This window comes from Paroedura picta, chromosome 16, assembly GCF_049243985.1.
Source record: "Paroedura picta isolate Pp20150507F chromosome 16, Ppicta_v3.0, whole genome shotgun sequence".
NCBI lineage: Eukaryota > Metazoa > Chordata > Lepidosauria > Squamata > Gekkonidae > Paroedura > Paroedura picta.
Genome location: NC_135384.1, coordinates 14,284,378 through 14,427,739, shown reverse-complemented (window position 1 = coordinate 14,427,739; position 143,362 = coordinate 14,284,378). Strand labels below are relative to the sequence as shown.

Below are 143,362 nucleotides of genomic sequence, written 5' to 3'. Positions count from 1 at the left end.
GTCACCAAAACCCATACAATTGTCCTAAAATATTGACACATATGTAGAAAGGGGGAGATGAAGGAAGGAAGAAGGGAGGGACATTAATTTATACCTCAATTATATCATTGTCTCTTAGAAACTACTCACAGCCTTGAAATGTTGAAGCAGCTCTTTTGATTCCTTCAGATATGGATGCCTGTGTCAAATGTCCAAATAATCGATTTCCCAGTGAAAGCCATCAGGAATGCCTTCTCAGAGTCCCAAGCTACCTTTCATACAAAGAGACTATAGGGATCATTTTTGTCATCTTGGCTGTAACTTTCTCTCTGGTCACATCATTAGTCCTTGGGATCTTCATGAAATACAAGAACACTCCCATTGTGAAAGCCAACAATCGAAACCTCACGTACATTCTCCTCCTCTCCCTCCTGCTTTGTTTCCTCAGCTCCTTGATGTTCATTGGAAAGCCAGGGAAGGTGACCTGCCTTCTGCGCCAAATAACTTTCAGCCTCATCATCTGTGTGGCTCTTTCCAGCATCTTAGCCAAAACTATCACTGTGATCCTGGCTTTCATGGCCACCAAACCAGGGTCTCACATGAGGAGATGGGTGGGTAAAAAACTGGCCTATTCCATTGTCCTTTTTGGCTCCTTAATTCATGTAGTAATTTGTACTGTTTGGGTTTGTATTTCCCCTCCCTTCCCACAAATGAATATGCATGCACAACTGAAGGAAATTATCCTGGAATGTAATGAGGGCTCTGCTATGATGTTTTACTTTGTCCTTGGCTATCTGGGCTTTCTGGCCAGTGTCAGCTTCACAGTGGCCTTTCTTGCCAGGAAGCTTCCTAGTAGTTTTAATGAAGCCAAGTTCATCACTTTCAGTATGTTGGTCTTTTGCAGTGTTTGGTTTTCCTTTATTCCAACTTATCTAAGCTCTAAAGGAAAATCCATGGTGGCTGTGGAGATTTTCTCTATCTTGTCCTCTGCTGCTGGCTTACTTGTTTGCATCTTTTCCCCAAAATGTTACGTCATTTTGCTGAAGCCAGAAATGAACATTCGAGAGCAGATAATTAGGACTATGTGAGGATATCAAACATTTTTCTTGGTACCAAAATCTGGGATGAATGTAAATGACTGAAGAATAATACAGGACTCTTGTGTTGACAAGGTTATATAATGCAACGAAGCATCTTATTCTGATGAATAACTTAACTGATCACAGCACAGAAGTTCCATAATCTTCTTCATATAATGTTGTTTCTGTGAAAAGAAATAAATAAAACAATAAAAGAAGACCTTATTAGGCTAAAATTACTTCCATGCCACTACAGAAGTCTTTTACCTATATAGATTCAAAGCTATTCTTAGACCCTGTGATGTTGATAAATCTCATGTACCTAATGTCTATATATACATGTGGGAACCTTGAAATTCAGGATCTCAATTGTTACTTCTTATTATTCCCACTCCATGATGAGACAAGGAAGGCATTTATGTTAAAGTTAATTCTGAATGCTCCAGCAGTGAAATTTTTCATCTCTACTTATCTTTTGAACTAAATATTTTATTTTTGTTTTTATACTCTATTTTCTTTACTGTGATGACTTTTGTCCAATACAATAAAAGTTATCTACTGCTATTTATTAGGAATAATATACAATTAACTAGAAATGCAATTATTTGGTGGTGATGGTACCATGCTGTATTGTGTTTAGGACGTGTTCCATTAATTGCTCCATATGCGATGACCCCTTTCCAATTTCTCAGAACTTTTATCATCCAGGACCCTTCTTATTGGTGGGATCGCCGCTCAAGTTGTTTTCTTAAGTAACCCTCCATCTTTCCTAGAACACCCAGTTCGTATGGTGGTTGATGAACCTGAGTAAGGGTTTGGATTTCTCTCTCTCACTAAATCTGCTCACTGTGTTCAGTCAGTGAGTATATAACCATAGATTGTGTTTTCATTCCATTCCACGTTATTTGTTTCTGGGACCCCCCCTCCCACATTTCTCCCCAAAGGGAACCCAAAGTGGCTTGCATTGCTCTTTAATCTTCCTTTTTATCCTTACCTCATTTTTAACACTAACTCTAACAGCCACAGATGGCCATAGGGTTGGGGTGAATTTATTGGAAGTAGGGAGCGTAAAAGCTGAACATAAATGCAACATGCTGAGCTCATTTGGAAGAGACATGGCTCTCAGGGGATTTGGTTGGACAGCTCTCTGGTTTGTGGGGAAAATATCTATGGTAGAATAAGCTTATTTCCATATATTTTTCCCAATACGCCGAGAATCACCAGCTTCCCCCCCGCCCCCCCCCATTTCACCACAGCAAGCACAGCATAGAATAAGCAGGTAGGACTCAATGTTGCCTATAAGGGTGCCATGCATGTGGTTCCCAACCTCTTCCCTCAACATGCTGCAGAACAGCTTCCCTCCCTCCTGCCCTATGCGATTTGTAAACAGCTGTATGACTGCATCTGAGGTGGATGCTAGATGGTTAATATTTCGTTACAGCTGCGAGTTTCACATTAGATTGAGCTTGTTGTCAGGGAGTCTGGAGGGTGATTGGACTTCCTGGGGTTCAGGGCCTCCCTATGGGGTTCAGGCTCCTTCTCCCATGCTCTGTCAAACCACTCATGGGTTATTTTAGGCATTGGTTTCATCTGATACATCTTAGCCCTGGTACTTTAGGAGAAGGGAACTGTGTTGGGTTACCACCAGCTGAAGAGGATGTGGTTGCTCACAGCAGTCAATTGTCATTCGGATGAACCTTGCACACACTACATCACAAAGCAAAGTGAAGGCCGCCGGAAAGGTAAAATAATTGACAGTTTTGTAGGTGGAAGAAATCAGTCACTTAGGCCCCCACCTTCTAAAAATCTTTATTGCACAGACACTTATTGATGATTTCCGAACCACAAAGGAATCAGCTGGCCTGTTTGGAAACTTTGGAAACAACAAAACCTTCTACCTACATGTCTAGTTCACAGTGCATGTGGTGTGGGGCCCTGAAGCAGTCCTCAATGGGGGGCAATTATCTCCAGCCAAAGTGTCAAAACAACAGGTGTCTTCCTTGTTTGAAGTGGATTTCCTGAAGGCACAAGCAAATAATACGACCTTCATTTAAGTAGTACAAAATCAAGACCTTGCCATTAGAACTGCATCTAGATAGAAACTGGGCTCAGGTGATCTATTGTATTCCCCTTTCCCCTTACCCAGAGTAACCGATTATGCATGCGGCGATCCGGGCGCCGCTTCTGGTTGCGTCCCGGACACCCGGAAACTGTGCTTTTTTCCGCGTTTCACGAACACGGCTTTTTCGGCGGCATGCACCGAAGCTGCGGCCGGTTGCAGCCGGCACCATGCGTTATCGGTGATTTTAGTCGCCGCCATTCCACCCTGAATGTGCGCTAAAACCCCTGTGCATAATGGGTCTATGAGGCATCATGTTAATGAGCGCACCTCAGGTGAGTGCCTCGAGGATCCCCCCCATAGGTTGCTTGCTGTAGGGCAGACTTCAATAGGCAAGGGGATCCCCGGGCAGATCCCCGGGCACCTCTGGACTCCATATGTTTTGGTCCAGTCCACTAACTGCGAAGTCAGGCTCCTTCTCCCATGGTCTGTCGAACCACTCATGGAATGATAATAAAACTGAGGCCTTTTTTATACCCAAGAACTCCGTGTTGCATCTAATTCCAGCCCAAAATGTCCTCCTGCAAGTCTGTGCATTTCCCCCAAGTTGACCTGGAAAGTAATAATAGCATCACTAAATTAATGTGTGTTTATTATTCTGGGCTAGTGTCCAGATATCTCCCTAGTGAAAGACAAACACTGAGTATGCATTGGAAATGTGTACAGTAATTATGTAGTAATAAAAAATTGAGAACACTAAATAATACATGACCAAATATAACTATGAATACTGACTCCAATAGCCAGGAGGGCCTCATTCCACTGATCGACCTGGAGGGATGTAGATCAATATTATTCTTTTATGATATTCAGTATCAGATGGCTCTTGAGAGATGAAGGACTGGACACTGTCTCTGTGACTGGATTTATAATGTGTCTGCTGCAATTGAGAGTTTTAAAATATCCCAGTCAAAGACAGTCCAATGATTTAAAGCCTTTTAGAAAGACCAAAAAAGAACACCTTATTAGGCTAACATTACTCCCATGCCATTACAGATGGCTTTTACTTACATAAGATTCCAAGCTATGCGTAGACCCTGTGATATAGCCAATTCTCAAGTGCACCAAGGTCTCAATGTCTCTATATGGCCCATTATGCACGGGGGGATAGCTCACATTCAGGGTGGAATGGTGGCGACTAAAATCAACAATAATGCACGGAGCCGGCTGCAACCGGCCACAGATCCGGTGCATGCCGCCGAAAAAACCACGTTAGCGAAACGTGGAAGAAAGCACAGCTTCTGGGTGACCAGGGCGCAACCAGAAGCAGCGCCGGGGTCACCGCGTGCATAATCGGTTTCTCTGGGTTTTGCCGCCGTTGCGTCCCATCCCATGCATGAGCTGTTTGCTTCGCATCTTCCCCCTCCACGTTTTCCATGTGACCCGAAATCGCCGTTTCGTCGGCCATGCATAATGGTCCTATATGTGGAAACATACTTCTTAATATGGCCACTTCATGATGAGCCAAGGAACATCATTTTAAGGTTAATTCTGGATGCTCCAGCAATGTCTGAGCATGACAAAGTTTATTATCTGAAATTGATACATATATATCCAGTAGAATGGCTCTTTATGCTCTTGCAGGCAGGAATATTAGAGCCATAATGAACGGTGGGGGGGGGGGAAGTATCCTAAGACCAGCCTCAAGCATCCTAAAGCATCTTTTATATACTTTCTTTTTTCTTTTATTCATGTTTTACTTCATTGTGACAGCCTTTGGCCAGTTCAACAAGTTATCTACTAATATTTATAAGGAATAATATACAATTAACTGGAAATGCAATTATTTGGAAATTCATTGGACCTTCCCAGTCATAAGGTGTTAACACTGTCATTTCCTTTCTGCAGAAGTTCGATAGATGTCTACAAAGTTAGGGTAGATATTTATAGGATCTAGTCACATAGAGGCTCTGCCTAACTGCCAAAGACCTGCTTTCAGTGTTACACATAAACCTACTCCCTAACATTACGTGGTTGGATCCTCCAGCTGTGGCAGCAAATTTTATTTAGGTCCACCATCCTGAGCCCATATTCTAAATACCAGAGAGCAAGCTTGGTGTAAAAGTTATGACTGCAGACTTCTAAACTTGCAAGCCGGGTTTGATTCCAAGTTACACCTGATAGCACTGATGAAGCTGTTCTGCTTGAGCAATAATATCTGGGCACTCTCAGCCTCACCTGCCTCATAGGGTGTCTCTTGTGGAGAGAGGAAAGGGAAGGTGCTTGTAAACTGCTTTGTGACTCCTTCTGATAGGTAAAAGTGCCATATAAAAAGCAAATCTTCTTCTAAATGCATCTGCAGGCTGAAAGCTATCAGGGACCTCTGACATGCACCATGCACATGCTCTCCTGTGACAAGATTGAAACAGGGATTAACTGCAGCAGCATGTAAGATATTGGTGTCAGCTGATACATTTTAGGCATTGGTTTCATCTGATACATCTTAGGCCTAGTACTTTTGGAGAAGGGAACTGTGTTGGGTTACCACCAGCTGAAGTGGATGTGGTTGCTCACAGCAGTCAATTGTCATTCGGATGCCCTTGCACACACTACATCACAAAGCAAAGCAAAGGCCACAGGAAAGGTCAAATAATTGACAGTTTTGTAGGTGGAAGAAATCAGTCACTTAGGCCCCAACCTTCTAAAAATCTTTATTGCACAGACACTTATTGATGATTTCCGAACCACAAAGGAATCAGCTGGCCTGTTTGGAAACTTTGGAAACAACAAAACCTTCTGCCTACATGTCTAGTTCACAGTGCAGCTGGTGTGGGGCCCTGAAGCAGTCCTCAGTGGGGGGCAATTATCTCCAGCCAAAGTGTCAAAACAACTGGTGTCTTCCTTGTTTGAAATGGATTTCCTGAAGGCACAAACAAATAATAAGACCTTCATTTAAGTAGTACAAAATCACGACCTTGCCATTAGAACTGCATCTAGATAGAAACAGGGCTCAGGTGATCTATTGTATTCCCCTTTCCCCTTCTGTTTCATGTAGGCTTCCTTCATCTCCTTCCCTCAGATATTGTTCTTCGTTGATTTAATAATCACTTCTATCTAACATATTGTATCCTATTCTTCCTCTTCAACCAAGCCCATCATTAGATCTGGGTTTTTAAAAAAATCAGAAAAAATCTCACAATGGAAAATTTTGTTTGCAAAGACCCACACTCAGTGGAATAATAATGCTGCTTTTATATTAAATGAAATAATTTTGAATTCTCCATTTATAAGATAGAATACTCCATTTTTATTCTCAAATGATAAAATGAATGAAACCTCTTTATATGTTTTATCATATATTGATCTATTTTTCACAACTGGGAAATGATATTTTATAGAGAGGTATTCCTTTAATCTTCTTAGGGGGGGGTCATTTGGATTTTAACGGGTGAACCAAAACATTGATTAGAAACGTGAGGAATGATGCAGCAAAACTGATGTGATAAAATATGATGGGCGGAAAAGTGATATTCTACAGCCATAAGGGAAGTTTTGTTATTGAGATTCTGCTGCTACTAATACTGGTGCTGCTGGTGCTGCCAAGTTGTATAGTGTGCAGGACGTCTTCCATTATTTGCTCCATATATGATGACCCCTTCCCAATCCCTCACAACTTTTATCAGCCAGGGGACCTTCTTATAGGCGGGATTTCTGCTCAAGTTGCTTTCTTAAATAACCCTCCATCTTTCCTAGAACACCCGGCAAGTATGCTGGTTGATGATCCTGGGTAAGGATTTGGATTTTTTTTTTCTTTGACTTAATCTGATCACTCTGTTTAGTCAGTTGTTAAGCAACCAGAGAATGGATTTTCATTTTATTTACTTCTGAGACACCCCCTTTCTCCCCAATGGATACCCAAAGTGGCTTACATTGCTGTTCTCTCTTCCTTTTTATCCAAAAAACTGTGTGGGAGGCTATGCTGACAAGGTATCCAACATTACATAGAAAGCTTTCCGAGTACAATGAAAATTCAAATTAGGATTTCTAGGATGTTTACCAGTATACTATTTTGGCTACTTAATGTTATCTTTCTGTAGCTTACTTGTATCTTTCTAATCATGTAGTGTATAAATAACAATAGATCTTCTTTTCAATGGGAAAAATTGCATTCCAACAGGGTTTGGGATTGTCATTTGTTAATGCTGACTCTAATAGCAGATGGTGGCCAGAATGTTGCCAGGTCTGCCAGACCAGCTGGCAGGGGATGTGGGTGACCTTATTGTAAGCAGGGAGCATAAAAGCTGAAAATAAATGCAATGTGCCTAGATCACTCAAAAATGACTTAAGCACTCTGGGGATTTGGGGAGATAGCCCTCTGGTTTGTGGGGGAAACATCAATGTTAGTATAAGCTTCTTTCCATAGATATATGCCCAGTACCCCCAAGAATTGCCAGCTCCGCCCCCATTTCACCAAAATGCTTAGGTCACTAGTTGATGTAATAGGCATATTGCAAAATTTTCAAACTTGTTGCCTTTTGAAGGTGTTAATTTTGGCGAGGAGGTCTGAATGTCAGGAAATTGCCAACTATACCAGTGGGTATAGATTTCATAGGTGAGCAGAGAGTGGTAAGAAAAACCAAAAACATGAAATCTATTCACATTGCTTTTAAAATAGTTTGGTGTTACGTATGTGCCTACCAAAATAATCTCCCTCTGCACTTTCTCTGTTGTTAAGAAAAATTGTCCGTATATATAGAGGGATGATGTCAGATTTCAAGATGGGAACGTTATGTTGGAAGTCTTGAAGTTCAAACTACAGATTGATATTTTGATTTCTGGCTCCATGTTTAAGAATGTAAATGTTGGACTTTTTAGCACTTTTTCATCAACCATCCCCGATTCCTCCCATCAATCTGGGTGCATTTTTCACCATTGCTTGTGAATCACATTCCATCAACTTTCAGACAATTGCAGCTCACCTCCAATAGAGGGTTCCCATGTGGGAACCCTCCAATAGAGGGTTACCAAGGCTTTTTTTCCAGTGTAGAAATTATGCAAAAATGTGTCTTCAGCTCACTGGTTTAAACTCCGAGATGTGTTGTGGCTCGATTCCCTCTCTAGTAGCAGCTGATAGTCATTTGTGCATCTTTGTATACCTGATTTATTTGTACAACTACCCTCTCTCTTTCTCCTCTCTTGACCTGGCTGCTCTCCAACTTATTTGCTAACGGTTTGAGCCAGCTGTGGATTCCTTAAATCTACAATGAAACTTTCCCATTTGAGGCTGGCTTGAGTCAGGGTTTACTAAAGCTTGTAAGTTAAATAAAGAAACAGCCTGAATAACTTGACTGGAAAATTCTCTGCTCAGATGGCAAATGAAGTTTTTCCCCAGTGCCTTGGGAATATATGGCCTCATCACCTCCCAAACCTTTGACAACCACTTTCAAAATTGACATATACCCCATTTCCTGTGTGCAAATATAAACTCATTTATTCTCACTGTTCCCAAATACATTTGACTACCTCTACAAAATATAAAAATCTGTGCAAACACCATTTCCACCAAGGTTCCCCTCCAAAACCTTTTTGGCGCTCATTGCTTAATGCTGGGAACTGCCTGTCACATCTCCTAGGCTCGAATGAAAGTTGTTGTCGGCTGGTATAGGAATCAACGGGGATTGTGGTGGGTTCAGTTGGGGTGGTCAGGGAAGGAAGGTGCAAGTGGGTTTCAAGGGTATTGACATATATTTTCTGTATCTGAGCTACCATGGCCTGGCTGGTACAGGGAGCACTGGCATAAAAGTAGAACAAACACACAAACAAATAAATAAAATGAATAAGACTGACCATTGTTTTGGAGTCATTATAGAAAGTAATAACTGTTCTTTTAAAAATATATAGTATGAATTTCAGCAGTTTTTGGACAGTCTTTGAATGACCTAGGTGTATAAACAGCTGTTATTTGGAAAATGTAAGAAGTCTGAAGTCACGTGAAAAAGGATAGGGACCAAAAGAGATGACAATGATACCATGTGAAACCAAACTTATATCAAAATGGGTTGGCAAAGACCTTGTAATACCCTGTAAGACCTTATAAGTCTGTTGCACCACTAGGGGCACGATATCCATTGTTATACTGTACGAAATATGAATATATTGGATACGAGCAGTTAGCTAAGGGCACTGCTAAAGAAACCAGTTCATAAACTGGATGCTCAGGTGAGAGGAAGAAAGCTGTAAATGCAGTTTGGTTGCTTTCCTACATATCGTTTTTGTAGGTCCATAACAAAAAACTACCAGAACATTTTGGCCTTGGCTTTTGCTGTAAAAGAGCTGGATGAGAATTCCAACTTCTTACCAAACATCAGCTTGGGGCTCTACTTCCTCAATAGCTACGGACTTGGAAGGATGACTTTTAAGGCCACACTCAGCGTACTTTCTGCGCAGCAGAAGCTGGTCCCTAACTTCAACTGTGATAACCGGCAGAAATTCATAGCTGTAATTGGGGGGCGTTTGTCTGAAACCTCTGCTCAGATTGGCTCCATTTTGAATATCTACAAGACTCCTCAAGTAAGCTATGAACATTGTTGTTGTTGTTATGTGCAAAGTCGTGTCCAACCCATCGCGACCCCATGGAAAATGATCCTCCAGGCCTTCCTGTCCTCTACCATTCCCCGGAGTCCATTTAAGTTTGCACCTACTGTGTCAGTGACTCCATCCATCCACCTCATTATCTGTCGTCCCCTTCTTCTTTTGCCCTCGATCGCTCCCAGCATTAGGCTCTTCTCCAGGGAGTCCTTCCTTCTCATGAGGTGGCCAAAGTATTTGAGTTTCATCTTCAGGATCTGGCCTTCTAAAGAGCAGTCAGGGCTGATCTCCTCTAGGACTGACCGGTTTGTTCGCCTTGCAGTCCAAGGGACTCGCAAGAGTCTTCTCCAGCACCAGAGTTCAAAAGCCTCAATTCTTTGACGCTCGGCCTTCCTTATGATCCAACTTTCGCAGCCATACATTGCAACTGGGAAGACCATAGCCTTGACTAAACGCACTTTTGTTGGCAGGGTGATGTCTCTGCTTTTTAGGATGCTGTCTAGATTTGCCATAGCTTTCCTCCCCAGGAGCAAGCGTCTTTTAATTTATTTGCTGCAGTCCCCATCTGCAGTGATCTTGGAGCCCAAGAAGAAAAAAAAAAGCTATAAACATAGACATAATAATTCCGGCATATGATTGAATATGCTAATTTCATTAATAAAAATGACAGTGTGTTTTCTTTCAGCTGACTTATGGGTCATTTTCCCTTGCAAAGGATGACAAAAAACAATTCCCTTCCATATATCAGATGGTGCCTGATGACACCTATCAGTACAGGGGAGTTGTACAGTTACTTCATCATTTTCGATGGACTTGGATTGGGCTCCTGGCTATGGATGATGACATGGGAAACCAGTTTTTGCAGAGAATAACACCTCTACTCTCCGAGAATAGCATTTGTTTTGCATTCATATACAAAATAACAAAGGTGACTTACATAAAGGATATGTCAGACTTTATGCTAAACCAAGCTGAACACTACTCGATATTAATGGACAAAAAAGTCAATGTATTTTATTTTTATGGAGAACTTTTTGCCATGTTGACTTTAAGAATCACGCTATATTTATTTCCTTTCATTTTATTACCCCATCTGGATAAGGTGTGGATAGTTACATCACATTGGGACTTTGAGTCATATGCTATCCAACGAATTTTTGATACAGACTCCCTCCATGGTGCCCTGTCCTTTGCAGTCCATTCCAATCAGCCTCCAGGGTTTCAAGAATTTCAGCAGACCATAAGACCATCATGGGCTGGAGGAGATGGTTTCATTCAGACCTTTTGGGAGCAAGCATTTAGCTGCGCATTGAAATATGAACAAGGGGATATGAAGAAAACCTGCAGTGGGGAGGAGAAACTGGAGAGCCTTCCTGGACCTTTGTTTGAAATGCAGATGACTGGCCATAGCTATAATGTCTACAATGCTGTCTATGCTGTGGCCCATGCTTTACACAATATCCACACACATGAGTCCAAACGTAGAAAACATTCGGAAGGTGGGAGGATGGATGTTCAGAATATAGAGCCATGGCAGGTACTGAAATTATTCATACTGCTCTGTGGATCATTAATGGAAGACTTCTCTTTCTACTTCCACTTTGCATGTTCTCCCACCAACATAATGATTCAAATATCATGATGTTTTTGTTTTTGATTTGTTTGTGTGAAGTTTGACTTTTTTTAACCTGGCTTCAATGTTTTCAGTAATGAAACTGTCTTTCTCGTTTGGTTTGTTTTTCATTTTAGCTACACAAGTTTTTTAGGAAAACCTTGTTCAACAATACAGTTGGAGAAAGCATACAGTTCGATCAAAATGGAGAATTAGTTACAGTTTTTGATGTCACCAATTGGGTTACCTTCTCAAATGGGTCATTTGCTAGGGTGAAAATTGGACGACTGGATCCTCAAGCCCTTTCAGAGAATGAGCTGACTCTTGAAGATGATCAAATTGTGTGGCATAGAAGCTTTAACCAGGTGTCTGATTTCCTCCACTCAATTCCTTCTTTTGCAAGCAAGACCAGTACTTTTTAAACAGTGATGAAGTTTATGTGTGTTTGTGTGTGGGGGGGGAGAGGTTAACTCAATCATATTTTCTTCATGTGCCTCTTCCCATTATTTTCTGGAAGGTTACATTAATCGTTCCAGTTTAAATTCCTCTTGAAGCATTCTCCTACTACATTCTGCCAAATCTATTGAATACATACTGTTTCCATTTCCCCAAGAATTATGATACCGGTCAACTGCCATAGTACATGACTGATATAGAAGATAAATCTAGAATTTATATAGAAGATATTCTTACAATATAGATAATGAAAATAGAATTTTTCACAATCTTGGTCTGAATTTTGGTAAAGATTTCATTACTATGTTTTCATTACTATGTTTTCATTACCAGTTTTCATTACTAGGTTTTTTTTAAGTAGTTGTTTTGTCCTTCTTGTTCAGTGTTATGTAGAATATAATTGTGCAATGAAGAGATTAGATGGGTTAGCAGAATTCTCAGATTTTGTAAATGCCTTATAATATAAGTGAGTTTGAAAACCATTCTTTTTTTATTCATCAAATTTTTATTTTTCAAAAAGTAAAAGAAAGAAATAGAATTGTTATACATTGTGTAATGACAATGTATTAAAAGTAACCTCCTTCTAGTTCAGCTTTTGTTATCTTTTTAACTAGTTCAGATAGGGGCCCCATTGTTTTTGAAAGACTTCTTCAGTTTTCCTGTTGACCATCAACATCCATTTTGCCATCTTGGCCAAGTCTGCCTACTTGGTCAACCCAAGTATAAGAATGGTAATTCTTGTACTTTCCATTTTCTAGCCATGACTAATCTGGCTGCCGTCGTCGCATAAAAAATAGTCCTTTGGTACATATTGGGAGGCACTGGGGTGGTAGGCTTAATAAATTATACTCTGGTTTTAGTTGAAAGTTAAGACCCCACATTTTCTGCATGATAGTATGGACTTTAACCCAGTATTTATGTAATCTATCACATTTCTCCCACATATGATAAAAAGAACCCACTTTATCTAAACATTTCCAGCATTTGTTATTACAATTTTTTGCAATTTTGGCAATCACTTTCGGTGTTACACACCACCGATAAAACATTCTGTACCAGTTTTCTCTAAGAATTTGGCTGTTAGTTAACTTAGGGATTCTGGACAATATATACTCCCATTGTTCAAGTATCGAATTCGCCTCTATATTTTGCATCTATTTAATCATGCCTGATTTAACCTGCTCCGTCTCTGTCTCATGTTTTAGTAACACTTTATATATTTGCCCTCGAAAGTGGGATTTCTCTTGAATTAATAGGTTCTTGAATTCTGGTATAGAAGCCACTAGATCTAGAGGTTGGTGAAATTCAGCGTTAAACCTGGATTGCAATTGGTTCTATTCTAACCAGTGGATTTCTACTCCACCTTTTTCTAATTCTTGTCTTTTTTTAAACTTGACATTTTTGGTAGCAGAATTTTATAACTAAGAAAGGTCTTTTTGTTGAACTTTGCTAAAGTGTGCTTCAATTGGGGATTTTAGTATAGATGGGGTCGGAGACAGTCTTCCTTTATACTTCCCCCACACCTTTAACAGTCCGGCAGTCCAGGAATTCGGTTCTTTTTTCTTTCTGATGGCCACAGCTTCTTGTGAAAGCTGCCCCCTACTGTTTCCTTTTCAAATGTCAGTTCTCTCGATAAAAGTCCTCGTATCCAGTCCAATGTGTACATCAGTACTGCTGCATGATATAGTTTTAAATTGGTTACGCCTTGCCTACCTCTCTTCTGCTCATCCTGCAGTATCTTAAAAGCTATTCTTGGTCTTTTTACACTCCATATACATTTGTTAATTTCAGATTGCCACTTTTCCCATGTTTCCTCCGGGATTTCCATTGGCAGCATTTGGAATAAAAGATTATTTTTTTTTGGTAATACAATCATTTTAATTGTTGCTATTTGAGCAGACCAGGGCAGATTTATGTCATCCCAATTCTTGATATCAGACTGAATTGTATTCCAAAGCCTTTTGTAATGGCCCATAAAGAGGTCTTGGAAGTCTTTATCCAACTAGAGAACAAGGTATTTGACCCATTTTGCGTTAACTTTGCAGCCTGTGTACTGTTTTATAATTTTTTTCTCTACATCTGGGAAACCTTTCTTGTAAAAATTTGGAAGATGAGAAGTTTGTAAGACTTCTTGTACAGTTTTGAATAAGTAAATTTATGCACACTGGGAACTCTGTCCTGAACACAATTTTGAGGAAGATTGAGTGGTTGTGAAACATTCCATTGAAGATGCGGCTCAATTCAGGAAACCCCTTTGTAGTTTCCAAGGAAAGAAAACAAATGTGCTTTGCCATTGACAGCCTCTCTCTAGCAGGACCCTTCCTATTTACCTTCTAAAATCCTATCAGATTTGAATAGCCAGAAGCAAGTGTACATCAATTTACATATCATTCAGTGCATTTAGTACAACAAAGAACATTCCTGGTCAGGCCATGTAACTATAGCAAGCTAAACATCTAGATTCAAGTCCAATAGAACCATAGAGATCAAGAAGATTTTCAAAATATGACCTTTTGCGAGTCAATTTTCCTGCAGCTTTGACAAATGGATCTTTGACTATTGAAAACTCATCCCCAAAAATCATGTTGGTCTCTAGAAGTTCTTCTGGACTCAAATCTAAGTTGTTTACTGGAACCAACCAAGCTACCATGAGACAATACCATGGTGAAGTTCACCTTGACCATATCACTGCACTAAGCAGTGTCTCAGCTGCAAAAGAGTGTATGGGTTGGTGTAACAAGCAGATGCTTATATAAGTTATAAGAAAAATTACCTGTAAATGATATGATATCCATCAGAGTTTCAATAACTGAATAATTAAACTGACCGGATTGAATACACCAGAAGTTTGCTTTGAACCCAGGCTGATTTTATACAATTAAATGCAACATTTTAAAGTCCAATATTGCTGGTTGCTTCAATATTCCAAATTCTTTGCTATGCTAGAAGTTGAGTGTTCTCTTAATTTCCACCTCTGTGGTGAGCACTTCAGGCACCTCATGGTTGACAAAAAAATTGGGAGACAGGAAGGCTGCAGCTTAATACAAAGTGCTCATTTGTTTCCTCTGACATCATATGTACTTCCCCAGAAAAAAAATGTCAAGCCACCCATTGTCAAAAGACAATTATTCAAGGCTTCCCTCCCTTTCTGTTTATGGACAGGTGCTTCCCATTTCTGTCTGCAATGACCCCTGCCAGCCTGGCTTCAGCAAGTCAAAGAAAGAGGGAAAGAAATTTTGCTGCTATGATTGTACTCCCTGTCCAGAAGGGATGATCTCTGAGAATAAGGGTAAGAGACATGTTGTAAAACATTTTTGTTGAACGGACAGAAATAACAGAAGATATAAAGTTACTCTATCATTTGGAAATAAGGACATGCAGCTTTCCATGACATAGGATGAAACATCAACACTTGTGCTGTTCAAATGTAGCAAATAAAGATGTGATAACATTTTTCTAGTTGTGTATATAAAGGTAAAGGTAAAGTTATCCCCTGTGCAAGCACCGAGTCATGTCAGACCCTTGGGGTGACGCCCTCTAGTGTTTTCATGGCAAAGTCAATACGGGGTGATTTGCAAGTGCCTTCCCCAGTCATTCCCGTTTACCCCCCAGCAAGCTGGGTACTCATTTGACCGACCTCGGAAGGATGGAAGTCAACCTTGAGTTGTACTTGGTAATACTTGTGAATATCTGTCAATTCATGCACTCAGGAGAGGTCTGTAAGATGTCACTGAAAACTTGAGTACCACAAGAAATTGCCTCTCTCCATTTTTCCCAGATAATGTTATAGTACAATCAGGTAAGGTAATATTGAACAATTGTATTGCTGCGATATCCTATGGTCTAGTGCAATAAAGTTTGAATTATTGATATGCTAATATAACATTTGGTGAGTGCTCTTAAGAAGTGTAAAGGGAGCCATGGAGAAAGGTGGACACTTGCAGACAATGCATTGGATTTTTGTTAAGCTGTCCAACTGGCCACCAATATATAAATAAGCAGGAAGCAGAAGAAGGTGGAATTGTTCTCTAGCTTATGCGGACTATTATCATTTAGCCACTAATAACAATCCTTTTTTTCCTTAGACCTTTGTGTCTGAAGAAAATCTTCAAAAGATTTCTATTCCTTTCTGAATCAATGCATCTTCAAAATTATAAACTTATAATGCAGGCATTTCAGACAATCTTTAAAGCACTCAAAGAGCAATATACATATTTCGTTAAGGGCTAATTGGGCAGAGAGGGGGCGGGGCCAGTCCAGGTGAGGCCCAATTGGAAGGCACAAAGCGCCTTCTGATTGGGATCTCACCAACACAGACAAGAGTTCTAGCTAGTCGGGTGAGGCCCAATCGGAAGGCGTGAGATACAGACTGGACAACTTACAGACTGGATAACTCCTCCCCTTCCTCTTACCACTGACAAGCTCTAGCACCCATTGTATTCCTGGATACTATGGGCTTTGACTCTATTTCTCTATATCTTGCTAAGGCAGGATCTATATCCCTTTTCAAAATGTAGACCTCAGGACAAGCAGTCCAACAGGCTGCAAATTTGGTTAGTCACTAAAACCCATACTATTGTCCCAAAATATTGACATGTATGTAGAAAGGGGAAGCTGAATGAGGAGAAGAAAGGGAGGGACATTAATTTATACCTCATTTATATCATTGTCTCTTACCTACCACAAACAACCTTGAAATACTGAAACAGCTCTTTTGATTCCTTCAGATATGGATGCCTGTGTCAAATGTCCAGATCATCGATTTCCCAGTGAAAGCCATCAGGAATGCCTTCTCAAGGTCCCAAGCTACCTTTCATACAAAGAGACTATAGGGATCATTTTTGTCATCTTGGCTGTATCTTTCTCTCTGGTCACATCATTAGTCCTTGGGACCTTCATGAAATACAAGAATACTCCCATTGTGAAAGCCAACAATCGAAGCCTAACCTACATTCTCCTCCTCTCCCTCCTGCTTTGTTTCCTCAGCTCCTTGATGTTCATTGGAAAGCCAGGGAAGGTGACCTGCCTTCTGCGCCAAATAACTTTCAGCCTGATCATCTGTGTGGCTCTTTCCAGTGTCTTAGCCAAAACTATCACTGTGATCCTGGCCTTCATGGCCACCAAACCAGGGTCCCACATGAGGAGATGGGTGGGTAAAAAACTGGCCTATTCCATTGTCCTTTCTGGCTCCTTAATTCATGCAGTGATTTGTGTTGTTTGGGTTTGTATTTCCCCTCCCTTCCCACAAATGAATATGCATTCACAACCCAGGGAAATCATCCTGGAATGTAATGAGGGCTCTGCTATGATGTTTTACTCTGTCCTTGGCTATCTGGGCTTTCTGGCCAGTGTCAGCTTCACAGTGGCTTTTCTTGCCAGGAAGTTACCTGGCAGTTTCAATGAAGCCAAGTTCATCACTTTCAGTATGTTGGTCTTTTGCAGTGTTTGGTTTTCCTTTATTCCAACTTACTTAAGCTCTAAAGGAAAATCCATGGTGGCTGTGGAGATCTTCTCTATCTTGTCCTCTGCTGCTGGCTTACTGGTTTGCATCTTTTCCCCAAAATGCTACATCCTTTTGCTGAGGCCAGAAATGAATATTCGGGAGCAGATAATTAGAATCATGTGAAGATATCAGCAATTTCTTCATACTAAATCTGTTATCAGCAGAAATGGAATTGAAGAATAAAACAGGACTTTTATGGGAGGGGGAAGTAATCTAATGGCATGAAGCATCTCAGTATGATGAATAACCTAACTCAACACAGCAAAGAATGTTCTTCAGATAATGTTGTTTTTATGAAAAGAAATGTTCTCACAGCAAAAGAGTCCTCTAGCTCTGTGTTGTATAGAGTGGAACAATGAACTCTAAATAACAACAACAAAAAATGACACTTTTCTTACTCTTTCTGGCTCTTTCATTCAAATAGTTTTTTTCTACACTTTGCCTAAATGCTCTCTCCACATTCTCTCTAACCAATTGCTCTTCACCAGTAATTGAGTACATAAACTTGTGCAGACAGTAAATTCAGATAAAACCATGAGCCTTCCTGATTCTCACTGAACTCTACTGGGCAGCACATTTTAATTGCTTAAGGCACTTTATTATCAAATCTGTGCCAAGTCATCAGTTTCCCAATTTTCATGTGTGGCAAGGAATAAGCAGAGCCACCGTTGACACAGCAGGTAGATGTGAGAACCCTAGTGGTTTGCATGCTGGGCTTACACAAGGAGCACAGCATAGAAGAGGCAGATGGGACCCCATAGTTTGTATAAGGGTGATGTGCAAGAGGGTCCCATCCTTTTCACTCAGTATTTCATAGAGCAGCTTCCCTCCAACCCACCCTATGTGATGTTTAACAGCTTTATGACTGCGTGTGAGGTTTCATATTGCATGGGATTGAGCCTGTTGGCAGGGAATCTCAACAAAATGGTGATTGGTCTCCCTGGGGTTCCTGGCCTCAGTATGTGGCATATAAATGAACATGGCTTGCATGGTTGGGAGACCAGGGGCTCTCACAAGATGGGCACAGTAAAGGTAAACCTTTTGACATTTTTCTAGGTGAAATAAATCAATCATTTAAGCCCCCTAAATCTGTATAGCCCAGAGACTGACTGTGCATGACAAAGTAATAATTTATCTTCTGAAATGGATACATATATTTCCAGTAAAATGGCTCTTTATGCCTTTGCATCCAGGAAAAATAGAGCCATAATGTGCAATAGGGGAGAGAGGAGAATTGTATCCTAAGACTGTTATAATCTAATTACTGTATTTTATCTGTTAAGATCTTTTTAATTGAATTATATATTCTCTTTTTTCTTTGTAGACATTTGTACTTCATTGTGAGGTCTTTGGTCAATAAAGTAGAAGTTATCTACTATTATTTATTAGGAATAATATACAATTAACTGGATATTCAATTATCTGGACATTCTACTCAATTAATCAGATCTTCCTAGTCATAATGTGTTAAAACTGGAAGTTAATAATAATATCAATACATTAACTTCTGTTCATCTTCCGTGTTTTTTGTCCTTTCCTTTGGCAAAATTTTGTGAGATGTCTACAAAATTCAGACAGATATTGATAGGATCTAGTCATAAAAAGGCTCTGCCTGAATAGCTAAAGACCTGCTTTCAATATTACGAATAACCCTACTGCCTGACATTATATAATTGACTCCCCCCCCCCATGGCAGCAGATTTGTATTTAGGTCCTCCATCCTGAGCCAATATTCTAAATACTGGAGAGCCAGCTTGGTATAGAATTTAGGACTGTGGACTTTTAATCTCAGAAGATGGTTTTCATTCCCCTCTACCCCACGTGCAGCCTGATGGGTGACCTTGGGCTCACCACTGCATTGATTAAGTTGTTCTGACCTAGCAGTAATACCTGGGTTCCCTCAGCCTCACCTACCCCACAGGTTGTGTGTTGTGGGGAGAGGAAAGGGAACGTGATTGTAAGCTGCTTTGTGACTCCTTCTGGTAGAGAAAAGTGGCATATAAGAAACAATTCTTCTTCTAAATGTGTCTGCAAGCTGAAAAGTTTCAGGGAATGCTGACATGCATGACATAAAGGCTCTGCTGTGACAAGATTGAAACAGGAATTAACTGCAGTAGCTGGTGTCAGCTGATATATTTTAGGCATTGGTTTCCACTCATACATCTTAGGCCTGGTACTTAGAAGAATGGAACTATGTTGGGTTACTGCCAGCTGAAGAAGATGTGTTTGCTCATATCAATCGATTATCATTCACAAAGTAAAGTAAAGGCCAATGGTAACGTAAACCACCTAAAAATCTTCTAGGTGGAAGACTTCAGTCACTTGGGCCCCCATTTTTTCTAAATCTGTATTGCCCAGAGACTGATTGGTGATTTCCAAACCCCAAAGGTATCAGCTGGCCTGTAAGAACTTTGGAGACAACAAAACAACTGGTGACTTGGTTGTTTGCAGTGGACTTCCTAAAGGCACGAGGAAATAAAACGACATTCATTTAAGTCGTACAAAATCAAGGCTTTTTCATCAAAGCTGCATCTAGATAGAAACAGGTCTCAGGTGATCCATTGTATTCCCCTTTCCCGTTCTGTTTCATGTAGGTTTATTTTGTGACCTTCCCCCGGATTTTGATTCTCATTAATTTTAATATCACTTCTATCTTATGTAATATTGTATTTTATTATTTTTCTTCAACCAATCCGTTCAATATTTCTGGCTTAAAACAAATCTGGAGAAAATCTCCCAAATGATCAATCTGTTTGCTAAGAGCCACACTGAGTGCCACCCAGATGCTGCTTTTAGAAATTAAAAAATTATGAATTCTCCTTCATAGAAGATAGAATATTTCATTTTGATGCTCAAATCATGGAATGAACAAAACCTATTAAGATGTTTGATCATATTTAGATCTATCACGCACGACTGGAAAATGCTTTTTATGGAGAGGCATTCCTTTAATGTTGGGGGTGGGTGTCATTCGGATTTTAAGCAGCGAACCAAAAAATTCATTGTAAACATGAGCAATGATGCAGCAAAACTGATACGATAAAACATGCTGTATGACAAAGTGATATTATGCATCTGGAAGGGAAGTCTTGTCATCGAGATGCTGCTGCTACTGATCCTGGTGGTGATGGTGCCATGCTGTATTGTGTTTAGGAGGTGTTCCATTAATTGCTCCATATACGATGACCCCTTTCCAATTTCTCATAACTTTTATCAGCCAGGGGACCTTCTTATTGGTGGGATCGCTGCTCAGGTTGTTTTCTTAAGTAACCCACCATCTTTCCTAGAACACCCAGCTCATATGGTGGTTGATGAACCTGGATAAGGGTTTGGATTTTTTTCTCTCACTAAATCTGCTAGAGCCTCTTGTGGCACGGAGTGGTAAGGCAGCAGAAATGTTGTCTGAAAGCTCTGCCTATGAGGCTGGGAGTTCAATCCCAGCAGCTGGCTCAAGGTTGACTCAGCCTTCCATCCTTCCAAGGTCGGTAAAATGAGTACCCAGCTTGCTGGGGGGTATACAGTAATGACTGGAGAAGGCACTGGCAAACCACCCCGTATTGAGTCTGCCATGAAAACGCTGGAGGGCGTCACCCCAAGGGTCAGGCATTACCCGGTGCTTGCACAGGGGATACCTTTACCTTTTACCTTTACCTTTTAAATCTGCTCACTGTGTTCAGTCAGTGAGTAAGTAACCATAGACTGTGTTTTCATTCCATTCCACGTTATTTGTTTCGGGGACACCCCCCATTTCTCCCCAATGGGAATGTAGAGTGGCTTGCATTGCTCTTCAATCTTCCTTTTTATCCTTACCTCATTTTTAACACTAACTCTAACAGCCACAGATGGCCAGAGGGTTGGGGTGAATTTATTGGAAGTAGGGAGCGTAAAAGCTGAACATAAATGCAACGTGCTTAGCTCACTCAGAAGAGACATGGCTCTCAGGGGATTTGGTTGGACAGCACTCTGGTTTGTGGGGAAAATATCTATGGTAGAATTAGCTTATTTCCAAATATTTTTGCCTAATACACCGAGAATCACCAGCTCTCGCCCCCCACAGCATAGGACAAGCAGTTGGGACTCAATGTGTGTATAAGGGTGCCTTGCATGTGGTTCCCATCCTCTTCATTCAACATGCTGCAGAACAGCTTCCCTCCCTCCTGCCCTATGCAATATGTAAACAGCTGTATGACTGTATCTGAGGTGGATGTTAGATGGTTAATATTTCGTTAGAGCTGCGAATTTCACATTAGATTAAGCTTGTTGTCAGGGAGTCTGGAGGGTGATTGGACATCCTGGGGTTCAGGGCCTCCCTATGGGGTTCAGGCTCCTTCTCCCATGCTCTGTCGAACCACTCATGGGATGATAATAAAACTGAGGCCTTTTTTATACCCAAGAACTCTGTGTTGCATCTAATTCCAGCCCAAAATGTCCTCCTGTAAGTCAATGCATTTCCCCCAAGTTGACATGGAAAGTAATAATAGCATCACTAAATTAATTTGTGTTTATTATTCTGGGCTAGTGTCCAGATGTCTCCCTAGTGAAAGACAAACGCTGAGTATGCATTGGAAATGTGTACAGTGATTATGTAGTAATAAAAAATTGAGAACACTAAATAATACAAGACCAAATATAACTATGAATACTGACTCCAATAGCCAGGAGGGCCTCATTCCACTGATCGACCTGGAGGGATGTAGATCAATATTATTCATTTATGATATTCAGTATCTGATGGCTCTTGAGAGATGAAGGACTGGACACTGTCTCTGTGACTGGATTTATAATGTGTCTGCTGCAATTGAGAGTTTTAAAATATCCCAGTCAAAGACAGTCCAATGATTTAAAGCCTTTTAGAAAGACCAAAAAAGAACACCTTATTAGGCTAACATTACTCCCATGCCATTACAGATGGCTTTTACTTACATAAGATTCCAAGCTATGCTTAGACCCTGTGATATAACCAATTCTCAAGTGCCCCAAGGTCTCAATGTCTCTATATGGCCCATTATGCACGGGGAGAAGGGAACTGTGTTGGGTTCCCACCAGCTGAAGTGGATGTGGTTGCTCACAGCAGGCAATTGTCATTCGGATGCCCTTGCACACACTACATCACAAAGCAAAGTGAAGGTCACAGGAACGGTCAAATAATTGACAGTTTTGTAGGTGGAAGAAATCAGTCACTTAGGCTCCCACCTTCTAAAAATCTTTATTGCACAGACACTTATTGATGATTTCTGAACCACAAAGGAATCAGCTGGCCTGTATGGAAACTTTGGAAACAACAAAACCTTCTGCCTACATGTCTAGTTCACAGTGCAGCTGGTGTGGGGCCCTGAAGCAGTCCTCAGTGGGGGGCAATTATCTCCAGCCAAAGTGTCAAAACAACAGGTGTCTTCCTTGTTTGAAGTGGATTTCCTGAAGGCACAAGCAAATAATACGAACTTCATTTAAGTAGTACAAAATCAAGACTTTCCCATTAGAACTGCATCTAGATAGAAACAGGGCTCAGGTATTCCCCTTTCCCCTTCTGTTTCATGTAGGTTTCCTTCATCTCCTACCCTCAGATATTGTTCTTCGTTGATTTAATAATCACTTCTATCTATCATATTGTATCCTATTCTTCCTCTTCAACCAAACCCATCATTAGATCTGGGTTTAAAAAAAAAATCAGAAAAAGATCTCACAATGGAAAAAAATTGTTTGCAAAGACCCACACTCAGTGGAATAATAATGCTGCTTTTAAATTAAATGAAATAATTATGAAGTCTCCTTTTATAAGATAGAATGCTCCATTTATATTCTCAAATGTAAAATTAACGAAACCTCTTTATATGTGTTATCATATATTGATCTATTTTTCACAACTCGGAAATGCTATTTTATAGAGAGGCATTCCTTTAATCTTCTTGGGGGGGGGTCATTTGGATTTTAACAGGTGAACTAAAACATTGATTAGAAACGTGAGGAATGATGCAGCAAAACTGATATGATAAAATATGATGGATGGAAAAGTGATATCATACAGCCAGAAGGGAGGTTTTGTTATTGAGATTCTGCTGCTACTAATACTGGTGCTGCTGGTGCTGCCATGTTGTATAGTGTGCAGGACGTCTTCCATTAATTGCTCCATATATGATGACCCCTTTCCGATTCCTCACAACTTTTATCAGACAGGGGACCTTCTTATTGGTGGGATCACTGCTCAAGTTGCTTTCTTAAATAACCCTCCATCATTCTTAGAACACCCAGCAAGCATGGTGGTTGATGAACCTGTGTAAGGATTTGGATTTTTTTTCTTTGACTTAATCCAATCACTCTGTTTAGTCACTTGTTAAGCAACCAGAGAATGAGTTTTCATTCCATTTTATTAACTTCTGGGACACCCCCTTTCTGTCCAATGGGTACCCAAAGTGGCTTGCATTGCTGTTCTCTCTTCCTGTTTATCCAAAACACTGTGTGGGAGAGTAGGCTGAGAAGGTATCCAACATCACATAGATGTTTCAGGGTACAATGAAAATTCAAATTAGGATTTCTAGGACATTTACCAGTATACCATTTTGGCTACTTAATGTTATCTGTCTGCAGTTTACTTGGATCTTTCTAATCATGCAGTGTATAAATAACAATAGATCTTCTTTTCAATGGGAAAAATTGCATTCCAACAGGGTTTGGGATTATCATTTGTTTATGCTGACTCTAACAACCAAAGGTGTTCAGAATGTTGCCAGGTCTGCCGGACCAGCTGGCAGGGGATGGGGGTGACCTTATTGGAAGCAGGGAGCATAAAAGCTGAAAATAAATGCAATGTGCCTAGGTCACTCAAAAGTGACTTAGGCACTCTGAGGATTTGGGGAAAACATCAATATTAATATAAGCTTCTTTCCATAGATATATGCCCAGTACCCCCAAGAATTGCCAGCCCCGCTCCCATTTCACCAAAATACTTAGATCGCTAGTTGATGTAATAGGCATATTGCACATATTTCAAACTTGTTGCCTTTTGAAAGTGTTAATTCTGGTGAGGAGGTCTGAATATCAGGGAATTGCCAATTATACCAGTGGGTATGGCTTTCGTAGGAGACCAGAGAGTGGTAAGAAAAACCAAAAACATGAAATCTATTCTCATTGCTTTTAAAATAGTTTGGTGTTAGGTATGTGCCTACCAAAATAATCTCCCTCTGAACTTTCTCTGTTGTTAAGAAAAATTGTCTGTATATATAGAGGGATGATGTCAGATTTCAAAATGGGAACCTTATGTTGGAAGTCTTGAAGTTCAAACTACAGATTGATATTTTGATTTCTGGCTCCATGTTTAAGAATGTAAATGTTGGACTTTTTAGCACTTTTTCATCAACCATCCCCGATTCCTCCCAACAATCTGGGTGCATTTTTCACCATTGCTTGTGAATCATATTCCATCAACTTTCAGACAATTGTAGCTCACCTCCAATAGAGGGTTCCCATGTGGGTCCAAGCCTTTTTTTCCCAGTGTAGAAATCATTCAAAAATGTGTCTTCAGCTCACTGGTTTAAACTCCGAGAAGTGTTGCTGCCTCGATTCTCTCTCTAGTAGCAGCAGTTAATCACTTGTGCATCTTTGTAGACCTTATTTATTTGTACAACTACCCTCTCTTTTTCTCCTCTCTTGACCTGGATGCTCTGCAACGAGGAGTTAGCTAAGGGCACTGCTAAAGAAACCAGTTCATAAACTGGATGCTCAGGTGAGAGGAAGAAAGCTGTAAATGCAGTTTGGTTGCTTACCTACATATTGTTTTTGTAGGTCCATAACAAAAAACTACCAGCACATTTTGGCCTTGGCTTTTGCTGTAAAAGAGCTGGATGAGAATCCCAACTTCTTACCAAACATCAGCTTGGGTCTCTACTGCCTCAATAGCTATGGCCTTGGAAGGATGACTTTTAAGGCCACACTCAGCATACTTTCTGCGCAGCAGAGGCTGGTCCCTAACTTCAGCTGTGATAACCGGCAGAAATTCATAGCTGTAATTGGAGGGCGTTTGTCTGAAACCTCTGTTCAGATTGGCTCCATTTTGAATATCTACAAGACTCCTCAAGTAAGCTAAAACATAGACATAATAATTAAAAGCATATGATTGGATATGCTAATTTCATTAATAAAAATGACAGTGTGTTTTCTTTCAGCTGACTTATGGGTCATTTTCCCTTGTAAAGGATGACAAAAAACAATTCCCTTCCATATATCAGATGGTGCCTGATGACACCTATCAGTACAGGGGAGTTGTAAAGTTACTTCATCATTTTCGATGGACTTGGATTGGGCTCCTGGCTATGGATGATGACATGGGAAACCAGTTTTTGCAGAGAATAACACCTCTACTCTCCGAGAATAGCATTTGTTTTGCATTCATATACAAAATAACAAAGGTGACTTACATAAAGGATATGTCAGACTTTATGCTAAACCAAGCTGAACACTACTCGATATTAATGGACAAAAAAGTAAATGTATTTTATTATTATGGAGAACTTTTTGCCATGTTGACTTTAAGAATCACACTATATTTATTTCCTTTCATATTATTACCCCATCTGGATAAGGTGTGGATAGTTACATCACATTGGGACTTTGAGTCATATGCTATCCAACGAATTTTTGATACAGACTCCCTCCATGGTGCCCTGTCCTTTGCAGTCCATTCCAATCAGCCTCCAGGGTTTCAAGAATTTCAGCAGACCATAAGACCATCATGGGCTGGAGGAGATGGTTTCATTCAGATCTTTTGGGAGCAAGCATTTAGCTGTGCATTGAAATACGAGCAAGGGCATATGAAGAAAACCTGCAGTGGGGAGGAGAAACTGGAGAGCCTTCCTGGACCTTTGTTTGAAATGCAGATGACTGGCCACAGCTATAATGTCTACAACGCTGTCTATGCTGTGGCCCATGCTTTACACAATATCCACACACATGAGTCCAAACGCAGAAAACATTCGGAAGGTGGGAGGATGGATGTTCAGAATATAGAGTCATGGCAGGTACTGAAATTATTCATACTGGTCTGTGGGTCATTAATGGAAGACTTCTCTTTCCACTTCCACTTTGCATGTTCTCCCACCAACATAATGATTCAAATATAATGATGTTTTTGTGTTTGATTTGTTTGTGTGAAGTTTGACTTTTTTTAACCTGGCTTCAATGTTTTCAGTAATGTAACTGTCTTTCTCGTTTCGTTTCTTTTTCATTCTAGTTACACAAGTTTTTAAGGAAAACCTTGTTCAACAATACAGTTGGAGAAAGCATACAGTTTGATCAAAATGGAGAATTAGCTACAGTTTTCGATGTCACCAATTGGGTTACCTTCTCAAATGGGTCATTTGCTAGGGTGAAAGTTGGACGACTGGATCCTCAGGCCCCTTCCGAGAATGAGCTCACTCTCGAAAACGATCAAATTGTGTGGCACAGAAGCTTTAACCAGGTGTCTGATTTCCTCCACTCAATTCCTTCTTTTGCAATCAAGACCAATACTTTTTAAAGAGTGATGAAGTTTATGTGTGTTTGTGTGTGTGTGTGTGTGGGGGGGGGAGAGGTTAACTCAATCATATTTTCTTCATGTGCCTCTTCCCATTATTTTCTGGGAGATTACATTAATCATTCCAGTTTAAATTCCTCTTGAAGCATTCTCCTACTACATTCTGCCAAATCTATTGAATACATACTGTTTGAATACATACTGCCTCCCTCTCTTCTGTTCATCCTGCAGTATCTTAAAAGCTATTCTTGGTCTTTTTACACTCCATATACATTTGTTAATTTCAGATCGCCACTTTTTCCATGTTTCCTCCGGGATTTCCACTGGCAGCATTTGGAATAAAAGATTTTTTTTTTTTTGGTAATACAATAATTTTAATTGTTGCGAATCGAGCAGACCAGGGCAGTTTTATTTCATCTCAATTCTTGATATCAGACTGAATTGTATTCCAAAGCCTTTTGTAATGGCCCATAAAGAGGTCTTGGAAGGCTTTATCCAACTAGAGAACAAGGTATTTGACCCATTTTGGGTTAACTTTGCAGCCTGTGTATTGTTTTATAATTTTTTTCTCTAAATCTGGGAAACCTTTATGTAAAAATTTGGAAGATGAGAAGTTTGTAAGACTTCTTGTACAGACTTGAGTAAGTAAATTTATGTACACTGGGAACTCTGTCCTGACACAATTTTGAGGAAGATTGAGTGGTTGTGAAACATTCCATTCAAATTGCAGCTCAATACAGGAAACCCCTTTGTAGTTTCCAAGGAAAGAAAACAAATGTGCTTTGCCATTGACAGCCTCTCTCTAGCATCCCTGTACTTCCCTGGTGCTTTCCCATCCAAGTATTCAGCAGGACCCACCCTATTTACCTTCTAAGATCCTATCAGCTTTGAATATCCAGAAGCAAGTGTACTTGAATTTACATATCATTCAGTGCATTTAGTACAACAAAGAACATTCCTGGTCAAGCCATGTAACTATAGCAAGCTAAACATTTGATTCAAGTCCAATAGAACCATAGAGATCAAGAAGATTTTCAAAATATGACCTTTTGCAAGTCAATTCTCCTGCAGCTTTGACAAATGGAGCTTTGACTATTGAAAACTCATCCCCAAAAATCATGTTGGTCTCTAGAAGTTCTTCTGGACTCAAATCTAAGTTGTTTACTGGAACCAACCAAGCTACCATGAGACAATACCATGGTGAAGTTCAGCTTGACCATATCACTGCACTAAGCAGTGTCTCAGCTGCAAAAGAGTGTATTGGTTGGTGTAACAAGCAGATGCTTATATAAGTTCTAAGAAAAATTAACTGTAAATGATATGATATCCATCAGAGGTTCAACAACTGAATCATTAAACTGACCAGATTGAATACACCACAAGTTTGCTTTGAACCCAGGTTGATTTTATACAATTAAATGCAACATTTTAAAGTCCAATATTGCAGGTTGCTTCAATATTCCAAATTCTTTGCTGTGCTAGATGTTGAGCGTTCTCTTAATTTCCACCTCTGTGCTGAGCACTTCAGGCACCTCACGGTTGACAAAAAATTGGGCAACATAACAGGAAGGCTGCAGCTTAATACCAAGTGTTCACTTGTTTCCTCTGACATCATATGTACTTCCCCAGAAAAAAAAATGTCAAGCCACCCATTATCAAAAGACAATTATTCAAGGCTTCCCTCCCTTTTCTGTTTATGGTCAGGTGCTTCCCATTTCTGTCTGCAATGACCCCTGCCAGCCTGGCTTCAGCAAGTCAAAGAAGGAGGGAGTGAAATTTTGCTGCTATGATTGTACCCCCTGTCCAGAAGGGATGATCTCTGAGAATAAGGGTAAGAGACATGTTGTAAAACTATTTTTGTTGAACACACAGAAATAACAGAAGATGTTAAATTACTCTATCATTTGGAAATAAGGACATGAAGCTTTCCATGACATAGGATGAAATATCAACACTTCTGCTATTCAAATGTAGCTAATAAAGATGTGACAACTTTTTTCTAGTTGTGTATATAAGGGTAAAGGTTAAGGTATCCCCTGTGCAAGCACTGGGTCATGTCTGACCCTTGGGGTGATGCCCTCTAGTGTTTTCATGGCAGACTCATTACGGGGTGGTTTGCCAGTGCCTTCCCCAGTCATTACCGTTTACCCCTCAGCAAGCTGGGTACTCATTTTACCAACCTCGGAAGGATGGAAGGCTGAGTCAACCTTGAGTTGTGTATATATAGTAACCGAAAAGTCACCACCCTTCAGGAAAAAATACAGTTAAGAATTTAGATTCAGGTAGGTCTGGAAAAACAGAATAAAGTGTATGTCTAGTTGCACCTTTAAGACCAACAAGTTTGATATTGGGTATAATCTATTTTCTGTGCATGCACACTTATTCAGATAGATTGAAACAGATTGCCACAAATCATAAATATAGATAGAGGGAACAGAGGCTTATTTACCAGGATGGGCTGGTTAGAGCCCAAGTACAAAAGTAGTATATTGGAGATTGGATTAAAGCACTTGTTAAGACTTGTGAATAGCTGTCAATTCGTGCACTCAGGAAAGGTCTGGTGGGTGTCACTGGAAACTTGAGTACCACAAGAAATTGCCTCTCTCCATCTTTCCCATATAATATTATAGTACAGTCAGGTAAGCTAATATTGAACAATTGTATTGCTGTGTGAACCTGCGATGTCCTATGGCCTAGTGCAATAAAGTTTGAATTATTGATATGCTAATATAACATTTGGTGAGCGCTCTTAAGAAGTGCAAAGGGAGCCATGGAGAAAGGTGGACACTTGCAGACCATGGTTTGGATTTTTTTAAGCTGTCCAACTGACCACCAATTTATAAATAAGCAGGAAGCAGAAGAGGGTGGAATTGTTCTCTAACTTATGTGGACAATTATCATTTAGCCACTAATAACAATCCTTTTTTTCCTTAGACCTTTGTGTCTGAAGAAAATCTTCAGAAGATTTCTATTCCTTTCTGAATCAATGCATCTTCAAAATTATAAACTTATAATGCAGGCATTTCAGACAATCTTTAAATCACTCAAAGAGCAGTATACATATTTTGTTAAGGGCTAATTGGGCAGAGAGGGGGCGGGGCCAGTCCAGGTGAAGGCCCAATTGGAAGGCACAAAACGCCTTCAGATTGGGATCTCACCAGGACAGTCAACAGCTCTAGCTAGTCAGGTGAGGCCCAATCGTAAGGTGTGAGATACAGACTGGACAACTTACAAACTGGACAACTCCTCCCCTTCCTCTCACCACTGACAAGCTTTAGCGCCCATTGTATTCCTGGATACAATGGGCTTTGACTCTATTTCTCTATATTTTGCTATGGCAGGATCTATATCCCTTTTCAAAATGTAGACCTCAGGAGAAGCAGAAAAGAATGAGAGAGCCCATTCTTATACGTTGATTGTCCAACAGGCTGCACACTTGGTTAGTCACTAAAACCGATACTATTGTCCCAAAATATTGACATGCATGTAGAAAGGGGGAGCTGAAGGAGGAGAAGGAAGGGAGGGACATTAATTTATACCTCATTTATATCATTGTCTCTTAGCTACCACACACAACCTTGAAATACTGAAACAGCTCTTTTGATTCCTTCAGATATGGATGCCTGTGTCAAATGTCCAGGTCATCAATTTCCCAGTGAAAGCCATCAGGAATGCCTTCTCAAGGTCCCAAGCTACCTTTCATACAAAGAGACTATAGGGATCATTTTTGTCATCTTGGCTGTATCTTTCTCTCTGGTCACATCATTAGTCCTTGGGACCTTCATGAAATACAAGAACACTCCCATTGTGAAAGCCAACAATCGAAGCCTAACCTACATTCTCCTCCTCTCCCTCCTGCTTTGTTTCCTCAGCTCCTTGATGTTCATTGGAAAGCCAGGGAAGGTGACCTGCCTTCTGCGCCAAATAACTTTCAGCCTCATCATCTGTGTGGCTCTTTCCAGTGTCTTAGCCAAAACTATCACTGTGATCCTGGCCTTCATGGCCATCAAACCAGGGTCCCACATGAGGAGGTGGGTGGGTAAAAAACTGGCCTATTCCATTGTCCTTTCTGGCTCCTTAATTCATGCAGTGATTTGTGTTGTTTGGGTTTGTATTTCCCCTCCCTTCCCACAAATGAATATGCATTCACAACCCAGGGAAATCATCCTGGAATGTAATGAGGGCTCTGCTATGATGTTTTACTCTGTCCTTGGCTATCTGGGCTTTCTGGCCAGTGTCAGCTTCACAGTGGCTTTTCTTGCCAGGAAGTTACCTGGCAGTTTCAATGAAGCCAAATTCATCACTTTCAGTATGTTGGTGTTTTGCAGTGTTTGGTTTTCCTTTATTCCAACTTACTTAAGTTCTAAAGGAAAATCCATGGTGGCTGTGGAGATCTTCTCTATCTTGTCCTCTGCTGCTGTCTTACTGGTTTGCATCTTTTCCCCAAAATGCTACATCCTTTTGCTGAGGCCAGAAATGAATATTCGGGAGCAGATAATTAGAATCATGTGAAGATATCAGCAATAGATTTCTTTTTTTTTTATAGAGAGTTTTTATTTTATTTTCCAGAGTTGAAGACAGTGAGGTACATGAAATCTACATTGTTAATACAGAAAAGGAGAGTTATGCTCTTCATTTGATACACTTGGTTCCCCATTTTAATCCCCTTTGTAAATAGTTCAGGTAAGGGCCCCATTGTTCTTGAAAGGCCTCTTCTATTCTTCCGTTAACTATTAGTGTCAGTTTGGCCATCTTGGCAAAATCAGCTAGTTTATTCAGCCAGTCTTCTGTCGAGGGTAGTTCTTGCGTTTTCCATTTCTTGGCCAATTCTAGTCTTGCTGCCGTCGTCGCATAGAAGAAGAAGCTCTGTATGTGGGTTGGGAAGCACTGCGGAAAAACATTTTGGTTCCCCGTTTCAGTCTTAAAAACCCTCTTCTCTTCATTTAAGATTATAAGACTGGCTACATTATTATGGACTTTTACCCAAAGGTTATAGGCTTTTTATAGACTTTTTCACGTTTGCACCACATTTAAAAAGAGAAGTCTACTTTGTTAGCATCATTTCAGCATTTGTTTGCATAGTTTCTGACAATTTTAACAATCATAAACAGTTTATACTTAACGTGGTCCTAGAGCCCTCCACATTTCCACTAGGGAAAAGGAAAAAGAAAAAAAAACAAGCCTGCTTAATTGTACGGAAAGAAGAGAAACAAATATATGTTTATGGGTTGCTAAGGTTATTAAGTTATATAAGTGTACATTGTTAATACCAGAAATGATAAAATGGAGTCTTCATTAATTAGTAGAATAAATTCTTCGTTAGTTACATTTACACCTCCTCAGTTAGGAACCTCCTTTTAGTTATGCTTTAAGTTTAGGCTGAAAGTCACTACAGAGATATGTTAGGTAATTCAAATTCAGCTATCATAGGAAATCTAAAACCCCACACTATAATGTAAGCCCATTCCATTAGGTGTCTCCTTTTAGTTATGCTTTAATTTTGGGCTGGTAGACACTACGAAATTAGATTTAATAATACAAATTCAGCTTACTTAGAAGATCTTAGAAGATTAACTTCTTAACTAGTTATATTGCCTATATAGCTACGGAAAGGAGGGAAAAGAGGAAAAGAATTTCAACCACTGTGTTACATTTCCATTCCCCAAGCTTCTTAAGGGGGTCTCATATCGAGGCTTGTTACGTCTTGTGGCTCCCATTGACTAATGTTCTGTCCTGTTGGTCTTTGGCTGGGAAAGTACAGTTGTAGTCTTTCCCTTGGAGTATACATCGATAAATCTTGAAACAGTTGTACCTCCTGGACTCCAATATCAGTACAGATGTTTTTCCAAGAAGCTCCTTTCAATCGATTGCTTTCACCGCAGATCCATATGTCTTTTAATTGATTCTTGTGAACTGTTGCTTTGGAGTGGCTATATATCTTCTCAGGTAGGGTGTCCTTATCTGAGCTGCAAGACTCTGACATCCCCTTTTCCATCTCCATAATTTCAGATTCCTCTTCTGCTGGTAATTTTCCACCTTGTTTAGGGCTATCATCAGCCACTACTATTGGTTCATCATTCCTGTTAGAAACTTCTTCCTTAATGCCTTTAAACTCCATGAGCATATTTTTAAGCGAGCCATTTATAGATTCTTTCAGGTCTTGTGTTTGTTTCTCTAGAAGATATGCAAATTTTTTAAGCGTAAACATGTTCCAGGCTTGGAATTTTGTTAGGTAAAGGTAAAGGTAAAGGTATCCCCTGTGCAAGCACCGAGTCATGTCTGACCCTTGGGGTGACGCCCTCTAGCGTTTTCATGGCAGACTCAATACGGGGTGGTTTGCCAGTGCCTTCCCCAGTCATGACCGTTTACCCCCCAGCAAGCTGGGTACTCATTTTACCGACCTCGGAAGGATGGAAGGCTGAGTCAACCTTGAGCCGGCTGCTGGGATTGAACTCCCAGCCTTATGGGCAAAGCTTTCAGACGGCTGCCTTACCACTCTGCGCCACAAGAGACTTAATCAATTATGCATATGTTGTTTCCAAAATATATTTGCAATTTTGCAAATAACCAGTAGAGGTCCTACAGAGTCCTAACGAAAGCAACAGTCTGTTTTGATATTAAAGCAATGTCTCTGGAGCTTAGTTCTCGCGAGATTTTTCCATCCACGTCTCTAATCTCTCTTATCTCCGAAGACAAAAACAGATGTAATAAGAGCTGTTACTTATTAGTTTGAGTTAATTTAAGTCCTTCTTCTGCTTAGAAAAGAAAATTAGCCTGCCTCATAATGAGGTGGCATCAAGCAGAGCCAGAAACGGGGGAAAAAGTAGAGACGGAGAAGCAGAAGAGCACTTGCATCTCTGCGTTGATTAATGACTCAATATCTTGGAATTTGGCAGTGTCCACCCCCTCAGTTGTAATAAATCATCTTCCTGTCACTCTAGCTTGTTTGGATTAGCGAAAGCGACTCTCCACGCCGAGAGTTCATTCCAGGTAAGAGGGTGCCGGGGGAAACCCCACTCACTGTTTGTAGGCTCAATCTGATGTCTGCCAGATGTATTCACTCCGGAGTTGTGGTGAGTCGAAGGTCTTGCTGGGAGGTATCCAATTAGCTTTGTAGATTAAAATAAGCTTTGTAGATTGCAGAGTTGAAAAAGGAGGAAAAGGAGGAAAGGATATTAAAATGGCGGACGGTGCTTGCTGGACCCTGTGCACACTGAGCTTACGTTCCAGTGGGAGATTAATTTCCCTGCGGAACAGAGAGGCCCCAGAGATTCACAAGGAATTTCTGAGAAGATTGTGGGTGGGTTAGCGTACCCAAAACCCGATTCTGTCAATCACAGCAGCGATTGACCCTCAGTGGAACAGGAGCTCGAAGTATTCGAGCTATCCAAGTGCCATGGCTCCGCCTTCTCTGTCAGCAATAGATTTCTTCATACTAAATCTGTTATCAGCAGAAATGGAATTGAAGAATAAAACAGGACTCTTATGGGAGGGGGAAGTAATCTAATGGCATGAAGCATCTCAGTATGATGAATAACCTAACTCAACACAGCAAAGAATGTTCTTCAGATAATGTTGTTTCTATGAAAAGAAATGTTCTCACAGCAAAAGAGTCCTCTAGCTCTGTGTTGTATAGATTGGAACGATGAAATCTAAATAACAACAACAAAAAATGACACTTTTCTTACTCTTCCTGGCTCTTTCATTCAAATAGTTTTTTTCTACACTTTGCCTAAATGCTCTCTCCACATTCTCTCTAACCAATTGCTCTTCACCAGTAATTGAGTACATAAACTTGTGCAGACAGTAAATTCAGATAAGACCATGAGACTTCCTGATTCTCACTGAACTCTACTGGGCAGCACATTTTAATTTCTTAAGGCACTTTATTGTCAAATCTATGCCAAGTTATCAGTTTCCCAATTTTCATGTGTGGCAAGGAATAAGCAGAGCCACCATTGGTGCAACAGGTAGACGAGAGAGCCCTATTGGTTTGCATGCTGGGCTTACACAAGGAGCACAGCATAGAAGAGGCAGATGGGATCACATAGTTTGCATAAGGGTGACGTGCAAGAGGGTCCCATCCTTTTCGCTCAGTATTTCATAGAGCAGCTTCCCTCCAACCCGCCCTATGTGATGTTTAACAGCTTTATGACTGCGTCTGAGGTTTCATATTGCATGGGATTGAGCCTGTTGGCAGGGAGTCTCAACAAAACGGTGATTGGTCTCCCTGGGGTTCCTGGCCTCAGTATGTGGCATATAAATGAACATGGCTTGCATGGTTGGGAGACCAGGGGTTCTCACAAGATGGGCACAGGAAAGGTAAACCTTTTGACATTTTTCTAGGTGGAATAAATCAATCATTTAAGGCCCCCTAAATCTGTAAAGCCCAGAAACTGACTGAGCATGACAAAGTGATATATTTATCTTCTGAAATGGATACATATATTTCCAGTAAAATGGCTCTTCATGCTTTTGCATCCAGGAAAAATAGAGCCATAATGTGCAATAGGGGAGAGAGGAGAATTGTATCCTAAGACTGTTATAACCTAATTACTTAAACTGTTAATGGAATTTTATCTGTTAAGATATTTTTAGTTGAATTATATATTCTCTTTTTTCTTTGTATACATTTGTACTTCATTGTGAGGTCTTTGTTCAATAGAGTAGAAGTTATCTACTACTATTTATTAGGAATAATATACAATTTTACTGGATATGCAATTATCTGGACATTCTACTCAATTAATCAGATCTTCCCAGTCATAATGTGTTAAAACTGGAAGTTAATAATAATATCATTACATTAAATTCTGTTCATCTTCCGTGTTTTTTCTCCTTTCTTTTGGCAATATTTTGTGAGATGTCTACAAAAATTAAGACAGATATTGATAGGATCTAGTCATAAAAAGGCTCTGCCTGAATAGCTGAAGACCTGCTTTCAATATTACGAATAACCCTACTCCCTGACATTATATAGTTGACTCTCCCCCCCCCCCATGGCAGCAGATTTGTATTTAGGTCCTCCATCCTGAGCCAATATTCTAAATACTGGAGAGCCAGCTTGGTATAGAAGTTAGGACTCTGGACTTTTATGGTAGAGAAAAGTGGCATACAAGAAACAATTCTTCTAAATGTGTCTGCAGGCTGAAAAATTTCAGGGAATGCTGACATGCTTGACATAAAGGCTCTGCTGTGACAAGATTGAAACAGGGATTAACTGCAGTAGCTGGTGTCAGCTGATATATTTTAGGCATTGGTTTCAGCTCATACATCTTAGGCCTGGTACTTAGAAGAATGGAACTATGTTGGGTTACTGCCAGCTGAAGAAGATGTGGTTGCTCATATCAATTCATTATCATTCACAAAGAAAAGCCAATGGTAACATAAACTTCAATAGGCAAGGGGATCTGCTCTCCTGGCTGGGAATGGTTCAGATCCCCAGGGCGCCTCTGGACTCCATACATTTTGGGCCAGTCCACTGACTGCTAGGTCAGGCTCCTTTTCCCGTGCTCTGTCGAACCACCCATGGGATGACAATAAAACTACAGGGATTAACTGCAGCAGCTTGTAAGACATTGGTGTTAGCTGATACATTTTAGGCATTGGTTTCATCTGATACATCTTAGGCCTAGTACTTTTGGAGAAGGGAACTGTGTTGAGTTACCACCAGCTGAAGTGGATGTGGTTGCTCACAGCAATCAATTGTCATTCGGATGCCCTTGCACACACCACATCACAAAGCAAAGTGAAGGCCACAGGAAAGGTAAAATAATTGACAGTTTTGTAGGTGGAAGAAATCAGTCACTTAGGGTCACACCTTTTACAACTCTGTATTGCCCAGAGATTTATTGATGATTTCCAAACCTCAAAGGTATCAACTTGCTTGTTAGAATTTGGAGAAAACAAAATCTTCTGCCTTCATGTGCAGCTTGTGTGGGGCCCTGATCAGTCCTCATGGGGGGAGGAGCAATTATCTCCAGCCAAATGGTCAAAACACCTGGTGTCTTGCTGGTTTGCAATGGATATCCTGACGGCACAAGCAAATAATAAGACCTTCATTTAAGTAGTATAAAATCAAGCATCTAGAAAGAAACAGGTCTCAGGTGATCAATTGTATTCCCCTTTCCCATTCTGTTTCATATAGGCCTCCTTCACTTCCTTCCCTCAGATATATTTTAAATCACTTCTATATATATAATATTGTATTTTATTCTTTCTCTTCAAATTATCTCATCATTATTTCTGGCTTAAAACAAATATTTTTGTTCTCAAATCATAAAATGAACAAAATCTCTTTATACTTTTGATCCTATATTGATCTATTGTACATGACTAGGAAATGATTTATTTTATGGAGAAGCATTCCTTTTCTCTTGGTGCGTGTCTGTGCGTCATTTGAATTTTAAGCAGTGAACCAAAAGATTCATTAGAAACATGACTAACAATGCAACAAAAGTGATGTGATAAAACATTATGGATGGACAAGTGATACTCTGCAGCTGGAAGGGAATCCTTGTAATTGAGATGCTGCTGGTACTGCCCTGTTGTATAGTGTATGTGTGTCCTCAATAGGGGGCAATTATCTCCAGCCAAAGTGTCAAAACAACTGGTATCTTCCTTGTTTCAAGTGGATTTCCTGAAGGCACAAGCAAATAATAAGACCTTCATTTAAGTAGTACAAAATCAAGACTTTTTCATCAAAACTGCATCTAGATAGAAAGTCTCAGGTGATCCATTGTATTCCCCTTTCCCCTTCTGTTTCATGTAGGTTTCCTTCAACTCCTTCCATCAGATACTGTTCCACATTGATTTAAAAATCATTTCTATCTATCATACTGTATCCCATTCTTCCTCTTCAACCAAACCCATCATTAGATCTGGGTTTTTAAAAAAATCAGAAAAATCTCACAATGGAAAAATTTGTTTGCAAAGACCCACACTCAGTGGAATAATAATTCTGCTTTTAAATTAAATGAAATAATTTTGAATTCTCCTTTTATAAGATAGAATACTCCATTTTTATTCTCAAATGATAAAATGAACGAAACCTCTTTATATATGTTATCTTATATTAATCTATTTTTCACAACTGGGAAATGATATTTTATAGAGAGGCATTCCTTTAATCTTCTTAGGGGGGGTCATTTGGATTTTAATGGGTAAACCAAAACATTGATTAGAAACATGAAGAATAATGCAGCAAAACTGATGTGATAAAATATGATGGGCGGAATAGTGATATTCTACAGCCATAAGGGAAGTTTTGTTATTGAGATTCTGCAGCTACTGATGCTGGTGCTGCTGGTGCTGCCAAGTTGTATCGTGTGTTGGACGTCTTCCATTATTTGCTCCATATATGATGACCCCTTCCCAATTCCTCACAACTTTTATCAGAAAGGGGACCTTCTTATAGGTGGGATCACCGCTCAAGTTGATTTCTTAAATAACCCTCCATCTTTCTTAGAACACCCGGCAAGTATGCCGGTTGATGATCCTGGGTAAGGATTTAAACATTTTTTCTTTGACTTAATCTGATCACGCTGTTTAGTCAGTAGTTAAGCAATCATAGAATGAATTTTCATTTTATTTACTTCTAAGACACCCCCTTTCTCCCCAATGGATACCCAAAGTGGCTTGCATTGCTGTTCTCTCTTCCTTTTTATCCAAAACACTGTGTGGGAGACTAGGCTGACAAGGTATCTTACATCACATAGAAAGCTTTCAGGGCACAATGAAAATTCAAATTATGATTTCTAGGACGTTTACCAGTATACCATTTTGGCTACTTAATGTTATCTTTCTGCAGTTTACTTGGATCTTTCTAATCATGCAGTGTATAAACAACACTTCTTTTCAATGGGATGAATTGCATTCCGACAAGGTTTGGGATTGTCATTTGTGTACGCTGACTCTAACAACCAAAGGTGTTCAGAATGTTGCCAGGTCTGCCAGACCAGCTGGCAGGGGATGGGGGTGACCTTATTGGAAGCAGGGAGCATAAAAGCTGAAAATAAATGCAATGTGCCTAGGTCACTCGAAAGGAAGGTGCAAGTGGATTTCAAGGGTATTGACATTTTTTCCCCCTGTATTTTATATTTGTTGTGAGCTGAAAAGGCCTGGCTGGGACAGGGCATAAAAGTAGAATGAATGAACAAACCAATAAATAAAAATTAATAAGACTGACCATTGCCTTGGAGTCACTATAGATAGTAGTTTCTGTTATTTTTAAAATATATATAGTGGCTGGATTTCAGCAGGCTTTGGACAGTCTTTGAATGACTTAGGGCATGGAGTATAAATAGCTGTCATTTGAAAAATGTAAGAAGTCTGAAATCACATGAAAAAGTATAGGGACCAAAAGAGATGACAATGATACCATGTGAAACCAAACTTATATGAAAATGGGTTGGCAAAGGCAAACCTTATAAGTCTGTTACACCTCTATGGGCACAATATCTAAGGGCACTGCTAAAGAAACCAGTTCATAAACTAGAAGTTCAGCTGGGAGGAAGATCACTGTAAATGCACTTTGGTTGCTTTCCTACATATCTTCTCTGTAGGTCAGTCACAAAAAACTACCAGCACATATTGGCCTTGGCTTTTGCTGTAAAAGAGCTGAATGAGAATCCCAACTTCTTACCAAACACCAGCTTGGGTCTCTACATCCTCAATAGCTACGGCCTTGGAAGAATGACCTTTAAGGCCACTCTCAGTGTACTTTCTGCACAGCAGAAGCAGGCACCTAACTTCAGCTGTGATAACCAGCAGAAATTCGTAGCTGTAATTGGAGGGCGTTTGTCTGAAACCTCTGCTCAGGTGGCCTCCATTCTAAACATCTACAAGACACCTCAAGTAAGCTATAAACATAGACATAACAATTCCAGCATAGGATTGAATGTTCTGATATAATTAATAAAAATGACAATGTGTTTTCTTTCAGCTGACTTATGGGTCATTTTCCCTTGCAAAGGATGACAAAAAACAATTCCCTTCCATATATCAGATGGTGCCTGATGACGCCCATCAGTACAGGGGAGTTGTAAAGTTACTTCATCATTTTCAATGGACTTGGATTGGGCTCCTGGCTATGGATGATGACATGGGAAACCAGTTTTTGCAGAGAATAATACCTCTGCTTTCTGAGAATAGCATTTGTTTTTCATTCATATACAAAATAACAAAAGTGACTTACGTAAAGGACATGATAGAATTTGTTACAAACCAAGCTGAACACTACTCAATATTAATGGACAAAAAAGTCAATGTATTTTATGTTTACGGAGAACTTCATGCCATGTTGACTTTAAGAATCACACTATATTTATTTCCTTTCATTTTATTACCCCATCTGGGTAAGGTGTGGATAGTTACATCACACTGGGACTTTGAGTCATATTCTATCCAACGAATTTTTGAAACAGACTCCCTCCATGGTGCCCTATCCTTTGCAGTCCATTCCAATCAGCCTCCTGGATTCCAAGAATTCCTGAAGACCGTAAGACCATCCTGGGCTGGAGAAGATGGTTTCATTCAGATCTTTTGGGAGCAAGCATTTAGTTGTGCATTGAAATATGAGCAAGGGGATATGAAGAAAATTTGCAGTGGGGAGGAGAAACTGGAGAGCCTTCCTGGCCCTTTTTTTGAAATGCAAATGACTGGCCACAGCTATAATGTCTACAATGCTGTTTATGCCGTGGCCCATGCTTTACACAATATTGTCGGGGACCCGCTTGCTAACTGAAAAAAAACAGGGTGCCCCTTTGAAGAAAACGTCACGCCAGGCCTGGTGAACGATACAACAGGAACAAGCTTTATTTCAGCAACGTGGAGTCCGCTGGTATGGAGTAAGAGCTTCCACTGAACTCCAGGTGGAAACTCCCTTTTATACAAAACCCACCTCCTTAGGCTGTATTGCCCCACCCAGTACTTGCGGAGGGAACATGCTGATACAATCATGACTCATGCACATATGCGAGGTTTTCCGGGGTTCCTGATGGCCCATTTTCCTGGAACAAAGGGCCATCTCCGGGCCCTTGTCAAAAGGTGGAGGGGGACATTGAGGTTCTTTAGCGGCCATTGCCACCTCAACGATCGGGTGGGGCGCCCAGCTGCCGGCTTGCCTATGATCACCATGCCCTACCTCCGTGATCGCGGGCGCCTCTGATGGCAGGGTTCGGTCCGGTTCCCAAGCCACCAAGGACCGAACCACGACATTCTGCCCCCCCAAAGGTCCATTCTCCAACCCCCCGGGACGGCCAGGATACCGCTTGTGGAAACGTTCAGTGAGTCGGGGCGCAAGGACGTCCGCTGCCCAGACCCATTCCCGGTCCCCCAAAGCGAAGTCCTTCCATTCCACGAGGTACTGCAACTTCCCCCTGTGGAGTCTAGAGTCCAGGATATCCGCCACCTCGTGGTGCTCCCCCCCCGGCAGGACCTCGGGCGCTGGCGGGGAAAACACGGGGTGCCAAACGTCACCGTCCGGAGTTTTTTTTAGAAGGCTCACGTGAAAGACGGGATGGATGTGCCGGAGGTTCTTGGGGAGCTTGAGCTTGACCGAAACTTCGTTGATCGGGGCCAAGACCTCGAAAGGCCCCAAAAACCGAGGGCCTAGCTTCTTGCTGGGCAAATTCAACCGTAGGTTCCGGGTGGAAAGGTAAACTCGATCCCCCGGTCGGATCTCCTCAGCTGGTCGTCTCTTCCGGTCGGCGTCCTCTTTCTGCGCTGCCTTGACTTTGTGGAGCTGCTCCTGCAGCGACTTCCAGCAGCTCCCGGCACGCTTCCCCCACTCGCGAAGGTCGGCCGATTCCCGGGCGGGGACCTCTCCAAGCTCCGGGAAGTGTCTCAGGTCTGTCCCGTAGACGACGGCAAAAGGCGACATCTCCGTGCTGCTGTGGTCTGCGTTGTTGTACGCGAACTCGGCCAGGGGGAGCAGGGGCACCCAGGTGTCTTGATGATAGGAACCGAAACACCGCAAGTACTGCTCCAGTACTTGATTAACCCGCTCGGTCTGCCCGTCCGTCTGGGGGTGGTAAGCGGAGCTCAGCCCTTGCTCGATGTCTAACAGGCGCAGGAAAGCTTGCCAAAACCGGGACACGAATTGTGAGCCCCGATCGGAAATCACCTTGTCCGGCAGCCCGTGCAGTCGGAACACGTGATCCAGGAACATCCGAGCCAACTGTGAAGCACTGGGGACACTGGCGCAAGGAATGAAATGGGCCTGTTTGGAAAATAGATCTACCACCACCCAGATCACCGTTTTCCCCTTGCTGGGAGGCAAGTCTGTTATAAAGTCCATGGAGATCACTGACCACGGCCGGGTCGGGACCTCGAGCGGGTGCAGCAGACCTTTCGGCTTGCCAACCCCCGGCTTGCAGGTCAGGCAGACAGGACAACCACTGACGTAAGCTTTTGTGTCCCGCCGCAGACTGGGCCACCAAAACCGCCGCCGGGCCAACTTCCAGGATTTTACGAAACCGAAGTGCCCGGCGGTCTTAGCATCGTGGCAGAGGCTGAGGGCTTCCCGTCGTAGCCCTTCCGGGACGTAGACCGCCTCCCCCGTCCGCCAGAGACCGGAGTCCAAAATCAAAGAGTCCCGGAGCTCAGCCAGCTCCTCGTCTGTCCCGTAGGCTGCCACTAGGCGGTCTCGGAGCGGGGCGGTCGCCGGGTCGGGCTCCCATTCCTCCCTGGCCCGACGCCTAGTGACGACCCCCCGTCCCAGCTGCTCCTCACCAAACACGGACCTGGTGCAGGGAGCGTACCCCTCCCCATAATGCGGCAGACGGGAGAGGGCGTCCGCGAGGAAATTCTCTTTGCCGGGGATGTGACCAAGCTTGAAATTGTACCGCGAAAAGAACTCCGCCCACCTCATCTGCTTGGCGTTCAGGGATCGCGGTTGCCGGAGCGCCTCCAGATTCTTGTGATCTGTCCAGACCTCGAACGGCTCCTCTGTTTCCTCCAGCCAATGCCGCCATTCGGTGAGGGCGAACTTAATCGCAAACGCCTCCTTCTCCCAGGTAGACCAGTTCCGCTCCGTTTCGGCGAATTTTCGTGAGAGGTAGGCCGCCGGCCTCAGCTGTCCCGCCTTGTCTCGCTGCAGGAGAACCGCCCCGGCTGCTGCGTCGCTGGCGTCGACTTGTACCACCATCGGCTGGGTTGGGTCGACGTGCAGTAGCGTGGGCTCAGACGCGAAAGCTTGCTTGAGGGCCAGGAACGCTGCCTCCGATTTCTCATTCCAGCCGAGCGCTGCGCTGGGCCGCGTGGCGCGAGGACCTCTCCCCTTGGTACCTAGCAAGTCCGTGAGGGGAGCCACTACGGAGGAGTATCTGGGGATGAAGCCTCCCAAGCCACCAAGGACCGAACCACGACAAATATCCACACACATGAATCCGAACGCAGAAAACATTTGGAAGGTGGGAGGTTGGATGTTCAGAATATAGAGCCGTGGCAGGTACTGGAATGCTTCATACCTGTCGACGTATCACAAGTGGAATTCTTCTCTTTCTAATTGCACTTTGCATGTTCAATTCTCTCACCAACTTAATGATTCAAATATAATTTTGTTTGTGTGTTTGATTTGTTTGTGTGTAGTTTGACTTTTTAAAACCTGGCTTCAATGTTTTCAGTACTGTAACTCTCTATCTTGTTTGTTTGTTTTTCATTTTAGCTACACAAGTTTTTAAGGAAAACCTTTTTCAACAATTCCGTCGGGGAAAGCATACAGTTTGATCACGATGGAGAATTAGTTACAGTTTTTGATGTTACCAATTGGGTTACCTTCTCCAATGGGTCATTTGCAAGGTTGAAAGTTGGACGACTGGATCCTCAGGCCCCTTCAGAGAATGAGCTCACCCTAGAAGATGATCAAATTGTGTGGCACAGAAGCTTTAACCAGGTGTCTAATTTCCTCCACTCAATTGCTTCCTTGGAAAGCAAGACCATTACTGTTTCCTGCATAGATGAAGTTGTCTGTATGTGTGAGTTGGGGAGGTTAATTCAACCACATTTTCTTCATGTGCCTCTTCCCATTATTTTCATGGAAGGTTACATTATTCATTCCAGTTTAAATTCCTCTTGAAGCATTCTCCTACTACATTCTGCCAAATTTATTGAATACCTACTGCTTCAATTTCCCCAAGAATTATGATACCTGTCAGCTGCCATAGTACAAGGCTCATGTAGAGGAAAAATATAGAATGTATATAGAAGGGATTCTTACAATATAGATAATGAAAATAGAATTTTTCAAAATCTTGGTCTAAAATTTTGATAAATATCCTACCAATTTTCATTACCATGTTTTTAATAGTTGTTTTCATCCTTCTTCTTCAGTGTTATGTAGAGCGTAGTAGTGCAATGAAGAGAGCAGATGGGTTAGCAGAATTCTCAATTTTTGTAAATGCCTTATAATATGTGAGTCTGAAAACCATTCTTTATTGTAATGATTTGGAAGATGAGGACTTTGTGAGACTTCTTGTACAGTTTTGTGTAGGTTAATGTATGCCCACTTGGAATTCTGTCCTGAAAACAATTTTAAGGACGATTATGTAGTTGTGAAACGTTCTATCCAAGTTGCAGCTCAATTCAGGAAAACCCTGTAGGTAAGAAAACAAATTTGCTTTGCTATTGACAGCCTCTCTCTGGCATCCCTGTACTTCCCTGGTGGTTTTCCATCCTAGTATTTAGCATTACCAAATCTACTTAGCTTCTAAGATCCTGTCAGACTTGAATAGCCAGAAGCACGTATACTTGAATTTAAATATCGTTTAGTATAAATCAAAGAACTTTCCTGGTCAGGTCATGTAACTATATTCAGCTAAACATCTAGAAGTCCAATAGCACCATAGAGATCAATATTTTCAGAGTATGACTTGTTGCAAGTCAAAGCACCTTCTCTTGGAGCTTTGACACATGAAACTTTGACTATTGAAAACTTATCCACAAAAATCATGTTGGTCTCAAAGTTCTTCTGGACTCAAATCTAAGTTGTTTACTGGGACCAAACCAGCTACCATGAGAAAATACCCTGGTGAAGTTCACCTTGACCATTTCACTGCACTAAGCAGTTTCTCAGCTGCAAAACAGTGTATTGTTTGGTGTAACAAGCAGATGCATATATAAGTTCTAAGAAAAATTAACTGCAAATGTTATAATATCCATCAGAGGTTTAACAACTGAATCATTAAACTGACCAGATTGAATACATCACCAGTTTACTTCCAACTTTGGCTGATCTTATAGAAGCAAATTCAACATTTTAAACTCCAATATTGCAGGTTGTTAATCTTTCATTCTTATTGTCACTTATATATTCCAAATTGTTTGCTGTAATAGAAGTTGAGTGTTCTCTTAGGGGCTTTTCGCACGCCTTCAAAATCGCACAATGGTTGCCAATTGAAAACGCTACTGATTTGCCATTATGCACAACGTCATTGACAATCTGCCACACACCTGAAACCGATCCGCAAAAAGCGCTTCCTTGTAGCGCTTTCAGGGAAATCCCCAAAAGTGGATTCACCCTCCGGAAAGCGATACACTCCTGCAACCAATCTGCAACACTAGCGAAAAAGACCTGTGCGTTAACATTGTTGCGGTTTCTACAAAGTCCCTCCCCCTGGCTCTCTCCTCTGATCTTCCGGCGAAGCGATCGCCATTTTTTTTTCTCCGAGCGAGCGGGGATAAACGCTCCAGCAAGCCTCTTTCTGTTTAGAGGCTTCCCCGGCTTCAGTCCCTCCCCTTCAGTCACTAAGCACAAAGAACAGAAAAGCCCGTTTGCTGATGTATTTTCCCTTTATTTTTTACACATTCATTCAGGCGAATATCGGGCCCATGAGAGGGGGGGGGTTTCACTCGGAGGGAGCGTGGCAACGATGAAATGACAGCTCAAACACACCAGGCAGCTGGATGGGTCTCTCCATTGCAACGAATCAACACAGATTCGTTGCAATCGGTCTGTTTTTTTTTTTTAACTTTCTTAAAGGGAAAGGGGCTGTTTGGGAGCATGCTAACGGCTGCCCATTGGCTGCTTGACGGCCAGGGGCGGGATGAACTCGGCAATAGCGCTTCCTTTCTAGCGATTTCTGCCGAGACCGGAAGCCTGTGGGAAACGCTACAAAACGCAACTGGATACCACTACAAAGGCAGGTATGCATAACGACGAATTCCACTATTTTAAATGGCGATTTTTCATTCAGTGACCAATTTGCTACAAAGATCCCGGTGCGGAAAGCCCCTTAATGTTGACCTCTGTGGTGAGCACTTCAGGTATCTCATGGCTGACAAGATATTGGGCGACATAACGTGAAGGCTGCAGCTTAATACCAAGTGTACATTTGTTTCCTCTGACATCACATGTACTCCCCCAGCAAAAAAAAAAAAAAAGTCAGGCCACCCATTGTCAAAAGACAATTATTCGATGCTACCCTCCCTTTCTGTGTATGTACAGGTGATTCCTGTTTCTGTCTGCAATGACGCATGCCAGCCTGGCTTCAGCAAGTCAAAGAAGGAGGAAGAGAAATTTTGCTGCTATGATTGTACCTCCTGTCCAGAAGGGATGGTCTCTGAGAATAAGGGTAAGAGACATGTTGTAAAACATTTTTGTTGAACACACAGAAAAAACAGATATTTAGTTGTTCTAACATTTGGAAAGGAGACATGCAGCTTATCATGACATAGGATTAAACATCAACACTTCTGCTGTTCAGATATAGACAAAGGAGAGACAGAATCTGTCCAGTGGCTTAATTAAGTATAAGAAGATAAAAAGTCTCTTATCTAATTTATTTAGACTTTGACTCTGCCAAAATGGTCTCTAGATTAATTTGTTTTCTGTTTTCAGTCTGTTTTTCGTCAGTGGCTGTGACGTCACAGCCTTGACTCTCCATTATACAGGAGCATAAGCCTCATTATATTCAAACATTAACAAGGACCGACTCATTGCCACTGACAAAAGCCAGACTGAAAATGGAAAACAAATGAATCTAGAGACCATTTTGGCAGAGTCAAAGTCTAAATAAATTAGATAAGAGACTTTTTATCTTCTTATACTTAATTAAGTCACTGGACAGATTCTGTCTCTCCTTTGTTACAATTTTGGAATCATCCACTTCCTTCGTGCAGCACTTAGTGTTCAAATATAGACAACATCTGGTCACTAATAACAATTCTTCTTTCCCTTAGACCTTGATGTCTGAAGAAAATCTTCAGATGATTTCAATTCCTTTCTGAATCAATGCATCTCCAAAATTATAAACTTATATTGCATACTTTTGCAAATTATATTGCATAATTTCTCTGTATTTTGGTATGACAGGATCTATATCCCTTTTAAAAATGTAGACCTTAGAACAAGTGGAAAAGAATGAGAGAGCCCATTCTTCTACATTGATTGTTCAACAGTCTGCATACCTGGTCAGTCACCAAAGCCCATACAATTGTCCTAAAATATTGACACATATGTAGAAAGGGGGAGCTGAAGGAGAAGAAAGAAGGGAGGGGCATTAATTTATACCTCAATTATATTATTGTCTCTTAGAAACTACTCACAGACTTGAAATATTGAAGCAGCTCTTTTGATTCCTGCAGATATGGATTCCTGTGTCAAATGTCCAAATAATCGATTTCCCAGTGAAAGCCATCATGAATGCCTTCTCAGAGTCCCAAGCTACCTTTCATACAAAGAGACTATAGGGATCATTTTTGTCATCTTGGCTGTATCTTTCTCTCTGGTCACATCATTAGTCCTTGGGACCTTCATGAAATACAAGAACACTCCCATTGTGAAAGCCAACAATCGAAACCTCACGTACATTCTCCTCCTCTCCCTCCTGCTTTGTTTCCTCAGCTCCTTGATGTTCATTGGAAAGCCAGGGAAGTTGACCTACCTTCTGCGCCAAATAACTTTCAGCCTCATCATCTGTGTGGCTCTTTCCAGCATCTTAGCCAAAACTATCACTGTGATCCTGGCTTTCATGGCCACCAAACCAGGGTCTCACATTAGGAGATGGGTGGGTAAAAAACTGGCTTATTCCATTGTCCTTTTTGGCTCCTTAATTCATGTAGTAATTTGTACTGTTTGGGTTTGTATTTCCCCTCCCTTCCCACAAATGAATATGAATGCACAACCGAAGGAAATTATCCTGGAATGTAATGAGGGCTCTGCTATGATGTTTTACTTTGTCCTTGGCTATCTGGGCTTTCTGGCCACTGTCAGCTTCACAGTGGCCTTTCTTGCCAGGAAGCTACCTAGTAGTTTTAATGAAGCCAAGTTCATCACTTTCAGTATGTTGGTCTTTTGCAGTGTTTGGTTTTCCTTTATTCCAACTTACTTAAGCTCTAAAGGAAAATCCATGGTGGCTGTGGAGATCTTCTCTATCTTGTCCTCTGCTGCTGGCTTACTGGTTTGCATCTTTTCTCCAAAATGTTACATCATTTTGCTGAAGCCAGAAATGAACATTCGAGAGCAGATAATTAGGACTATGTGAGGATATTAGACATATAAAATCTGGGATTAATGTAAATGACTGAAGAATAATACAGGACTCTTGTGTTGACAAGGTAATATAATGCCACAAAGCATCTTATTCTAATGAATAACTTAACTGATCACAGCACAGAAGTTCCATAATCTTCTTCATATAATGTTGTTTCTGTGAAAAGAAATAAATAAAACAATAAAAGAACACCTTGTTAGGCTAAAATTACTTCCATGCCACTACAGAAGGCTTTTACCTATATAGATTCAAAGCTATTCTTAGACCCTGTGATGTTGACAAATCTCATGTACCTAATGTCTACATATATATGTGGGAACCTTGAGGTTCAGAATCTCACTTGTTACTTCTTAATATGCCCACTCCATGATGAGACAAGGAAGAAATTTATGTTAGAGTTAATTCTGAATGCTCCAGCAGTGGGATTTTGATCTCTGCTTATCTTTTAAGTTGAACTAAATAATTTTATTCTTGTTTTTATACTTTATTTTCTTTACTGTGATGACTTTTGTCCAATACAATAAAAGTTATCTACTGCTATTTATTATGAATAATATACAATTAGCTAGAAATGCAATTATTTGGAAATTATTTCAGTTCATCAGATCTTCCAAGTCATAATGTGTTAAATTTGGAAGTTAATAATAATATCATTATGTTAACTTCTGTTCTTTTTTTAAAAGAAATAATATTTCTATCAAAACCTGGCTAGAATCTCTTCCTATACAGCTATATACCTCTGCAAGGAGTTTATGCAGACGGATAGCCAGAAAAAGATTTGTGGTTTTTTGTCATTTCCTCCTGGCAAAGGTTTGTTAGAAGTCTACAAAATTAAGATAGATTTTGATGTGATCGAGTCATACAGAGGCTCTGCCTGAATTGCTGAAAACCTGCTCTTAGTGTTAGGCATAACGGTACTCACTGACATTGTAGTTGGCTCCTCCACCTTTAGCAGCAGATTTGTATTTAAGACCACCAACCTGAACCAATATTCTAAATCAAGGGTAGTCAAACTGTGGCCCTCCAGATGTCCATGGGCTACAATTCCCATGAGCTTGGAGACTCTGGCAGGGGCTCATGGGAATAGTAGTCCATGGACATCTGGAGGGCCAGTTTGACTACCTCTGTTCTAAATTTTGGAGAACACCCTCGGTATAGTGGTTAGGATTGTGGACTTCTAACCAGGCAAGCCAGGTTTGATTTCCCACTCCCCCACATACAGACAGCTGGGTGACCTTAGGCAAACCACAGCACTGATAAAGCTGTTGACTGGCAGGATGGCATGTGGGCAAGCAGGACACAGCATGGATTGGCAATATTAAGAACACAGTTTTAATTATACACAAGCTTCCTGCTGGATGGTTGGCCTGCTGTGAGAATGAGAGCCATATTCATCCATCTGACTGCTAATGCCATGGCTCTGGGGCACCCTGGTCCCCACCTCCATCCAAGCTGGGATGGTGGGTTCTTTGCCCCCAGAGACCTACCCTATATCTCGGTGGATACCTGATGGGCAGCCACCTCATTCAGTCGCCCATCTACCTGGCTCAGAGCCCCTGACCCACCCAGCCAGGTAGCCTGCACTGCTGATTGAGCGTGTCTCTTATGGAGACCCCCTCCTCAGGGATTTGGTACAAAAACTAAAGCCAACAAACAACAGAACCTTATCTCATGCCCCCAATTAAAATGCTGTGATGGGAACCAAATGCAAACAAAATCAAAAAACCTTAAAAATAGGGTGGGCATCCAGGAAGCCAAAGGCTTCTGCCACTGGAGCGGCTGAGCCTATCATGTGGTACCTTAAATAAATGCACTGGCCTCACCCCTGCCACCACTGCCATGGGCACAGCTGTGCAAACCCACTGCAGCATCTACTGCGCCAGCATGTCTCACTATAGCCCACCCTCTTTTACATCAATTAGCAGCCACAATTAGTTGAACCACTCTATTCTGACTGAGCAGCCTCACTTTCCTCTCAGAGTGTCTGTAGAGGGGAGCAGAAAGGAAAGGTGATTATAAGCTGCTTTGTGACTCTTTCTGACAGAGAAAAGTGGCATATAAGAACCAACTCTTCTAAATGCATCTGGAGGCTGAAAAATGTCAGGGATCTCTGACATGCATTACATATATATTCTGCTGTGACAAGTTTGAAACAGGAATTAACTATAATAGCATGTAAGGCATTGGTTTCAGCTGATACATCTTAGGCCTAGTACTTTAGGAGAAGGCAACAGTGTTGGGTTACTACTAGCTAAAGAGGATGTGGTTGCTCACATCAAGTCATTTGGATGCTCATGCACACACTAAATCACAAAGCCAAGGCCAAAGGAAAGGTAAACTATTTGATAGTTTTCTAGATGGAAGACATCAGTCACTTAGGTCCCCACCCTTTCTAAATCTGAATTTCCCAGAGACATACTGACAATTTTCAAACCACAAAGGTATCAGTGTCGGAGACAACAAATCCTTGCCTCCAAATCTAGTTTACAGTGCAGCTGGAGGACCTTGATGCAGTCCTCAGTGGGGGGCAGTTATCTTCAGCTAAAGTGTCAAAACAACCGGTGTCTTTCTTGTTTTCAGTGGACTTCCTGAAGGTAAAAGCAAAATAATAAGACCTTCATTTAAATTGTACAAGATCAAGACTTTTTTCATGAGAACTGCATCTAGATATAAACAGGTCTCTAGTGACCCATCGTATTTCCTTTTCCTGTTCTGGTTCATGTACCTTTCCTTTGCCTCCTTCCCTCAGATACTGTTACTCATTTATGTAAAAACCACTTCTATATATAGTATTGTATTTAATTCTTTCTCTTCAACCAATCCCATAATTATTTCTGGTTACAAATAAAATCTTAAGAAAATCTCACAACTGAAAAAATCTGTTTGCTAAGAGGCACACTCAGAGCCTTCCAGATGCTGCTTTTTGACATTTAATAATTGACTAGCAGGTGGCGACTGTACCAGTGATATCGCAACTCCAGCTCCTGGAGAACAAAATTTGCTGCAGCCTTTATTAACCGAAACCCCACCCTCAATGGAGGATTGGCCCGATGCTGGTATGGGAGCCTGACCTGTCAGCTGTCCGGCTGCATATAAGAATCTGTGGTGGTCCAGCTCCACGCCTCATTCCCAGACAGTAGGATGGGATGCTTTCTGCCAAGGGATAGTTCTGGGAAGCGGCTAGATGGGACCCAATGAGTGTCCACCTCCATTGTCATCCCCCAGCCACCTGGCCCCAGGCCCCTGGCCTCCCAGCTGGAAAGCCACGCCCGGTTACTGGCCGGTCCCCTTATTGGGGTCCCCTACTCCAGGGATTCCTGTGCATAGACAGGCCTCCCTGCCAACAGGCTCCCTATCAAGCATCCCCGCGGCTGCGATGAAGTAAGAACGTGAACAAAGGGAGGGTGGGAGGGTGACTGTCCCAGTCAGTGTCGGCGCAGAGAGGGCGGCCGCGCATGTGCCCAGCCTATTTAAGGCCGGCGCCCTGCCCTTCCAAGTGTGTCTCGGCGCGGCTCATGACGCCACTGGGCCGCGCCTCACTGGGCGCCCCCGCTGCGTCAACGGCTGCTCTTTATGAAGTCTCCTATAATAAGTCTCAAATCATAAATGAACGAAACCGCTTTATTTATTTTTTCATATATTGTTATATTTTTCAGGACTGGGAAATGATTTTTTAATGGAGAAGCAATCCTTTAATCTTGGTGTGTGTGGGTGTGTGTGTGTGTGGGGGGGGGGTCATATGAATTTTAAGCTGTGAATCAAAAAATTCATTAGAAACATGAGGAATGATGCAACAAAAATGATATGATATAATATGACTGATCACAAAGTGATATTCTACAGCCAGAAGGGAAGTTTGGTCATCAAGATGCTACTGCTACTGATCATGTTGCTGCTGGTGCTGCCATGTTGTATAGGGTGTGTTCCATTAATTGTTCCATATATGATGATCCCTTTCCAATTCCTCACAATTTTTATAAGCCAGGGGGGGTCTTCTTGTTGGTGGGATGCTGCTCAAGTTACTTTCTTTTACAACACTCCATCTTTCCTAGATCACCCAGCACGTATGTTGGTTGACGAACCTGGGTAAGGATTTGGATTTTTTTATTTGACTTAATCTGATCACTGTGTTCAGTCACAGATTAAGTAACCAAAGATAGAGTTTTCGTTCCTCTTTATTTGCTTCTTGGATACCCCCTTTATCCACAATGGGAACCCAAAGTGCCTTGCATTGCTCTTCTCTCTTCCTTTTTATCTTTACCGCAACAGTGTGTGGAAGTCTAGGCTGACAATGAATCAGTAATACAAAATCATATAGAAAGTTTTCAGCGTACAATTGAAATTTAAATTGGGGTTCCTAGGACATTTGCCAGCATACCATGTTGGCTATTTGATGTTATCTTTCTGCTATTTGTTTGGATCATTCTAGTCATGTAGTGCATAAATAACAATATTTTTTTCTTTTCTATGGGTAAAACAGCATTCTAGCAAGTGCAACTTTTTTGATTCCTCTATATATAGATGCCTGTGTCAAATGCCCAGATGACCACTATCCAAATGAAGACTAACATGAATGCCTTCTCAAGGTCCCAAGTGACCTTTCATATGAAGAGACTTTAGGGATCATCTTTGTCATCTTGGCGGTATCTTTCTCTCTCGCCACATCATTAGTCCTTGGGACTTTCTGGAAATACAGGAATACTCCCATTGACTGTTTATGCACTGGAGGTTTGATGCTGGGCTGCAGGTTGGAGTTTTAGTCGTGGCAGGTTGCCCCACCTCTTTTTCCGCCCACATGAGGGAGCATTTGGCCTGGTGTACCTCATCCGTCCCCGATTTGTGTTCCTGCAAAGGAGCTGGGGCAGTGAAGTTCCCAGTGCATAAACGGTCATTGTGAATGCTAACAACAGAAGCTTCACATACATTCTCTTCCTCTGCCTCCTGCTTTGTTTCCTCAGCACTTTCATGTTCATTGGAATGCCAGGGAAGGCAACCTGCCTTATGCGCCAAACTACTTTCAGCCTCATCATCTGTGTGGCCCTTTCCATTGTCTTAGCCAAAACTATCACTGTGATCCTGGCCTCCATGGCCACCAAACCAGGGTCCCACATGAGGAGATGGGTGGGTAAAATACTGGCGTATCCCATTGTCCTTTCTGGTTCCTTAACTGAAGCAGTTATTTGTATTGTTTGGGTTTGTATTTCCCCTCCCTTCCCACAAATGAATATGCATTCACAACCAAGGAAAATCATCCTGGAATTTAATGACGGCTCTGATATGATGTTTTACTCTGTCATTGGCTATCTGGGCTTCACAGTAGCTTTCCTTGCCAGGAAGTTACCTTGCAGTTTCAATGAAGCCAAGTTCATCACTTTCAGTATGTTGGTCTTTTGCAGTGTTTGGTTTTCTTTATTCCAATGTACTTAAGCTCTAAAGGGAAATATGTGGTGGCTGTGGAGATCTTCTCTATCTTGTTCTCTGCTGCTAGCTTATTGGTTTTCACCTTTCCCCCAAAATGCTACATCATCTTGCTCTGGCCAAACATAAACATTCTAGGACAGATAATTAGGATTATGTGAGGTTATCAGCCATAGTTTTCTTGATACCAAATTCTGGGATGAATGTAAATGACTATCAATAATAATATAGGACTCTTATAGGGGGAAAGTAACCTAAAGCCCTTAACCATCTCAGTTTGATGAAGAAACTAGCTGAATAGAGCACAGAAGTTCCATAATCTTCTTCAGATAATGTTTTTTTTTTCTGTTAAAAGAAATGTTCCAACAGCAAAAGAGTCCTCTTGTTCCTCTGTGCTGATCATAGTATGTTGAGTAAATCTAAATTTGGAACCTTTATTCAAATAGTTTTTGTACACTTTTGCTAAATACTCTCTCCCCATTTCCTCCAAGCAACTGCTCTTCATTAGTTGATTCAGTAAATTTATTAGCAATGCTTCAATTTTAATCAAATCCCAAACCATTCTGTTATCTTCTGTTGCATTCCTTGCTGTTCTGAAAAGATCCCATATTAATATATTGTTCCAAAATACTATATTGAGGTGGGATTTAAAGCCAGAACTCTGATTCAGGTCTTGGCTAACATTCGGACATAGGCTCTAAATGTACTGAATCCTTCCTTCTTTCATACTGATTTCTGCAAAATCTAAGGGAAGATGTAACTTCTCTACCCATCGTCATCTCTTTCCCCATTTTCTAGCCCATACTCTATTGAACAAAGAGCTGACATTGATTCTGTTAGTTATGGCCCCAACCTGATTCACTGGAGATTTCCTTCCCCACTTCTCTGTCCTGTTCCCACATTCCCCCAGCTTTACATCTCTTTTCTGCTCCCTGCACAAACATGTAAGCTATTTCCCAATCTCAGTTTCAACACGTGTTCCAGTATAGAAGAAGAGTTTGTGGTAACATCTGTGTATGAGTTCTCTCTTTGGCCTCTGGCCAATACTACTACTTATTAGTAATAATATACAATTAACTGTAAAAGCAATTATTTGCAAGCTGTATTCAAGAGTATCTGTTGTGGAGTAGGGAATGGGAAGAAGATTCTAAGCCTCTTTGTGATTCATTCTGGTAGAGAAAAGTGACATGTAAGAACCAACTCTTCTAAATATATCTGCAGGCTGAAAAATGTTGGGGACCGCTAACATGCATGACATACATGCTTTACTGAGGTAAGACTGAAAAAGGAATTAACTGCAGTAGCATGTAAGACATTTGTGTCAGTTGATACATTGTAGGCATTGTTTCAGCTGAAGCATCTTAGGCCTAGTATTTTAGGAGAAGGGAACTGTGTTTGGTTACTACCAGCTGAAGTGGATGTGGTAGCTCACATCAATCAATTGTCATTTTGTGCACACACTAAATTACAAAACAAAGCAAAGGCCACAGGGAAGGTAAAATATTTGACAGTTTTCTAGGTGGAAGACATCAGTCACTTAGGCCCCCACCTTTTCTAAATCTGTATTGCCCAGAGACATATTGACGATTTCCAAACCACAACGGTATCAGCTGGCCTGTTAGAATTTGGAAACAACAAATCCTTTAGCCTACATGTCTAGTTTACAGTGCAGCTGGTGTGGGGCCCTGATGCAGTCTTGGTGGGGGGGCAGTTATCTCCAGCCAAAATGTCAAAACAACTGGTGCCTTGCTTGTTTGCAATGGATTTCCTAAAGGTACAAGCAAGTAATAAGACCTTAATTTAAGTTGTACAAAATCAAGACTTTTTCATCAGAACTGCATCTAGATAGAAACAGTTCTCTGGTGACCCATTGTATTCCCTTTTCTTTTTCTGTTTCATGTAGGATCCTTTCCCCTCAGATATAATTTCTCATTTATACACTTCACTATATGATATTGATTCTTATTCTTACTAATTCCCATAATTATTTCTGAAGAAAATCTCACAAAAGAAAAATCTGTTTCCGAAGAGCCACACTCAGTGCAATCCAGATGCTATGTTTAGAAATAAAATAATTATTAAGTCTCCTTTAATAAGTTATAATATTTCATGTTTATTCGCAGATCGTAAAATGAACAAAACCTCTTTATATTGATCTATTTTGCACAATTGGGAAATAATTATTTATGGTGAAGCATTCCTTTAATCTTGGTGTGTGCGGGTGGCTGAGTGGGATTTTAAGGAGTGAACCAAAAAATCCATAGAAACATGAGAATTATGGAACAAAACTGATATGATAAAATATAATGGATGGCAACATTATATTCTGCAGCCGGAAGGGAAGTCGAGATGCTCCTGTTTCTGATGCTGGTGCTGCTGATGCTGCCCTGTTGTATAGTCTGTGGGACGTCTTCCATTAATTGCTCTATATATGATGACCCCTTTCCGATTCCTCACAACTTTTATCAACCAGGGGACTTTCTTATTGGTGGAATTGCTGCTCAGGTTGCTTTCTTAAATAACCCTCCATCTTTTCTAGAACACCCAGCACGCATGGTGGTTGATGAACCTGGGTAAGTATTTTTTTTCTTTGACTTAATCTGATCACTGTGATCCGTCAGTGAGTAAGTAACCACAGATTGCATTTATATTCCATTTGCTTTGCTTGTGAGACCCCCCCCCTTTCTCCCCAATGGGAACCCAAAGTGGCTTGCATAGCTCTTCTCTAGTTCTTTTTATCCATACCTCAACGCTGTGTGGGAGACTAGGCAGTCAATGTATCATTGATCCAACATCACATCGAAACCTTTCTGGGTACAATGAAAATTCAAATAACGGTTTCTAAGACGTATACCATTATGCCATGTTGGCTATTTAATGTTATCTTTCTGCAATCTGCTTGGATCATTCTAAGCATGTAGTGCATTAAAAAAAATAGGTTTTCTTTTCAATGGTAAAAATGGCATTCCAGCAAGGTTCAGGGATGAATGTATTTGAAGTGGGGAGTGTAAAAGCTGAAAATAAATGCAATGTGCCTAGGTCACTTGGAAGTGTTTTAGGCACTCCAGTGATTTGTAGGGACAGGCTTCTGGATTGGGGGAAAAACATTTTCTTTCCATATGTTTATCCCCAATACCACCAGCCCCGCCCCATTTCACCAAAGTGCTGTGGTCACTTCCTGATGTCATAGGCATATTCCATTGATTTCCATCTTCTTGCCAGTTAAGGGTTTATTCTTGAAGTGAATCTTGAAAACTGGAGGATTGCCACTCATATAAGTGGGTCTGGCTGTCCTATATGAGCAGAAAAAGGTAAGAACAATCAAAAACATGAAATCTATTCACATTGCTTTTCAAGTAATTTGGTGTTAGGCATGTGCCTACTAAAATAAGCTCCCTCTGCTCTTTCTCTGTTGTTTTCAATAATTGTCAGAATATAAAGTGGTGATGTCAGATTTCAAGAAGGGAACCTTATTTTGGAAGTTTTCAAATTCAAACTACAGATTTACTACAGATACATTTATATTTTGATGTCTGGTTCCATATTTAAGAAAGTAATCTTGGCATTTTTAGGACTTTTTCATCAGCCATTCCCATCAAACTGTATGCATTATTCACCATTATTTGTGAATCACATTCCATCAACTTTCAGACAATTGCAACTCCACTCCAATAGGGGGCTCCCATGTGGGTCCAAGCCATTTGTTCCAGTATAGAAATCATGCAAAAAAGTTTCCTCAGTTTACTGTCTTAGACTCTGAGATGTGTTTCTGCCTCGATTCTCTCTCTAGTAGCAGCAGATAGTCACTTGTGCATCTTTGTACACCTTATCTATTTGGACATCTACCATCTCTCTTCCTCCTCTCTTGACCTGACTGCTCTCTGACTCCTTTGACAATGGTTGAAGACATTTGTGGGCTCCATAATTATATAATGAGGCTCTCACATATGAGACTGATTTGAGTCAGTTAAGGTAACAGCCTGAATACATTAACTGGGAACTATTCTGCTCAGAGGAAGCTTTTCCCTAATGCATTTGGAATTTATGGCCACATCATCTCTCACAGTATTGACAACCACTGTGAAAATTGACATATACATTTCCTGTATGCAAATATAAACACTTTTACTCTCATTGTTCCTAAATACATTTGAATAGATCTACAAATTTTGAAAATCTTTGCAAACCTCATTTCCACTGAGGTGCCCCTCCAATGCCTTTTCGTCACTCGTCACTCAGGTTTGAGCCCTACCTGTTATATCTCCTGCACTCAAATGGGTGTTGTTGCTGGCTGGTATAGGAATCTACTGGGAGTGTGGTGGTGTGGGATGATCTCTAATGGGACAGCTTCGTATCCTGCCTCCCTTTGTTTAACTTCTAAAGTTAATTCTAGTTAATGGTTTGAATTTTGTCACAGCAGTGGTAAAGGGCACTAAAAAGACCCTTGGTTAAGGGCCACAGTCTACACACTGTAGTCCTAAGGATGGAGGGTCAGAATAAGACACCGGCTCAAAAACAGGCATGGCTTACCTTGCTGGTCAGGCCAGGGGACCGAGGCAAAACAGGCTTATTGGCCAAAAGATATAGGCATACGTTGGTCTCCTCATGCCTGCTTCCCCATGGGGATGTTGAAAAAAAGGAATCTGCCATTCTGGATGTTCCATATAGAGCCAAGTCCTGAGCAGCCGGATAACTGAGGTGGGGTTTGGTCTCCTCATGCCAAAGGGCAAACCCTCCGGCTGGAGGGTGTATGGGGTATTAATAAAGCTGTGTCCTTTTTCACACCAATCATAAGTCGTGTTTTGAGTGTATCTCCTGGGTTCACATGCCATACTGCCAGTCAAATGCAGTTTGGTTGCTTTCCTAAGGATATCTCTTTGCAGGTCAGTCACAAAAAACTACCAGCACATTTTGGCTATGGCATTTGCTGTAAAAGAGTTGAATGAGAATCCCAACTTCTTAACAAATATCAGCTTGGGGCTCTACATAATCAATAGTTACGGCCTTGGAAGGATGACTTTTAAGGCCACACTCAGCGTACTTTCTGCGCAGCAGAGGCTGGTCCCTAACTTCAGCTGTGATAACCGGCAGAAATTCATAGCTGTAATTGGAGGCCGTTTGTCTGAAACCTCTGCTCAGATTGGCTCCATTTTGAATATCTACAATACTCCTCAGGTAAGCTATAAACATAGACTTAACAATTCCAGCATATGATTGAGGATGCTGAATTCATTCATTAAAATGACAATGTGTTTTCTTTCAGCTGACGTTTGGATCATTTTCCCTTGCAAAAGATGACAAAAAACAATTTCCTTCCATATATCAGATGGTGCCTGGTGACACCCATCAGTACAGGGGAGTTATAAAGTTATTTCATCATTTTCGATGGACTTGGATTGGGCTCCTGGCTATGGATGATGACATGGGAAACCAGTTTTTGCGGAGAATAACACCTCTACTCTTCGAGAACAGCATTTGTTTTTCATTCATATACAAAATAACAAAGGTGACTTACATAAAGGACATGTCAGACTTCGTTATTAAACAAGCTGAACACTACCCACTATTAATGGACAAAAAAGTCAGTGTCTTTTATGTTTATGGAGAACTTTTAGCCATGTTGACTTTAAGAATAACACTTTATTTTTTTCCTTTTGTTCTATTACCTGTTTTGGATAAGGTATGGATAGTTACTTCACAGTGGGACTTTGAGTCATTTGCTATCCAAAGAATTTTTGATACAGACTCCCTCCATGGTGCCCTGTCATTTACAGTCCATTCCAATCAGCCTCCGGGATTTCAAGAATTCCTGCAGACCATAAGACCTTTCTGGGTTGGAGGAGATGGTTTCATTCAGATCTTTTGGGAGCAAGCATTCAGCTGTTCATTGTCACATGAGCAAGGGGATATAAAGAAAATCTGCAGTGGGGAGGAGAAACTGGAGAGCCTTCCTGGACCTTTGTTTGAAATGCAGATGACTGGCCACAGCTATAATGTCTACAATGCTGTTTATGCCGTGGCCCATGCTTTACACAATATCCACACACATGAAACCAAATGTAGAAAACATGTGGAACTTGGGAGTATTCAGAATATAGAGCCATGGCAGGTACTGAAATTATTCAAACTGTTCGACATGTCAAAAGTGGAGGATTTCTCTTTCTGTGTCCAATTTGATTGTTCAGTTCTCCCACCCATACATTAATTCAAAAATATTTCTGTTTGTTTGCTTGGTATGTTCGTTTATAGTTTGAGATTGTTTAACCTGGCTGCAGTGTTTTCAGTATTGTAACTATTCTTTCTGGTTTTTTATTCATTCTAGTTAAACAAGTTTTTAAGGAAAACCTTGTTCAACAATTCAGTCGGAGAAAGCATAAAGTTTGATCAAGATGGAGAATTAGTTACAGTTTTTGATGTCACCAATTGGGTCACCTTTTCCAATGGGTCATTTGCTAGGGTGAAAGTTGGACGACTGGATCCCCAGGCCCCTTCAGAGAATGAGCTCACTCTCGAAGATGATCAAATTGTGTGGCATAGAAGCTTTAATCAGGTGTCTGATTTCCTGCACTCAATTCCTTCTTTTGCAAGCAAGACAAATACTTTTTCCAGCAATGATGATGTGTTTGTGTCCGGGTAGGGGAGGTTAACAACCTCATTTTCTTCATGTGCATATTCCTAATATTTTCTGGAAGGTTACTGTATTGATTGCAGATTAAATTTAACTTGTTCAAAATCCTGGTCTAAAATTTTTAATGAAGATTCTCCTACCACTTTTCATTATGGTTTTGTTATTGTTGTTATGGTCCTTCTTTAATATCCAAGTATTCAGCAGTACCAACCCTACATAGCTTCTAAGATCCCATCAGACTTCTAAGATCCCATCTGGAATAGCCAGAAGTACAGATATTTTATTCCAATTTACATTCGTATATAGAAAATAACTTTCCTGGTATGGTCCTCCGGTAGGCATATGGTTGAGGCCAGGGTAGGCGGTCCTGACGTTGGATCTGGGCTCCCTGGGTTCATCTGAGTTATCTGATTGCCTCACTCCCATATTAGCAACCTGATGTCCCTTGGCTAACATGGGGCAGTTTTGGGGGGGGGGGTTAGTGGGGTTAGTTAGTGCTCGCCTGTTGCTTAACATTGATAGTGTGGATTGGTTTTAATGGTTTTTATTGTAATTTTTTTGGTTTTATTTTAATTTTTATCTTGTAAACTGCTGTGAGCCTAAGGGAACGGTGGTTTAAAAGTTTATTATTATTATTATTATTATTAATAATAATAATAATAATAATAATAATAATAATAATAATAATAATAATAATAATGAACTATATCAAGCTAAACAGCTAGACTGAAGTCCAATAGCACCATAGAGATCAAGAAGATTTTCAGAGTATGACCATTGGAGAGTCAAAGCATCTTCTCTTGGAAATTTGACAAATGGAGCTTTGACTATTGAAAACTCATCCAACTAAATCATGTTCGTCTCTAGAAGTTTTTCTGGATTTATACCTAGTTTTTTTTTTTTTTTTACTGGAACCAACCCGGCTACCATGAGAAACTACCCTGTTGATGTTCCCCTTGACAATATCACTGCACAGTTTCTCAGCTACAAAGCATTGTATTGGTTGGTTTAACTTGCAGATGCTTATACCAGTTCTCAGAAAAAAATATCTGTAAATGATATGATATCCATCAGATTTTCAACAACTGAATCATTAAACTGACCAGATTTGGTAAACCACCAATTTGCTTCAAATCCTGATTGATCCTATACAATCAATGGCAACAGTTTAAGTAACAATATCAGAGGTGGTTAATCTTTCATTCTTATTTTCATTTACATATTTACAATTCTATGCTGTGATAGAAGTTGAGGATTTTCTTAATTTCTAACTCTGTGTTGTGCATTTCGGTCACATCATGATTGTCAAATAATTGGTGACATCACAGGAAAGCTGATGCTTAATACAAAGTGCTTATTTGTTTCCCCTGACCTCATATTTATTTCCCCAGCAAAAATAAAAAGTAAATATCAGGCCACCCATTGTCAAAAGACAATGATTCAATGCTTCCCTCCCTTTCTGTTTATGGACAGGTGCTTCCCATTTCTGTCTGCAATGACCCTTGCCAGCCTGGCTTCAGCAAATCAAAGAAGGAGGGAGAGAAATTTTGCTGCTATGATTGTACTCCTTGTCCAGAAGGGATGACTTCTGAGAATAATGGTAAAAGACACCTTTCTTTAATAATGGGATAAAAATGGATCTTTTCCAGTCCATTCGCCATGTGCCAATCTTCCAGACTTTTTGGCATAATGCTGTGATTGCTGCTGGTGGAACAAATCTGAGTAGTTCCACTGAAATGTTATCTATGCCAGGAGCCTTATTATTTGGGAGCCCAGATCACTTCTTCCAGTATAGGTGGTTTCAATTCATGTTGGGTGTTTTTGGCTGGTGACTGAGGCATCTTGGTGTTTGCATATAATTCTTCTGCATATTGTTGCCATTGATCCTTGATGTTGGTTTGGTCAGTCAAATCTTTTCCATTCTTGTCTTTGATGGTCACTTTACAAGCAGTGAAGGTGCTCTGAACTTTTTTCACCTGAGCAAAAAGGCTTCTGGTGTGGCCTATAGTTGTCAACCCCCGTCTGCAACCCGGTACCGGGCCGCAAAGGCCTCGGTATCTGGCCACTGGTAGCCACACCTGCCTCTCCCCCCCCCCCCCGCAGCAAGAAGCTCACTAGGCTCACGGCCCGGCTAGCTTCTTGCTGCTAGAGTGGGGGGAAGAGGCAGGTGCGGCCGCTGGCACGCTGGTGGACACAAACGCACATGCACGGAGCTGCCGCGCATGCACATTAGCACCTACTGGTGGTGAAAACGTGCATATGCGGCAGCTCCGCTCATGCGCATTTTCACCACCACGGGGCACTAACGCACATGCAAGGCACCCGGACCACTGGCTCTTCCTCACCCCAGGGGTGGTCCTCAACCTTGAAAAGGATGGGGACTGGTGGCCTATAGTACACTCCTCTTCCAGTCGCTTGCATTGTTGACCCCAATACACTTCCTTATCTTGTCTGTGGTTCACTCCTCTTCCAGTTGCTTGTATTGTTGAACTCAATACATTATCTTGTCTGGCAACACATTGAAAATCTGCATTTAGCCTCCTGAATTAATCTCTCATGTCAGCAATTTTGATGGTGTCAGATGTTAACCAATTGCATCTTCTTTCCAGCTTTTTGTATGGTATATGTTCTAAAGCAGCTTCTATGACATTAGACTGAGATTCTTGCCACAATTCCTCAGGTAGCTTCTCAGTAGTATCAAGCAGTTCGAATTTGCTTTTCACTTCTATGGCATATGTTTGTGGAATCTGGTGACATCAAACTTCTTTGGGGGTACATTTTTCTTGATATTTTGTAATCTGTCTTTCAACTTGGCCACCAACAATTTGTGATCAGACCCACAATCTGCTCCATGAAATGTTTTTTACTGCTAGCTCCTCCATCTCTGACTGCAAAGGTTAAAATTGATATGATTATGGTGTATGCCTTCTGGAAATTTCCAGGTGTATAAACAGCATTTTAGTTGTTCGTAGAGGGTGTTAATGATAGTCAGTTTGTTTTCTTGACCGAACGGGATACGTCTGTCACCAGCTTCATTTCACTCACCTAGTCCAAACCTACCACAGATGCTCTGTTCTTCCAACTTTGGCGGTGAAATCCCCAATAATGTATATCATGTCCTTTTGAGGCACCTGTTTGTTTCATGCACTTTTGCATAGAAACCTTCAATTTCATTTTCATCAGCAGCTGTGGTTGGTGCAAACACTTGTACAACAGTTGTTTTCATTGGCTTTCCCCAAATTCAAATGGACATAATTTGGTCATTTACTGCTATATCTAGATACCATTTTATTCCTATTTGATGTAAACTGCCCTGAGCCTTTTGGGGGGGGGGGGTGTTAAATAAATAAATATGAATGAATGAATGAATGAATAAATGATTAATTAAACAAAAAATAAAATTTAGACCTTTGAACTAGCAGAAATTTGTCCATTCCAAAAGGATGCAAACCTGGTCAGTGACCAAAAACATTGCCTATACCGTTATCCCAAACCATTGACATATATGTAGTGAGGGGAACTGAAGAAGGATGGGCATAAATTTCTACCTTATGTACATTATTGTGTCTTAGATAGTATTCAAAACCTTAAAATACTGAAACAGCTCTTTTGATTTCTTCAGATATGGATGCCTGTGTTGAATGTCCAGATAATCGATTTCCCAGCGAACGCCATCATGAATGCCTTCTCAAGATCACAACCTATCTTTCATATGAAGAAACTTTAGGGATCATCTTTCTCATTTTGGCTGTATCTTTCTCTCTAGTCACATCATTATTGCTTGGAACCTTCATGAAATACAAGGACACTCCCATTGTTAAAGCCAACAATAGAAGCCTCACATACATCCTCCTCCTCTCACTCTTGCTTTGTTTCCTCAGTTCCCTGATGTTTATAGGAAAGCCAGGGAAGGTGACCTGCCTTCTGCGCCAAACGACTTTCAGCCTCATCTTCTGTGTGGCTCTTTCCAGTGTCTTAGCCAAAACTATAACTGTGGTCCTGGCCTTCATGGCCACCAAACCAGGGTCCCACATGAGGAGATGGGTGGGTAAAAAACTGGCCTATTCCATTGTCCTTTCTGGCTCTTTAATTCAAGCAGTTATTTGTACTGTTTGGGTTTGTATTTCCCCTCCCTTCCCACAAATGAATATGCATGCACAACCCAGGGAAATCATCCTGGAATGTAATGAGGGCTCTGCTTTGATGTTTTACTCTGTTCTTGGCTATCTGGTCTTTCTGGCTAGTGTTAGCTTCACAGTGGCTTTTCTTGCCAGGAAGCTACCTGGCAGTTTTAATGAAGCCAAGTTCATCACTTTCAGTATGTTGGTCTTTTGCAGTGTTTGGTTTTCCTTTCTTCCAACTTACTTAAGCTCTAAAGGCAAATCCATGGTGGCTGTGGAGATCTTCTCTATCTTGTCATCTGCTGTTGCCTTACTAGGTTGCATCTTTTTCCCAAAATGCTACATCATTTTGCTGAGGCCAGAAATGAACATTCGGGAGCAGATAATTAGGACCATGTGAGAATACCTGTCACAGTTTCTTGATACCAAAATCTGGGATGAATGTAAATGACTGTGAAGAAAAATACTTGACTTTTAATTGTGGAAAGTAACCTATGCCATGGACCATCTCAGTGTGATGAATAACCTCACTCGACACAGCACAGACGTTTCATTATCTTTTTCAGAAAATGTTGTTTCTGTGAATATACATGTTCTCAGAGCAAAAGAGTCCTCTAGTTCTTCTGCTGTGTCTTGATTGAGATGAAGAAATCTAAATTTGACACATTTTCTTAACCTTTCTGGACACTATTCAAATAGTTTTTTCTTCACTTTGGCTAAATACTCCCTCCTCATTCCTTCCAACCAACTACTCTTCATTAGTTAATTCAGTAAATATGTGCTACAATGCTAAAATATATGCGGTCACATATTTGGGCACAAAATATGTGCTCAATGCAACAATTTTATCCAGTACCAAAAGCATTATTTTATTTCCTGTTGCATTTCTTTTTTATTATTTTATTATTATTATTATTGAATTTATTTCCCGCCACTCCCTTGCGGCTCGTGGTGGGTTACAACAGTATAAACCCCATAAAATACATTAAAACCAATTAACATGTCAATAGTTAATGACTACCTGGCAAGAGCGGCTAATCAACTACCCATTCCCCTTAGCAAGTGGAGAGGGGATACTGATGGTACTCATGTCTAATCCCAATCCTCAGGTCCCGGGGGGGCGTAGGTGTTAAGCCTGGTCTCAACCGTAAACCTGGCGGAAGAGCTCCGTCTTGCAGGCCCTGCGGAACGATGGAAGGTCCCGCAGGGCCCGCAGCTCTCCCGGGAGCTCATTGTCCTCCTGAAAAGATCCCATGTTATCATATGTCCCCAAAATACTGTATCTAGGTGGGATTTAGAGCCAGAACTCTGAATCAGATCTTCCGTACAGATTTCTTCACAATCTAGGGAAGATATAATTTACTCCCTATCATCATATCTTTCTCCCAGTTTTATACTCCATAATCTACTGAACAGGGAGCTAACAGATTGTGTCTATCTGCCAGTTAGTGCCCTACAACTGAATATTTGGAGTCCTCTTTCCCCTCCACTTCCACTTCTTCTCTCCCCAGTACCCAGTTTTCCCCACATTTACACCTCTTTTCTGCTCCCTACACAAACATGTAATTCCTAATCTCAGTCTGAACATGTGTTGAAGTATGGAAGAATATGTAGTAACCTCAGCTTTTAGGCCATAAAACCAGATAGAAACTTCCTGTGAGTTAATGATGTACTGAGAAATCATGTTAATAAAATTCAGACCACAATGTATCATTGATTATTGGGATGGGTGGTATAAATAATTTTAAAGAGTTCATTATTACTATTATGTATGTATGTATGTATGTATGTATGTATGTATGTATTTATCTATCTATCTATCTATCTATCTATCTATCTATCTATCTATCTATCTATCTATCTATCTATCTATCTATCTATCTATCTATCTATCTATCTATCTATCTATCTATCTATCTATCTATCTATCTATTTATTTATTTATTTATTTATTTATTATGCTGTAATACAACATGTTTCCTATGCCAAGACATCAGATCTTCCCATTTCTCCCCAGTTCATCTGGAAATTAATAATAGCATCACTACATTAATTTTGTTTATTTTTCTGGGCTAGTGTCCAGATACCTCTCTAATGACAGACAAATGCTGAATATGTATTGGAAATTTGTACAGTTTCATTATTTTAGTAGTAATAAAAATTAATTCCACTGAATTGTTTAAGAAAAGCTAAAACAATGAATACTGACTTCTACAGTCAGCAGAGCCTAACTCTACTGATAGATCTGGAGGGATTTAGATCAATACTATTCAGTCAAGATATTCAATAGCTGATGACTCTTGGAAACTGGACATGATCTCTGCAACTGAATTTATAATATGGCTGCTGCAATTGACAGTTTTCCAATATCTCAGTCAAAGTCAGTCCCATGGTTTAAACACTTTTTTGTTGGTGTTGTTGTTGTTAGGTGCGAAGTCATGTCCGACCCATCGCGAACCCATGGACAATGATCCTCCAGGCCTTCCTGTCTTCTACAATTCCCCGGAGTCCATTTAAGTCTGCACCTACTGCTTCAGTGACTCCATCCAGCCCCCTCATTCTCTGTCGTCCCCTTCTTCTTTTGCCCTCAATCGCTCCCAGCATTAGGCTCTTCTCCAGGGAGTCCTTCCTTCTCATGAGGTGGCCAAAGTATTTGAGTTTCATCTTCACCTTCTAAGGAGCAGTCAGGGCTGATCTCCTCTAGGACTGACCGGTTTGTTCGCCTTGCAGTCCAAGGGACTCGCAAGAGTCTTCTCCAGCACCAGAGTTCAAAATCCTCAATCCTTTGAAGCTCGGCCTTCCTTATGGTCCAACTTTCACAGCCATACATTGCAACTGGGAAGACCATAGCCTTGATTAAATGCACTTTTGTTGGCAGGGTGATGTTTCTGCTTTTAAGGATGTTGTCTAAATTTGCCATAGGTTTCCTCCCCAGGAGCAAGCATCTTTTAATTTCTTTGCTGCAGTCCCCATCTGCAGTGATCTTGGAGCCCAGGAAAATAAAATCTGTCACTACCTCCATTTCTTCCCCATCTATTTGCCAGGAATTGAGAGGACCAGATGCCATGATCTTCTTTTTCTTGATGTTGGGTTTCAAGCCAACTTTTGCACTCTCCTCCTTCACCCGCATCAACAGGCTCTTTAGTTCCTCTTCACTTTCTGCCGTTAGAGTGCTATCATCTGCATATCTGAGGTTGTTGATATTTCTCCCTGCAATCTTGATCCCAATTTGTGACTCATCTAACCCCGCCTTTCTCATGATGTGCTCCGCATACAAGTTAAATAGGCAAGGCAACAGTATACAGTCTTGCTGAACTCCTTCCTCAATTTTGAACCAATCAGTGATTCCATGCCCAGTTCTCACTGTTGCTTCTTGACTTGCATATAGGTTTCTCAAGAGACAAATAAGATGCTCTGGTATTCCCATCTCTTTAAGAACTTGCCACAATTTGTTGTGCTCCACACAATCAAAGGCTTTAGCATAGTCAAGTAGATGTTCTTCTGGAACTCCCTAGCTTTCTCTATGATCCAGTGTATGTTGGCAAAAACTTTTTAAAAGTCTATAAAATAACACCACATTTGCTTGGACCATGTGATCTGGCCAATTCTCTTGTACCACAAGTTCTCAATCTCTCTATATATGTGGGAACATGGAGGTTGATGATCTCACCCATTACTTCTTAATATGCCCACTATGATGAGCCAAGGAATAATGGTATCCTAAGATTTTTAAATCCTAAATATAGTACTTAAACAGTTAATGGAATTTTATGTTATTATCTTTTCTGTTGTCATATATTTTCTTTTTTCTTTTAATCTTTTTTTACTTCATTGTACAATACAATAAAAGTCATCTATTACTATTTATGTGTAACAACTTTCTCTGTTATAATAATCTCTAGGTGGGCCCTGTGCAGACTTTACTTTCGGTCCGCGGGCCAATCACAGCTGCTCCCACCAACCCGGCCAGGGGCACACTGGCATTATTGCTGTCATTCTGACCCTGCCTGCCTCAAAGGATGGAGGTTGTTGGGGCTGCAGGGGGGATCAGGAAGAATGGATTTCCCTCCCGCACTCCCCACTGGGACAAAAAGGCTTGCTGCTGCCTTGCACAGACCACGGCAGGGCTTTTCAAACCACAGGAGAGTGCAGCTGGGAAGTCTGCCTGCTGCTGCCTCTCTAAGGCTCACTGGGCTTTTTTGGGGTGTGGAGAGGAGTTCTTGCCCCTCCTTGAATAGCCCTGGTGAGCCTGGGAGATACCACGGCACCCAGTTCTACCAGTCATATATGAGGTCATGTAGAGGGATATCCCAAAATGAAGTCTGATCAGATCTAGACATACAGAGGTGCTTGCTGAATTTCTGAAGACCTGCTTTCTGCATTATGCATAACCCTACTCCCTGACATAATCTGGTTGGTTCCTCCACCCTTGGTAGTGTATTTGTAATTAATACCACCATCCTGAGCCAATATTCGAAATATTGGCGAGCCATCTTGGTATAGTAGTTAGGAACAAGGATTTCGAATCTGGGAAGCTGGGTTGGATTCCCTGCTCCCCTACATGGAGCCAGCTGAGTAACCTTGGGCTTGACACAGCACTGATTAAGCTGTTCATATTGAGCAAAGATATCAGGGCTCTCTCATCCTTGCCTACCTCACAGGGTGTCTGTTGTGGGGTTGCTTTGTGACTCCTATTAGAGAAAACGGCATATAGGGACAGAGATTAATTGGACAAGCATATAAGGCAGTGGTCTCAGGTGATATAGTTTAGGCATTCATTTCAGCTGATAAATCTTAGGCTTATTATTTTAGGAGAAGACAACTGTATTTGGTTACTAACAATTGAAGAGGATATGGTTGCTCATATCAATCATCATTTGGATGAAAGGCCACAGGAAAAGTAAACTATTTGACAGTTTTGAGGTGGAAGAAATCAGTCACTAGGCCCCCACCTTTATTAAATTTGTATTGTCCAGAGACTTATTGATGATTTCAGAAAAACAAAGGAGTCAGCTGGATTGTTAGATCTTTGAAGTCAACAAATCCTTCTGCCTACATGTCAAGTTCACAGTGTAGCTGGTGTAGGGCCCTGAAGCAGTCCTCAGTGGGGGGGAATTATCTCCAGCCAAAGTGTCAAAACAACTGGTACCTTGCTTGTTTGCATTTCCTGAAGGCACAATCACATAAAAAGACGTTCATTTAAGTTGTACAAAATCAACTCTTTCATCAGAAATGCATCTAGATAGATACAGATGATAGAATATTTCATTTTTATTCTCAAGTCATAAAATGAACAAACCCTCTTTATATGTTTTTTTTCATATATTGATCTGTTTTTCTTGACTGAGAAATGATTTTTTTTTTTAATGGAGAAGAATTCCTTTAACTTTTTCGGGGGGGTCATTTTGATTTTAAGCAGTGAAGCAAAAATCCTTAGAAACATGAAAAAATATGCAACAAAACTGATATGATACAATATGATGGACGGAAAAGTGATATTCTGCAGCCAGAAGGGAAATCTTGTCATTGCGATGCTGCTGCTACTGATGCTGGTGCTGCTGGTGCTGCCCTGTTGTATGGTGTGCGGGACGTCTTCCATTAATTGCTCCATATACGATGACCCCTTTCCGATTCCTCACAACTTTTATCAGCCAGGGGACCTTCTTATTGGTGGGATTGCTTCTCTAGTTGCTTTCTTCAATAACCCTCCATCTTTCCTAGAACACCCGGCACGGATGGTGGTTGATGAACCTGTGTAAGGATTTAGATTTTTTTACTTTGACTTTATTTGATCACTGTGTTCAGTCAGTCAGTAAGTTACCATAGATTGCATTTTCATTCCATCTTATTTGCGTCTGACATACCTCTCTTTATCCCTAATGAGAATCCACAATGGCTTGCATTGCTCTTCACCCTTCCTTTTAACCCATACCTAAATTCCGTGTGACCGACTAGACTGACAATGTATCATTGATCCAACATCACATAGCAAGCTTACAGGATACAGTGAAAATTCAAATTGGGTTCCCTAAGACATTGACAATGTTGGCTATTTCATGGTATCTTTCTGCAGTTTGTTTGGACTCTTCTAGTCATGCAATGTAAAAATAACAAAAGATTTTCTTTACAATGGAAAAAAAACAATGGCATTCCAGTATGGTTCAGTATAGACATTTGTTTACACTGACTCTAACAACTGCAGGTGGCCAGAAGGGTGCCAGGTATGCCGGAAAGGGTGGCAAGGGATGGTGGTGACTTTACTGGAAGCAGGGAGCGTAAAAGCTGAAAATAAATGCAACATGCCTAGGTTACCTGGAAGTGATGTAGGCACTCCAGGGATCTGGGGGGACAACCCTCTGGTATGTGGCAAAAGCCTCTATGGTAGAATTAGCATCTTTCCATAGATTTCTGCTCAATACCCTGAGAAATGCTGCCTACCCATTTCACCAAAGTGCCTAGGTCACTTCGTGTTGTCATAGGCATAGTTAACTTATATACAGATTATTTCCTGTTGCATGGATTAATTATGGAATGCAGTTCTGAAAAGAGGGGAATTGCCACCTATATCAGTGGGCCTGGCAGAAAGAAGTTAGAAAAAACAAAAACATGAATTTTATCCACATTTAAAAAATAATAATTTGTTATTAGGCATGTGCCTACTAAACTAAGCTCCCTCTGCTCTTCCTTGTTGTTATGAATAATTGTCAGTAAATATAGAAGATAATGTCAGATGTCAAGAAGGGAACCTTAACTTGGAAGTTTTCAGGTTCAAATTACAGATTTATATTTTGATTTCTAGTTCCAGGAAGGAAGAATGCAGTAAATGCAGCTTGGTTGCTTTACTTCCTATCTTCTCTGTAGGTCAGTCACAAAAAACTACCAGCACATTTTGGCCTTGGCTTTTGCTATAAAAGAACTGAATGAGAATCCCAGCTTCTTACAAAACACCAGCTTAGGTCTCTACATCCTCAATAGCTACGGCCTTGGAAGAATGACTTTTAAGGCTACTCTCAGTGTACTTTCTGCACAGCAGACGCTGGTCCCTAACTTCAGCTGTGATCACCGGCAAAAATTCGTAGCTGTTATTGGAGGGCATTTGTCTGAAACTTCTGCTCAGATGGCCTCAATCCTGAACATCTTCAAGACTCCTCAGGTAAGCTATAAACATAGAATTAATAATTTCGGCATAGGATTGAGTATGCTGATTTCATTCATGAAAATGTGTTTCCTTTCAGCTGACTTATGGGTCATTTTCCCTTGCAAAGGATGACAAAAAACAATTTCCTTCCATATATCAGATGGTGCCTGATGACACCCATCAGTACAGGGGAGTTGTACAGTTACTTCATCATTTTGAATGGACTTGGATTGGGCTCCTGGCTATGGATGATGACATGGGAAACCAGTTTTTGCGGAGAATAATACCTATCCTTTCTGAGAATAGCATTTGTTTTGCATTCATATACAAAATAACAAAGTTGACTTACGTAAAGGACATGATAGAATTTGTTATAAACCAAGCTGAACACTACCCAATATTAATGGACAAAAAAACCAACATATTTTATGTTTATGGAGAACTTTCAGCCATGGTGACTTTAAGAATCACATTTAATTTTTTCCCTTTCATTTCATTACCCCTTTTGGATAAGGTATGGATAATTACATCACAGTGGGACTTTGAGTCATTTGCTATACAAAGACTTTTTGATACAGACTCCTTTCATGGTGCCATGTCCTTTACAGTCCATTCCAATCAGCCTCTTGGATTCCAAGAATTCCTTCAAACCATAAAACCTTCCTGGAATGAAGGAGATGGTTTCATTCAGAACTTTTGGGAGCAAGCATTCAGCTGTTCATTGTCACGTGAGCAAGAGGATATGAAGAAAATCTGTAGTGGGGAGGAGAAACTGGAGAGCCTTCCTGGCCCTTTGTTTGAAATGCAGATGACTGGCCATAGCTACAATGTCTACAATGCTGTCTATGCAATGGCTAATGCTTTACACAATATCCACACACATGAGTCCAGATGCAGAAAACATTTGGAAGTTGGGTGGATGGATGTTGAAAATATAGAGCCATGGCAGGTACTGGAATTATTCAAACAGGTTGACATATCATATCTGGAAGTTTTCTCTTTCTGCTTCCAGTTTGTGTGTTCAGTTCTCCCAACGTTTTCAGTACTATAACTATTCCTTCGGGTTTCTTCCTCATTCTAGTTACACAAGTTTTTAAGGAAAACCTTGTTCAACAATACAGTTGGAGAAAGCATACAGTTTGATCAAAACGGAGAATTAGTTACAGTTTTTGATGTCACCAACTGGGTTACCTTCTCAAATGGGTCATTTGCTAGGGTGAAAGTCGGACAACTGGATCCTCAGGCCCCTTCAGAGAATGAGCTCACTATAGAAGACGATCAAATTGTGTGGCATAGAAGCTTTAACCAGGTGTCTGATTTTCTCCACTCAATTCCTTCTTTATTTTTAAAATGTGGCATATGAGGACTTTGTGTTTTTAGTAGGTGAATTTTTGTGCACTGGGAATTCTGCCCTGAACACAATTTTGTGGAAGATTAGAAGTTTCTGAAACATTCCATTCAAGTTGCAGCCAAATTCAAGAAACCCCTGTATTGTTTTCAAGGAAAGAATTCAACAAATGTCTTTTGACATTGATAGTCTCTCTCTAGCATCCTTGTACTTCCCTGGTTCTTTCTCATTCAAGTATTCAACAGGACCAACCGTATTTATCTTCTATGATCCTATCAGACTGGAATATCCAAATATACATATACTTGAATTATAATGTCCTTTAGTATACAGCAAAAAACATTCCTCATTAGGTCATATAAATATAACCAGCTAAAGAACTAGATTCAGAGTATGAACATAGGAGAGTCAAAGCACCTTCTCTTGGGACTTTGACAAATGGAGCTTTGACTATTGAAAAATCATCCACCAAAATCATGCTGGTCTCTGGAAATACTACTGGACTCAAATCTAGGTTTTTAAATTTGTTGTTTTTTTACTGGCACTAACCCAGCTACCATGAGAACCTACCCTGGTGAGGTTCATCTTGACCATATCACTGCACTGAGCAATTTCTCAGCAGCAAAGCAATGCATTGGATGGTGTAACTTGCAGATGCTTATACTAGTTCTAAGAAAGATTTTAAAATGTAAATGATATGATATCCATCAGGGCTTCAACAATTTAATCATTAAATTGACCAGATTGAATAATTCACCAGTTTGCTTCGAACACTGGCTAATCCTGTACAATCAAATGCAGCATTTTAATTAGCCATATAGGCGGTGGTTAACCTTTCATTCTATTTTCATTTAAATATTTACAATTCTATGCTGTGATGGAAGTTGAGCATTTTCTTAAATTCCTCCTCTGTGTTGTGCATTTCGGTCACCTCATGGTTGACAACTAATTGGTGACCTTACAAGAAAGCTGCTGCTTAATACAAAGTGCTAATTTGTTTTCTCTGACATCATACTTACTTTCCCAGCAAAACAAAATTTGCCAGGGCACCCATTGTCAAAGGCAATTATTCAGTGCTAATCTCCCTTTCTGTTTATGGACAGGTGCTTCCTATTTCTGTGTGCAATGACCCATGCCAGCCTGGCTTCAGCAAGTCAAAGAAGGAGGGAGAGAAATTTTGCTGCTATGATTGTACTCCCTGTCCAGAAGGGATGGTCTCTGAGAACAAGGGTAAGAGATATTTTGTAAAACATTATTGTAGAACGGACAGAAATAATGGAAGAAGTTATGCTGATCTGAAACAACAGAACAAAAGTTAAGTCTAGTGGCTTCTTTAAGATGAAAGAGCGGCCATGAGTAAACAAAAGCCGCAGTTGGCGTGGGAGGTTGATGGGCCTAAGAGAGATGTGGCTGGGGCATATGTGCAGGGCTCATGTGGCAGGGGCATGAGGTGCAGGGCTTCAGGGTACATACTTAATGTTCCTTGTGACCGAAGGTTGGCCTCTCTGCCGCTGTGAGCCATTCAAAACAGCGTGCCTCCCACATTTCTATAGATATGGTTAAGGTTTCTGCTGGTCATACTTGTCACAGCTGTGGATTGGGGGGCACGAGGTTGAGCTTTGGTCAGGGTCCAATTTGTGTGCTGGGACCCTGAGGTTAGTGACCAGCTAACATTGAGCATGACCTTACCTGGCTGGGAAGGTCAGTGGCTTGGATCCTGGATGTTGGAATGGTTAGATGAAGTGGGCGCCCAACAACCTGAAGTAGGTTAGATGAAGTGGGCACCCAGCAACTAGAAGTGGGTTAGACAAAGTGGCACCCAGCAACCTCCCAGAAGAAGGCATCAAGAGTCAGGGGACTCATCTTCCTGGCTGGAAGAGAGGGGGAACCAGGGCACTACATATGCCCATGTCAGCAGCTGGAAATCTGTGTGGGGATTGCTCTAACCTTGTGCCAGGCCAACCCTATAGTTATGTGGTTAATAAAGCTATGGCCTTTACTTTATGTGCATGCACACTTCTCCAGGTACATTAAAACAGACTTCCACAAGCCTTACATATAGATCGAGAGAGTGGAGGCTTATTTACCAGGATGGGGTGGTTAGAGCCTAATTGTAAAAGGTCTTTAAGTGTTGACTTCCTAGATCCATAAACCTGAAGGGTCATTCTTTTCCTTTCTTCCAAGTACGTTTTAATGATGCTGCTTCTGCAGTTGCAGTGGCTTACAAGGGTTTACCTGGGCTGACTGATAGACAGACACAGCCAGGCTCTAGCTTATCTTTAGCTTATGCAGACAATTAACATCTAGTCACTAGAAGTTAATCTAGTCATTCCTTTTTTCTTTAGAATTTTTGAAGAAAATCTTTAGATGATAAATATTAGTTTCTGAATCAATGAAGCTACAACATTATAAACTTCTACAAACAGACTTTTCAGATTATCCCTCTATATTTTCATATGGCAGGTTCTAGATCCCTTTTCAAAATGTAGATCTCATGACTACTGGAAAGGAGTGAGAGAGTCCTTTCCTATCTTATTGTCCAACAGGCTACTTACCTGGTCACTCACCAAAACCGTTACCTAAACCATTATCCCAAACAATTGATATGTATGCAGTGAGGGGGATTTGAAGGGGGCGAAAGAAGGGAGGGACATAAATTTCTACCTTATGTATATCATTGTCTCTTAGATGCCACTCATAACCTTGAAATACTGATTTCTTTTTATCCCTTCAGATATGGATTCCTGTGTCAAATGTTCAGATAATCGATTTCCCAGCGAAAGCCATCAAGAATGCCTTCTCAAGGTCCCAAGCTACCTTTCATACAAAGAGACTTTAGGAATCGTCTTTGTCTTCTTTGCTGTATCTTTCTCTTTGGTCACATTATTAGTCCTTGGGACCTTCATAAAATACAAGGACACTCCCATTGTTAAAGCCAACAACCGAAGCCTCACATATATTCTCCTCCTCTCCCTCCTGCTTTGTTTCCTCAGTTCCTTGATGTTCATTGGAAAGCCAGGGAAGGTGACCTGCCTTCTGCGCCAAACTGCTTTCAGCCTCATCTTCTGTGTGGCTCTTTGTAGTGTCTTAGCCAAAACTATCACTGTAGTCCTGGCTTTCATGGCCACCAAACCAGGGTCCCACATGAGGCGATGGGTGGGTAAAAAACTGGCCCATTCCATTGTCCTTTCAGGCTCCTTAATTCAAGCAGTGTTTTGTACTGTTTGGATTTGTATTTTCCCTCCCTTCCCACAAATGAACATGCATGCACAACCAAAGGAAATTATCCTGGAATGTAATGAGGGCTCTGCTATGATGTTTTACTCTGTCCTTGGTTATCTGGGCTTTCTGGCCAGTGTCAGCTTCACAGTGGCCTTTCTTGCCAGGAAGCTACCTGGTTGTTTTAATGAAGCAAAGTTCATCACTTTCAGTATGTTGCTCTTTTGCAGTGTTTGGTTTTCCTTTGTACCAAGTTACTTGGGCTCTAAAGGAAAATTCATGGTGGCTGTGGAGATCTTCTCCATCTTGTCATCTGGTGCTGGATTATTGGGTTGCATCTTCTTTCCAAAATGCTACATCATTTTGTTGAGGCCAGAAATTAACATTAGGGAACAGATTAGGATCATGTGAGGATACCAGCCATAGTTTTCTTGATACCCAAATATGTGCTGAATGTAAGTAACTGTGAAGAATATTTCTTCCTTACTGCCTGATGTCACCAATCAAAAAGGGGAAAGTTCAGGAGGTCCTGGGATCTCTATATTTTGAGGCTATCACAGAAATGATCGTGGATGGAGATAGGACAACAGCAGGGGCAGAAGATATACTTTGCCGAACATCTCCCACCCTTGGATTTTATGAGGTTGGGTGTCATATTGCTATTCTTGTTCCCCTTCTAATCTCTGTTGTGTAACTAGAGACATTGGGATGAATGCTAGGGTTGATCAACTCAACTTCAACACACATGTTGTATAATAACACGTTATTCATCAGAAATCTTCTGCTTGGGATAAGGTAAAAGAAATGTAGTCTCCTGGGCTTCTTTTGGAGATTATGTTTTATGGCTTCAGAAAATAGTTGTTAACCAAAGTGGATAGGTTGCTAACTTCAATGATGCCAACCACTGTGTGATGAGAAGTTAGGAGGCCCTTCCTTGAGATTATCCATCTCTCCCCATCTACAGTGGTATTCCTGGAGGGACTGAAAGAAGTGATGGTTTGACCTCTGCTGAAGAAACCATTTCTGGATTTGCAGTTCTTGGAAAGTAGTTGAAAGTAGTTGAAAGAATTATCAAAGACAAGCTATAAGCATACCTAAAACAGTTTTCAGTCCTTGATGCTTTCCAGTCTAACTTGTGATCTGGCCATTGAGTTGAGAGAGCTCTGGTTGCCCTGATGGATGACCTTCCCTGCCAGCTGGACAATTGTGGGTCAACACTGCTCATATTCCTAGACTTCATGGCAGCATTCAACATGGTAGAACATGAGTTTCTTGCTCATTGGTTTGGATCATGTAGACCTCCAAGATAGAGGTCCTCGGTTGGGTAGGTAAGGGCCAGGAGAGGAAGAATGGTTGCCCTGCCTAGACAATGTGCAATACATGGTTGTACTATCTGCCAGGAATCTGGGCATTGAATTGATGCCTCTGTGCAGGGGCATGACAGCCTTCTTTTCAATGGAGTTTTAAGTCTCTAAAGTAGTGCAACTAGAATTCTGCCATCTCTGCCAAGCAATGCTACTAGGATCCTCACTGGCCCTGGAACATTTGGATACAATGATCCATGCAATGGACACCTCCAGGTTAGATTGCTCTATGTGGGCCTGCCAATGTTCCAGAAATTGCAAGTATTCCAGTGGCATAGGTCCTGACTAGCATGTCTTAATTTGTCCATATCTGGCCTGACCTCAGGCCACTGTTGACTTTTGACTTTGATCGGATGATGTGAGTTGATATTTTGTGTTGCACATTTGGGCTTTTCTCCTCTCTTTTACCAGGCTGTAATTCACCATGTTTTCCACATTGCGGTTTGAAGTAGGCAGCCTCCCATAATGCTTTACTCCCTTCCGTGTTCCAAAAATAATTTATTTTTGCATTTCATTTTAATTATTTATTTTGTGTGCGGGCACCATTTTTTAAATAATGCCCCTTCATTCCATGCTCCCTGTTCTTATGGGCCAGGGAGCACCAGTGTTTTAGAATTTGCAGAGCAGACGGATCACCAAGGGGCATAGGGAATTATATATGCTTGGCCCAGGCATCAAATGGCCTTAAAGATCAAAACAAGAACCTTGAACTTGATCTGGAATTGAACTGACAACCAATGTATCTGCCTCAGCACAGGTAGGATATGGGTTCTCCAAGGTGTTCTGGTGAAAACCCTAGCTGCTGCATTTAGTACCAGCTGGAGTTTCTAAATTAGGGACAAGGGAAGGCCTACATAGATCGAGTTACAAAAATCTAGTCTGGAGATGACTGTCACATAGTTCACCATGGCTAAGAGTTCAAGGACCAGATAGGGTGCTAATGGCTTCGAGTAGCATAGATGATAAAATGCTAGTGAGGCTACTCTAATGACCTGATTCTCTACTGTAAGGGAGTCATCAAGAGTCATGGCCAGATTTGAGATCTCCAACTGCATCCAGGCTGGGCAAACATGCTTCCTGTTCTGGTCCGTTCCTACCCCACCACAGGATTTACATCTTGGAGTTTCAGCTGGCTTTCGTTGAGCCAGAGTATCACTGCTTCCAAATAACTGGCAAATATTTCTGTGGGAGAGTCTGAACAACCGGAAATTGACCCCACCGGACTCTGTTTCAAAAAGTGAAAAACAGATTTCTGGGGATTCCTTAGTTGTGGGGCAAGTGAGGGGACAATTTGGTCTGCACCTGAAAAGGTGAATTTCAGTGTGGAAAGGACAAAAAGACTCCAAAACTAAACACTTTAAAAATAAAAATTTGAACATCCCTAATGCGTAAACAGTCTGTGACAGAAAGGGGAAAGCTTGCCTTTCCTGCTCATTTCCAGTACCTTCAAAAAGAAGGAAGTGGAAGCTAAAAGAGAAGGAAAAGCAGTTGAACGGCTGTCCAACTTGGGGACAAGCTCCTGAAAATATCATTTTTCCCCTACTAATGGACAAAATATTATCAATAAATGTCAATGGTTCCAAAAGGACACAGGTGGAGAAATACAGAGGAATCAGGTGGCCTGTTAGAACATTGGAGACAACAGATCTTCTTGCTCAGAACTCTAGTTTGCAGGGTAGCAGGTGTGAAGTCCAGAGGCAGTCCTCATTGGGATGAAATTATCTCCAACCAAATAGTTAAAATGACTGCTTTCTTCTTCGTTTGCAATGGATTTCCTCCAGGCACTAACCAGGCAAATAATAAGAACTTTATTTAATTTGCACAAAAAGATGACTTTTTCATCAGCACTGCCTTTAGAAATAGACAGGGCTAAGATCATCGACTTAATTCCCCTTTCCAGATTTAATTTAAAGTTGCTATCATATATTGTGTGTTTTTTTAAAGAAATTACTTCTCTGTATATTATTGTACTTAATTCCTTCTGTTCAACCAATTGTTTTTGGTTTTTTAAAAAGAAAATCTGAAGAAAATTGCACATATAAAAAATCTGTCGAGATGCTGCTGCTGCTGGTGGTGGTGCTGGCTCTGCCTTGTTGTATAGTGTGCCAGATGTCGTCCATTAATTGCTCCATATATGATGACCCCTTTCCGATTCCTCACAACTTTTATCAGCCTGGGGACCTTCTTATTGGTGGGATCACCACTCAAGTTGCTTACTTCAATAACCCTCCACCTTTCATAGAACATCCAACACGTATGGTGTTTGATGAACCTGGGTAAGGATTCTGCTTTCGTTTCTTTGACTTAACGCTCAGTTCAGTCAGTTATTAAGTAACCATAGATTGACTTTTCATTCCATTTTCTTTGCTTTTAGTATACCCCCCTTTCTCCCCAGTGGGAACCCAAAGTGGCTTGCATTGCCTATCTCTCTTCTTTTTTTATCCTTACCACAACTCTGAGAATATATAAGGGTCCCAAAGGTACATACAGAAATTGCATGGAAAATTGAGAATTCAAACTGGGTTGTCCCCCCAAAATGTATAAAACATTAAACACTGCACCATTTCATTTTGTCTCTTCTATCATTCTAGTCATGAAATGCTAAGTAACAATATATTTTCTTTTCATTGGGTGAAATTGCGTTCCAAGAATGCTCAGGATTGCTAATTTTTATGGGGAGGGGGATATTTTGCCATGTTGTATTTGCCATGTTGTCAGTTTCAGTGTGATTTTGTGTCCATTTTAATGGGGTTTTTAATGGAATTTTATTAGGCATTTGTAACCCACCACAAGCTGGCTTTGTGAGTGCTGGGTAATAAATTAAATAATTATTATAACAACAACAATAATGAAATAACTCTCAAACTGCATGAAACAAAGGTCTTCATTTCTCCTTCTCCTCATCCCATTTAGTGGTGCCTTATTCTTCAGGAAGGGCCAATTCACGTGGTATCATTCTGTCATTTACTTAAACTCTTCTTAACTTCTCTCCTCCATGTCTCTTGACTTGCCTGCACTCTTGCCAATTGTGCATGGCAGTTAAGTCAGGCTGGTGCTCACATGGCAGTGGGACAAATTCCCACGGATGCATGATATTGCCACTGGGCTGGCCCCCTCCCAGCCCTGGCCTGGTTTAGGACTTCTGATGCCCTGTGTTAAGAGAACACTGATTTTCCCATTTTTTTTTCATACTGTATTTGGGCTATATAGCCTTATGATCTCTCACACCTTTGCCAACCACTTTGGTGACTGACATATAGAATCATAGAATCATAGAATCATAGAGTTGGAAGGGGCCATACAGGCCATCTAGTCCAATCCCCTGCTCAATGCAGGATCAGCCCTAAGCATCCTAAAGCATCCAAGAAAAGTGTATCCAACCTTTGCTTAAAGACTGCTAGTGAGGGGGAGCTCACCACCGCCTTAGGCATTCCTATTCCTATACTCAACATCCTCTGTGGGAATATAAAACCTTTTACTCTCACTGTTGCTAAGTACATTTGAATAATAAAAAATAGAAAAATCTGTGCTAATACCACTTCCTCTGCGGAATAAATATGAATAATCTTAAGGATTGGTTTGGAGTCATCATAGATTTTAGTTTGTTTCTCTTTCAAATTTGGAGATCTAATTTTCTTTTTATCCATTTCAATGCCGAGTTGCTTGTTCCTTTCAATGTTGAGGTAATCTTTCTTATATTGTCTGAACTCCAATGGGCTGTGTACAATCTTCTTATAAATTACTGAATGATGTCTAAATGGTGGCTGGCATCTAAAAAAAACTAAAGAAGTAAAAGGTCATATGAAAAGGGATAGTGACCAAAACAGATTAGTGATGCCATGTGACATCAAACCAATATAAAAAATGGCATCCTCAGCGAAGGCAGAGGAGAAAGAAGCAAACAAAAACTCCTGAGACTTCTCTGTATAAAATGTGTGTTTACATAAGCCAAGCAGTTGCTAAAGGCAAGAAGCTGATTCATAAACTGAACGTTTGGCTGGGAGAAAGAACCGTGTACATGCTTTCTGAAAGATATCTCTTTTTGCAGGTCAGTCACAAAAAACTACCAGCACATTTTGGCCTTGGCTTTTGCTATAAAAGAGCTGAATGAGAATCCCAACTTCTTACCAAACATCAGTCTTGGTCTCTACATTCTCAACAGCTATGGCCTTGGAAGGATGACTTTTAAGGCCACGCTCAGCTTACTTTCTGCGCAGCAGAAACTGATCCCTAACTTCAGCTGTGATAACCGGCAGAAAGTCATAGCTGTCATAGGAGGGCTTTTGTCAGAAATCTCTGCTCATACAGCCTCCATTCTGAACATCTACAAGACTCCTCAGGTAAGCTATAAACATGGAGGGTACAATTCTTACATATCATTCAATATTCTGATTTCATTTATATGAAAAAATGACAATGTGTTTATCCCCCCCAGCTCACTCATGGGTTATTTTCTCTTGCAAAGAGTGACAGAAAACTATTTTCTTCCACATATCAGATGGTGCCTGATGAAACCTATCAGTACAGGGGAGTTGTACAGTTACTTCATCATTTTAGATGGACATGGATTGGGCTCCTGGCTATGGATGATGACAATGGAAACCAGTTTTTGCAGAGAATAGTGCCTATTCTCTCTGACAACAGCATTTGTTTTGCCTTCATACATAAATTACCAAAGTCGACTTACATAAAAGAGATGGCGGATTTGATCGCAAAAGAGATGGAATTGTTCCCAGTTGTTATGGACAGAAAAACCAATGTATTTTATGTGTATGGAGAACCTCCAGTCATGGTGGCATTAAGATATATGCTTTATTTAGCTCCTCTTCTTTTATTGTCTCCTCTGGGTAAAGTGTGGATAGTTACATCACACTGGGACTTTGAGTCATTTGCTATTCACAGGGTTTTAGATACAGACACCCTCCATGGTGCTCTTTCTTTTACAGTCCATTCCAATCAGCCTCCTGGATTCCAAGAATTTCTTCAGAGCATAAGACCTTCCTGGGTTGGAGGAGATGGTTTCATTCAGCTCTTTTGGGAGCAAGTATTCAGCTGTTCATTGACACATGAGCAAGATGATATGAAGAAAACCTGCAGTGGGGAAGAAAAACTAGAGAGTCTTCCTGGTCCTCTGTTTGAAATGCAGATGACTGGCTACAGTTATAATGTCTACAATGCTGTCTATGCTGTGGCCCATGCTTTGCACAACATCCACACTCTTGGTTCTAAATATAGAAAATTGGAAGAAGATAGGAGGCCGGATGTTCAGAATATAAAGCCATGGCAGGTACATAAATGTTTCTACATGGCCATCATGTCATCCACAAATAGATAGAACTCTTATCTTTATTCTTCCACTTTGCATATTAATTTTTGCCACCAACATAAATAAATGCATATGCCTTTTGAAAGCTCTTTCTGTTTTCTTTTGTGTTTGGGTTTGTGAACTCTGAAATGTTCTTAACATGGCTGCAAATGTTCTAACATCATAAGTCTTCTTTCTATATTCTTTTCTTTTTCTATCTAGTTACACAATGGTTTAAGGAGAATCTTGTTCAACAATAGTGTCGGAGAAACCATACAATTCAATCAAGACAGAGAGTTAGTTTCAGTTTACGATGTTACCAATTGGGTTACTGTCTCAAACACCTCATTTGCTCGGTTAATAGTGGGACGACTCGATCCTCAAGCCTCTACAGGCAAAGAGCTTACTCTGTCAGATGATAAAATTGTGTGGCATAGAAGCTTTAACCAGGTGAGACCACTGTTTGAATTCAGTTCCTTTTTGTTTGAGCTAGTCAATTCCTTCAGTTGGAACTGATGAATGGGAAAAAGTTGAAATCAAGCTTGTTTTCTTCATGAGCCATATCCTACTATGTTCTGCAAGGTTATGATATTTATTTTCCTTTGAATTCATCTTGATAAATTCCTGTAGTACACAAAGATCAACATTTAGCCCGAGAGAATATCCTGATGGAGTTCATCTTGACCATATCACTGCACCAAGCAGTTTCTCAAGTATTTTCTTAACTTGGAGATGATTCTACCAATTCTTAGAAGAAATTTACTGAGAATGATACGATTTCTAAGAGGGCTTCAAGCTCTCAGTCATTGAACTAACCAAATTGCAAAAAAAAATCAGTTTACTTTGACACCTATCTGATCCTCTGAAACCAAATGCACTATTTAAAGGACCAAAATCTGGAGGAAATCTCCCCCTCCATTTTCCTTGCTTATTTTTATTCAAATATTTACATTTCTAATCATAATGGGAGTAAAACATGTTGATAATTTCCATCTATGTATTGCATATCTTAATCTTAATTAAACATATTTCTGTCACTTTATGATTGACGAATGATTAGTGACATCCCAGGAAACCTCCTGCTTAATACAAAGTGCTAATTTGTTTTCTATGACATCATAATTACTCCCCCCCCCAAAAGAAAAATTATGTCAGGCTACCCATTGTCAAAAAACAATTATTCAGTGCTACCCTCCCTTTCTGTTTATGGTCAGGTGCTTCCTATTTCTGTCTGCAATGACCCTTGCCAGCCTGGCTACAGCAAGACAAAGAAGGAAGGAGAGAAATTTTGCTGCTATGATTGTTCTCCCTGTCCAGAAGGGATGGTCTCTGAGAACAAGGGTAAGAGACATGTTGTAAAACATTCTTTTAAAACCAACAAGAATAACTGGAGAGGAGGAAATGCAACTTTCCTTGACATAGAATTAATCCTACACATCTGCCATTCTAGGATAACAGACAGGTGTGACCTCAAATATAGGCTATAGAGCTTTGACCACTTCTTTCTACTTGGATATATATCATAGTCTTAAAGCCACCACCCTACATAACAAATAGTTAAAAATTTAGATTCATTTGGATGGCCATGTTAGTCTGAAGCAATAAAACAAAGTATGAGTCTAGTGACACCTTTAAGACTAACTAAATTTGATTCTGGTTGAGTTAGTTGCCAAGAAGGTCTAGTTAGAGTCAAGAGGCATAAGTAACTGAGCAACTATAGCCAAGATTGAATGAAAGGAATTCATAAGATCTATGAATTTTTAGCCTGGAGAGGAGACGACTGAGAGGGAATCTGATAACCATCTCAGAGTATTTAAAAGGCAGCCATGTAGAGGATGGAGCAGAGTTCTTCTTTCTTGCCCAGGAGGGATGGGCAAGAGAGAAACAATGGGATGAAATTAATTCAAAAGAAATTCTGCCTAAACATCTAGAAAAAGTTCATGACAAGTAGAACGGCTTGATTTGCAGGATGGCACTGATGCCAAATAAGACACACCTCTCAGGAATGGTGTTAATATGTCCACAGCTTTTTATTACATCCAAGCCATAACAGAGGGTCAGCCCAATTTGGGACTCCTGAGAGGACACCCACACCCCACAGCCATCTGGCTGCACACAACTTGGAGCCCAGAGACACCCTGGGACCACATTTTCCCAGCCAGGAAGGCCAGTCCCTTACCTCTGGTGCTCTCTATGTGGGAAGCAACCTTACCAGGATGCCCATCTTATTTGGTTCCCTCAGTCGCTTGGCTTCGAGCCCCTGGCCACCCAGCAGGATCAGCCACATTCTTACCAACACCTCAGGGAGTTTAGTATACATACTGGCTCCCTGCCCAACAGGCTCCTTCTTGTTCTCCCTAATCCATATCTGTGACATTTTTTTTTAAACAGTGAATTAACCCCCAACAATAAACACCAACAAATGAACCAGGTAATTGGGAGGCGGGAAGATGTCCTGACAGCAATCTGGGTGGAGTGGCCAGGCTGGCTGCACATGGTGCCTTAAAAGGTGTCTTTCAGCCCTGCCCCACTGACACGCCTTGTGTGCCACCAAGGGTTCTACATCTTTGTAGAACCCTTGGTGGGTTCTACATCTTTGGAAATTTTTAAACAGAGGCTGGATAGCCATCTGATGGAGAGGCTGATTCTGTGAAGATTCAAGAGGGTGGCAGATTACAGTGGATGAGTGATAGGGTTGTGAGTGTCCTGAATAGCACAGGGGGTTGGACTAGATGACCCAGGAGGACCCTTCCAACTCTATTATTCTATGATTCTATGTTTCTATGATTCTGAATACCAGTGAATTAATATACCCAAAAATAAAATTTGTTGGTTTCAAACATGCCATTGACCTCAAACATTATTCAGTTGAAAAGTTAAGAATACCTGATTAGTGGTGCTTAAGCCCATGCTCTTGTAACATGGAAAGGAAAAGTTGGCATGTCGTTCAGATTCTTAAATCTGTAGGGTAGTGTTCTCCTAAAAAGGGGGGGGGGGCAAATGAGAACAAAGTGCAATTTAATAAAGATAAGTGTAAAGTTCTACATCTGGGTCAGAAAAATGAAATGCATGCCTACTGGATGGGGGATACGCTTCTAGGTAACACTGTGTGAATGAGACCTTGGGGTACTTGTGGATTGTAAACTAAACATGAGCAGGCAGTGTGATGCAGTGGTAAAAAAAGTGAATGCCATTTTGGGCTGTATCAACAGGGGCATCACATCAAAATCACAAGATGTCATAGTCCCATTGTATACGGCACTGGTCAGACCACACTTGGAGTACTGTGTGCAGTTCTGGAGGCCTCACTTCAAGAAGGATGTGGATAAAATTGAAAGGTTACAGAGGAGAGTGACGAGGATGATCTGGGGCCAAGGGACCAAGCCCTATGAAGATAGGTTGAGGGACTTGGGAATGTTCAGCCTGGAGAAAAGGAGGTTAAGACGGGACATGATAGCCCTCTTTAAGTATTTGAAAGGTTGTCACTTAGAGGAGGGCAGGATGCTATTTCCGTTGGGTGCAGAGGAAAGGACGCGCAGTAATGGGTTTCAACTACAACAATATAGGCTACATATCAGGAAAAAATGTTTCACAATTAGAGTAGTTCAGCAGTGGAATAGGCTGTCTAAGGAGGTAGTGAGCTCCCCCTCACTGGCAGTCTTCAAACAAAGGTTGGATACACACTTTTCTTGATGCTTTAGGATGCTTTGGGCTGATCCTGCTTGAGCAGAGGGTTGGAGTAGATGGCCTGTGTGGCCCCTTCTAACTCTATGATTTTGTGATTCTGTGATTCCTTTCTTCCCATCTCCTTCCCAACGTCCTTCTGTCGTTCCCATATGACTTTTAATGGTACTGGTGATATAGTTGCAGAAGCTCACATGGGTTGATCTGGACTGTCTTACAGATAGATAAAACCAGTTACTCTTTCAGTAGAACAAGAAACTGCCTCTTTCCATTCTTCCCAGTGTCCTATCTCCACGTTCCTTTCCCTGTGTATATGCTAAAAAGAATCAGATTCACTAATATGACATTTGATGAAATGTTGTTTTACGATAGTAAAGAGAGTAATGGAGAAAGATAGACACTTACAGACGATGCATTGTCTTTTTAATCAGCTGACTGAGTGACTCACCACCAAGGCTGTTCGACATATAATACATACATGAGTAGCAAGCAGAAGAAGGTGGAATCTTTTTCTAGTTTATAATGACAATGATCTTTTAGTCACTGAAATTATTCCCTTTTAAAAAAGATTTTGATGTCTGGGGAAAATAACCAGGTGATTACTATCCCTTTCGAAATCAATGCATCCACAACATTATAAACTTCTCCTACAAACAGACTTTTGAGATCATTTATCTCTTAATCCCGTAACTGGCCTGTCACAAAACTTTCACCATCAGCTAGACTGAGATGGATAAATCCTGCTTGTGCTATTAGACCTCACAACAGTATTTGACTCAGTGGAACATGAGCTTCTAGCTCACTGCCTTGCTGATGTCGGGATACATGGGACGGCCCTCCAGTGGCTGATCTCCTTTCTCTGCGGTCACAGAGGGTAGCAATAGGAGGGAGGCAATCAAGCTACCAGCAACATACATGTGGAATCCCAAAAGGAGTGGTCCCCTTTCCAATTTTATTTAACATCTTTATGCACCCTCTTACTCAGTTGGTGCTGAGGTTCAGGCTAGGATGCTATCAATATGCATAAGCCATTCAGCTCTTCCTCCTGCTAGATGTGTACCCTGATTCTACCCCAAAAGCCTTAGCCAGATATCTGGAAACAGTGACAAGGTGGCTCAAGCAGAGTCATCTGAAGCTCAACCCTTCAAAGACGGAGGTGCTATGGCTGGGGATAAATCATCCATTTGAGGAAGTGTGTTTGCCCATCCTGGAATGAGTGTAGCTATCAGTGGCCCACTCCACTGGGAGGAGTGCAGCTATCAGTGGCCCACTCCAGTAGCCCACTACAGTCACAACTGGATTTCTACCACCTATACAAAGTCAAACTACTAGTGCTCTATTTGGCCCTAGAAAACCTAGCCACAGTGATCCATGTGATGGTCATCTCTAGACTGGACTTTTGTGAATCGCTCTATGGAGGCCTACCCTTAACCTTGATCTGGAAACTACAGCTGGTGCAGAATGCAGTTGCTAGGGCCCTCACAAGAACACCATGGAGGTCCCACATTCGGCCCGCTTTCCAACAACTGCACTGATTACCAATTGAATTCCAGATCAGACTTAAAGTCTTGGTTATCACCTTCAAAGTCATATGTGGTCTGGGCCCAGTGTACTTGAGGAGATTCCTCACTATCTTTACCCCTCAAAGAGCTCTACGCTCTGCCACTGTGGTCCCTGGCCCTAAAGAAGCATGTCTGAACTCAATCAGGGCCACAGCTTTCTCTATCCTTGTCCCCACCTAGAAGAATTAATCCCCCAAAGAAATCAGGGATCTTCCTGAGCTATTGTAGTTCTGCACAGCATGTAAAATGAAGATCTTCTGCCAGGCATTTGGGTGAGATCAACCAAACTAAAAACATATGCAGGGCTCCCCAGAAACCCCTTCCCATGAATGAAACCTGAATTGATCAACCTATGGGACCATAGTTAACAGGTTGAGGTTGTTATAGTTAATGTTGGAATCATTACAGAAGAAGTTACAGAATTGTTATTGAAACTACTATTATTGCTGTACTTATTTGAGTTCTTGAATTATACTGTATTATTCCTATGGTATCTGTAAGCTGCCCTGAGCTAGAAGGGAGGGCGGATTATAATAAAAATAAATGAAATTATTAGCTATACCATTACCTCAATACATTGATGGGTACGTAAGCGGGTGGAGAAGGACAAAGAAGGGCTCAGCATTAATTTCCAGCTTATGCATATTATTGTCTCTTAGATACTAATCACAGCCTTGAAATACTGAAAAGGATCTTTTGAACCCTCCAGATATGGATGTCTGTGTCAAATGTCCAGATGATCACTACCCCAGTGAAAGACATCATCAATGCATTTTGAAGACCACAATTTACCTTTCGTACAAAGAAACTTTAGGGCTAATTTTTGTGATGTTGGCTCTGTCTTTTTCACTAGTCACAGCTTTGGTGCTTGGAACCTTCATGAAATATAAGAATACTCCCATTGTGAAAGCCAACAACCGAAGCCTTACATATATTCTCCTCCTCTCCCTCCAACTTTGTTTCCTCAGCTCCTTGCTGTTCATTGGAAAGCCAAGGAAGGTGACCTGCCTTCTGCGTCAAATTACTTTCAGCCTCAGCTTCTGTGTGGCTCTTTCCAGTGTCTTGGCCAAAACTTTCACTGTGGTCTTGGCCTTCATGGCCACCAAACCAGGGTCCCACATGAAGAAATGGGTGGGTAAAAAACTGGCCCATACCATAGTCCTCTCTGGCTCCTTAATTCAAGCAGTTATTTGTACTCTTTGGGTCTGCATATCCCCTCCGTTCCCTCAAATTAATATGCATTCCCAACCCAGGGAAATCATTCTGGAATGTAATGAGGGTTCTACTGTCATGTTTTATTGCGTCCTTGGCTATCTGGGCTTTCTGGCCCTTGTCAGCTTTACAGTGGCTTTTCTTGCCAGGAAGTTACCTGGCAGTTTTAATGAAGCTAAGTTCATCACATTTAGTATGCTGGTATTTTGCAGTGTTTGGTTTTCCTTTGTTCCAAGTTATTTGAGCTCTAACGGAAAATTCATGGTGGCTGTGGAGATCTTCTCAATCTTATCATCTGGTGCTGGCTTACTGGGTTGCATCTTTTCTCCAAAATGCTACATCATTTTACTGAGGCCAGAGCTGAACAGTCGAGAGCAGATGATTAGGAAAAATTGAAAATCTCTCTTCTTTCTTGGAAGCAGATTTTGGCTGAAGGCCAGTGTCTGTGTGTAAGGAAACAAGAATCTCTGTGTAATTTTTTCCCTACCTCCTAGTGCCATCAGTATGAATCCTGGTTCTGTAGTTTTGTAGCAGATCAGTTTTTTTTTTTTTAATAACGAAATCCTATTTCAGTAATCATACTTTTAATACACAGAAAGTTTTCATGCAGATGAAGTTGCAAAGGGCTTTTTAAGTAACATTTTCCCTTCACACTGTTTAGTAGTTTTTGTGAGTACCAATGTGAAGGTGTGGCTTGTCTGTTTGTTCATTAAGTTATAATTATTTTAATTTAATTAAAGTGTACTATACATCCAGAGGTAAAGAGCCTCTTGTCTGAAAGCTCTGACCATGAGGCTGGGAGTTCAATCCCAGTAGCTGGCTCAAGGTTGACTCAGCCTTCCATCCTTCCGAGGTCGGTAAAATGAGTTCCCAGCTTGCTGGCACGTAAACGGTAATGACTGGGGAAGGCACTGGCAAACCACCCCATATTGAGTCTGCCATGAAAATGCTAGAGTGCGTCACCCCAAGGGTCAGACATGACTCGGTGCTTGCACAGGGGATACCTTTAGCTTTTTATACATCCAGAGATTAAACTCAGAAACAAAATGTAAAATCAATAGTACCAAATATACATAAATGAAATTCAGAAATAGAATATAAAAATAAGGACCTTTGTCAGTGCAAGCATCCCCAGTCCCTCCTTCAAAGGGTGATGTCAGAATCCTGGGTATTCTGCCATGTGGATCTAATTGATTTCTGTAATAGATGATCAAAGCTGTATGGTTTGCCTGACAGTGGATGCATCACAGTGTTGGTTCCCTTCACACCTCAAGGCTGCATTCCCTAGTTAATGCTGCTTCCCACACTAAGGCTGTACTCCCTTCAGCTTAGCTGCCCTCCTGTGTCTGATACCTTGATTAGAGGGAATGTTTAGTCCTCTTTGAAACGCAATGCATCACCTTCCCATGGGAGGGAGGAGGAAGGTAGATATTCTGGCATTTTATATATGTGAACCCCTGCCTTTGTATGTAGTTCTGCTACGTGTATGTTACATGCTTTCCACTTGGGAATAAAGACACTTTCCAAAACCATATATCCTGATTGGCAAAGCATATTCACTCCTTTAAGACCAACAAAGATTTATTCAAGGTGTGAGCTTTTGAACATGCCAAACAAACTGCCCTCGAGGCAGATTTGAATTGTTCAGTAATTTTTATTTGGCTCCTCAAAAGAACTCTCAGCAAAAGCCTACTATGGACCGTTTATGCACTGGAGGTTTCATGCTGGGCTCCAGGCTGGAGTTTTAGTCGTGGCAGGTTGCTCCACCTCTTCCTGCACCCACATGGGGGAGCATTTGGCCTGGTGCACCTCATCCACTCCCTATCTGTGCTCCTGATGAGGGGGTGGGGCAGTGAAGTTCCCAGTGCATAAACGGTCATGGAGAGCATAGTAGACCTACCAACCTTATAGCTGACTGACAACATAAAGCAGAAGATGGCTCACCAAGAGGAAATAATGCTTTTACACCTTATTTAAATTGGAAGTGGCACAAAAAAGTACTGCAACCCTCAGGGCTGGGAAATAACAATCTAACTGTGGAAACAGTTCTTTGCTGCATATCTAGTACCACAAATTCTCTCAACTTCCAATATTCTCCCCTTCACAGTAGGGTCTAATGCTATGTAGATATAACAGTCCATTGTGGAAGAGGAAGGATGGACTGCTTTGGCAATCTGGCAAGCTGCCTAAAACGAATATGCATTTTGTGTAATACTAGTGTAATCTATTTGAGTGAAATGCATTAGCCAGATCCAAGACACTGTAGTAGCGTGCAACCAAAGCAATGGCAGCCAGGATCTTGTTGTGTTTGGCCAGGATGGGAGCAACTCAAGGAGTCACTGCATTAAGTGCAAGGAAGTCTACTGTCATGTTTCATCATCTGTTTTCAGGACTGGCCCTAGGGGGGCATTATAGATGGATTGATTTGGAGTAATTATATCCCATTTCAGCAAACCTTCTATAGTTTTCCTTAAAGTTCTGCATCTGGGTCAGAAAAATGAAAAGCATGCCTACTGGATGGGGGATATGCTTCTAGGTAGCACTGTGTGTAAACGAGATCTTGGGGTACTTGTGGATTGTAAACTAAACATGAGCAGGCAGTGTGATGCAGCGGTAAAAAAGGCGAATACCATTTTGGGCTGTATCAACAGGGGCATCACATCAAAATCACAAGATGTCATAGTCCCATTGTATACGGCACTGGTCAGACCACACCTGGAGTACTGTGTGCAGTTCTGGAGGCCTCACTTCAAGAAGGAGGTAGATAAAATTGAAAGGGTACAGAGGAGAGCAACGAAGATGATCTGGGGCCAAGGGACCAAGCCCTATGAAGATAGGTTGAGGGACTTGGGAATGTTCAGCCTGGAGAAAAGGAGGTTGAGAGGCGACATGATAGCCCTCTTTAAATATTTGAAAGGTTGTCACTTGGAGGAGGGCAGGATGCTGTTTCCATTGGCTGCAGAGGAGAGGTTACGCAGTAATGGGTTTAAACTACAACGATATAAGCTTGATATCAGGATAGGACAAAATAAAAACCCCTAAACACTTTAAAAATAAAAATTTGAACATCCCTAATGCGTAAACAGTCTGTGACAGAAAGGGGAAAGCTTGCCTTTCTTGCTCATTTCCAGCACCTTCAAAAAGAAGGAAGTGGAAGCTAGAAGAGAAGGAAAAGCAGTTGAACGGCTGTCCAAATTGGGGGAGACAGTGTTTGGATACAACATTTTTGTGACCATTTAATGTCCTCTGCATGTGTTAAAAATATTAGCCATTTTTAGAGACTAAATTCAGTACTCAGCTTTCTGGGAAGCTAAAATATACACTGCAGAAAACATTGCAGCCAGGGTTTAAAAGAAGGATCAGTTAGATCCAAACCCAGCACAACCAATGGAGTCCTTTGTTATTTCAACTGATACAAGGTCATGCTTCCGCCATCAGAGGTGCAAAGGGATGCCCCTTTCTGAAGGATTTTTTAAATATATACTACAGTGCACAGAGAACTGGAGATAAAAGAAGTCAGAATTATTCCAAATGCCACTGTTCAGATATCATGACCAATGTGAGTCTCCTCAGAAAGCTCCTGAAAAGATCATTTTTCCCCCTACTAGTGGACAAAATATTATCAATAAATGTCAATGGTTCCAAATGGACACAGGTGGAGAAATACAGAGGAATCAGGTGGCCTGTTAGAACACTGGAGACAACAAATCTTCTTGTTCACAACTCTAGTTTACAGGGTAGCAGGTGTGAAGTCCCAAGGCGGTCCTCATTGGGATGAAATTATCTCCAACCAAATACTTAAAATGACTGCTTTCTTCTTAGTTTGCAATGGATTTCCTCCAGTCACTAACAAGGGAAATAATAAGAACTTTATTTAATTTGCACAAAAAGATGTCTTTTTATCAGAACTGCATCTAGAAATAGACAGGGCTCAGATCATCAACTGTATTCCCCTTTCCCAGTTTAATTTAAAGTTGGTATCATATATTGTTTCTTTAAAAAAAAGGAAAAAAATAACTTCTCTGCATATTATTGTACTTTATCCCTTCTGTTCAACCAATTGTTTTGGTTTTTTAAAAAGAAAATCTGAAGAAAATTGCACATATGAAAAATCTGTCAGCTAACAACCAGTGCAGTACAAATGCTGCCTTTTAGAAATCAAATAATCATCAAGGCTCCTGTAATATAAGAGGAGATTTGATTTTTACTCTCAAACCATAAAATGAACAAAACTATTTTTATTATTTTCATATACTGATCCATTTTAAACATCCAAGCACTGCTAGGAAAGGAATTCTACTGGAGGAGCAGCAGGAAGTCACTGCCCTTCATCTTAGGGTCTCTTTTGTTTTTAAGTCATCAACCACATCAGGGATAATGAGACAAAACTGAAGTGATATGACATTGGAGATGGAAAACTGGTAGTCATCAGCTGGAAAGGAAGTCTTGTCATCAAGATGCTGCTGCTGCTCCGACTGCTGGTGCTGGTACTGCCTTGTCATGTAGTGTGTTGGATGTCTTCCATTAATTGCTCCATATACGATGACCCCTTTCCGATTCCTCACAACTTTTATCAGCCAGGGGACCTTCTCATTGGTGGGATCACCACTCAAGTTGCTTTCTTAAATAACCCTCCATCTTTCCTCGAACACCCGGCACGGATGGTGGTTGATGAACCTCCGTAAGAATTTTTGATTTTTTTTCTTTGACTAAATCTGATCACTGTGTTCAGTCAGTGAGTAAGGAGCCACAGATTGTGTTTTCATTCCATTTTATTTGCTTCTGAGACACCCCCCCCCCCTTTTCTTCTCAATGGGACCCAAAGTGGCTTGCATGGCTCTTCTCTCTTCCTGTTAATCCTTACCTCAACCCTGTATGGGAGACTAGCTTTCCTAGGTGAGCAGAAAGAGGTAAGAAAAATAAAAAAAATGTATCCTATTCACATTACTTTAAAAATAATTTGGTCTTAGGTATGTGCCTACTAAAATAATCTCCCTCGGCTTTTTCTCTCTTGTTGTGAGTAATAGTCAGAATATATAGAGAAGGGAAGTTTATCTTAGAAGTTTCCAAGTTCAGACTATAGATTCATATTTTGATTTCTGGTTCCAAACATACAATCATAGAAATGGAAGGGACCACCTGGGTCATCCAATCCAACCCCCTGTACCATGCAGGACATCCACAACCCTGTTGCTGGCACTGTAACTTGCCATCCCCCTGAATCTTAAAAGAATCAGCTTCTCCATCTTCCATATGTAAAAAAAGTTATCTTTCTATTTTTAGCAACTTTCATCAATTATTCCCGATTATTCCTATCAAACTGTATCACATTCCATCAACGTTCAGACAATGGCAGCTACACTCCGATAGAAGGTTCCTATGTGGGTCCAAGCCTTTAGCTCCAATATAGAAATCATGGAAAGATTAGTCCTTGGTTCACTGGTTTAGACTCTGAGATGTGTTGCTGCCTTGATTCTCTCTTTGGTAGCAGAAGATAGTCACATCTTACTTATTTGTACATCTGCCCTCTCTCTTTCTCCTCTCTTGACCTGGCTGCTTTCCTATTCCTTTGACAACAGTTGGAGCCAGTTGAGGACTCCATAACTCTACAATGAGGCTTTCCCTTAAGAGGCTGGATTGAGTCAGGGCTTACTAAAGCTTTTAAATCAGTTAAAGAAACAGCCTGAATATTTTGATTGGAAACTTCACTGCTCAGATGATAAATTAAACTGCTCACTAATGTATTTGGAATTGATGAGGCTCATCACCTGTCACACTTTTGACAACCACTTTGAAAAATGACATATACCCCATATCGCCTGTGCAAATATATACTCTTATAATCAGTGTACACATCTAGCAGGAGGAAGAGCTGAATGGCTTCTGCATATTGATAGCATCCTAGCCCGAACCTCAGCACCAACTGTTCCTAACTACATTTGAGCATCTCGAAAAACTGTAAAAATCTGTGCATACACCATTTCAACCAAGGTGCCCTTCCAACGCCTTTTTGATTCTTGGTGATCGTGGCTGGTACCTGCCTGTTATATCTCCCGGGCTCAAAAGAGAGTTGTTGCCAGCTGGTATAGGGAACAACATGGCTTCTGATAGGGGGTGGTAGTCAGGGATAGAGGGTCTGAGGGGTTTTCAAGGCTATTGACGTTTTTCTTCTGTATTGTTGTATTTGTAGTGAGCTGCCATGGGCCAGCTGGAACAGGGAGCAGTGTCATAAAAGTAGAACAGACAAAAAAACAAACAAATGAACATAAATAAGTTTGAAAATTGGAATGGATAGATACTAATTATTGTTATATTGTATGAACTTCAGCAGGCTTTGTACATCTTTGAATGAATTATTGAATGGTATATAAAATGTGTATATATTGAAAAAACAGGAGTTTGCTAAGGAAACCAGTTCATAAACTGAAAGTTCATACGGTAGGGAGAAATGCAGTTTGGTTGTTTTCTTACATATCTTATCTGTAGGTCCATAACAAAAAACTACCAACACATCTTGGCCTTGGCTTTTGCGGTGAAAGAGCTGAATGAGAATCCCAACTTCTTACCAAACACCACCTTGGGTCTCTACATCCTCAATAGCTACGGCCTTGGAAGGATGACTTTTAAGGCCACTCTCAGTGTACTCTCTGCACAGCAGAGGCTGGTCCCTAACTTCAGCTGTGATAACCAGCAGAAATTCATAGCTGTAATTGGAGGGCGTTTGTCTGAAACCTCTGCTCAGATGGCATCTCTTCTGAACATCTACAAGACTCCTCAAGTAAGTTATAAACATAGACTTAAGAATTCCAGCATATGATTGAGTATGCGGATTTCATTCATGAAAATGACAATGTGTTTTCTTTCAGCTGACTTTTGGGTCATTTTCCCTTGCAAAGGATGACAAAAAACTATTTCCTTCCATATATCAGATGGTGCCTGATGACAGCTTTCAGTACAGGGGAGTTGTAAAGTTACTAACTCATTTTCGATGGACTTGGATTGGGCTCCTGGCTATGGATGATGACAACGGAAACCAGTTTTTGCAAAGAATAGTACCTCTTCTCTATGAGAATAGCATTTGTTTTGCATTCATTTACAAAATACCAAAGGTGGCTTACATAAAGGACATGTCAGAATTTATTATAAATGAAGCTGAACGCTTCCCAGTATTAATGGACAAAAAAGTCAATGTATTTTATGTTTATGGAGAACTTTCAGCCATGATGACTTTAAGAATCACACTTTATTTTTTTCCTTTCATTTTATTACCCCATTTGAATAAAGTGTGGATAGTTACATCACACTGGGACTTTGAGTCATTTGCTATCCAAAGATTTTTTGATGCAGACTCCCTCCATGGTGCCCTGTCCTTTGCAGTCCATTCCAATCAGCCTCCTGGATTCCAAGAATTCCTTCAAACCATAAGACCTTCCTGGGCTGGAGGAGATGGTTTCATTCAGATCTTTTGGGAGCAAGCATTCAGCTGTTCCTTGACATATGGACAAAAGGATATGAGGAAGATCTGTAGTGGGGAGGAGAAACTGGAGAGCCTTCCTGGCCCTTTGTTTGAAATGCTGATGACTGGCCATAGCTATAATGTCTACAACGCTGTCTATGCCGTGGCCCATGCATTGCACTTTGTCCGCAATCATGGATCCAAAGGCAGAAATCATTTAGAAGGTAGAAGGATGGATGTTCAGAATATAGAGCCATGGCAGGTACTGAAATTATTCAAACCAGTCGACATATAAGTGGAAGGCTTCTCTTTCTTATTCCAGTTTTTAGCCTGGCTGCAATGTTTTCAGTATTGTACCTATTCTTTCTGTTTTGTTTTCATTTTCATTCCAGTTACACAAATTTTTAAGGAAAACCTTGTTCAACAATACAGTTGGAGAAAGCATACATTTTGATCAAGATGGAGAATTAGTTACAGTTTTTGATGTCACCAATTGGGTTACCTTCTCAAATGGGTCATTTGTTAGGGTGAAAGTCGGACGACTGGATCCTCAGGCCCCTTCGGAGAATGAGCTCACTCTAGAAGACGATCAGATTGTGTGGCACAGAAGCTTTAACCAGGTGTCTGATTTCTTGCTCTCAATTCCTTGTTTTGCAAGCAAGACCAATACTTTTTTCAGTGATGGTGAAGGACAGGAAGGGGGGGTTTAACTCACCATCATTTTCTTCATGTGGCTCTTCATTTTATTTTATGTAAGGTTCCATTATTGATTCCAGTTTAAATTCAGATTGAAGCATGCTCCTAACACATTTTCTCAAAACTATAGGATACAGACAATTTCTTTTTCTCAAGAGTTAAGATACCTATCAGGTACTAAATAAAAAGATATATATATATATGGGATATAGAATATTTATATAGATTATAGAATATATTCTTACAGTGTAGAAGATAAAATATAGAATTTTTCAAAATCTTCGTCTAAAATATTGTTGAAGATCCTCCTACCCTTTTGTTTACAAGTTTGTTATTGTTGTTTTGGCCCTCCTTATCCAGTGTTTTGTAAGAGTCCTACAGGGAAGATAGCAGATGGGGTTATCATTATTCTCAAATTTTCTGAGTGCCTCGTGATATATCTGAGTTTGGAAACCATTCTTTATTTTAAAAAATATGGAAGATGAGGACATTTGTCACTTATTGTATATTTTCGAGTAGTTACTTCCCTGGTGGTTTCCCATCCCAGTATTTCCCATCTAAGTATTTAGTTTCTAAGATCCTATCAGACGGGAGAAGCCAGAAGTGCATATACTTGTATTCAAATGTCCTTTAGCAAACAGAAAACAACATTCCCTATGAAGTCATGTAACTATATCCAGGTAACCAGCAAGATTCCAGTCCAATATCATCTAGAGATCAAGAATATTTTCAGAGTAAGACCTTTGGCTAGTCAAAGTACGTTCTCTTGGAGCTTTGACAAATGGAGCTTTGACAATGGAAAGCTCATCCACCTAAATCATGTTGGTCTCGCGTTGTACTATAGGACTCAAGTATTGATTTTTTTTTTACTGGAACCAACCCAGCTACCAAGAGAAACAATCCTGGCAAGGTTCATCTTTACCATATGACTGCACTAAGCAGTTTCTCAGCTGCAAAGCAGTGCTGCTTGCAGATGCTTTTGTCAATTTTAAGAAAAAAGATACTGTAAATGATATATCCATCAGAGTTTCAACAGCTGAATTGTTAAACTATCAAGATTGATCAAACCTCCAGCTTTCTTCTTCCCTTGGTGGATCCTGTACAATCAAAGGCAACATTTTAATGACCAATATCAGAGGAGGTTAATCTTCCATTCTTATTTTCATCTAAATATTTACTATTCTGTGCTGTGATGGAAGTTCAGCATTTAGTTATTTTCCACTTTTATGTTGTGCATTTTAGTCACCTCATGGTTGACAAATATTTGGTAACATCACAGGAAAGCTGCCACTTAGTACAAAGTGCTATATTGTTTTCTCTGACAACATAAATACTTATCTACCCAAACAAAATTTGTCAGGCCACACATTGTCAAAAGACAATAATTCAATTCTAACCTCCCTTCTGTTTATGGACAGGTGCTCCCCATTTCTGTGTGCAATGACCCATGCCAGCCGGGTTTCAGCAAGTCAAAGAAGGAGGGAGAGAAATTTTGCTGCTATGATTGTACTCCCTGTCCAGAAGGGATGGCCTCTGAGAACAAGGGTAAAAAACATGTTATAAAACATTCTTGTAGAACGGTTCAGTTACTTGGCCATTTCGAGATAAGAAAATGCATTTTTCCATGACACAGGACTAAATATTGACCTTTCTGCTATTCAAACATAGCTAATAAAGATGTGGCGACTTTAGATACATGGAAACAGACTTCCACAAGCCTTACATATAGATAGAGAAGGTGGAGGCTTATTTACCAGGATTGGATGTATTTACCAGGATAGATTCTTGGTGCAAAAGTAGCATAGTCAAGTCTTTATTATTATGGTACTAGACCAGAAGTCAAATTACAAGATACATAAAAACATCTGGCATTAACAAGATAAAAGAATCATTGATATCTTAAATATTATAATAGAAAAACATTCCAGCAAGAATCATTCTGGTTTTAAAACTCAAAAGCATTATCTCAACCAATTGAGACTACCTAAGTTGCTCCGAATCCACCCAGGTCTTCCTTGTTTTGATAGTTCTCCAAGCAAATCTGGCCACAACAGAAGTTATTTCTGTGCTTTTGTCTGACCACATGTCTGTTATTGCCTCTGAGTTGGGCTTATTCTGTAGGGAAGGTATAAGTTCTCCCCTGAATTGATCGTATAGCCTACACTGGAGTAATACATGTTCAGATGTCTCAATGCTCCCATCCTGGCAGATGCATAAACGATCACAAATGGGTATTTTTTTGAATAAGCCTTCCCTAAAAGCGGATGGGAGCATGTTATATCATAAGAGAGTAAATGATCTCCTATGTTCTGGGAAAACAAGACTAGATAAATAAGGTAATGGCCTCAAATTATTAAGTGGAGGCATTGGAAAAAGTGGATTTTTTACTTGATTGAAATCCTGTTGGCGATGGATATCTAGGATTCTTTGTTTTATCGTTTCCTTTGCTCGGTTGAAGCCCAGAGACAGTATTAACTGTTTGGACAGACCATATGAACAAAGTTTTTTCTCAAGAATGGATATCCATGACACAGCCAATTATTCAGACATCATTAGGTAAAGCAAACCCTTTGTGGAAAAAAGCATTCTTGTAGAACGGCCAGAAATAATGGAACAAGTTCAGTTACTTTGCCATTTCAAGATAAGGAAATGCATTTTTCCATGACACAGGACTAAATATTGACCTTTCTGCTATTCAAATATAGCTAATAAAGATGTGGCGACTTTAGATACATGGAAACAGACTTCCACAAGCCTTACATATAGATAGAGAAGGTGGAGGCTTATTTAGCAGGATGGGATGTTTAGATTCTTGGTGCAAAAGTAACATAGTGAAAATATAGCTAAAATTGGATGAAAGCAGTTGGTAAGACTTGTGAATACCAGTCAGAGCACTCAGAAATAAACTTTATTTTTCTGAAAGATGCCACTGGACACTTGAGTACAACAAGAAATTGCCTCTCTCCATATTTCTCAAATAATGTTCTAGTAGAATAAGATTAACTAATACGACATTTGATGAAATGCTGTTCTTACAAAGTGTAAATAGAGCAATGGAGTAAGGCAGATCCCTCCAGACTATGCACTGGATTTTTGTTAAGCTGTCAACTGGCTACCAATATATGAATAAGGAGGATCAGATGGAGGTGGAATTGTTCCCTAGCTTATGTGGACAATTATTGTATAGTCACTGAAGGTTATCGTCAAGATGATTTAGTAACAGTTCAATAAGTATAGATATGGTTGGATTAAAGCAGTTGGAAAGATGTATGAATAGCAGTAGAGTTACATATCTAGAATTAACCTTTCTATTTTTTAAAATGCTACTTTATTCAAAATTTGTTCATTTTGAAATTCAGAGGAAGAAGAAGAAGCGTTGGTTCCTATATGCCACTTTCCTCTACCAGAGGAGTCTCAAAGTGACTTATAATCACCTTCCCTTTACTATCCCCATAACAGAAACCCTGTGAGGCAGGTGAGGCTGAGAGAGCCTTGATATTACTGCTTAATCAGAACAGCCTTAACAGTTCTTTGGGGAACCTATGGTCACCCAGATGGGTATACGTGGAGGATGAGTATAGAATAAAACACGACTCACTAAATTAGAAGTCCGCATCCTTAACCATTACACAAAGAGAAAATTAGAGGCATGGAACCTCTATCAACTGTTTTTGGGACATCTTGTTTGAAGGAAAATTTGGCATATAGTTGTGGTTTTGAAGAGTTGACCTCCTAGACCCATGAACCTGAAAGGCAATTCTATTCCTTTCTTCCCTGTACCTTTTAGTGAACCAGCTTCTGCAGTTGCATTTGGGCTGAATGATGAACAGATACAGCCAGTTACACTTTGAATATACAAAGAACTGCCTCTCTCCCTTTATCTGTTTCTTATGTGGAAAATTATCCAGTCACTAATAAACTTCCTTTTTTTCTATAATCTTTGATGTCTGAAGAAAACCTTCAGATGATAACTATTCATTTCTGAATCAATTTATCTACAACATGATAAACGTCCACAAACAGACTTTTCAGTTAATTTCCTTATATTTTGATATGACAGTATTTGTTGATCTTGTTATCCGTTCAGTTGTGTCCGACCCTCAGCGATTCTATAGGAAAGTCTCCACCATGTGCCCCTGTCTCTGACTGCTTCTTTTTGTTGGTTCATGGTCATCCCTCTATCAGCCTTGATCGTGTCGAGCCAAAGGATCCTTTGTCGACCACGTTTCCTTTGGCCACTGACCATGCCTAGCATTAATGATTTTTCTAGTGAGTTTGATTACACAATGTGCCCAAAGTAAGTGAGCTTTAGCCACAATATGTTGCCTTCTAATGACGTAGTTGGTTTGCTCCTTTCTAAAACTGTCTTGTTGGTAACTTTGGCTGTCCATGATATTCGCAGCATTCGTCTCCAACACCATAATTCAAAAGCATCTATTCTCCTCCTGTCTTCCTTCTTCAAGGTCCAGCTTTTGCATCCATAGGTTGTTATGGAGAAGACAACAGCGTTGACTAGCCAGCACTTTCTATTAAGGCTGATATCCTTACCCTTCCATACTCGGTTAATGCCTAGCATTGATTTCTGGCCCAGTGTTATTCACCATTTGATTTCACAGCTGCATCCACCACTTTGATTGATCATAGAGCCAAGAAAGATGAAATCATCAATACATTCAATGTTCTCATCGTCAATCGGGATTTTGGTGCTACTGCCAGTAGTTGTCATGATCTTGGTCTTTTTGATATTTAAGTATAGTCCCATCTTTTTAATTTCTTTATTTAGCCTCTTCATCAGTGTCTTCAGATCATGCTCCAATTCAGCAAGGAGTGTTGTATCATCCGCATAGTGGAGATTATTGATGTTACGACCTCCAATTTTGACTCCGATTGTACATTCTTCCAGATTAAGCTTCAGCATAATTACCTCTGCATAAAGGTTAAAAAGAAAGGGTGATAAGATACACCCTTGTCTCACTCCTTGGGTGACCTTGAACCAATCAGTGTCTCCATATATTGTTCTTACTGTGGCCTCCTTGTTGGTGTACAATGAACTGATGAGGTAGGACGACACTCCCAATTCATGTAAGGCATCTCACAGCTTCTTGTGATCAACACAGTCAAATGCTTTAGAATAATCAATAAAGCATAGATAGATGGCCTTTTGATATTCATGTGTTTTTTCAAGAATCCGGCGCAAATCTGCAATGTGTTATCAGGTGCCGCGTCCATGTTGAAAATCAGCCTGGACATCCGGTAGCAGAGCAACAATGGTTGAATTGAGATGGTTCTGGATGATCTTCAATAAGATTTTACTTGCATGGAAGATCAGGGCTATAGTTCGATAGTTTGAGCAGATGCAAGCATCGCCTTTCTTTAATAATGGGCCAGTCTATTGGCCATGTGCCAGTCTCCCAGACTTTTGGGCATAATTGCTGCTGGTGGGACAAATCTGAGTAGTTTCACTGGAATGTTATCTATTCCAGGATTCTTATTATTTGAGAGCTCTTTAAGAGTCGAGATCACTTCTTCTTCTAATAAAGGCTGTTCCAATTCATGTCGAGTGTTTTTGGCTGGTGACTTAGGCACTTTAGTGTTTGCATATAATTCTTCTGCATATTGTTGCCATCGATCCTTGATGTTGGATTGGTCAATCAAGCCTTTTCCATACTTGTCTTTGATGGTCACTTTATGAGCAGTGAAGATGCTCCGAACTTGTTTCACCTGAGCAAAGAGACTTCTGTTGTGGCCTATGGTTCACTCCTCTTCCAGTTGCTTGCATTGCTGAACCCAATACACTTCATTATCTTGTCTGGCAGCACATGGAAAATCTGCATTTAGCCTCCTGAATTAATCTCTCATACCAGCAGCTTTTCTGCTCTTTGTTTTTCAGCAATGTTGATGGTGTCAGATGTTAACCATTTGCATCTTCTTTCCAGCTTTTTGTATGGTATATGTTCTAAAGCAGCTTCTATGATATTAGACTGAAATTCTTGCCACAATTCCTCAGGTAGCTTCTCAGTAGTATCAAGCAGTTTGAATTTGTTCTTCATGTCTATGGTATATGTTGGGGGAATCTTGGTGACATCAAACTTCATTGGGGGTACATTTTACTTGATATTTCATAATCTGTCTTTAAAGTTGGCCACCAAAGGTTTGTGTTCAGAGCCACAATCTGCTCCAAGAAATGTTTTTACTGCTAGAATGGAGCTCTGCCATGTCTGACTACAAAGGATAAAATTGATATGATTATGGTGTATGCTTTCTGGAGATGGCCAGGTGTATAAACAGAATTTTGGTTGTTCATTGAGGGTGTTAGTAATAGTAAAATACTGAAACTGCTCTTTTGATTCCTTCAGATATGGATGCCTGTGTCAAATGTCCAGATCATCGATTTCCAAGCGAAAGCCATCATGAATGCCTTCTCAAGATCACAACCTATCTTTCATATGAAGAGACTATAGGGATCATATTTCTCATCTTGGCTGTATCTTTCTCTCTGGTCACATCATTATTGCTTGGAACCTTCATGAAATACAAGAACACTCCCATTGTTAAAGCCAACAACAGAAGCCTCACATACATTCTCCTCCTCTCACTCCTGCTTTGTTTCCTCAGTTCCTTGATGTTCATAGGAAAGCCAGGGAAGGTGACCTGCCTTCTGCGCCAAACGACTTTTAGCCTCATCTTCTCTGTGGCTCTTTCCAGTGTCTTAGCCAAAACTATCACTGTGGTCCTGGCCTTCATGGCCACCGAACCAGGGTCCCACATGAGGCGATGGGTGGGTAAAAAACTGGCCTATTCCATTGTCTTTTTTGGCTCTTTAATTCAAGCAGTGATTTGTACTGTTTGGGTTTGTATTTCCCCTCCCTTCCCACAAATGAATATGCATGCACAACCAAAGGAAATTATCCTGGAATGTAATGAGGGCTCTGATATGATGTTTTACTCTGTCCTTGGTTATCTGGGCTTTCTGGCCAGTGTCAGCTTCACAGTGGCTTTTCTTGCCAGGAAGCTACCTGGCAGTTTTAATGAAGCCAAGTTCATCACTTTCAGTATGTTGGTCTTTTGCAGTGTTTGGTTTTCCTTTATTCCAACTTATTTAAGCTCTAAAGGAAAATCCATGGTGGCTGTGGAGATCTTCTCAATCTTGTCATCTGCTGTTGGCTTACTGGGTTGCATCTTTTTCCCAAAATGCTACATCATTTTGCTAAGACCAGAAATGAACATTCGGGAGCAGATAATTAGGATCATGTGAGGATACCAGTCATACTTTTCTTGATTCCAAAATCTGGGATGAATGTAAATGACTGTGAAGAAAAAAAAAGACTTTTAGGTGTGGAAAGTAGCCTATGCCATGGAGCATCTCAGTTTGATGAATAACCTAACTTGACATAGCACAGAAATTCCATAATCTTCTTCTGAAAATGTTTTTTCAGTGAATATAAATGTTCTCAGAGCAAAAAAGTCCTCGTTCCTCTGTGTTGTGCTGAGTGAGATGAATAACTCTCAATTTGACACATTGCCTTACCTTTTCTGGACACTGTATTCTCTACTTTGACAAAATACTTTCTCATCATTCCCTCCAACCAATGCTCTTCATTAGTTAATTCAGTAATTATATTCCCAGTGCTACAATTTTATCCAGGACCAAAGCCATTATTTTCTGTTGCATTCCTTGGGTTCTGAAAAGATCCCATGTTACCATATGTCCCCAAAATACTATATCCAGGTGCGATTTAGAGTCAGAACTTTGAATCAGATCTTCCTTACAGATTTCTGCATAATCTAGGGAAGATAGAATCATAGAATCATTTAATCATAGAGTTGGAAGGGGCCATACAGGCCATCTAGTCCAACCCCCTGCTCAATGCAGGATTAGCCCAAAGCATCCTAAAGCAAGATGTAACTTTACTCCCTATCATATCTTTCTCCCACTTTTATAATCCAAAATCTACTGTACAGCAAGCTGACAGATTGTTTCTATCTGCCAGTTAGTGCCCTACAACTGAATATTTGGAGTCCTGTTTCCCCTCCAATTCCACTTCTCCTGTGCCCTGTTCCCAGTTTTCCCCATATTTATACCTCTTTTCTGCTCCCTGCACAAGCATATAAATTAATTCCCAATCTAAGTCTGAACATGTGTTGAAGTACAAAAGAATGTGTAGTAACACCTGTGTATGACCTCTCCCTAGGGCTGGAAACTCAGGTTTGAAAAATAACTGCAAGTGGAGCTGGTATTGGGTGGGATTTCAGACAGGGCAGTATCATGCTATGTAATCCACCCACCAAAGCCATCATATTCCCTTGGGAAACTGATCTCTGTTGCCTGGAGATGAGCTGTAAATCCAAAGGATCCCCAGGTCCCACCTGGGACTGGTATCCCTTCTTTTCTCTGTCATATGACTGTTCTTCCCTTCTTTATCAGTGTTCAGATCCCATTGCAATACAATAGAATGTACCAAAAGTCCACATAATCAAGGTATATTTCACACCTCGGACAAAAGACATGATTTAGGAATTATCTGAAGATCCAACAATCTTCCAAAAATTAACAATAGAATTGTTGTTAATTATAACTAACAAATAGAATTGTGGTTCTTTGTGTAGAAACAGCATAAAAACTGTAATTTTCAGCATATCTGCATGAAGTGATCATGACTGCTTCTGCACAGAATAATTTTTTTTCTTCTAGATATCTACTCTTAGTGTGTTTGTTGGTTGTGGGACACCAGGTAAATGAACCTCAGCTTTTAGGCAATATGACCAGATAGAACTTCCTGTGCGTTAATGATGAATTTGTTAGTACTGAGAAAACCCATTATTAAAAAATTGAGATTACAGCATGATTATGCATTGGTTACTGGGATGGGTGTTATAAATAATTTTAAGATTTCATCATCATCATCATCATCATCATCATTATTACTATTATTATTTCTTGACCATTCTTGTAATCATTTTGGGTATTGACACTCTGCTGAAATACAACATGTTTCCTATGCAAAGTCATCAGATCTTCCCTATTTGAATGTATTTCCCTCAGTTCATCTGGAAATTAATAGTAGCATCACTAGATTAATTTTTGTTTATTTTTCTGGGCTAGTGTCTAGATACCTCTCTAATGAAAGACAAATGGTGGATATGTATTGGAAATTTGTACAGTTTCATAGTATTAGTAGTAATAAAATTAATTACACTGACTTATTTAAGAAAAGCTAAAACAATGAACACTGACTCCTACAGTCACCAGAGCCTAACTCTACTGATGGATCTGGAGGGATTTAGATCAATACTGTGCAGTCATGGCGTTCAGTATCAGATGACTCTTGGAAACTGGATTTATAATATGGCTGCTGCAATGGACAGTTTTACAATGTCTCAGTTAAAGACAGTCCCATGGTTTAAAAAGTTTTATAAAGACCATTAAAGAACACCTCATTTGGCTAACTTCACTATTTGAGAGTTTTCTATGAGGAAGAAATCAGTCACTTAGGCACCCACCTTTTCAAAATCTGTATTGCCCAGAGACTTATTGATGATTTCAGAACCACAACGGAGTCAGCTGGCCTGTTAGAATTTGAAAACAACAAATCTTGCCTTCTAAATGTTTTGTTTACAGTGCAGCTGGTGTGGGACCCTGAATTGGTCCTCAGTGGGTGGCAATTACCTCCAGCCAAAGTGTCAAAACAACCGCTGTCTTGCTTTTTTGCAATGGATTTCCTGAAGGTAAAAGGAAATAATAAGACCTTCATTTCAGTTGTACAAAATCAAGTCTTTTTCATCAGAACTGCATCTAGATAGAAACAGGTCTGTGGTGATGAATTCTATTCCCCTTTCTTGTTCTTTTTCATGTTGGATTCCTTTGCCGCCTTCCCTTAGATATTGTTTTTTATGTATTTAAAAATCATGTCTATCTATAATATTGTATCTTATCCTTTCTCTTCAGTCAACCCATCATTATTTCTGGGTTTAAAAAAGAAATCTGAAGACAGTCTTACAAATAAAAAATCTGTTTGCTGAGAGCCACACTCAGTGCAATCCAGATTCTGATTTTTGAAATTAAATAATTATGAATTCTCCTTTAATAAAATATTTCATTTTTATTCTTCAATCATAAAATGAACTAAACCTCGTTATATGTATTTTTCCATATATTGATCTGTTTTACTTGACTGGGAAATGATTTTTTTTTTTTGGAGAAGCATTCCTTTAATGTTGGGGAGGGGGTCTTTTGGATTTTAACTGGAGAACCAAAAAATCCTTAGAAACATGAGGAATGATGAAACAAAACTGATGTGATAAAATATGATGGATGGAAAAGTGATATTCTGCAGCTGGAAGGGAAGTCTTGTCATCGAGATTCTGCTGCTTCTGATGCTGGTCCTGCCCTATTGTATAGTGTGTGGGACGTCTTCCATTAATTGCTCCATATACGATGACCCCTTTCCGATTCCTCACAACTTTTATCAGCCAGGGGACCTTCTTATTGGTGGGATTGCCGCTCAAGTTGCTTTCTTAAATAACCCTCCATCTTTCCTAGAACACCCGGTACGGATGGTGGTTGATGAACCTATGTAAGGATTTTGATTTTTTTTCTTTGACTTAATCTGATCAGTCTGTGATTAAAGTAACCACAGATAGAGTTTTCATTCCATTTTATTTGCTTCTTAGACACCTCTCTGTATCCTCAATGAGACCCAAAATAGCTTGCATTGCTCTCCCCACTTCCTTTTTACCCATACCTAAATGCTGTGTGGCCTACTAGGCTGATGATGTATCATTGATCCAACATCACATAGAAAGCTTTCAGAGTACAGTGAAAATTCAAATTGATGTTTCTAAGACAATGCTTGCCATTTAATGTTATCTTTTTGCAATCTGCTTGGATCCTTCTAGTCATGCAGTGCATAAAAAAAAAAGATTTTCTTTTCAAGGGAAAAAATGGCATTCCAGCATGTTGTCATTCGTTGCCAGAGTTGTGCCAGGTATATCGGAAGAGGTGGCAGGGTATGGCCGTGACTTTATTGGAATCAGAGAGCGTAAAAAGCTGAAAATAAAAGCAAGGGGCCTAGGTCACTTGGAAGTGTCGAAGGCACTCTAGGGATTTGGAAGGACAGCCCTCTGGTATGTGGTAAAAGCCTCTATGGTAGAATTAGTATATTTCCATAGATTATTGCCCAAAACCCGGAGTACTGCCACCACCCCTCCCATTTCATCAAAGTGCCTAGGTCACTCTCTGATGTCAGTGGTATATTGCACGAATTTCCAGCTTCTTGTCTATTGAAGGGATTAATGCTGGAGAGGAATTCTGAAAATTGGGGAATTGCCACATGTATCAGTGGATCTGGTTTCCTAGGTGATCAGAAAGAGGTAAGAAAAAACAAAACAGATTGAATTCTATTCACATTGTTTATAAAATAATTTGGTTTTAGGTATATGCCTACTATAATAATCTCCCTCCATTTTTTCTCTGTTGTTATGAATAATTGTCAGACTAAAGAGTGGTGATGTCAGATTTCAAGACGGGAAACTTATCTTGGAAGTTTCCAAGTTCAAACTGCAGATTCATATTTTGATTTCTGGTTCCCTGTGTAAGAAAGTAATCTTTGCCTTTTTAGCACTTTTTCATCAACCATTCCTGATTATTCCCATCAAATTATTTGCATTTTTTACCATTGTTTTTGAATTACATTCCATCAAGTTTCATACAATTGCAGCTCCACTTCAGTAGAGGGTTCCTATGTGGTCCAAACCATTTGCTCTGGGCATGGAAATGATGCAAAGATGTGTCCTTGGTTCACTGTTTTAGGCACTCTGGGGATTTGGTATGTGTGGAAAACATCTATGCTAGAATTAGCTTATTTCCATATACTTTGCCCCAAACCCTGAGAATCGCCAGACCGCCCATTTCAACAGTGCCTAGTTCACTTCATGATGTAATAGGAGTATTTGAACTATTTAAAGTGTTTTGCCCATTGAAGGGGTTAATTTCAGAGAGGAGTTTTACAAATTTGTGAATTGTCACCTATATCAGCGGTCTGGCTCTCCTAGGTGATCAGAAAGAGGTAAGGAAAACCGAAAACATGAATACTATTCACATTGCTTTGAAAGGGCTTGGACCCACATGGGAGACCTCTATTGGACTTGAGCTGCAATTGTCTGAAGGCTGATGGAATGTGATTCACAAACAATGGTGAAACATGCACACAGTTTGATGGGAATAATCTGGAAGGAAAAAGTGCTAAAAAGGCAAAGATTATATATGGAACCAGAAATCAAAATATGAATCTGTAGCTTGAACATGGAAATGTCCAAGATAAGTTTCCCTTCTTGAAATTTGACTTCATCACTCTATATATTCTGACCATTATTCATAACAGAGAAAAAGCAGAGGGAGCATCTGATTGTAGGCACATACCTAGCAACAACTTATTTGGCTCCAATATAGAAATTATGGGGTCGCGATGGGTCGGACTCGACTTTGCAACTAACAACAACAACATAGAAATCATGCAAATGTGTCCTTGGTTCACTGTTTTAGACTCCGAGATGTGTTGCTGCCTTGATTCTCTCTATAGTAGCAGCAGATAGTTACATGTGCATCTTTGTACAACTTACTTATCTGTACATCTACCATCTCTCTTTTTCCTGTCTTGACCTGGCTGCTTCCCTATTTCTTTGACAATAGTTGGAGCCAGTTGTGGTCTCCATAACTCTACAATGAAGCTTTCCCATAAGAGGCTGGATTGAGTCAGGGCTTACTAAAGCTTTTAAATCAGTTAAAGAAACAGCCTGAATATTTTGCTTGGAAACTTCGCTGCTCAGATGACAAATTAAATTGCTCACTAATGCATTTGGAATTGATGAGGCTCATCACCTGTCACACTTTTGACAACCACTTTGAAAAATGACATATACTCCATATCGCCTGTGCAAATATATACACATACTCTCACTGTTCCTAAATAGAATTGAGCATCTCGAAAAACTGTAAAAATCTGTGCAAGCACCATTTCAAATGCCTTTTTCGTTCTTGGTGATTGTGGCTGGTACCTGCCTGTTATATCTCCCAGGCTTAAAAGTGAGTTGTTGCCAGCTGGTATAGGGAACAATGTGGCTTGTGATGGGGGGTGGTAGACAGGGATAGAGGGTCTGAGAGGTTTTCAAGGCTACTGACAGTTTTCTTAAGTATTATTGTATTTGTAGTGAGATGCCATGGGCCAGCCGGTACAGGCACCAGTGGCATAAAAGTTGTTTTTGTTAGGTGCGAAGTCGTGTCCTACTCATTGTGCCCCATGGACAATGATCCTCCAGGCCTCCCTGTCCTCTACCATTCCCCGGAGTCCATTTAAGTTTGCACCTACTGCTTCAGTGACTCCATCCAGCCACCTCATTCTCTGTCGTCCCCTTCTTCTTTGGCCCTCGATCACTCCCAGCATTAAGCTCTTCTCCAGGGAGTCCTTGCTTCTCATGAGGTGGCCAAAGTATTTGTGTTTCATCTTCAGGCATAAAAGTAGAACAGACAAAAAACAAACAAACAAACAAATAAACATAAATAAGTTTGAAAATTGGAATGGAGTCATCATAGATACTAATTATTGTTATATTGTTTGAACTTCAGGAGGCTTTGTACGTCTTTGAATGAATTAATGAATGGTATATAAAATGTGTATATATTGAAAAAATAGGAGTTTGCTAAGGAAACCAGTTCATAAACTGAAAGTTCATATGGGAGGGAGAATGCAGTTTGGTTGTTTTCTTACATATCTTATCTGTAGGTCCATAACAAAAAACTACCAACACATCTTGGCCTTGGCTTTTGCGGTGAAAGAGCTGAATGAGAATCCCAACTTCTTACCAAACATCAGCTTGGGTTTATACAGCCTCAATACCTATGGCCTTGGAAGGATGACTTTTAAGGCCACCCTCAGCGTACTCTCTGCACAGCAGAGGCTGGTCCCTAACTTCAGCTGTGATAGCCAGCAGAAATTCATAGCTGTAATTGGAGGGCGTTTGTCTAAAACCTCTACGCAGATGGCCTCTCTTCTGAACATGTACAAGACTCCTCAAGTAAGTTATAAACATAGACTTAAGAATTCCAGCATATGATTGAGTATGCGGATTTCATTCATGAAAATGACAATGTGTTTTCTTTCAGCTGACTTTTGGGTCATTTTCCATTGCAAAGGATGACAAAAAACAATTTCCTTCCATATATCAGATGGTGCCTGATGACACCTATCAGTACAGGGGAGTTGTAAAGTTACTAAATCATTTCCGATGGACTTGGATTGGGCTCCTGGCTATGGATGATGACAATGGAAACCAGTTTTTGCAAAGAATAGTACCTCTTCTCTCTGAGAATAGCATTTGTTTTGCATTCATTTACAAAATACCACAGGTGGCTGACATAAAGGACATGTCAGAATTTATTATAAATGAAGCTGAACGCTTCCCAGTATTAATGGACAAAAACATCAATGTATTTTATGTTTATGGAGAACTTTCAGCCATGATGACTTTAAGAATCATACTTTATTTTTTTCCTTTCATTTTATTACCCCATTTGAATAAGGTGTGGATAGTTACATCACACTGGGACTTTGAGTCATTTGCTATCCACAGATTTTTTGATGCAGACTCCCTCCATGGTGCCCTGTCCTTTGCAGTCCATTCCAATCAGCCTCCTGGATTCCAAGAATTCCTTCAAACCATAAGACCTTCCTGGGTTGGAGGAGATGGTTTCATTCAGATCTTTTGGGAGCAAGCATTCAGCTGTTCCTTGACATATGGGCAAAAGGATATGAGGAAGATCTGTAGTGGGGAGGAGAAACTGGAGAGCCTTCCTGGCCCTTTGTTTGAAATGCAGATGACTGGCCATAGCTATAATGTCTACAACGCTGTCTATGCCGTGGCCCATGCTTTGCACTTTGTCCACAAACATGGATCCAAAGGCAGAAAACATTTAGAAGGTAGAAGGATGGATGTTCAGAATATAGAGCCATGGCAGGTACTGAAATTATTCAAACCAGTCGACATATAAGTGGAAGTCTTCTCTTTCTTATTCCAGTTTTTAACCTGGCTGTAATGTTTTCAGTATTGTAACAATTATTTCTGTTTTGTTTTCATTTTCATTCCAGTTACACAAATTTTTAAGGAAAACCTTGTTCAACAATACAGTTGGAGAAAGCATACATTTTGATCAAGATGGAGAATTAGTTACAGTTTTTGATGTCACCAATTGGGTTACCTTCTCAAATGGGTCATTTGCTAGGGTGAAAGTCGGACGACTGGATCCTCAGGCCCCTTCCGAGAATGAGCTCACCCTAGAAGATCATCAAATTGTGTGGCACAGAAGCTTTAACCAGGTGTCTGATTTCTTCCTCTCAATTCCTCGTTTTGCAAGCAAGACCAATACTTTTTTCAGCGATGGTGAAGGACAGGAAGGGGGGGGGGGTTAACTCACCATCATTTTCTTCATGTGGCTCTTCATTTTATTTTATGTAAGGTTCCAGTATTGATTCCAGTTTAAATTCATATTGAAGCATGCTCCTAACACATTCTCCCAAAACTATAGGATACAGACAATTCCTTTTTCTCAAGAGTTAAGATACCTATCAGGTACTATATAAAAAGATATATACATATACATATACATACACACACACACACACACACACACACACATATATATATATGGGATATAGAATATTTATATAGAATATAGAATATATTCTTACAATGTAGAAGATAAAATATAGAATTTTTCAAAATCTTCATCTAAAATGTTGTTGAAGATCCTCCTACCCTTTTGTTTACAAGTTTGTTATTGTTGTTTTGGCCCTCCATGTCCAGTATTTTGTAAGAGTCCTACAGGGAAGAGAGCAGATGGGGTTATCATTATTCTCAAATTTTCTGAGTGCCTTATGATATATCTGAGTTTGGAAACCATTCTTTTTTTAAAAAAATATGGAAGATGAGGAAAATTTGTCACTTATTGTATATTTTCGAGTAGTTATTCCCTGGTGGTTTCCCATCCCAGTATTTCCCATCTAAGTACTTAGGTTCTAAGATCCTATCAGACAGGAGAAGCCAGAAGTACATATACTTGTATTCAAATGTCCTAAAACAACATTCCTTATGTAGTCATGTAACTATATCCACATAACCAGCAAGATTCCAGTCCAATAGCATCTAGAGATCAAGAATATTTTCAGAGTAAGAGCTTTGGCTAGTCAAAGTACGTTCTCTTGGAACTTTGACAAATGGAGCTTTGAGAATGGAAAGCTCATCCACCTAAATCATGTTGGTCTCGCGTTGTACTATAGGACTCAAGTATTGATTTTTCTTTTACTGGAACCAATCCAGCTACCAAGAGAAACAATCCTGGCAAGGTTCATCTTTACCATATGACTGCACTAAGCAGTTTCTCAGCTGCAAAGCAGTGCTGCTTGCAGATGCTTTTGCCAATTTTAAGAAAAAAGATACTGTAAATGATATATCCATCAGAGTTTCAACAGCTGAATTGTTAAACTGTCAAGATTGATCAAACTTCCAGCTTTCTTCTTACCTTGGTGGATCCTGTACAATCAAAGGCAACATTTTAATGACCAATATCAGAGGAAGTTAATCTTTCATTCTTATTTTCATTTAAATATTAACTATTCTATGCTGTGATGGAAGTTCAGCATTTGGTTAATTTCCACTTTTATGTTGTGCATTTTAGTCACCTCATGGTTGACAAATATTTGGTAACATCACAGGAAAGCTGCCGCTTAGTACAAAGTGCTATATTGTTTTCTCTGACAACCTAAATACTTATCTACCCAAACAAAATTTGTCAGGCCACACATTTTCAAAAGACAATAATTCAATTATAACCTCCCTTTCTGTTTATGGACAGGTGCTTCCCATTTCTGTGTGCAATGACCCATGCCAGCCGGGTTTCAGCAAGTCAAAGAAGGAGGGAGAGAAATTTTGCTGCTATGATTGTACTCCCTGTCCAGAAGGGATGGCCTCTGAGAACAAGGGTAAAAAACATGTTATAAAACATTCTTGTAGAATGGCCAGAAATAATGGAACAAGTTCAGTTACTTTGCCATTTCAAGATAAGGAAATGCATTTTTCCATGACACAGGACTAAATATTGACCTTTCTGCTATTCTAATATAGCTAATAAAGATGTGGCGACTTTAGATACATGGAAACAGACTTCTACAAGCCTTACATATAGATAGAGAAGGTGAAGGCTTATTTAGCAGGATGGGATGTTTAGATTCTTGGTGCAAAAGTAACATAGTGAAAAATATTGCTAAAATTGGATTAAAGCAGTTGGTAAGACTTGTGAATACCAGTCAGAGCACTCAGAAATAAACTTTATTTGTCTGAAAGATGCCACTGGACACTTGAGTACAACTAGAAATTGCCTCTCTCCATCTTTCCCAAATAAAGTTCTAGTAGAATAAGATTAACTAATACGACATTTGATGAAATGCTGTTCTTACAAAGTGTAAATAGAGCAATGGAGTAAGGTAGATCCCTACAGACTATGCACTGAATTTTTAAGCTGTCCAATTGGCTACCAATATATGAATAAGGAGGATGCAGATGGAGGTGGAATTGTTCTCTAGATTATGTGGACAATTATTGTATAGTCACTGAAGGGCTGGTTATAGTGAAGATACTTTAGTAACTGTTCAATAAGTATAGATATTGTTGGATTAAAGCAGTTGGAAAGACGTATGAATAGCAGTAAAGTTACATATCTAGAATTAAACTTTCTATTTTTAAAATGCTACTTTACTCAAAATTTGTTCATTTTGAAATTCAGAGGAAGAAGAAGAAGCGTTGGTTCCTATATGCCACTTTCCTCTACCAGAGGAGTCTCAAAGTGACTTATAATCACCTTCCCTTTAGTATCCCCATAACAGAAACCCTATGAGGCAGGTGAGGCTGAGAGAGCCTTGATATTACTGCTTAATCAGAACAGCCTTAACAGTTCTTTGGGGAACCTATGGTCACCCAGATGTGTGTACGTGGAGGATAAGTATAGAATAAAACCCGACTCACTAGATTAGAAGTCCGCATTCCTAACCGCATTCCTACACCAAGAGAAAATTAGAGGCATGGAACCTCTATCAACTGTTTTTGGGACATCCATCTTGTTTGAAGGAAAATTTGGCATATCGTTGTGATTTTGAAGAGTTGACCTCCTAGACCCATGAACCTGAAAGGCCATTCTATTCCTTTCTTCCCTGTACCTTTTAATTAACCTGCTTCTGCAGCTGCAGTGGCTGCTTTGGGCTGAATGATGAACAGATACAGCCAGTTACTCTTTGAATATACAAGGAACTGCCTGTCTCCCTTTATCTGTTTCTTATGTGGAAAATTATCCAGTCACTAATAAATTTCCTTTTTTTCTATAATCTTTGATGTCTGAAGAAAACCTTCAGATGATAACTATTCATTTCTGAATCAATGTATTTACAACATGATAAACGTCCACAAACAGACTTTTCAGTTAATTTCCTTATATTGTGATATGACGGTATTTGTTGATCTTGTTATCCGTTCAGTTGTGTCCGACCCTCAGCGATTCTATAGGAAAGTCTCCACCATGTGCCCCTGTCTCTGACTGCTTCTTTTTGTTGGTTCATGGTCATCCCTCTATCAGCTTTGATCGTGTCGAGCCAACGGATCTTTTGCCGACCACGTTTACTTTGGCAGCTGACCATGCCTAGCATTAATGATTTTTCTAGTGAGTTTGATTACACGATGTGCCCAAAGTAAGTGAGCTTTAGCCACAATATGTTGCCTTCTAATGACGTAGTTGGTTTGCTCCTTTCTAAAACTGTCTTGTTGGTAACTTTGGCTGTCCATGGTATTCGCAGCATTCGTCTCCAACACCATAATTCAAAAGCATCAATTCTCCTCCTGTCTTCCTTCTTCAAGGTCCAGCTTTTGCATCCATAGGTTGTTATGGGGAAGACAACAGCGTTGACTAGCCGGCACTTTCTATTAAGGCTGATATCCTTACTCTTCCATATTCAGTTAATGCCTAACATTGCGTTCTGGCCCAGTGTTATTCACCATTTGATTTCACAGCTGCATCCAACTCTTTGATTGAGTCGAGATCACTTCTTCCAGGAAAGGCAGTTCCAATTCATGTTGGGTGTTTTTGGCTGGTGACTTAGGCACTTTGGTGTTTGCATATAATTCTTCTGCATATTGTTGCCATCGATCCTTGATATTGGATTGGTCAATCAAGCCTTTTTCTTGTCTTTGATGGTCACTTTATGAGCAGTCAAGGTGCTCCGAACTTGTTTCACCTGAGCAAAGAGACTTCTGTTGTGGCCTGTGGTTCACTCCTCTTCCAGTTGCTTGTATTGTTGAACTCAATACATTATCTTGTCTGGCAGCACATTGAAAATCTGCATTTAGCCTCCTGAATTAATCTCTCATGTCAGCAATTTTGATGGTGTCAGATGTTAACCAATTGCATCTTCTTTCCAGCTTTTTGTATGATATATGTTCTAAAGCAGCTTCTATGACATTAGACTGAGATTCTTGCCACAATTCCTCAGGTAGCTTCTCAGTAGTATCAAGCAGTTTAAATCTGTTCTTTATTTCTATGGTATATGCTGGGGGAATCTTGGTGACATCAAACTTCATTGGGGGTACATTTTTCTTGATATTTCGTAATCTGTCTTTAAAGTTGGCCACCAAAGGTTTGTGTTCAGAGCCGCAATCTGCTCCAAGAAATGTTTTTACTGCTAGAATGGAGCTCTGCCATCTCTGACTGCAAAGGATAAAATCGATATGATTATGATGTATGCCTTCTGGAGATGGACAGGTGTATAAACAGAATTTTGGTTGTTCATTGAGGGTGTTAGTAATAGTCAGTAAAATACTGAAACAGCTCTTTTGATTCCTTCAGATATGGATGCCTGTGTCAAATGTCCAGATAATGGATTTCCAAGCGAAAGCCATCATGAATGCCTTCTCAAGATCACAACCTATCTTTCATATGAAGAGACTCTAGGGATCATATTTCTCATCTTGGCTGTATCTTTCTCTCTGGTCACAACATTATTGCTTGGAACCTTCATGAAATATAAGGACACTCCCATTGTTAAAGCCAACAACAGAAGCCTCACGTACATTCTCCTCCTCTCACTCCTGCTTTGTTTCCTCAGTTCCCTGATGTTCATAGGAAAGCCAGGGAAGGTGACCTGCCTTCTGCGCCAAACGACTTTTAGCCTCATCTTCTCTGTGGCTCTTTCCAGTGTCTTAGCCAAAACTATCACTGTGGTCCTAGCCTTCATGGCCACCAAACCAGGGTCCCACATGAGGAGATGGGTGGGTAAAAAACTGGCCTATTCCATTGTTCTTTCTGGCTCTTTAATTCAAGCAGTGATTTGTACTGTTTGGATATGCATTTCCCCTCCCTTCCCACAAATGAATATGCATTCACAACCCCGGGAAATCACCCTGGAATGTAATGAGGGTTCTGCTACCATGTTTTACTTGGTCCTTGGCTATCTGGGCTTTCTGGCCAGTATCAGCTTCACAGTGGCTTTTCTTGCCAGGAAGCTACCTGGCAGTTTTAATGAAGCCAAGTTCATAACTTTCAGTATGTTGGTCTTTTGCAGTGTTTGGTTTTCCTTTATTCCAACTTATTTAAGTTCTAAAGGAAAATCCATGGTGGCTGTGGAGATCTTCTCAATCTTGTCATCTGCTGTTGGCTTACTGGGTTGCATCTTTTTCCCAAAATGCTACATCATTTTGCTGAGGCCAGAAATGAACATTCGGGAGCAGACAATTAGGACCATGTGAGAATATCAGTCACAGTTTTCTTGATACCAAAATCTGGGATGAATCTAAATGTCTGTGAAGAAAAATACTTGATTTTTAGGTGTGGAAGGTAACATATGCTATGGAGCATCTCAGTGTGATGAATAACCTGACTCGACACAGCACAGACGTTTCACTATCTTCTTCAGAAAATGTTGTTTCTGTGAATATACATGTTCTCAGAGCAAAAGAGTCCTCTAGTTCTTCTTTGGTGTGCTGAATGAAATGACAAACTCTAAATTTGACACATTGTCTTACCCTTTCTGGACACTGTATTCAAATATTTTTTTCTTCACTTTGGATAAATACTCTCTCCCCATTCCTTCCAACCAACTGCTCTTCATTAGTTAATTCAGTAAATATGTGCTACAATGCTACAATATATGTGGTCACATATTTGCGCACAAAATATGTGCCCAGTGCTGCAATTTTATCCAGTACCAAAACCATGATTTTATTTTCTGTTGCATTTCTTGTCTTTCTGAAAAGATCCCATGTTATCATATGTCCCCAAAATACTGTATCTAGGTGGGATTTAGAGCCAGTACTCTGAATCAGATCTTCCATACAGATTTCTTCACAATCTAGGGAATATATAACTTTACTCCCTATCATATCTTTCTCCCACTTTTATAATCCAAAATCTACTGTACAGCAAGCTGACAGATTGTTTCTATCTGCCAGTTAGTGCCCTACAACTGAATATTTGGCGTCCTCTTTCCCCTCCACTTCTATTCTCCTCTGCCCTGTTCCCAGTTTTCCCCACATTTACACCTCTTTTCTGCTCCCTACACAAACATGTAAGGTTATTCCCAATCTAAGTCTGAACATGTGTTGAAGTACAGAAGAATGTGTGGTAACACCTGTATATGACCTCTCTCTAGGGTTGGAAACTCAGGGTTGGAAAATAACTGCAAGTGGAGCTGGTAGTGGGTGGGATTTGGGACAGGACAGTATCATGCTATGGAATCCACCCACCAAAGCCATCATATTCTCTTGGGAAATTGAGCTCTGTTGCTTGGAGATGAGCTGTAATTCCAAGGGATCCCCTGGTCCCACCTAGGACTAGTAGCTCTTCTTTTCTCTGTTCTTCTCTACTTTATCTGTGTTCAAGTCCCATCACAATAAAACAGAAGTGTACCAAAAGTCCACGTAAACACTCTATATTTCACACCTCGGATAAAACATATGATTTAGGAATTATCTGACAATACAACAATCTTTCAAGAATTAACAATAGAATTGTTGTTTCTTATCTATAACTAACAAATAGATATGTGTTTTTTTGAATAAAAACAGCATAAGAATTTTAATTTTCAGCACACATGCATAAAGTGATAATGACTGCTTCTGCACAGAATAAACTTTTTATTCTCTTCTTTCAGAGAGCCAGTTTGGTGTAGTGGTTAGGAGTGCGGACTTGTAATCTGGCATGCCAGGTTCGATTCTGCGCTCCCCCACATGCAACCAGCTGGGTGACCTTGGGCTCGCCACGGCACTGATAAAACTGTTCTGACCGGGCAGTGATATCAGTGCTCTCTCAGCCTCACCCACCCCACAGGGTGTCTGTTGTGGGGGGAGGAATGGGAAGGCGACTGTAAGCCGCTTTGAGCCTCCTTTGGGTAGGGAAAAGCGGCATATAAGAACCAACTCTTCTTCTTCTTCTTCTTCTTCTAGATATCTACTCTCAGTGTGTTTATTGGTTATGGAACAACAGGCAAATGAACCTCAGCTTTTAGGCCATAAAACCAGATAGAAACTTCCTGTGAGTTAATGATGAATGTATTAGTACTGAGAAATCGTAATGTTAATAAAATTCAGACCACAGCATGTGTATGAATTGATTATTGGGATGAGTGGTATAAATAATTTTAAAGTGTTCATTATTACTATTACTATTACTATTACTATTACTATTACTATTACTATTACTATTACTATTACTATTACTATTTATTTATTTATTTATTTATTTATTTATTTATTTATTTATTTATTTATTTATTTATTTATTTATTCCGTTCTTGTAATCATGTTGGGTATTGACACTATGCTGTAATACAACATGTTTCCTATGCAAAGTCATTAGATCTTCCCTGTTTGAATGGATTTCCCCCCAGTTCATCTGGAAATTAATAATACCATAATTAGATTAATTTTTGTTTATTTTTCTGGGCTAGAGTCTGGATACCTCTCTAATGAAAGACAAATGCTGAATATGTATTGGAAATTTGTACAGTTTCATATTATTAGTAATAATAAAAATTAATTACACGGAATAATATAAGAAAAGCTAAAACAATGAACACTGACTCCTACAGTCAGCAGAGCCTAACTCTACTGATGGATCTGGAGGGATTTAGATCAATATTATGCAGTCATGACAATCAGTATCAGATGACTCTTGGGAACTGGACATGATCTCTGTGACTGAAGTTATAATATGGCTGCTGCAATTGACAGTTTTACAATATCTCAGTCAAAGGCAGTCCCATGGTTTAAAAACTTTGTTGTTGTTGTTAGGTGCAAAGTCGTGTCCGACCCAGGGCGACCCCATGGACAATGATCCTCCAGGCCTTCCTGTCTTCTACAATTCCCCGGAGTCCATTTAAGTCTGCACCCACTGCTTCAGTGACTCCATCCAGCCACCTCATTCTCTGTCGTCCCCTTCTTCTTTTGCCCTCAATCGCTCCCAGCATTCGGCTCTTGTCCAGGGAGTCCTTCCTGCTCATGAGGTGGCCAAAGTATTTGAGTTTCATCTTCAGGATCTGGACTTCTAAGGAGCAGTCAGGGCTGATCTCCTCTAGGACTGACCGGTTTGTTTGCCTTGCAGTCCAAGGGGCTCACAAGAGTCTTCTCTAGCACCAGAGTTCAAAAGCCTCAATCCTTTGACGCTCGTCCTTCCTTATGGTCCAACTTTCACAGCTATACATTGCAACTGGGAAGACCATAGCCTTGATTAAATGCACTTTTGTTGGAAGGGTGATGTCTCTGCTTTTAAGGATGCTGTCTATATTTGCCATAGGTTTCCTCCCCAGGAGCAAACGTCTTTTAATTTCTTTGCTGCAGTCCCCATCTGCAGTGATCTTGGAGCCCAGGAAAATAAAATCTGTCACTACCTCTATTTCTTCCCCATCTATTTGCCAGGAATTGAGACGGCTGGATGCCATGATCTTCTTTTTCTTGATGTTGGGTTTCAAGCCAACTTTTGCATTCTCCTCCTTCACCGGCATCAACAGCTCTTTAGTTCCTCTTCACTTTCTGCCGTTAGAGTGCTTTCATCTGCATATCTGAGGTTGTTGATATTTCTCCCTGCAATCTTGATCCCAATTTGTGACTAATCTAACCCCACCATTCTCATGATGTGTTCCGCATACAAGTTAAATAGGCAAGGCAACAGTATACAGCCCTGCTGAACTCCTTTCTCAATTTTGAACCAATCAGTGATTCCATGCCCGGTTCTCACTGTTGCTTCTTGACTTGCATATAGGTTTCTCAAGAGACAAATAAGATGCTCTGGTATTCCCATCTATTTAAGAACTTGCCACAATTTGTTGTGCTCCACACAATCAAAGGCTTTAGCATAGTCAATGCAGCAGAAGTAGATGTTCTTCTGCAACTCCCTAGCTTTCTCTATGATCCAGCGTATGTTGGCAAAACCTTTTTAAAAGTCCATAAAATAACACCTCATTTTGTTAACTTTACTTCCATGACACATTTATTTATTTGGATTTTTATACCGCCCTTTCTTTACAGCTCTCGGCGGTTTACATGGAACATTATAATAATTTAATCGATAACATACAGTTTCACTACAACATCATAACAACCAAGTAAAAATTTATAACACAACATAAATAACAACACTGGGGAGATCAAATTTGTTCAGTCATGGAAGGGCGTCTGAGGGGGCTACAGATGGTTTTTAACTATATACGATTCCAAGCTATGCTTGGACCATGTGATCTGGCCAATTCTCTTGTACCACAAGTTCTCAATCTCTATATATATGTGGGAATATGGAGGTTGAGGATCTCACCCATTACTTCTTAATATGCCCACTATGATGAGCCAAGGAATAATGGTATCCTAAGATTTTTAAATCCTAAATATAGTACTTAAACTGTTAATGGAATTTTATGTTATTATCTTTTCTGTTGTCATATATTTTCTTTTTTCTTTTAATCTTTTTTTACTTCACTGACCGTTTACGCACTGAAAACTTCACTACCCCAGCTCCCATGCAGGAGCACAAATCGGGGGCGGGTGAGGTGCACTGGGCCAAATGCTCCCCCATCTGGGTGCAGGAAAAGCTAGAGCAACCTGCCATGACTTAAACTCCAGCCTGCAGCCTGGTATGAAACCTCCAGTGCGTAAACGGTCATTGTGAAGCCATTTGGACAATACAATAAAAGTAATCTATTACTATTTATGTGTAACAGCTTTCTCTGATATAATAATTGAGCAGAGCCTCTCTCGTTGGGCCCTGTACAGACTTTTCTTTCGGTCCGCGGGCCAATCACAGCTACTCCCACCAACCCGGCCAGGGGCACACTGGCATTATTGCTGTCATTCTGACTCTTAAGTGCTGCATGAAAAAAATGGACAATTCCAAAATAGTGACAAAGGAGAGACAGAATCTATCCAGTAGTTTAATTAAGCATAAGAAGATAAAAAGTCTCTTATGTTATTTATTTAGACTTTGACTCTGCCAAAACGGTCTCTAGATTCATTTGTTTTCCGTTTTCAGTCTGGCTTTCGTCAGTGGCAATGAGTCCGTCCTTGTTAATATTCGAATATAATGAGGCAAATGCTCCTGTATCATGGAGAGTCAGTGTATTTTCTGCACAGCAGACGCTGGTCCCTAACTTCAGCTGTGATCATCGGCAAAAATTCGTAGCTGTTATTGGAGGGCATTTGTCTGAAACTTCTGCTCAGATGGCCTCAATCCTGAACATCTACAAGACTCCTCAGGTAAGCTATAAACATAGAATTAATAATTCCGGCATAGGATTGAGTATGCTGATTTCATTCATGAAAATGTGTTTCCTTTCAGATGACTTATGGGTCATTTTCCCTTGCAAAGGATGACAAAAAACTTTCCCTTCCATATATCAGATAGTGCCTGATGACACCCATCAGTACAGGGGAGTTGTAAAGTTACTAAATCATTTTCGATGGTCTTGGATTGGGCTCCTGGCTATGGATGATGACATGGGAAACCAGTTTTTGTGGAGAATAATACCTCTCCTTTCTGAGAATAGCATTTGTTTTGCATTCATATACAAAATAAGGTGACTTACGTAAAGGACATGATAGAATCTGCTCTAAACACTACCCAATATTAATGGACAAAAAAAAACGTATTTTATGTTTATGGAGAACTTTCAGCCTTGGTGACTTTAAGAATCACATTAAAGTCACATATATTCTCCTCCTCTCTCTCCTGCTTTGTTTCCTCCGTTCATTGGAAAGCCAGGGAAGGTGACCTGCATTCTGACAAAAATAGAAATGGCACTCCAGGTAAAAATTTGTCTCTTGTGCAGCTTCACTCCGATCACTGAAACTGTCAGTGGGAAACCGAAACTATTTTCATCACCAGGTGGCAGCCAGTCGCTTTTTGATGACATATTGAAGATTTACAATCCCAGGCTCTCGTTCTGGCAAGGAGCTCTCACGTGACCCTTCATATCAACATTCCAATCTCCGGATCATAAATAGTGGTGAGGGGACGTTCTGATTTTGTTAATCCCTTTTCTGCCTCCTCACCCACGTCTTCGTGCTACTCTAGCTTGCTTAGATTGGGAAAAGCAACTTTCAACACCAGAAGTTTGTTCCGAAGGGGAGAAGTGTTGGGGGAGACCCCCACTCACTGTTTGTAGCCTCAATCTGGTACCTGCCAGTTGTTTTCACTCTGGAGTTTTGGTGAGTCGAAGAGTCTTGCAGGGGATATCCAGTTAGGTCTGTAGATTAAAATAAAGAGCTTTGTAGATTAAAATATAGAGATGAAGAAAAAGAAGAAAGCTTTAAAATGGCGATGGCACTTTCAGAACTCTGTTCAAACTGAGCTTTTGATCCTTGGGATTTTAAATTCCCTGCAGATCAGAGCGGCCCCAGAGATTCACAGGGAATTCCTGGGTAGATACTGGGTGGGTTAGCATACCCAAACCCGTTTCTGTCAATCGCAGCTGCGATTGACCCCTCAGTGGAACACGAGCTCGAAATATTTGAGCTATCCAAGTGCCATGTCTCTGCCCCTCGGCAAGTTGCAGGCTTTAAAATAAACAAATCAAAAGCTAGAATGCTGACCAAAAATATGACTGATCAAGCAAAAAATGTTTTATCAAAAAAATCAGGTTTTGAAATTGTTTAAAAAGTAAAAAACGTAGGCATTTACATTTCCTGTCAGAAGACTTTATTTCAAGATAATTATCTCAAGATCTGGTACTCTATAAAAAAAGATTTACAGAAATGGTCAAGGCTAGATTTGTCTTTATTGGGGCGAATTGCTACTATCAAAATGAACCTACTTCTAAAATTAATATTTTTGTTTCAAACATTACCAATATTCATCCCCATAAAATACTTTAAAATATGGCAAAAGTATATTCAAGATTTTATTTGGAAACGGAAAAAACCCAGGATTAGATTTAAACTGTTAACAGATAATAAAGTTAGGGGTGGTTTTTCCCTTCCAAATCTTCAACTTTCCCATGAAGCAGCATCATTGACATGGATAAAGGAATGGTGTCTTCTGAAAGATACTAGATTGTTGGAACTAGAAGGTTTTAATAAACAATTTAGTTGGCACCAATATATCTGGCATGATAAAGATGTTATACATAAAGAGTTTAAGGACCATTATATAAGAAGAAACCATGTCCAGTCTTCTTATGGGCCAGGGAGCACCAGCATTTTAGAATTTGCAGAGCTGACGGGACACCAAAGGGCATAGGGAATTATATATGCTAGGCCCAGACATCAAATGACCTTAAAGATCAAAACAAGAACCTTGAACTTGATCTGGAATTGAACTGACAACCAATGCATCTGCCTCAGTGCAGGTAGGATATGGGTTCTCCAAGGTGTTCTGCTGAAAACCTTAGCTGCTGCATTTAGTTCCAGCTAGAGTGTCTGAATTATGGACAAGGGAAGGCCTACATTGATCGAGTTACAAAAATCTAGTCTGGAGATGACTGTCACATGGATCACTATGGCTAGAAGTTCGAGGGCCAGATAGGGTGCTAGTGGCTTCGATTAGCATAGATTGTAAAATGCTAGTGAGGCTACTCTAATTACCTGATTCTCCACTGATAGGGAGTCATCAAGAGTCATGGCCAGATTTTTGGCCAAGTATGAGATCTCCAACTGCATCCAGGCTGGGAAAACATGCTTCTTGTTCTGGTCCATTCCTACCCCACCACAGGACTTCCATCTTGGAGTTTCAGCTGGCTTTAGTTGAGCCAGACTAACACTGCTTCCAAATAACTGGCAACTATTTCTGTGGGAAAGTCTGAACAATCCGAAATTGACCCCACTGGACTCTGCTTCAAAAAGTGAAGAACAGATTTCTGGGGATTCCTTAGCTATAGGTCAAGTGAGGGGACAATTTGGTCTGCACCTGCAAAGGTGAATTTCAGTGTGGAAAAGGACAAAAAAACCCCCTAAACACTTGGAAAATAAAAATTTGAATATCCCTAAAGTGTAAACAGGCTGTGACAAAAAGGGGAAAGCTTGCCCTTCCTGCTCATTTCCAGTACCTTCAAAATGAAAGAAGTGGAAGCTAGAAGAGAAGGAAAAGCAGTTGAACGGCTTTCCAACTTGGGGGAGACAGTGTTTGGATACAACATTTTTGTGACCATTTAATGTTCCCTGCATGTGTTAAAAATATTAGCCATTTTTAGAGACTAAATTCAGTACTCAGCTTTCTGGGAAGCTAAAATATACACTACTGAAAACTTTGCAGCCAGGGTTTAAAAGAAGGATCAGTTAGATCCAAACCCAGCACAACCAATGAAGTTCTTTGTTATATCAACTGATACAAGGTCATGCTTCTGCCATCAGAGGTACAAAGGGATGCCCCCTTCTGAAGGATTTTTTAAATATATATTACAGTGCACAGAGGACTGGAGATAAAAGAAGTCAGAATTATACAAATGCCACTGTTCTGATATCATGACCAATGTGAGTCTCCACAGAAAGCTCCTGAAAAGATCATTTCCCCCCTATTAGTGGACAAAATATTATCAATAAATGTCAATGGTTCCAAATGGACACAGGTGGAGAAGTACAGAGGAATCAGGTGGCCTGTTAGAACTCTGGAGACAACAAATCTTCTTGCTCACAACTCTAGTTTACAGGGTAGCAGGTGTGAAGTCCAGAGGCGGTCCTCATTGGGATGAAATTATCTCCAACCAAATAGCTAAAATGACTGCTTTCTTCGTTGTTTGCAATGGATTTCTTCAAGGCACTAACAAGGGAAATAATAAGAACTTTATTTAATTTGCACAAAAAGGTGATTTTGTCACCAGAACTGCCTCTAGAAATAGACAGGGCTCAGATCATCAACTGCATTCCCCTTTCCCGGTTTAATTTAAAGTTGCTATCAGATATTGTTTCTTTAAAAAAAAGAAAAAAAATCACCTCTCTGTATATTATTGCATCTAATTCCTTCTGTTCAACCAATTGTTTTTGGTTTTTAAAAACGAAAATCTGAAGAAAATTGCACATATGAAAAATCTGTTAGCTAACAGCCAGTGCAATACAAACGCTGCCTCTTAGAAATTGAATAATTATCCTGTAATTTAAGAGGAGATTGGATTTTACCTCTCAAATCATAAAATGAACAAAACTATTTTTATTATTTTCATATATTGATCCATTTTAAACATCCAAGCACTGCTGGGGAACGAATTCTAGAGGAGAAGCAGGAGGAAGGCACTGCCCTTCATCTTAGGGTGTCTTTTGTGTTTCAGTCATCAACCACATCAGGGGCAATGAGACAAAACTGAAGTGATATGACATGGGAGATGGGAAACTGGTAGTCATCAACTGGAAAGGAAGTCTTGTCATCGAGATGCTGCTGCTGCCCCTATTGCTGGGCCTGGTACTGCCTTGTCATGTAGTGTGTTCGATGTCTTCCATTAATTGCTCTATATACGATGACCCCTTTCCGATTCCTCACAACTTTTATCAGCCAGGGGACCTTCTTATTGGTGGGATCATCACTCAAGTTGTTTTCTTAAATGACCCCCCATCTTTCCTAGAACACCCGGCACGGATGGTGGTTGATGAACCTGCGTAAGAGTTTTGATTTTTTTTCTTTGAATTTATCTGATCACTGTGTTCAGTCATTGAGTAAGGAGCCACAGATTGTGTTTTCATTCCATTTTATTTGCTTCTGAGACACCCCCCCTTTCTTCTCAAAGGGACCCAAAGTGGCTTGCATGGCTCTTCTCTCTTCCTATTAATCCTTACCTCAACCCTGTATGGGAGACGAGTCAGACAATGTAACATTGATCCAACATTACATAAAAAGCTTTCAGGGTTACAAAGAAAAATCAAATTGGATCTCGGGGGACAGCCCTCTGGTATGTGACAAAAGCCTCTATGGTAGAATTAGAATCGTTCTATAGATTTTTGCTCAATAACCTGAAAAAAGCTACCTACCCATTTCAGCAAACTGCCTTAGTCACTTTGTGTTGTCATAGGCATAATGCACTTATTTACAGCTTATTTCCTGTTGCAGGGATTAATTATGGAATGCAGTTCTGAAAAGAGGGGAATTGCCACCTACATCAGTGGGCCTGGCAGAAAGATGTTAGAAAAACCAAAATCATGAATTTCATCCACATTTTAAAAAAAATAATAATTTGTTGTTAGGCATGTGCCTACTAAACTAAGCTCCCTCTGCTCTTCCTTGTTGTTATGAATAATTGTCAGTAAATATAGAAGATAATGTCAGATGTCAAGAAGGGAACCTTAACTTGGAAGTTTTCAGGTTCAAATTACAGATTTATATTTTGATTTGTGGTTCCAGGAAGGAAGAACACAGTAAATGCAGCTTGGTTGCTTTACTTCCTATCTTCTCTGTAGGTCAGTCACAAAAAACTACCAGCACATTTTGGCCTTGGCTTTTGCTGTAAAAGAGCTGAATGAGAATCCCAGCTTCTTACCAAACACCAGCTTGGGTCTCTACATCCTCAATAGCTATGGCCTTGGAAGAATGACCTTTAAGGCCACTCTCAGCGTACTCTCTGCACAGCAGACACTGATCCCTAACTTTAGCTGTGATCACCGGCAAAAATTATTAGCTGTTATTGGAGGGCATTTGTCTGAAACTTCTGCTCAGATGGCCTCAATCCTGAACATCTACAAGACTCCTCAGGTAAGCTAATTCAGTACTCAGCTTTATGGGAATCAAAAACATACAATACTGAAAATTTAGGCTTAATTATTCCGGCATAGGATTGAGTATGCTGATTTCATTCATGAAAATGTGTTTCCTTGCAGATGACTTATGGGTCATTTTCCCTTGCAAAGGATGACAAAAAACAATTTCCTTCCATATATCAGATGGTGCCTGATGACATCTATCAGTTCAGAGGAGTTTTAAAGTTACTACATCATTTTCGATGGACTTGGATTGGGCTCCTGGCTATGGATGATGACATGGGAAACCAGTTTCTGCGGAGAATAACACCTCTACTCTCGGAGAATAGCATTTGTTTTGCATTCATATACAAAATAACAAAGGTGACTTATGTAAAGGACATGATAGAATCCGCTTTAAACCAAGCTGAACACTACCAAATATTAATGGACAAAAAAACCAACGTATTTTATGTTTATGGAGAATTTTTAGCCATGGTGAATTTAAGAATCACATTTAACTTTTTCCCTTTCATTTCATTACCCCTTCTGGATAAGGTGTGGATAATTACATCACAGTGGGACTTTGAGTCATTTGCTATCCAAAGTATTTTTGATACAGACTCCTTTCATGGTGCCCTGTCCTTTGCAGTCCATTCCAATCAGCCTCCTGGATTCCAAGAATTCCTTCAAACCATAAGACCTACATGGGATGAAGGAGATGGTTTCATTCAGAACTTTTGGGAGCAAGTATTCAGATGTTCATTGACATGTGAGCAAGGGGATATGAAGGATACCTGCAGTGCAAAAGAGAAACTAGAAAGCCTTCCTGGCCCTTTGTTTGAAATGCAGATGACTGGCCATAGCTACAATGTCTACAATGCTGTCTATGCAATGGCTAATGCTTTACACAATATCCACACACATGAGTCCAGATGCAGAAAACATTTGGAAGTTGGGTGGATGGATGTTGAAAATATAGAGCCATGGCAGGTACTGGAATTATTCAAACTGGTTGACATATCATATATGGAAGTTTTCTCTTTCTGCTTCCAGTTTGTATGTTCAATTCTCCCAAAGTTTTCAGTATTATAACTATTCCTTCTGGTTTCTTCCTCATTCTAGTTACACAAGTTTTTAAGGAATACCTTGTTCAACAATACAGTTGGAGAAAGCATACAGTTTGATCAAAATGGAGAATTAGTTACAGTTTTTGATGTCACCAATTGGATTACCTTCTCAAATGGGTCATTTGTTAGGGTGAAAGTCGGACAACTGGATCCTCAGGCCCCTTCAGAGAATGAGCTCACCATAGAAGACGATCAAATTGTGTGGCATAGAAGCTTTAACCAGGTGTCTGATTTTCTCCCCTCAATTCCTTCTTTTGAAAGCAAGACCAATATTTTTTAAGCAGTGATGAAGTGTGTATGTTTGGGGGGAGGAAGGTTAACTCACCCTCATTTTATGAATGTGCCTCTTCCTATTATTTTATGTAAGGTTCCAGTATTGATTCCAGTATAAATTCATCTTGAAGCATTCTCCTAATAGATTCTGCCAGAACTATAGAATGCATACCATTTCCTTTTCCCCAAGAGTTAAGATACCAGTCAGCTACTATAGTACCAGGCTGATATACAAGGTACACATAGAAGGTATATATAATATATATACACATATAGAATACAGAAGATATTTTTACAATATAGAAGATAAAAAATAGATTTTTTTCTCAATCTTGGTCTAACATTTTGGTTGAAGATCCTCCTACCATTTTTCATTATGGTTTTGTTGTTGTTTTGTTCCTTCATGTTCAGTGTTTGGTAAAAGGACATACTGCAATGAAGAGAGCAGATGGATAAGCAAAACTCTCAATTTTTTTTAAATACCTTATAATATACGGTAGTTTTTGAAACCATCCTTTATTTTTAAAATGTGGCATATGAGGTCTTTGAGTCACCTCTTGTAAAGTTTTGAGTAGGTGAATTTTTGTGCACTGGGAATTCTGCCCTGAACACAATTTTGAGGAAGATTAGAAGGTTCTGAAACATTCCATTCAAGTTGCAGCCCAATTCAAGAAACCCCTGTATTGTTTTCAAGGAAAGAAATCAACAAATGTGTTTTGACATTGATAGTCTCTCCGTAGCATCCTTGTACTTCCCTGGTTCTTTCTCATTCAAGTATTCAACAGGACCAACCCTATTTATCTTCTATGATCCTATCAGACTGGAATATCCAGAGATACATATACTTGAATTGTAATGTCCTTTAGTATACAGCAAAAAAACCCATTCCTCATTAAGTCATATAAATATAACCAGCTAAAGAACTAGATTCAGAGTATGAACATAGGAGAGTCAAAGCACCTTCTCTTGGAACTTTGACAAATGGAGCTTTGACTATTGAAAAATCATTCACAAAAATCATGCTGGTCGCTGGAAATACTACTGGACTCAAATCTAGGTGTTATTTATTTGTTGTTTTTTACTGGAACCAACCCAGCTACCATGAGAACCTACCCTGGTGAGGTTCATCTTGACCATACCACTGTACTGAGCATTTTCTCAGCAGCAAAGCAATGCATTGGTTGGTGTTACTTGCAGATGCTTATACTAGTTTTAAGAATTTTTTTAAATGTAAATGATATTGTATCCATCAAAGCTTCAACAATTTAATCATTAAATTGACCAGATTGAATAATCCACCAGTTTGCTTTGAACACTGGCTAATCCTGTACAATCAAATGCAGCATTTTAATTAGCCATATAGGCGGTGGTTAACCTTTCATTCTATTTTCATTTAAATATTTACAATTCTATGCTGTGATGGAAGTTGAGTATTTTCTTAATTTCCTTCTCTGTGTTGTGCATTTCGGTCACCTCATGGTTGACAAATGATTGGTGACCTCACAGGAAAGCTGCTGCTTAATACAACGTCCTAATTTGTTTTCTCTGACATCATAATTACTTTCCCAGCAAAACAAAATTTGCCAGGGCACCCATGTGCTAACCTCCCTATCTGTTTATGGACAGGTGCTTCCTATTTCTGTGTGCAATGATCCATGCCAACCTGGCTTCAGCAAGTCAAAGAAGGAGAGAGAGAAATTTTGCTGCTATGATTGTACTCCCTGTACAGAAGGGATGGTCTCTGAGAACAAGGGTAAGATATATTTCGTAAAACATTCTTGTAGAACGGACAGAAATAATGGAAGAAGTTATGCTGATCTGAAACAACAGAACAAAAGTTAAATCTAGTGACTTCTTTAAGATGAAAGAGCGGCCATGAGTAAACAAAAGGCGCAGTTGGCGTTGCAGGTTGGTGGGCCTAAGAGAGATGTGGCTGGGGCATGTGTGCGGGGCTCATGTGGCAGGGACATGAGGTGCAGGGCTTCAGGGTACATATTTAATGTTCTTTGTGACCCAAGCTTGGCCTCTCTGCTGCTGTGAGCCACTCAAAACAACGTGCTACCCACACTTGTATATATATGGTTAAGGCTTCTATTGGTCATACTTGTCGCAGTTATGGATTGGGGGGGGGTCACGAGGTTGAGCTTTGGTCAGGGTCCAATTTGTGAGCTGGGATCCTGGGGTTAGGTTCTCAGTAAGTAACCAGCTAACATTGAGCATTACCTTACCTGAGTGGGAAGGTCAGTGGTTTGGAGCCTGGATGTTGGAACGGTTAGATGAAGTGGGCACCCAGCAACCTGAAGTGTGTTAGATGAAGTGGGCGCCCAGCAACTAGAAGTGGGTTAGACAAAGTGGCACCCAACAACCTCCAAGAAGAAGACATCAAGGGTCAGGGGACTCATCTTCCTGGCTGGAAGAGAGGGGGAACCAGGGCACTACATATACCCATGTCACCAGCCGGAAATCTGTGTGGGGATTGCTCTGACCTTGTGCCAGGCCAACCCTATGGTTATGTGGTTAATAAAGCTATGGCCTTTCTTTGCCAAAAGAAATGCAGACTCGTGTCTTGATTGGTCCAATACCACCATGCCAGTAAACAAGTTAGATGCTGGGTATAAGCTTTTTATGTTCATGCACACTTCTTCAGGTACATTAAAACCGATTTCCACAACCTTACATATAGATTGAGAGAGTGGAGCCTTATTTACCAGGATGGGGTGGTTAGAGCCTAATTGTAAAAGGTCTTTAAGTGTTGACTTCCTAGATCCATAAACCTGAAGGGTCATTCTTTTCCTTTCTTCCCAGTACGTTTTAATGATGCTGCTTCTGCAGTTGCGGTGGCTTACAAGGGTTTACCTGGGCTGACTGATAGACAGACACAGCCAGCCTCTAGCTTATCTTTAGCTTATGCAGACAATTAACATCTAGTCACTAGAAGTTAATCTAGTCATTCCTTTTTACTTTAGAATTTTTGAAGAAAATCTTTAGATGATAAATATTCATTTCTGAATCAATGAAGCTACAACATTATAAACTTCTACAGACTTTTCAGATTATCCCTCTATATTTTCATATGGCAGGTTCTAGATCCCTTTTCAAAATGTAGATCTCAGGACTACTGGAAAGGAGTGAGAGAGTCCATTCCTATCTTATTGTCCAACAGGCTACTTACCTGGTCACTCACCAAAAGTGTTACCTATCCCAAACAATTGATATGTATGTAGTGGGGGGGATTTGAAGGAGGCAAATGAAGGGAGGAACATACATTTCTACCTTATGTATATCATTGTCTCTTAGATACCACTCATAACCTTGAAATATTGAGTTCTTTTTATCCTTTCAGATATGGATGCCTGTGTCAAATGCCCAGATCATCAATTCCCCAGCGAAAGCCATCAGGAATGCCTTCTCAAGGTCCCAAGCTACCTTTCATACAAAGAGACTTTAGGAATCATCTTTGTCTTCTTCACTGTATCTTTCTCTCTGGTCACATTATTAGTCCTTGGAACCTTCATAAAATACAAGGACACTCCCATTGTTAAAGCCAACAACCGAAGCCTCACATATATTCTCCTCCTCTCCCTCCTGCTTTGTTTCCTCAGTTCCTTGATGTTCATTGGAAAGCCAGGGAAGGTGACCTGCATTCTGCGCCAAACTGTTTTCAGCCTCATCTTCTGTGTGGCTCTTTCCAGTGTCTTAGCCAAAACTATCACTGTAGTCCTAGCCTTTATGGCCACCAAACCAGGGTCCCACGTGAGGCGATGGGTGGGTAAAAAACTGGCCCATTCCATTGTCCTTTCAGGCTCCTTAATTCAAGCAGTGATTTGTACTGTTTGGGTTTGTATTTCCCCTCCCTTCCCACAAATGAATATGCATGCACAACCAAAGGAAATTATCCTAGAATGTAATGAGGGCTCTGCTATGATGTTTTACTTTGTCCTTTGCTATCTGGGCTTTCTGGCCAGTGTCAGCTTCACAGTGGCCTTTCTTGCCAGGAAGCTACCTGGTAGTTTTAATGAAGCAAAGTTCATCACTTTCAGTATGTTGGTCTTTTGCAGTGTTTGGTTTTCCTTTGTACCAAGTTACTTGGGCTCTAAAGGAAAATTCATGGTGGCTGTGGAGATCTTCTCCATCTTGTCATCTGGTGCTGGATTATTGGGTTGCATCTTCTTTCCAAAATGCTACATCATTTTGCTGAGGCCAGAAATGAACATTAGGGAACAGATAATTAGGATCATGTGAGGATACCAGCCATAGTTTTCTTGATACCCAAATACGTGCTGAATGTAAGTAACTGTGAAGAATAAATTTTCCTTACTGCCTTATGGCACCAATCAAAAATGGGAAAGTTCAGGGGGTCCTGGGATCTCTATATCTTGAGGCTATCACAGAAATGCTCCTGGATGGAGATTGGAGAACAGCAGGGGTAGAAGATATACTTTGCTGAACATCTCCCACCCTTGGCTTTTATGAGGTTGGGTGTCATATTGCTATGCTTGTTCCCCTTCTAATCTCTGTTGTGTAACTAGAGACATTGGGATGAATGCTAGGGTTGATCAACTCAACTTCAACACACATGTTGTATAATAACATGTAATTCATCAGAAATCTTCTACTTGGGATAAGGTAAAAGAAATGCAGTCTCCTGGGCTTCTTTTGGAGGTTATGTTTTATGGCTTCAGAAAATAGTTAACCAAAGTGGATAGGTTGCTAACTTCAATGATGCCAACCACTGTGTGATGAGGTTAGGAGGCCCTTCCATGAGATTATCATTCTCTCCCCATCTACAGTGGTATTCCTGGAGGGACTGAAAGAAGTGATGGTTTGACCTCTGCTGAAGAAACCATTTCTGGATTTGCAGTTCTTGGCCAGCTACATCTCTGTCTCTTGTGTTTCTAGGGGAAAGTTGTTGAAAGAATTATCAAAGACAAGCTATAAGCATACTTAGAACAATTTTCAGTCCTTGATGCTTTCCAGTCTAACTTGTGATCTGGCCATTGGGTTGAGATAGCTCTGGTTGCCCTGATGGATGACCTTCACTGCCAGTTGGACCAATGTGGGTCAACACTGCTCATATTCCTAGACTTCATGGCAGCATTCAACATGGTAGAACATGAGTTTCTTGCTCATTGATTTGGATCAAGTAAACCTCCAAGATAGATGTCCTGGGTTGGGTAGGTAAGGGCCAGGCGAGGAAGAATGGTTGCCCTGCCTAGACAATGTGCAACACATGGTTGTACTATCTGCCAGGAATCTGGGCACTGAATTGATGCCTCTGTGCAGGGGCATGACAGCCTTCTTTTCAATGGAGTTTTAAGTCTCTAGAGTAGTGCAACTAGAATTTTGCCATCTCTGCCAAACAATGCTACTAGGATTCTCACTGGCCCAGGAACATTTGGATACAATCATCCATGCAATGGACACCTCCAGGTTAGATTGCTCTATGTGGGCCTGCCAATGTTCCAGAAATTGCAAGTATTCCAGTAGCACATCTTAATTTGTCCATATCTGGCCTGACCTGAGGCCACTTTTGACTTTTGACTTTGATCGGATAATGTAACTTGATATTTTGCCTTGCACATTTGGGCTTTTCTCCTCTCTTTTTCCAGGCTGTAGTTCACCATATTTTCCACATTGTGGTTGGAAGGAGACAGCCTCCCATAATGCTTTACTCCCTTCCGTGTTCCAAAAAATGTGATTTTTGAATTTCATTTTAATTATTTATTTTGTTTGTGGGCACCATTTTTTAAATTATGCCCCTTCATTCCATGCTCCCTGTTCTTATGGGCCAGGGAGCACCAGCATTTTAGAATTAGCAGAGCAGACGGATCACCAAGGGGCATAGGGAATTATATATGCTAGGCCCAGACATCAAATGGCCTTCAAGATCAAAACAAGAACCTTGAATTTGATCTGGAATTGAACTGACAACCAATGTATCTACCTCAGCGCAGGTAGGATATGGGTTCTCCAAGGTGTTCTGGTGAAAACCCTAGCTGCTGCATTTAGTACAAGCTGGAGTTTCTGAATTAGGGACAAGGGAAGGCCTACATAGATCAAGTTACAAAAATCTAGTCTGGAGATGACTGTCACATGGTTCACCATGGCTAAGAGTTCAAGGAGCAGATAGGGTACTAATGGCCTCAAGTAGCATAGATGATAAAATGCTAGTGAGGCTAGTCTAATGACCTGATTCTCCACTGTAAGGGAGGCATCAAGAGTCATGGCCAGATTTTTGGCCAAGTATGAGATCTCCAACTGCATCCAGACTGGGCAAACATGCTTCCTGTTCTGGTCCATTCCTACCCCACCACAGAATTTCCATCTTGGAGTTTCAGCTGGCTTTAGTTGAGCCAGACTATCACTGCTTCCAAATAACTGGCAAATATTTCTGTGGGAGAGTCTGAACAACCCGAAATTGACCAGACCGGACTCTGTTTCACAAAGTGAAAAACAGATTTCTGGGGATTCCTTAGCTATGGGGTAAGTGAGAGGACAATTTGGTCTGCACCTGAAAAGGTGAATTTCAGTGTGGAAAAGGACAAAAAAACCCCAAAACTAAACACTTTAAAAATAAAAATTTGAATATCCCTAATGCGTAAACAGTCTGTTACAGAAAGGGGAAAGCTTGCCTTTCCTGATCATTTCCAGTACCTTCAAAAAGAAGGAAGTGGAAGCTAGAAGAGAAGGAAAAGCTGTTGAACAGCTGTCCAACTTGGGGACAAGCTCCTGAAAAGATAATTTTTCCCCTACTAATGGACAAAATATTATCAATAAATGTCAATGGTTCCAAATGGACACAGGTGGAGAAATACAGAGGAATCACGTGGCCTGTTAGAACACTGGAGACAACAAATCTTCTTGCTCACAACTCTAGTTTACAGGGTAGCAGGTGTGAAGTCCAGAGGCAGTCCTCTTTGGGATGAAATTATCTCCAACCAAATAGTTAAAATGACTGCTTTCTTCTTCGTTTGCAATGGATTTCCTCCAGGCACTAACCAGGCAAATAATAAGAACTTTATTTAATTTGCACAAAAAGATGACTTTTTCATCAGTACTGCCTTTAGAAATAGACAGGGCTAAGATCATCAACTTAATTCCCCTTTCTCGGTTTAATTTAAAGTTGCTATCATATATTGTGTGTGTTTTTTAAGAAATTACTTCTCTGTATATTATTGTACTTAATTCCTTCTGTTCAACCAATTGTTTTTGGTTTATTAAAAAGAAAATCTGAAGAAAATTGCACATATAAAAAATCTGTCGAGATGCTGCTGCTGGTGGTGGTGGTGCTGGCTCTGCCTTGTTGTATAGTGTGCCAGATGTCGTCCATTAATTGCTCCATATATGATGACCCCTTTCCGATTCCTCACAACTTTTATCAGCCTGGGGACCTTCTTATTGGTGGGATCGCCACTCAAGTTGCTTACTTCAATAACCCTCCACCTTTCATAGAACATCCAACACGTATGGTGTTTGATGAACCTGGGTAAGGATTCTGCTTTCGTTTCTTTGACTTAACACTCAGTTCAGTCAGTTATTAAGTAACCATAGATTGACTTTTCATTCCATTTTCTTTGCTTTTGGTATACCCCCCTTTCTCCCCAGTGGGAAACCCAAAGTGGCTTGCATTGGCTATCTCTCTTCTTTTTTTATCCTTACCACAACTCTGAGAATATATAAGGGTCCCAAAGGTACATACAGAAATTGCATGGAAAATTGAGAATTCAAACTGGGGTGTCCCCCCAAAATGTATAAAACATTAAACACTGCACCATTTCATTTTGTCTCTTCTATCATTCTAGTCATGAAATGCTAAGTAACAATATATTTTCTTTTCATTGGGTGAAATTGCGTTCCAAGAATGCTCAGGATTGCTAATTTTTATGAGGAGGGGGATATTTTGCCATGTTGTATTTGCCATGTTGTCAGATTCAGTGTGATTTTGTGTCCATTTTAATGGGGTTTTTAACGGAATTTTATTAGGCATTTGTAACCCACCACGAGCTGGCTTTGTGAGTGCTGGGTAATAAATTAAATAATTATTATAACAACAACAATAATGAAATAACTCTCAAACTGCATGAAACAAAGGTCTTCATTTCTCCTTCTCCTCATCCCATTTAGTGGTGCCTTATTCTTCAGGAAGGGCCAATTCACGTGGTATCATTCTGTCATTTACTTAAACTCTTCTTAACTTCTCTCCTCCATGTCTCTTGACTTGCCTGCACTCTTGCCAATTGTGCATGGCAGTTAAGTCAGGCTGGTGCTCACATGGCAGTGGGACAAATTCCCACTGATGCATGATATTGCCACTGGGCTGGCCCCCTCCCAGCCCTGGCCTGGTTTAGGACTTCTGATGCCCTGTGTTAAGAGAACACTGATTTTCCCATGTTTTTTTTTTCCACACTGTATTTGGATACAGCCAAAGTTTTCTTGATACCCAAATATGTACTGAATGTAAGTAACTGTGAAGAATATTTCTTCCTTACTGCCTGATGTCACCAGTCAAAAAGGGGAAAGTTCAGGAGGTCCTCGGATCTCTATATTTTGAGGCTATCACATAAATGATGGAGATTGGACAACAGCAGGGGTAGAAGATATACTTTGCTGAACATCTCCCACCCTTGGCTTTTATGAGGTTGGGTGTCATATTGCTATGCTTGTTCCCCTTCTAATCTCTGTTGTCTAACTAGAAACATTGGGATGATGCTAGTGTTGATCAACTCAACTTCAACACACATGTTGTATAATAACATGTAATTCATCAGAAATCTTCTAGTTGGGATAAGGTAAAAGAAAAGCAGTCTCCTGGGCTTCTTTTTGGAGGTTATATTTTATGGCTTCAGAAACATAACCTCCAAAAGAAGCCCAGGAGACTGCATTTCTTTTACCTTATCAGAAAATAGTTGTTAACCAAAGTGGATAGGTTGCTAACTTCAATGATGCCAACCACTGTGTGATGAGAAGTTAGGAGTCCCTTCCATGAGATTATCAATCTCTCCCCATCTACAGTGGTATTCCTGGAGGGACTGGAAGAAGTGATGGTTTGACCTCTGCTGAAGAAACCATTTCTGGATTTGCAGTTCTTGACCAGCTACAACTCTGTCTCTTGTGTTTCTAGGCGAAAGTTGTTGAAAGGATTATCAAAGACAAGCTATAAGCATACCTAGAACAATTTTCAGTCCTCGATGCTTTCTAGTCTATCTTGTGATCTGGCCATTGGGTTGAGATGGCTCTGGTTGCCCTGATGGATGACCTTCACTTTCAGATGGACCAATGTGGGTCAATACTGCTCATATTCCTAGACTTCATGGCAGCATTTAAATGGTAGATCATGGGTTTCTTGCTCATTGGTTTGGATCAAGTAGACCTCCAAGATAGAGGTCCTGGGCTGGGTAGGTAAGGGCCAGGAGAGGAAGAATGGTTGCCCTGCCTGGACAATGTGCAACACATGGCTGTACTATCTGCCAGGAATATGGGCATTGAATTGATGCCTCTGTGCAGGGGCATGACAGACTTCTTATCAATGGAGTTTTAAGTCTCTAGAGTAGTGCAACTAGAATTCTGCCATCTCTGCCAAGCAATGCTACTAGGATCCTCACTGGCCCTAGAAAATTTGGATACAATGATCCATGCAATGGACACCTCCAGGTTAGATTGCTCTATGTGGGCCTGCCAATGTTCCAGAAATTGCAACTATTCCAGTGGCACATCTTAATTTGTCCATATCTGGCCTGACCTCAGGCCACTTTTGATTTTGACTTTGATTGGATAATGTAAGTTGATATTTTGCCTTGCACATTTGGGCTTTTCTCCTCTCTTTTTCCAGGCTGTAGTTCACCATATTTTCCACATTGCGGCTGGAAGGAGACAGCCTCCCATAATGCTTTACTCTCTTCCGTGTTCCAAAAAATGTGTTTTTTGAATTTCATTTAAATTATTTATTTTGCGTTCGGGCACCATTTTTTAAATTATGCCCCTTCATTCCATGCTCCCTGTTCTTATGGGCCAGGGAGCACCAGCATTTTAGAATTTGCCGAGCAGACGGATCACCAAGGGGCATAGGGAATTATATATGCTGGGCCCAGATGGCCTTCAAGATCAAATGGCCTTCAAGATCAAAACAAGAACCTTGAACTTGATCTGGAATTGAACTGACAACCAATGTATCTGCCTCAGCCCAGGTAGGATATGGGTTCTCCATAGATCAAGTTACAAAAATCTAGTCTGGAGATGACTGTCACATGGATCACCATGGCTAAGAGTTCAAGAATCAAATAGGGTGCTAATGACCTCGATTAGCATAGATGATAAAATGCTAGTGAGGCTACTCTAATGACCTGATTCTCCACTATAAGGGAGGCATCAAGAGTCATGGCCAAATTTTTGGCCAAGTATGAGATCTCCAACTGCATCCAGGCTGGGCAAAAATGCTTCCTGTTCTGGTCCGTTCCTACCCCACCACAGGACTTCTATCTTGGAGTTTCAGCTGTCTTTAGTTGAGCCAGACTATCACTGCTTCCAAATAACTGGCAAATATTTTTGTGGGAGAGTCTGAACAACCTGAAATAGACCCCACCGGACTCTGCTTCAAAAAGTGAAAAACAGATTTCTGGGATTTCCTTAGTTGTGGGGCAAGTGAGGGGACAATTTGGTCTCCACCTGAAAAGGTGAATTTCAGTGTGGAAAAGTACAAAAAAACCCCAAAACTAAACATTTAAAAAATAAAAATTTGAATATCCCTAATGCGTAAACAATCTGTGACCGAAAGGGGAAAGCTTGCCATTCCCGCTCATTTGCAGTACCTTCAAAAAGAAGGAAGTGGAAGCTAGAAGAGAAGGAAAAGCAGTTGAACGGCTGTCCAACTTGGGGACAAGCTCCTGAAAAGATATTTTTTCCCCTACTAATGGACAAAATATTATCAATAAATGTCAATGGTTCCAAATGGACACAGGTGGAGAAATACAGAGGAATCAGGTGGCCTGTTAGAACATTGGAGACAACAGATCTTCTTGCTCAGAACTCTAGTTTGCAGGGTAGCAGGTGTGAAGTCCAGAGGCGGTCCTAATTGGGATGAAATTATCTCCAACCAAATAGTTAAAATGACTGCTTTCTTCTTCGTTTGCAATGGATTTCCTCCAGGCACTAACCAGGCAAATAATAAGAACTTTATTTAATTTGCACAAAAAGATGATTTTGTCACCAGTACTGCCTCTCGAAATAGACAGGGCTCAGGTCATCAACTGTATTCCCCTTTCCCAGTTTAATTTTTAGTTGCTATCATATGTTGTTTCTTTTTTTAAAATGACTGCTTTCTTCTTTGTTTGCAATGGATATTCTCCAGGCACTAACAAGGGAAATAATAAGAACTTTATTTAATTTGCACAAAAAGATCTCTTTTTTGTACAAAAAACTGCCTCTATAAATAGACAGGGCTCAGATCATCAACTGTATCCCCCTTTCCCGGTTTAATTTAAGCTTGCTATCATATATTGTTTCTTAAAAAAAGAAAAGAAATCACTTCTCTGTATATTATTGTACTTTATCCCTTCTGTTCAACCAATTATTTTGGTTTATTAAAAAGAAAATCTGAAGAAAATTGCACATATGAAAAATCTGTCAGCTAACAGCCAGTCCAAATACAAATGCTGCCTCTTAGAAATTAAATAATTATCAAGACTCTTATAATAGGAGATTTGATTTTTACTCTCAAATCATAAAATGAACAAAACTATTTTTATTATTTTCATATACTGATCCATTTTACTCATCCAAGCACTGCTGGGAAAGGAATTCTACTGGAGGAGCAGCAGGAAGTTACTGCCCTTCATCTTAGGGTCTCTTTTGTTTTTAAGTCATCAACCACATCAGGGATAATAAGTCAAATCGGAAGTGATATAATATGGGAGATGGGAAACTGGCAGACATCACCTGGAAAGGAAGTCTTGTCATCGAGATGCTGCTGCTGGTGGTGGTGGTGCTGGCTCTACCTTGTTGTATAGTGTGCCAGATGTCGTCCATTAATTGCTCCATATATGATGACCCCTTTCCAATTCCTCACAACTTTTATCAACCTGGGGACCTTCTTATTGGTGGGATCGCCTCTCAAGTTATTTTCTTCAATAACCCTCTACCTTTCATAGAACATCCAACACGTATGGTGTTTGATGAACCTGGGTAAGGATTCTGCTTTCGTTTCTTTGACTTAACACTGAATTCAGTCAGTTATTAAGTAACCATAGATTGACTTCATTCCATTTTCTTTGCTTTTAGTATGCCCCCCTTTCTCTCCAGTGGGGACCCACAGTGGCTTGCATTGCCTTTCTCTCTTCTTTTTTTATCCTTACCACAACTCTGAGAATATATAAGGGAACCAAAGGTACATACAATACAATCCAATATTGGCATAAAGCAGATTAGGAGACTATTAGGAGACTATACAAAGATAGTCAAGATACATCGGACAGTTTAAGTTTAAAAACTGAGGACAGAAATGTAGCCATAATAAAAGTGACGTTGGCATCCTTATCACTCAGTAAAAATTGGTAAACCAAGTCTCTTGAATGGTTTCTCCATTTTGGTATAAGAGGTATGATATGCCTTCTCTGTTGAGTGAACAAGGGGCAATCCAGTATGATATGTCGGATGGTGTCAGGAGAACTTGATTCACAGGTGCATAGGCTATTTTCGAAGGGGATCTTGGCAAATCTCCCTTGTAATACTTTGGATGGAAAGGCGTTAAGCTGAGCAAGCGAAAACGCTCTGCGATAGAGGGGATTTGCCAAGTTATGGAAATAAGCCGGCATTATCCCGTGCTTCACTTGGAGACCAAGTGCACGGGGAGAGCAAATTGCTGGAACAGTGGAATGGATTTTTTGGAATTCGTGATCAAGTAGCCTTTGTTTGATTTGGCACATAATGGAAGGTTCATTCAGAGATAGGATGTAATCGTAGTCAATGCCAATTTGTTGGAGTATAGTCAGGATGGTAGAGAACCATTTAAATTTAAAAGAGTCTGTCAGTAAACAGGCCAATAGGCTATCTGATCGAACCCTAAAATGCAGTTTTAGCCAATATTTAAAGGTGAAAATCCAGGCCTTAGTTTCAAGAAGATTATGTCCAGTTTCAAGACATAAAGAGGAGTAAGGGACGCAATTTGGAGTTTTCAAAATCTGCCGGAAAAAGGCAGACTGTAACCTCTCCATGTTTTTGTTAAAACCTGAGATCCACAGAGGGATGCCATATAAAATTTGGGGGATAATTTTAGAGTCAAACACACGACAGACAGCTGGGACAAACTGATTGCCTTTAA

The 143,362-nt window shown here is 40.5% G+C and overlaps 10 protein-coding genes across 10 annotated transcripts in view; all 10 read left to right on the top strand.

Annotated features, from left to right (window-relative positions):
• Positions 1–3,431: 3,431 nt before the first annotated feature.
• LOC143825417 (vomeronasal type-2 receptor 26-like) lies at positions 3,432–17,399 on the top strand. The gene is made up of 8 exons (XM_077313447.1): positions 3,432–3,452; positions 5,480–5,565; positions 9,396–9,687; positions 10,391–10,714; positions 11,455–11,682; positions 13,565–13,636; positions 14,936–15,062; positions 16,501–17,399. Exons 1-8 carry the CDS (start codon positions 3,432–3,434, stop codon positions 17,397–17,399), a joined length of 2,049 nt encoding a protein of 682 aa, XP_077169562.1.
• Positions 17,400–23,530: 6,131 nt separating this feature from the next.
• LOC143825416 (vomeronasal type-2 receptor 26-like) lies at positions 23,531–37,440 on the top strand. Its single transcript, XM_077313446.1, has 9 exons — positions 23,531–23,550; positions 25,056–25,347; positions 25,436–25,753; positions 26,500–26,727; positions 28,486–28,612; positions 30,395–31,264; positions 32,442–32,516; positions 36,411–36,547; positions 37,357–37,440. Exons 1-9 carry the CDS (start codon positions 23,531–23,533, stop codon positions 37,438–37,440), a joined length of 2,151 nt encoding a protein of 716 aa, XP_077169561.1.
• Positions 37,441–38,262: 822 nt separating this feature from the next.
• On the top strand, positions 38,263–48,263 carry LOC143825415 (vomeronasal type-2 receptor 26-like). Its single transcript, XM_077313445.1, has 7 exons — positions 38,263–38,282; positions 39,345–39,636; positions 39,755–40,279; positions 43,448–43,675; positions 44,113–44,175; positions 46,226–46,352; positions 47,365–48,263. The coding sequence occupies exons 1-7, from the start codon at positions 38,263–38,265 to the stop codon at positions 48,261–48,263; spliced, it is 2,154 nt and encodes a 717-aa protein (XP_077169560.1).
• A 7,776-nt stretch (positions 48,264–56,039) lies between these two features.
• On the top strand, positions 56,040–64,839 carry LOC143825414 (vomeronasal type-2 receptor 26-like). Its single transcript, XM_077313444.1, has 6 exons — positions 56,040–56,263; positions 58,574–58,865; positions 58,954–59,271; positions 60,013–60,240; positions 61,792–61,918; positions 63,941–64,839. Exons 1-6 carry the CDS (start codon positions 56,040–56,042, stop codon positions 64,837–64,839), a joined length of 2,088 nt encoding a protein of 695 aa, XP_077169559.1.
• Positions 64,840–70,595: 5,756 nt separating this feature from the next.
• LOC143825413 (vomeronasal type-2 receptor 26-like) lies at positions 70,596–76,555 on the top strand. The gene is made up of 6 exons (XM_077313443.1): positions 70,596–70,660; positions 71,301–71,592; positions 71,738–72,031; positions 72,659–72,886; positions 74,029–74,155; positions 75,660–76,555. The coding sequence occupies exons 1-6, from the start codon at positions 70,596–70,598 to the stop codon at positions 76,553–76,555; spliced, it is 1,902 nt and encodes a 633-aa protein (XP_077169558.1).
• An 82-nt stretch (positions 76,556–76,637) lies between these two features.
• On the top strand, positions 76,638–89,667 carry LOC143825412 (vomeronasal type-2 receptor 26-like). Its single transcript, XM_077313442.1, has 7 exons — positions 76,638–76,787; positions 79,681–79,784; positions 81,557–81,848; positions 81,944–82,795; positions 83,036–83,263; positions 84,028–84,154; positions 88,769–89,667. The coding sequence occupies exons 1-7, from the start codon at positions 76,638–76,640 to the stop codon at positions 89,665–89,667; spliced, it is 2,652 nt and encodes an 883-aa protein (XP_077169557.1).
• A 4,061-nt stretch (positions 89,668–93,728) lies between these two features.
• On the top strand, positions 93,729–104,678 carry LOC143825411 (vomeronasal type-2 receptor 26-like). The gene is made up of 6 exons (XM_077313441.1): positions 93,729–93,952; positions 95,758–96,049; positions 96,138–96,989; positions 97,120–97,347; positions 98,842–98,968; positions 103,780–104,678. Exons 1-6 carry the CDS (start codon positions 93,729–93,731, stop codon positions 104,676–104,678), a joined length of 2,622 nt encoding a protein of 873 aa, XP_077169556.1.
• Positions 104,679–104,716: 38 nt separating this feature from the next.
• LOC143825410 (vomeronasal type-2 receptor 26-like) lies at positions 104,717–118,258 on the top strand. The gene is made up of 9 exons (XM_077313439.1): positions 104,717–104,765; positions 107,043–107,149; positions 108,710–108,793; positions 109,475–109,488; positions 111,202–111,493; positions 111,582–111,905; positions 112,564–112,791; positions 114,327–114,453; positions 117,360–118,258. The coding sequence occupies exons 1-9, from the start codon at positions 104,717–104,719 to the stop codon at positions 118,256–118,258; spliced, it is 2,124 nt and encodes a 707-aa protein (XP_077169554.1).
• A 9,151-nt stretch (positions 118,259–127,409) lies between these two features.
• On the top strand, positions 127,410–134,292 carry LOC143825409 (vomeronasal type-2 receptor 26-like). Its single transcript, XM_077313438.1, has 6 exons — positions 127,410–127,576; positions 128,372–128,663; positions 128,852–129,640; positions 129,773–130,000; positions 131,677–131,803; positions 133,394–134,292. Exons 1-6 carry the CDS (start codon positions 127,410–127,412, stop codon positions 134,290–134,292), a joined length of 2,502 nt encoding a protein of 833 aa, XP_077169553.1.
• Positions 134,293–141,952: 7,660 nt separating this feature from the next.
• LOC143825408 (vomeronasal type-2 receptor 26-like) overlaps positions 141,953–143,362 on the top strand; it is a 9,284-nt gene continuing 7,874 nt past the window's right edge. The window contains exon 1 of the mRNA XM_077313437.1: positions 141,953–142,227. Coding sequence (XP_077169552.1) covers positions 141,953–142,227 — 275 coding nt within the window. The remainder of the gene's footprint in view (positions 142,228–143,362) is intronic.

Coding starts and splice junctions, on each gene's coding strand:
- LOC143825417 (XM_077313447.1), top strand. CDS start 3,432: ATGTTAATGAGCGCACCTCAG. Junction 13,637..14,935: donor TAAAAGATTATTTTTTTTTG/GTAATACAATCA, acceptor GTTTATGGACAG/GTGCTTCCCATTTCTGTCTG. Junction 15,063..16,500: donor GATGATCTCTGAGAATAAGG/GTAAGAGACATG, acceptor TGATTCCTTCAG/ATATGGATGCCTGTGTCAAA.
- LOC143825416 (XM_077313446.1), top strand. CDS start 23,531: ATGGTGGTTGATGAACCTGT. Junction 23,551..25,055: donor ATGGTGGTTGATGAACCTGT/GTAAGGATTTGG, acceptor TTGTTTTTGTAG/GTCCATAACAAAAAACTACC. Junction 32,517..36,410: donor ATTGACTAATGTTCTGTCCT/GTTGGTCTTTGG, acceptor GATACATCTTAG/GCCTAGTACTTTTGGAGAAG.
- LOC143825415 (XM_077313445.1), top strand. CDS start 38,263: ATGCCGGTTGATGATCCTGG. Junction 39,637..39,754: donor ACATCTACAAGACACCTCAA/GTAAGCTATAAA, acceptor TCCCTTGCAAAG/GATGACAAAAAACAATTCCC. Junction 43,676..44,112: donor GGCACAGAAGCTTTAACCAG/GTGTCTAATTTC, acceptor CTTCTTCTTCAG/TGTTATGTAGAGCGTAGTAG.
- LOC143825414 (XM_077313444.1), top strand. CDS start 56,040: ATGCTCCTGTTTCTGATGCTGGTGCTGCTGATGCTGCCCTGTTGTATA. Junction 56,264..58,573: donor ATGGTGGTTGATGAACCTGG/GTAAGTATTTTT, acceptor ATCTCTTTGCAG/GTCAGTCACAAAAAACTACC. Junction 59,272..60,012: donor CACTATTAATGGACAAAAAA/GTCAGTGTCTTT, acceptor TATTCATTCTAG/TTAAACAAGTTTTTAAGGAA.
- LOC143825413 (XM_077313443.1), top strand. CDS start 70,596: ATGGTTCAGTATAGACATTTGTTTACACTGACTCTAACAACTGCAGGT. Junction 70,661..71,300: donor GGTGGCCAGAAGGGTGCCAG/GTATGCCGGAAA, acceptor TCTTCTCTGTAG/GTCAGTCACAAAAAACTACC. Junction 72,887..74,028: donor GGCATAGAAGCTTTAACCAG/GTGTCTGATTTT, acceptor GTTTATGGACAG/GTGCTTCCTATTTCTGTGTG.
- LOC143825412 (XM_077313442.1), top strand. CDS start 76,638: ATGTCACCAATCAAAAAGGGGAAAGTTCAGGAGGTCCTGGGATCTCTA. Junction 82,796..83,035: donor AGAATATAAAGCCATGGCAG/GTACATAAATGT, acceptor TTTTCTATCTAG/TTACACAATGGTTTAAGGAG. Junction 84,155..88,768: donor GATGGTCTCTGAGAACAAGG/GTAAGAGACATG, acceptor TGAACCCTCCAG/ATATGGATGTCTGTGTCAAA.
- LOC143825411 (XM_077313441.1), top strand. CDS start 93,729: ATGCTGCTGCTGCTCCGACTGCTGGTGCTGGTACTGCCTTGTCATGTA. Junction 96,050..96,137: donor ACATCTACAAGACTCCTCAA/GTAAGTTATAAA, acceptor GTTTTCTTTCAG/CTGACTTTTGGGTCATTTTC. Junction 97,348..98,841: donor GGCACAGAAGCTTTAACCAG/GTGTCTGATTTC, acceptor GTTTATGGACAG/GTGCTCCCCATTTCTGTGTG.
- LOC143825410 (XM_077313439.1), top strand. CDS start 104,717: ATGAATGTAAATGACTGTGAAGAAAAAAAAAGACTTTTAGGTGTGGAA. Junction 107,150..108,709: donor TTGCAATGGATTTCCTGAAG/GTAAAAGGAAAT, acceptor TGTCTATTGAAG/GGATTAATGCTGGAGAGGAA. Junction 111,494..111,581: donor ACATGTACAAGACTCCTCAA/GTAAGTTATAAA, acceptor GTTTTCTTTCAG/CTGACTTTTGGGTCATTTTC.
- LOC143825409 (XM_077313438.1), top strand. CDS start 127,410: ATGTCTTCCATTAATTGCTCTATATACGATGACCCCTTTCCGATTCCT. Junction 128,664..128,851: donor ACATCTACAAGACTCCTCAG/GTAAGCTAATTC, acceptor TCCATATATCAG/ATGGTGCCTGATGACATCTA. Junction 129,641..129,772: donor AAAATATAGAGCCATGGCAG/GTACTGGAATTA, acceptor TCCTCATTCTAG/TTACACAAGTTTTTAAGGAA.